The 144,179-nt window shown below is 42.7% G+C and overlaps 5 protein-coding genes across 6 annotated transcripts; all 5 read right to left on the reverse strand.

Annotated features, from left to right (window-relative positions):
- Positions 1-1,191: 1,191 nt before the first annotated feature.
- LOC311135093 (pro-adrenomedullin-like) lies at positions 1,192-3,799 on the reverse strand. The gene is made up of 4 exons (XM_084168961.1): positions 3,693-3,799; positions 3,033-3,148; positions 2,768-2,890; positions 1,192-2,590 (listed from the first exon to the last, which is right to left on the reverse strand). The coding sequence occupies exons 2-4, from the start codon at positions 3,134-3,136 to the stop codon at positions 2,296-2,298; spliced, it is 522 nt and encodes a 173-aa protein (XP_084025087.1). The 5' UTR covers positions 3,137-3,148; positions 3,693-3,799; the 3' UTR covers positions 1,192-2,295.
- Positions 3,800-60,535: 56,736 nt separating this feature from the next.
- Positions 60,536-89,267, reverse strand: LOC311134999 (switch-associated protein 70-like; the record flags this gene model as incomplete). Its single annotated transcript, XM_084168803.1, has 12 exons — positions 60,536-62,820; positions 63,006-63,102; positions 63,396-63,594; positions 64,083-64,249; positions 65,268-65,375; positions 72,947-73,128; positions 73,565-73,673; positions 73,818-73,964; positions 74,374-74,601; positions 76,354-76,527; positions 84,600-84,740; positions 89,172-89,267. 12 exons carry the CDS (start codon positions 89,265-89,267, stop codon positions 62,702-62,704), a joined length of 1,767 nt encoding a protein of 588 aa, XP_084024929.1. The 3' UTR covers positions 60,536-62,701.
- Positions 89,268-95,851: 6,584 nt separating this feature from the next.
- On the reverse strand, positions 95,852-115,444 carry LOC311135277 (wee1-like protein kinase 1-A). Its single transcript, XM_084169233.1, has 9 exons — positions 114,277-115,444; positions 111,501-111,712; positions 110,839-110,905; positions 110,445-110,617; positions 109,978-110,246; positions 108,763-108,950; positions 108,479-108,649; positions 98,782-98,927; positions 95,852-97,992 (listed from the first exon to the last, which is right to left on the reverse strand). Exons 1-9 carry the CDS (start codon positions 114,763-114,765, stop codon positions 97,836-97,838), a joined length of 1,872 nt encoding a protein of 623 aa, XP_084025359.1. The 5' UTR covers positions 114,766-115,444; the 3' UTR covers positions 95,852-97,835.
- Positions 115,445-131,138: 15,694 nt separating this feature from the next.
- Positions 131,139-134,284, reverse strand: LOC311134782 (A-kinase-interacting protein 1-like). 2 transcript variants are annotated; one of them, XM_084168567.1, is made up of 5 exons: positions 134,081-134,284; positions 132,307-132,519; positions 132,085-132,171; positions 131,713-131,823; positions 131,139-131,584 (listed from the first exon to the last, which is right to left on the reverse strand). In XM_084168567.1, exons 2-5 carry the CDS (start codon positions 132,463-132,465, stop codon positions 131,441-131,443), a joined length of 501 nt encoding a protein of 166 aa, XP_084024693.1. In that variant the 5' UTR covers positions 132,466-132,519; positions 134,081-134,284; the 3' UTR covers positions 131,139-131,440. The 2 variants fall into 2 exon arrangements, with proteins under 2 accessions (XP_084024693.1, XP_084024692.1); XM_084168566.1 differs by lacking the exon at positions 134,081-134,284 and adding an exon at positions 132,763-132,804.
- A 1,519-nt stretch (positions 134,285-135,803) lies between these two features.
- Positions 135,804-138,697, reverse strand: LOC311134783 (large ribosomal subunit protein uL15-like). Its single transcript, XM_084168568.1, has 4 exons — positions 138,011-138,697; positions 137,848-137,923; positions 137,020-137,194; positions 135,804-135,976 (listed from the first exon to the last, which is right to left on the reverse strand). The coding sequence occupies exons 2-4, from the start codon at positions 137,877-137,879 to the stop codon at positions 135,848-135,850; spliced, it is 336 nt and encodes a 111-aa protein (XP_084024694.1). The 5' UTR covers positions 137,880-137,923; positions 138,011-138,697; the 3' UTR covers positions 135,804-135,847.
- Positions 138,698-144,179: the final 5,482 nt, after the last annotated feature.

The raw sequence follows: 144,179 nt of genomic DNA on the forward strand, positions 1-144,179 counted from the left end.
AAGCATGGACAGGAAATGGGGCGTCGACCAGAAGAAGGGGAATCCCTAGTTTTAAACAAAAATGTCGATCAACAAAATTCCCAGCTGCGCCTGAATCGACTAGCGCCTTATGCTGGGAATGAGGTGCAACCTGTGGAAAATGTACAGGTAAACAGACGTGCACAACAGAGAGCTCTGGGTAAGTGGGACGCCTACTTACCTGGAATGACTCCCCAGTGCGTGGCCTGTCATCCTCTCCCCTAGGAGACCCTCCCCAGCACCGAGCCGCAGTGTGCCCTCCACGGCCACAGTTGGTGCAGGGAACAGCCCCCCTCGGGCTCCTCCTCCTCCTCTCTCTAGCGCCAGCACCTCCGAGCTCCATAGGGCTCGGCTCGGAGGTGCTGGAGGGTGGAATGGACGACCCCCACTCGGTGCGTCCGCGGGTAGCCAGCAGGGTGTCAAGCCGGATGGACATGTCCACCAGCTGGTCGAAGGTAAGATGGGAATCCCTGCAGGCTAACTCTCGACGGACGTCCTCCCGTAGACTACATCGGTAGTGGTCGATGAGGGCCCGCTCATTCCACCCTGCATCCGCTGCTAGAGTCCGGAACTCCAGGGCGAACTCCTGTGCGCTCCTCCTCTCCTGTCGAAGGTGGAACAGATGCTCCCCCGCCGCCTTCCCCTCTGGTGGATGGTCGAACATGGCCCTGAAGCGGCGGGAGAACTCTGCGTAGGTGATGGTGGCGGCGTCTATTCCCCTCCATTCGGCGTTAGCCCACTCTAACGCCTTGCCGGTGAGACAGGAGATGAGGGCGGAGACGCTCTCGTATCCCGAGGGCGCCGGGTGTATGGTGGCCAGGTAGAGTTCCACCTGCAGGAGGAACCCCTGACATCCGGCTGCGGTACCATCATATGCCCTCGGGAGCGAGAGCCGAATACCGCTGAGTTCCGGTGCTGGAAGAGGAGGACTGGTCGATGTTGATGGTAAGGTGTGCGGAGGTGTGGGCACCTCTCTGGTGACCAAACGGTGCAGAGTGTTCGCCACCTCTTTCATGGCGGCCTCAAGTCGCCAGATCATGGTGTCTTGATGGCTGATCCGGTCCTCCAGCGACTTGGGTGCCGCCGCTGCTTCTGCTGACTCCATAGTGGTGTGTTATTCTGTCACAACGGCTGATGTAGATGTGGTGAAGGAGTCAAACGCAGACACAGAAGCTCAGTCCAATACTTTACTGAACACGACCAAAAATATACAAAACACTGGCCTCAAAACAAACAAGAGGCGAACGATGCGCAAAAGGCTAGTATTCCAAGGTGCACGAAAACAGTACAGTGCGACGACAGGAAAACAACAAACAAACAACGAGCCAACCTGATGACAGGCGAAAAATAACACACAACACAAGACTAACCAAACGGGAAACTTATAAAGGACATAATCAACTAAACAGGACACAGGTGTACACAATCAGACAAAACCAACAGACGGCGAAAACATCAAACGGTGATAGCTAGTACTCCGGGGACGACGACCGCCGAAGCCTGCCCGAACAAGGAGGAGGAGCAGCCTCGGCCGAAACCGTGACACTACTAATACAGTGGCATGAAACTCATGGTTTTCAGGCCTGCAAGTAACATTATGATGGCTTGTAAAGTGATGTTTCATTCCTATTGGAATCCAGCTAAAGTGGGGATATTCAACATTTGGAATTTTTTGTCACCTGCAACCTGAATTAAGAATGACAGCCGGGTTAGGAAGATAAAGATATTAAATAAGGAACCGCCATTTCAGTAACGGTTGCAATAAGTCCAAGTAACAGATTGGATTAGTTTAGAAAAATGTATGTTATTTATATTTGAGTAGCATAAGATTAATTAATCAATGTACATGCAAAAACATAGATATTGAAACAAACAATTATAAAAATCAACCTGCAATAGAGCATGCTTTGAAATATGATAAGATGGGCGTGGTTTTGGTTTAACTCTGGTTATTAAAACCAACACTTGGTGTTTTACAACAATGAGTTTTAATTTAACACTTACGGAGTTAATTTATGACGTGAATCAACACTAGAAATGTTAGAGTGAAAAATCAACACACACACACACACACACAGAGACACTTCTTATCGCTTCCCTCTTAGCCACAGGGGCATGAAATTCGCTTCCTGCTCCATTGACTTTGTCCATCCGTTCCCCCACACAGGAAAGGAATGCTCAGGAATAGGACCTCAGTAGATCTCAGCCAGCCAAACACATAAAAAAAGCGCCTGACATTCACTAGATTGACACTCATCTTCCTTTTCTCTGTATGACTCAAGTTTGTCTGAGCAGGGTGGCCTGTAGATGGAGTCCTTGGCTGCACTCGATGCTCCATCCCAATCTCACTCTCCCTGCTGGGAGAGTTAGAAAATTATAGCGCTGTGGGAGCGACCGTGGAGACCTGCGGCGGCGGCGACCGTAACCCTGCGAGCTGATCTTATCCTCCGGGGCTCTGTTGTCCTTTAACCTGTTGTTGAGGATGTGCAGCCGATGGACCAGTTCATGCAGGGTGCATGTGCCCAGAGAGCAGCCAGGTCTTTTCACTGAGATCACAATGGATCTTCTGGACCTGAAAGAGAAAGAGATCAAAGGAGATGAGACAAGAAAAATCTGAGATTTATTAAGATTTCTAAAGATCAACTGAAATGTAAATGGGCTTGACCAAAAACCAGTCAAATGTGACATATTTATAGCAGTAAAACAAAAAGAAATCGACAGTAACCATTATTGAAATAACACTGATTACCTGGAATGAAATACAGAGGGGTCTGTCTCCTCTCTCTGCACTGGTCCACTGAGGATCCCTGAGTCTACAGCAGAGCTGCTGTGGAGATCTGCTCTCGTGCGGCTCTGTAGCCAGCCTCTAAATCTACCACAGACGAGAAGGCATGGTTAATGCAGAACTAACCCACTTCTCACTAGACATATTAAAGACAGAGCACACACCCTATCCAATAATCCTGTACACTCTATTGAATTAGACGGTGGCCACTGTTCATCAATCAGTTTACCTCTTTTTCATGTTGGAGTTGAGGCCAGCTTTGGTGCCTTTCACCAGAGGTAGAACTGTGGCTAGAACACACCCGCAGATGATGGTTTGAAGAGCCACTTTCATATTGGCTAGAGCCTGTGAATAACAATGGAATGAACAAACATGATTTTCAGAATTGTATAATTCTCACCTTTCCTCACAAGTAGTTGAGACCATCTCCTGGCTCCAAAAGTATACCTGGATTATACCATGCTTACATAAGAGGGTCCAAAGGCAGGTTATCTGAACTCTGACCCTCTCCAGCCCCTGGTCATTCCTTTATTTCAGGGCTAATGTTAGGGTTACATTTTGCCTAATGTAATAGATGGACAAAAACTGTTTTAAGTATTGGCTAGAATTCCTCTGTGCTCAGGAATACCATACATTCCACATGGATGAGACTGGGCTAACTCCTAAGTCTTCTTTTGTAAAAACAATATAATACGACAGTTGCACCGCTGCATACACATTACGCACACAGAGACAGACACACACAGATAAATAACTGCTTATCTTGGGCAACAAAGATAGTACCCCTGTCTATACATTCCTGCCTTGGCTTCAGCGAAAACCCCAATTACCTAATACAAATCAGAAACAAAAGATACATTCACAAGTTCAAATGACAGAGGTGACTTACCTCAGTCTAAAACAATTCACTTCACTGGGAGGTTGTGAAGGAAAAGAGTAATATGTATCCAGTTGGCTAGGATTCTTTTTCAATGCTATAGAGTTACCTATTAGTCTGAGTGTACACAGCCAAGTGAGAGGCTTTATAGGGGGGATGGGAGGGACTTATACCTGAGTGACAATCAATGTGGGAGGGGCTTGTCTGTGTGACAGCTTTTCTCATCCCATCCTCCAGCAGACAGCGGGATAAGCCATGTCAGGCTCGTGAGGTTCATGTAACACTGAATGTACAAAACATTAAGAACACCTGCTCTTTCCATGACATAGACTGACCAGGTAAATCCAGGTGAAAGCTATGATACCTTATTGATGTCACTTGTTAAATCCACTTCAATCAGTGTAGATGAAGGGGAGGTGACAGGTTAAAGAAGGATTTTTAAGCCTTGAGACAATTGAGACCTGGATTGTGTATATGTGCCATTCAGAGGGTAAATGGGCAAAAAAAATAATCTTGAAGTGCCTTTGAATGGGGTATGGTAGTAGGTGCCAGGCGCACCCGTTTGTGTCAAGAACTGCAACGTTGCTGGGTTTTTCACGCTCAACAGTTTCCCGTGTGTATCAAGAATGATCCACCACCAAAATGACATCCAGCCAATTTGACAACTGTGGGAAGCTTTGGAGTCAACATGGGGTCCTTAATGTTTTGTACACTCAGTGTATATAACATATACAGTGATGAGTGACATTCATATTGACAGCCAAATGAGTAACAGTTTTGATGTATGCCATTCGTTGTTCTCAGTTTTCTAAAACATTTAGTTTCTGCCTTGTTACTGGTAACCTCTGTGCTGTGTCTAGACTTGACAGGTATCCTACCCCTTTCCCTTTCCAACACTCTGTGTGACCCTGATTTACAGTAGTACCCTGGAGCAAATTAGGGTTAAGTGCCTTTTCACCTTGTCGGCTAGGGTATACGGCAGCGGTTTTACGGTTACTGGCCCAAAGCTCTAACTAATCATTGATCATTAACTTGATGTGATTGGCCTGACTGAAACATGGCTTAAGCCTGATGAATTGACTGTGTTAAATGAGGCCTCTCCTCCTAGTTATACTAGTGACCATATCCCCTGCGCATCCCACAAATGCAGAGGTGTCGCTAATATTTATGACCCAAAAAATGACTGCATTTTCATCTTTTGAGGTTCTAGTCATGAAATCTATGCAGCCTACTCAATCACTTTTTATAGCTACTGTTTACAGGCCTCCTGGGCCGTATACAGCGTTCCTCACTGAGTTCCCTGAATTCCTATCGGACCTATCGGACCTCATAGTCACTGCAGATCTCATGACAGACCCACTCCAAAAGGCTTTCGGAGCCATCATCGACTCAGTGGGTTTTGTCCAACATGTCTCGGGACCTACGCATTGCCACAATCATATCCTGGATCTATACTGAACAAAACTATAAATGCAACATGCAACAATTTCTTATTGTGCGCATGGAACATCTCTGGGATTTTTATTTCAGCTCATGAAACATGGGACCAACACTTTACATGTTGCGTTTATATTTTTGTTCAGTATAATTTTATCCCGTGGAATAGATATTGTGGATCTACAGTAAACGTTTTTCCTCATAATCCTGGACTATGGGACCACCATCGTATTACATTTGCAATCACCATTTTTTTTTTGCTTAGATCCCATCCAAGGATTATCAAAAGCTGCGCCATAAATTGTTGGACAACCCAAATATTCCTTGATGCCTTTCCAGACTCCCTCCACCTACCCAAGGATGTACAGTGAGGGAAAAAAGTATTTGATCCCCTGCTGATTTTGTACGTTTGCCCACTAACAAAGACATGATCAGTCTATAATTTTAAAGGTTTATTTGAACAGTGATAGACAGAATAACAACAACAAAATCCAGAAAAACGCATGTCAAAAATGTTATAAATTGATTTGCATTTTAATGAGGGAAATAAGTATTTGACCCCTCTGCAAAACATGACTTAGTACTTGGTGGCAAAACCCTTGTTGGCAATCACAGAGGTCAGACGTTTCTTGTAGTTGGCCACCAGGTTTGCACACATCTCAGGAGGGATTTTGTCCCACTCCTCTTTGCAGATCTTCTCCAAGTCATTAAGGTTTCGAACCTGACGTTTGGCAACTCGAACCTTCAGCTCCCTCCACAGATTTTCTATGGGATTAAGGTCTGGAGACTGGCTAGGCCACTCCAGGACCTTAATGTGCTCTTCTTGAGCCACTCCTTTGTTGCCTTGGCCGTGTGTTTTGGGTCATTGTCATGCTGGAATACCCATCCACGACCCATTTTCAATGCCCTGGCTGACGGAAGGAGGTTCTCACCCAAGATTCGACGGTACATGGCCCTGTCCATCGTCCCTTTGATGCGATGAAGTTGTCCTGTCCCCTTAGCAGAAAAACACCCCCAAAGCATAATGTTTCCACCTCCATGTTTGACGGTGGGGATGGTGTTCTTGGGGTCATAGGCAGCATTCCTCCTCCTCCAAACACGGCGAGTTGGGTTGATGCCAAAGAGATCGATTTTGGTCTCATCTGACCACAACACTTTCACCCAGTTCTCCTCTGAATCATTCAGATGTTCATTGGCAAACTTCAGACGGGCCTGTATATGTGCTTTCTTGAGCAGTGGGACCTTGCGGGCGCTGCAGGATTTCAGTCCTTCATGGCGTAGTGTGTTACCAATTGTTTTCTTGGTGACTATGGTCCCAGCTGCCTTGAGATCATTGACAAGATCCTCCCGTGTAGTTCTGGGCTGATTCCTCACCATTCTCATGATCATTGCAACTCCACGAGGTGAGATCTTGCATGGAGCCCCAGGCCGAGGGAGATTGACAGTTCTTTTGTGTTTCTTCCATTTGCAAATAATCGCACCAACTGTTGTCACCTTCTCACCAAGCTGCTTGGCGATGGTCTTGTAGCCCATTCCAGCCTTGTGTAGGTCTACAATCTTGTCCCTGACATCCTTGGAGAGCTCTTTGGTCTTGGCCATGGTGGAGAGTTTGGAATCTGATTGATTGATTGCTTCTGTGGACAGGTGTCTTTTATACAGGTAACAAACTGAGATTAGGAGCACTCCCTTTAAGAGTGTGCTCCTAATCTCAGCTCATTACCTGTATAAAAGACACCTGGGAGCCAGAAATCTTCCTGATTGAGAGAGGGTCAAATACTTATTCCCTAATTAAAATGCAAATCAATTTATAACATTTTTGAGATGCGTTTTTCTGGATTTTTGTTGTTGTTATTCTGTCTCTCACTGTTCAAATAAACCTACCATTAAAATTATAGACTGATAATTTCTTTGTCAGTGGGCAAACGTACAAAATCAGCAGGGGATCAAATACTTTTTTCCCTCACTGTAGGAGTACAAACATCAGTTAACCATCTACATTTTAGTCATTTAGCAGACACTCTTATCCAGAGCGACATACATTTAGTGAGTGCATACATTTTTTACAAGTCTAATTTGCATATTTCCCAGGGTGCCATTTATTTTTGAGTGAATTGTAGAGTTACAATCATGACTGTATTTGTTAGTGACAGAGACATGTTATTGAATTCTTTACTTTTAAAGGCCTACGGCTTTCACCAAGTGAACACTTTGGCGAATGCTATAATTAAAATTAAACACCATGACAATACATACAGCGCCTTAGGGAAGTATTCAGACCACTTGACTTTTTCCACATTTTGTTAGGTTAGACTTATTCTAAAATTGATTAAATTGTATTTTTTCTCATCAATCTGCACACAATACCCCATAATGACAAAGCAAAAACAGGTTTTTAGACATTTTAGCAAATGTAGAAAAACAACAACAACTGAAATATCACATTTACATAAGTATTCAGACCCTTTACTCAGTACGCCTCCTCGGTCCCGCATATCCTGCGCCAGTTCTACGAACTGTATCGCCAGTGCGCGTGCACAGCCCAGTGCGTCCTGTGCCAGCGCCTCGCACGTGTAGTGCGAAAGTGGGCAGCCAGCCAGGACGGGTTGTGCCAACTCTCCGCTCCAGACCTCCAGTCCGCCTTCACAGTCCGGTCCGGCCCGTTCCTGCTCCTCGCACCAAGCCAGTGGTGCGCGTCGCCAGTCCGGCCCGGCCTGTTCCTGCTCCTCGCACCAAGCCAGTGGTGCGCGTCGCCAGTCCGGCCCGGCCTGTTCCTGCTCCTCGCACCAAGCCAGTGGTGCGCGTCGCCAGTCCGGCCCGGTCCGTTCCTGCTCCTCGCACCAAGCCAGGGGTGCGCGTCGCCAGTCCGGCCCGGCCTGTTCCTGCTCCTCGTACCAAGCCAGTGGTGCGCGTCGCCAGACCGGCCCGGCCCGTTCCTGCTCCTCGGTGCACGTCGCCAGCCCAGCCCGTTCCAGCTCCTCGCACCAAGCCAGTGGTGCGCGTCGCCAGTCCGGCCCGGCCCGCTCCTGCTCCTCGCCCCAAGCCAGTGGTGCGCGTCGTCAGTCCGGCCCGGCCTGTTCCTGCACCTCGCACCAAGCCAGTGGTGCGCGTCGCCAGTCCGGCGTGGCCCGTTCCTGTCCCTCGCACCAAGTCAGTGGTGCGTGTTCCTAGTCCGGTCCGGCCCGTGCCTGCTCCTCACACCAAGCCAGTGGTGCGCGTCGCCAGTCCGGCTCGGTCCGTTCCTGCTCCTCGCACCAAGCCAGGGGTGCGCGTCGCCAGTCCGGCCCGGCCTGTTCCTGCTCCTCGTACCAAGCCAGTGGTGCGCGTCGCCAGACCGGCCCGGCCCGTTCCTGCTCCTCGGTGCATGTCGCCAGCCCAGCCCGTTCCAGCTCCTCGCACCAAGCCAGTGGTGCGCGTCGCCAGTCCGGCCCGGCCCGTTCCTGCTCCTCGCACCAAGCCAGTGGTGCGCGTCGTCAGTCCGGCCCGGCCTGTTCCTGCACCTCGCACCAAGCCAGTGGTGCGCGTCGCCAGTCCGGCGTGGCCCGTTCCTGTCCCTCGCACCAAGTCAGTGGTGCGTGTTCCTAGTCCGGTCCGGCCCGTGCCTGCTCCTCACACCAAGCCAGTGGTGCGCGTCGCCAGTCCGGCGCGGCCCGTTCCTGTCCCTCGCACCAAGCCAGTGGTGCGTGTTCCTAGTCCGGTCCGGCCCGTGCCTGCTCCTCACACCAGACCAGTGGTGCGTTTGTCCAGTCCGGCACGGCCCGTGCCCATTCCACCGGTGCCTGGTCCGGCACCGGTCAGCTGCTCCACTCCGGAGCCAGAGCAGTCCGCTCCACCGGTGCCTGATCCATTGCCGGTCAGCTGTTCCACTCCGGAGCCAGAGCAGTCCGCTCCACCGGTGCCTGATACAGCTCCGGTCAGCTGCTCCACTCCGGAGCCAGAGCAGTCTGCTCCACCGGTGCCTGATCCATCTTCGGTCAACGGCTCCACTCCGGAGCCAGAGCAGTCCGCTCCACCGGTGCCCAGTCCAGCTCCGGTCAGCGGCTCCAGTCCAGACCATGACGTCAGCCCCTCTCCAGGTTCGGGGTCTCCCACACCAGGGTCCAGACAGGGCATGGCGTATCGTGGGAGGAAGGAGAGGGGAAGCAGCGCGCCGAGGTCCAGACCAGACCAGGGGCGCAACAGGGAGGCGGAGAGTGAGAGGTCGTCACGCCCCGAGCCGGATCCGCCTCCGAGGCGGAATGCCCACCCGGCCCCTACCCTGTTATGTTTATGTTGTGCGGTCGGATCCGCACCTTTGGGGGGGGGGGTACTGTCACGCCCTGACTCAGGGGACTCGTATATGTTGAGTCAGGGTGTGTATATTCTTTGTTATGTCGTATTTTCTATGTGGGATCTAGTATGTTTAGTTCTATGTTGGCCGGTGTGGTTCCCAATCAGAGGCAGCTGTCGCTCGTTGTCTCTGATTGGGGACCATACTTAGGCAGCCTATTGGCACTATTGAGTTGTGGGATCTTGTTCCTTGTAAGGTATGTTGTGTGTGCTACCTTGGACTTCACGTTTCGTTTCGTTTATTGTTTTGTCGAGTGTTTATTACGTTAATAAACATGTACGTATATCACGCTGCGCCTTGGTCTGTCCCGTCATTCAACGAACGTGACACACACATATATATATATATATATATATATATATATATATATATATATATATATATATATATATATATATATATATATATATATATGTACACACTACCGGTCAAAAGTTTTAGAACACCTACCCATTCAAGGGTTTTTCTTTATTTTTACTATTTTCTACATTGTAGAATAATAATGAAGACATCAAAACTATGAAATAACACATACTGAATCATGTAGTAACCAAAAAAGTGTTAAACAAATCAAAATATATTTTATATTTCAGATTCTTCAAATAGCCACCCTTTGCCTTGATGACAGCTTTGCACACTCTTGGTATTCTCTCAACCAGCTTCATGAGGTAGTCACCTGGAATACATTTCAATTAACAGGTGTGCCTTCTTAGAAGTGATGCAGACAATTACATTGATGGAAGTTACAATCTATCTGCAATATTAAATCTGATCTACCCCCTAAAAATAAAAAAATAAAAACAGCTGTGCCTTAATTTGTGGAATTTCTTTCCTTAATTTGTGGAATTTCTTTCCTTCTTAATGCGTTTGAGCCAATCAGTTGTGTTGTGACAAGGTAAGGGGGGTATACAGAAGATAGCCCTATTTGGTAAAAGACCAAGTCCATATTATGGCAAGAACAGCTCAAATAAGCAAAGAGAAGCGACAGTCCATCATTACTTTAAGACATGAAGGTCAGTCAATACAGAACATTTCAAGAACTTTGAAAGTTTCTTCAAGTGCAGTTGCAAAAACCATCAAGCGCTATGATGAAACTGGCTCTCATGAGGACCGCCACAGGAATGGAAGACCCAGAGTTACCTCTGCTGCAGCGGATAAGTGCATTAGCGTTACCAGCCTCAGAAATTGCAGCCCAAATAAATGCTTCACAGAGTTCAAGTAACAGACACATCTCAAAATCAACTGTTCAGAGGAGACTGTGTGAATCAGGCATTCATGGTCGAATTGCTGCAAAGAAACCACTACTAAAGGACACCAATAAGAAGAAGAGAATTGCTTGGGCCAAGAAACACGAGTATTGGACATTTGACCGGTGGAAATCTGTCCTTTGATCTGGTTCCAATTGCCGTGTCTTTGTGAGACGCTATGTGGGTGAACGGATGATCTCCGCATGTGTATTTCCCACCGTAAAGCATGGAGGAGGAGGTGTTATGGTGTGGGGGTGCTTTGCTGGTGACACTGTCTGTGATTTATTTAGAATTCAAGGCACACTTAACCAGCATGGCTACCACAGCATTCTGCAGCGACACGCCATCCCATCTGGTTTGGGCTTAGTGGGACTATCATTTGTTTTTCAACAGGACAATGACCCAACACACCTCCAGGCTGTGTAAGGGCTATTTGACCAAGAAGGAGAGTGATGGAGTGCTGCAACAGATGACCTGGCCTCCACAATCGACCGACCTCTACCCAATTGAGATTGTTTGGGATGAGTTGGACCGCAGAGTGAAGGAAAAGCAGCCAACAAGTGCTCAGCATATGTGGGAACTCATTCAAGACTGTTGGGGAAAAAATTCAGGTGAATCTGGTTGAGAGAATGCCAAGAGTGTGAAAAGCTGTCATCAAGGCAAAGGGTGGCTATTTGAAGAATCTGAAATATATTTTGATTTGTTCAACACTTTTTTGGTTACTACATGACTCCATATGTGTTATTTAATAGTTTTGATGTCTTCACTATTATTCTACAATGTAGAAAATAGTCAAAATAAAGAAAAACCCTTGAATGAGTAGGCGTTCTAAAACCTCTGACCGATAGTGTGTATATATATATATATATGCATATGACTTTGTCGATGGTGGGGATGGGTGGTCTCATCTTTGAATGTCAATTTGCCTGACGGTTTTGCTATCTGTTTTTCATGATCCATTACACCTCATAGCACAACAAACTGCTTAATATTAATATAGAAATATAATTATTCTTTCTTCAAACATGCATATACAGTGGGGAAAAAAAGTATTTAGTCAGCCACCAATTGTGCAAGTTCTCCCACTTAAAAAGATGAGAGAGGCCTGTAATTTTCATCATAGGTACACGTCAACTATGACAGACAAAATGAGGAAAAACAATCCAGAAAATCACATTGTAGGATTTTTAATGAATTTATTTGCAAATTATGGTGGAAAATAAGTATTTGGTCAATAACAAAAGTTTCTCAATACTTTGTTATATACCCTTTGTTGGCAATGACACAGGTCAAACGTTTTCTGTAAGTCTTCACAAGTTTTTCACACACTGTTGCTGGTATTTTGGCCCATTCCTCCATGCAGATCTCCTCTAGAGCAGTGATGTTTTGGGGCTGTCGCTGGAAAACACGGACTTTCAACTCCCTCCAAAGATTTTATATGGGGTTGAGATCTGGAGACTGGCTAGGCCACTCCAGGACCTTGAAATGCTTCTTACGAAGCCACTCCTTCATTGCCGGGTGGTGTGTTTGGGATCATTGTCATGCTGAAAGACCCAGCCACGTTTCATCTTCAATGCCCTTGCTGATGGAAGGAGGTTTTCACTCAAAATCTCACGATACATGGCCCCATTCATTCTTTCCTTTACACGGATCAGTTGTCCTGGTCCCTTTGCAGAAAAACAGCCCCAAAGCATGATGTTTCCACCCCCATGCTTCACAGTAGGTATGGTGTTCTTTGGATGCAACTCAGCATTCTTTGTCCTCCAAACACGACGAGTTGAGTTTTTACCAAAAAGTTATATTTTGGTTTCATCTGACCATATGACATTCTCCCAATCCTCTTCTGGATCATCCAAATGCACTCTAGCAAACTTCAGACGTGCCTGGACATGTACTGGCTTAAGCAGGGGGACACGTCTCGCACTGCAGGATTTGAGTCCCTGGCGGCGTAGTGTGTTACTGATGGTAGGCTTTGTTACTTTGGTCCCAGCTCTCTGCAGGTCATTCACTAGGTCCTCCCGTGTGGTTCTGGGATTTTTGCTCACCGTTCTTGTGATCATTTTGACCCCACGGGGTGAGATCTTGCGTGGAGCCCCAGATCGAGGGAGATTATCAGTGGTCTTGTATGTCTTCCATTTCCTAATAATTGCTCCCACAGTTGATTTCTTCAAACCAAGCTGCTTACCTATTGCAGATTCAGTCTTCCCAGCCTGGTGCAGGTCTACAATTTTGTTTCTGGTGTCCTTTGACAGCTCTTTGGTCTTGGCCATAGTGGAGTTTGGAGTGTGACTGTTTGAGGTTGTGGACAGGTGTCTTTTATACTGATAACAAGTTCAAACAGGTGCCATTAATACAGGTAACGAGTGGAGGACAGAGGAGCCTCTTAAAGAAGAAGTTACAGGTCTGTGAGAGCCAGAAATCTTGCTTGTTTGTAGGTGACCAAATACTTATTTTCCACCATAATTTGCAAATAAATTCATTAAAAATCCTACAATGTGATTTTCTGGAGAAAAACATTCTCAATTTGTCTGTCATAGTTGACGTGTACCTATGATGAAAATTACAGGCCTCTCTCATCTTTTTAAGTGGGAGAACTTGCACAATTGGTGGCTGACTAAATACTTTTTTTCCCCACTGTATATATATATATAAATGTGCAAACATTTCTCAAAACCTGTTTTCATTATCTTAGAATAAGGCTGTAATGTAGCAAAATGTGGAAAACGTCAAGGGATCTGAATACTTTCCAAAGGCACTGTATGTCAGAAGGCCTTTCTTTGATGGCCTAGTTTTATCCTAAGATGGTGGTGTTAGAAAACTTCTGGTTTACAGACCACATCAGGCCTGCAAGTTACATTAAACTGGATTACAAAGTGATGTATAATTCCTATTGGAATACGCTATCCAACAGTTGGAACTTTTATTCGCCCGCAACCTGCATTCAGAATGACTGTCAGGGTTAGAAAAGTTGTTAAGAATACTACCTAAACCATTTAAACTGGAACAGCCATTTCAGTAATGGGTGCAATAAATCTAACTGATTGGATTAGTTTAGAAAAATGTATGTTATTTATATTTGTGTAGCATAAGATTAATCAATCAATCAATGTACATGAAACAACACAGATATTAAAAACAATCCAAAAAAATCTAGGTGTGGTTTTGATGGGACTATTTTACTCTCCAAAGTGTCAAACAATAACTCTGGTTATTTTACACCACTGAGTGTTCATTTCACGCTTACGAAGTGAATTGAACTCCTGAATCAACACTTTACATTTTACACAGAAAAATCAACACTGGCCAATTTGCTGTGTGTGAGAGACGAAGATTCGGTCTCAACCTTTATGTCTTTACTGAAGACTCATCGCTTCAGTAGGTCCTATTATTGAGTGTAGTCTAGCCCAGTGGTACGAAGGTGAACGGCAGGACACTGGAGTGACTAACCACCCTTGCGCTCTACAGTGTACATATTTTATCTTCTGCATTGCTTGATTTTGATTGACTGCGCCAATCCGTGCTCATGCATACAACACTTGAATATTTGTGGTCCATCACAGGCTTCCGAAGCAACCTCAGATCATAACGACCTGCCAAATAGTTAGGCCTATATTTTATCAGCTCAAGCGTTAACCGGCGATAGCTGACACCCACATAGCTGCCGCGCGTTCAGCACAAAGCAACGTTTTGGAACGTTCAGATAGAAATAGACATGTAGAACAAACATGCATCTCTGACATGTAAAATAAAGAATCACATCGGCTCTATTCATGGCATTTCTATCTGCAACTTTCGAGAATGTTTGGCAACTGAACATGACCCTGATGTTTTGGCGGTGTCGGAGAAGTAACTGCGTTGGAGCTATCAAATCGGTGAGAAGCTGCTCTTGATCATTGTCACAAAGCCACACCCGTCACACTCACATGCCCTGTGCTCCATAGGGATTTGTCCTGTTTAAAAATGATTATATATTTTTTTTTAAAGTGGCTTTTATTTTAGTTGGCATGCCTGCTGGCAAGGTTGGTAGACTTCAGAAAAGCAAGCAATAACTAAATAAGACTCACATTCCTTTCAATCTTTTACCCAGATTTTAGCAGCGATGCTGATGGTTCTTTAAAAAAAAAGAACCACCAATCAGGAAGATACAGACAGTTCAAGAAGTATGCTTAGATATGCAGAAAAAAGTGCATATTTTTGGCATAGAATTAAGCATAATGTTATGGCTCTAGATTGCAGGAAAAAGTTGTTTCAGGTGTTTGGACCGCCCCCCAGGCATCCTAATGTACTTTGTGCCCCTCAGATGTTTGGGGTGCATGACGCCCCTGCGAGAAAGTGTAGGCTATATAGAAATAGGTATAATGCCAGGAGCCGCTTGTGGATTTGACAGCTCTAATGGATGTTGGCTAAAGCTCGTCTGATTGAATAGAGCCCTTAATCTAATTAGTCAAGGACTACATAGCCCAGAAATCTGTAATCTGAAGTCAATGTCTCAGAATTGTTTTATTTATTCTGGATTAATTTCATTATAATTAGGCCTAGTCCTGATTTAGTTTAAGCTCTGTCCAAGAAACTGCACCCATGTATACCCAGAAACATAACGATTTAGTTATACAGATGGCAAGTGACATTCACAGCAACAATGCAAATAGGCAGTTCATTTTCTGTGGTTATGACAACGGCACTTTAAGTGCTCCATTAAGAATTATGGATGTATTTTAAACAGGCGATAAGAAGCTGTGAACGTGCCAATTGAGATGCATTGCCAGTCTGCACAGTTTCCACTAAATAAAAGCGCTTTGAAACCAAATTGCATTCAACGCTTTTCTACAGAGTGTAGATGAAAGAACTTTGGGCAGGATAACCACTGTTGCTTATTTCATTGGGTTGTTTTGTACTAGTCAGGATTCGTAGCATGAAAAATTCAACTCACTTAATGAATCCATCAATCAAATGTATTAATAAAGACCTTCGTACATCAGCAGTCACAAAGTACTCTACAGTAACCCATCCCAGAACTCTTCCGTTGAACAGAGCAGTGTAAATTTAAAGCAAGCCAATGTGTTCACAAGAATGTTGCCCAAAATTGGGTTGACAGATTATGTTAATTATGGAGAATTGAAAGGTTCTGCAAATGAGAAATATGGTCAACGAAGCTGCTTGACAACAGGTAATATGATCTAGTATTGGAAGACAGCTATCCATGTATCAAAGCCGGTGAAAAAAAATCTAGATGAACTAGATAAGAGGTGTCAAACTCATTTTCCCCGGGGGCCGCATTTGGTCTTCAAAGAGGTCCGGAGGGCCACACTGAAAACGTCTTATATTTCCTTGCTGTCAAAATTTGCAAAAAAATAGTCATCTATCCATTGTTTTGGGAATTTTCAATGCTCCCTGACTGTTTAGTGATTATTTGCGAGCTGGACAGTCAAGAAACTGTATGAATATAGGTCCATAATCATTTCTAGACAGTTTTGATTGAGTAATTTTAAAGTAGATTGAGTTAGTTAGCCGCCCCCTGCCCTATCCCATCTGGACAAGAGGAATACCTATGTAAGAATGCTGTTCATTGACTATAGCTCAGCATTCAACACCATAGTACCCTCCAAGCTCATCATTGAGCTAGAGGCCCTGGGTCTCAACCCCGCCCTGTGCAATTGGGTCCTGGACTTCCTAGCCTCAGGTGGTGAAGGTAGGAAACAACATCTCCACTTCGCTGATCCTCAACACTGGGGCCTCACAAGGGTGTGTGCTCAGCCCCCTCCTGTACTCCCTGTTCACCCATGACTGTGTAGCCATGCACACCTCCAACTCAATCATCAAGTTTGCAGATGACACAACAGTAGTAGGCTTGATTACCAACAACGATGAGACAGCCGACAGGGAGGAGGTGAGAGCACTGGGAGTGTGGTGCCAGGAAAATAACCTCTCCCTCAATGTCGACAAAACAAAGGAGCTGATCGTGGCCTTCAGGAAACAGCAGAGGGAGCATGCCCCTAACCACATCGACGGGACCTCTGTGGAGAAGGTGGTGTAGTGTATTAAGATTATGTCTTTGTTAAATGTTTTTCATGAAGAAATGGAATGTTGGTTATGTTAGTATCAAAAGGCAATGTTTAGTATAATGTCACATATAATAGACAGGAAGTGTGTTGTAAACTGGTGATTGGCCAGAAGAGGGAGCCCATCTTGTTGCATTGTTTATAAATAGGGGTACACGAAGAAGATAGGGTAGAGCAGCCATTAGAAGTGGAGGACACTGCTCTCCAGACCTCGCGAGTCTGTTACTCATGCTGAAGCTTGTGGTCTGAATAAACCTTATGATCAACGTTCAGTATGAGCAGACTCCTTTTGTTCATCAGCAATAACTGCCACCACTCACTCGATACGACAAATGGCGAGCTTGCCAGGAGATGGTTCTGCAATCCTTCTTTGCTGCATTTGGAGTCGCCAAGCTAACTCAAGCTAACTTCGGTTTGGAGTCATGACCCGACTAAACACAGCTAAGTTGTTGGTTTTGTTACTGCTTGTGTACACTGGAGGAATGTACCATTGTGACCGTGCCTCAGGTGGTGTAAAAATAGCGCAAAAGTGGTTAGAGTTTAGGGATTGTTTATAGAGATGTGTTGCTTGAATAGTAAGTCAAGAACAGTCGGGGCCAAGATATGTATACAATTTTAGAGCATTGCAGGTTTAGATAAGCCCTCGTGACGAACGGGGCGACCAACAGGGTGGGCCAAAATCCTGGCAACGCATTATGAGTTTCAGGTTCAGTCTGGGACTGGGGGTTGGTGGGACATTTCTTGGGGATGGCTTGCTCAACTTCTGTTCGACGGGGTAGTTGCATTGGGGGGGATCGCTCGTAGAAATAGCCATACCCACGGCAAAATAAATTTAGGACAAACGAAACAGTACTCAATTAAAGACGCAATGCGGGTTTTGTTACATGTTGTAGGCCGCAGTTGGCTAAAGGCTAATGCTAAATGCTAAATGTGTGTTGTGTCACAGTGTACCTAATGCTAAAGGCTAATGCTAAAGGCTAATGCTAAATGCTAATTGTGTTGCGTGCTACATGATAACTTTAACCTTAGAGGTCCACTGCGATGGATTCAAGCCTCTTAAACTTGTTTGTATGTGGTGGAATTTAAAGTTCTACGCAAATGTGAGCTCTGTTATGTGTAATTGTGTGAGTATAAGGTATAAAATAGTGACGCTGTAGCGTAATGCTATCGTTCTGTTGTGTGGTAAGCATGGGCTTGAATGGATGTGCGCATGTGCATGGTTTTACGGGGCTAAAACTACGACATGTGGTCGCGCTGAGCCTACAAAACAAAATGGTGGCGTAAGGTCATAGGTTTTTTGGGGTTTTCTTTCAGGGGGTGAAATAGCTACAGAGAAAGGAAGGTGGACACGAATCTTTTAAAATCGTTAAAGTAACTGTTATTCGAACGTGAAACTATTTGTTGAGATGTAGTAAATTTATACATTAAATATATGTTGGCGAAGTATGATGAATTGAATTAATTGAATTAAATGACGGATTAAAATAAAATTAAAAAAAATTTGAGCGATCTATTTAGTTCTGATTTTAGTCTTAGAGGGAATAATATGAGTGGGGAATATTGAATGTGGATAACTTGGTTAAGTGTATAAACTTTGAATGCTTGTCTGTACTGTTTTCTTTCCTTGTCATATGAGCCTATAGAACGGAGCAAAGGAGAGAGAGGGGGGCTAACGTGTGCGTGACGTGATGTGACAAGGTGTGACGAGGCAGAGTCAGACGAGAGGATCAGATATCAGGCTAGTGCACAAAATCATCCTAACAAAATATGTGATGTTATGACAATTTTACATAGGCTTGGCAAATACTATTTCATTAAAAATTGCATTTTGAGGCTCTGTGCATAACTGGGGTTTGATTGGAATTGGGTTGGGAATCAGGTACTGACATTATTCGGCAATTAAGATACTTGGGTGCATATTAAACAATGGAATTTATAAAAATCAAAGGGTTGTAAGGTTAGAAGCCTTTGTTTTTGGGATTGCTTTGAAGTTGACTAACTTACTTGCATTTGATGGGTTGTGGTAAGATAGCCAACACTGATAAATTGGTGACATAGAATATAGGAATAAAAAATTGGTTTTAAATTATTCATAATTTTTAATTGAGTTTTTAATTGGTTTTTATTTTTAATTAAATGGTTTTTGAATAAGGCATTTAATTGAATTTTTTAATATTCATATTTTATTTGATTTGATTTTTTTGGGGGGTTGTTAGGGTTATATTAATAATTTAAGGGGGGAAGCCATAGGCTATACAGTCTAAAATAACATAGTTCACAATAAAGGAATATAAAAGGGTTGATATAGGGGTAAAATAGTAATCCTTTAATTAAAGTAGGGTTAGAAAGTAGGGTTACAAAAACTAATGGCAGAAGTTAGTACACCTTTCTCACATACGGATTCAGCAAAAAGACACCCACCTTATGAGAAGGAAGCTTTCAGTGATCATCCAGGAGGGTGATTGTTGCATCAGAGATGAAGATGAACGAATAATAGATAGAGGACAAGCAGAAACGACGATAAAGATGAATCCAAAACTCCAGAAGGAAGAAAAACCGAGATGTCTGGGAACTTAAAGAAGATGAGGATGATGAAGATGAGAGTGATTGAGAGAGGTCATGCATGGGTGGATATGACTCTGTGATCAGAAGGAAGTTGGCAAGAGAGAAACGAAGAAGGATACACGAGATTTGATCTCTGATGAAAGTTGAATGAAGAAGGAGACAAGAGATTCGAGTTCTGATGAAGAAAGCGATGAAGATTTGGAGATTAAAGGTGCTTTATGTTCGAGGATTTTATCCTACAATGACTGGCAAAGAAGAAATAGGAGATATAGACCGAGGCGTATCAGGCCTGGAGGAAGCGACGACTTTGGGAGAGGTAAGAGAGCTAGAGGAACAGCTCGAGACGCTGAAGATACAGAAGAGGAGAAACTGCTGAGAGGATCCCAATAATTGGAGAAGAACAAAGAAGAAATAGAAGAAGGAGGAAGATTTCAGCTACACTTCCAGCAACTTTCAGAAGACTGTTATAATTGTGGACAGATTGGTTACTTTACCTGTGATGGAAATGCACCAGGAGAAAACAACAGAGGAAGATAAAGGAGCAAGTGAAGATCACCTGTTAGTGCCTAGAAGAGACGAAGGGGGGTGTCAGCTGAGAGAATCGATTAGAGAAGAAGAGAAAATAGCTAACAATTGAAGTTAGGGAATCAATGGAGCTCTGCTATAAAAATCAAAGAGAAATCAAAATGGACATACTAATATTAGAAGATACGGTTATGGCAGTGTTGGGAAGAGATGCATTGTTTAAATTGAATTGTACAATAAGATGTACACTAGACGACTGGGTTTTTGGGAATCATTTGCTTAAAAAAGATAATATCATAGGAAGGATGATAATCTATTGTTCTGTCTATTAGACAATCTGTCTGGAAAAATAAAGTTAAAAGGGGTGACTATTATTCTGGGTTACATTCTTACACTAAGAGATTTCAGGCTAGGCTAAAAGGTGTTTAGTCGTTTGCCAAGTGTGTGTAAAAAGTCAAAGGCAGTTGGGAACTTTCCCAATCACATATTCTAAACTTTGGTGGTAAGGGATTTGGTGAATAAATCAGGGGGAAAAAGTTTTAAATATTATGAGAGAAAAGATTGGATTAAAATAAGTTAGGAGTAGATTAGGGTTGAAGGAACTCTGAGACAGTAAGCTAAGTTTCAAAGTTAGTAGTAAGAGAGAGAGAGAACAATGGTGAAGGACACTGTAGAGTAGGAAGATCAAGGTAATTATAGGTGTATTTTGTGTAATCAAAAGTTTGAAAGTCAGGGATTTAGAGAAAGGACTGAGATTTGGGGAAAAAGTGACACTAGTGGTGATAGATGGAAGTACAAGTAAAGAGTTCAAAGTCTTAGGGGAAAACTGGGGGAAAATTAGGAGTAACTAAGGACATTAACACTTCAGTCTATTATAACAACAGTGAGAAGCAATTTAACTCTTTCAACATTGATAGTTATTAAAGCCATAAATATATCGCATTTGATTATAAGGGAACGAATACAGCACCAATGTTAGGGAAAAATACTTATTGGGGTTAGGATGGGGACGTTCCTCCCACATGGAGAGATAATTATGGAGAATAAGTATTGTTATCAGGACCAGGAGTAGAAGCTGTTGCACCTAGTCAAAGGAGGGATAGTTTGTACAACGATATGAAGTGGAAGAGGTTAGGAGTGACTGTTCACTTATTTGGCGTAATGTTACAGAGAAAGGTCAGGGAGAATATGTGTATACTTATCTAGTGCAAGCATTAGAAGTTGTTCCGGTTAAGAATTATTGGTTAAAGGGCTATGTAATTCGTAAAGTGATGCCTATAATGGAAGATTTGAAATCTGTTGAAGCTTCCGCAGTCACCGAAGGAGTTCAGGAAGAGTAGATTACAGTAGTCACTCCAACAGTAGATAATACACAGAGGATAATGGGAACTTTTGCACTAGAAGTAATTAGGGTTGATACAGCAACTAAGTCAACTACTTTAATGGTAACTTTGGAAGGGATTAATGATACGATGGCAATAGCAAATGTAGGGAGACATCGACAACAACTTTTCTGAAATTAAATGGGGAATTCTGGACTCATGGGTTACGGATGGAGAGTGCTGTCAAGGATAGTACGAATAGGGTTAAAATAGGAAAACAGATAGTGGTAGAGAGAATATAGATTCATCATGGAGATACAGGATGAGGTCTTTGATTTTAATGACAGACAGGGAGAGGTATCTGATCAGTGCCGCTCGTTCTTCTGTTGTGGAAATTAGAGATAGATTAACTCATTCTGTAAGATCAGTGAGGAATCTTGAGGGTCCATGTCTGTTGAGGATTCCAGCACCAAACATGTTAGACGGTCGAGCGGCCTCTATCAGGTATGGGTCAGTCTTATGCTTTGTCATGACTGTGGTATCATCAACAGTCATTGACAGATAAAATAATGTCGTTGTCAGAACAGTGGTTTAAGCCTAGGTTTAAGTGTTCTTGGTTAAATGAATTACCCTATGGGAATTGTTAAATGGGAAAGGAAAATCAGGTAACAACGGAACCCTGAAGTATTCAGGTGAAACATTGAGGGCTAAAAGTTGTTTTTGTTCTAATAAAACATATGAGGTAAAGGGTATGTTTATGGGAATATCAGATTGTGATGATTATATGATGACTTTGGATAAGCATGACCTTAAGGGTAGTAATGAGAAATATAAGGTTACTTTTTAATATACCAGGTAGTAAGAAGAGCAGGACTTTGATGGTTCAAAGATTAGCTTGTGCCTGACAATGTGACTATGGGGAATTTTAGAGATATTTAGAGGGTTTGGGGTGATAAAGCATATATATTCTTACATTATGGATGAAGGGATTTGGTTACATGTCAACGTTGAAGCTTTCATATGAGGCTTTTACTATTAAAAGAGGAGTAGCACCGAACACAGATCAATTTGAAACTAGAATTCAAAATAGGATGAAAAGCGACATGATAGGCTTCAAGCCTATCATTGAAGGATAAGTCTAAGGGAGAAGGGGGGACTTAATTCATGGTATGGTGTAACATTTGGGAAGATCACATTGATAAATATTAGTTATACTTTGAGTCCAGATAGTTCAGATAAGATCACTGGGGTTATAGATGCATTATAAGGGATGTGTTTGGGAGATCTGAGAGGATTTGGTTGCAAGATCAATTAGGCCAGTAGGGGCAGTGATGGGTCAGATTTTAGTTTCAGCTTTGATAACACTGTGTGATGTTTGTAATTTGTTACTGACCTTTGAGAAAGTTATGATATTGAGATAGGTTGGAGAGTGATGCCTGGAGACAACACTCAGATGCCGGTGGTGACTGTTCCTGATCTGGATAAAAATGGACAAGTGGAACTGATGGATAAATATCATTTTGATTATTTGATGATTTTTCAATTTTTTTTTTTTCAATATTGGGGTGATGTTGGTATGATTTATGAATCAAAGGGGGGAATAGGTTTATGTGATTCATGCATCATTTATATATCATTGTTATATTCTTAGTGGATATTGATGTTTAATTTGAAAGGGTTGTTTTGCAAAAGATACTGGTTGGTCGTTTCTTTTCTTTTCATTCCAGAAGCATTTGGGAGAACATGTGGAGATTGAAATACTCAAACAAAGACAATATGAAGGGACAATATGACTGGAGGAGATGAAACAAGGAGGGTGTGGCCGATTCCATCATCAACAATCCATTGGAAGAGGAGACTACATGGAGATGAAGTGTAGTGGACTACATTCCAGTGTCTGCAATGAAATATAGACATGTGTAATACATAATTGTGTAATAGCCTCAGGGATTAATTTTGTAGAATGATGTTTGATGTTATTGAATAAATGTGAGGATCTTAGATGTTTTTGTTTATTTCGGTGAATGCTTAGGGACAGAAGGTCTAGGCAGGGAGAGTTCCACTTGTACGGTCCGGTGGGTTGACCAGCCTTGCAAGTGGATGTTTATGGATAGGATTTTGTTTGCAGGGGCTTACATGTGTATTTAATTGCATCATAGTTTCAAAATGCATTTACATGGTTAATGAGTTTATCTGGAGTACCGACGGTGGTTGCCTGGGGCAGAGGGACCGTGAGAGAATTTTACTGTCTTGATTGATATGGATGGATGGCTGCCAGACAGTTTTTCGCTCTTACACTCCATAGAGATTTGTTCATATTTCATAGTAATGTATTCACACTTCATAAACAGTTATTTCATAAGAAAGGTATTTACACTCTAGAGAAGAATGTTTTTGGTTTAATGTTAAAGATACTCAATAAGATAAATGGTTACTAGTCATAATCCTATTCTGTTTGTTTTCGAGACGTTTAGTTCGTCTCGAAGGGGGGAATATGTAGTGTATTAAGATTATGTCTTTGTTAAATGTTTTTCATGAAGAAATGGAATGTTGGTTATGTTAGTATCAAAAGGCAATGTTTAGTATAATGTCACATATAATAGACAGGAAGTGTGTTGTAAACTGGTGATTGGCCAGAAGAGGGAGCCCATCTTGTTGCATTGTTTATAAATAGGGGTACACGAAGAAGATAGGGTAGAGCAGCCATTAGAAGTGGAGGACACTGCTCTCCAGACCTCGCGAGTCTGTTACTCATGCTGAAGCTTGTGGTCTGAATAAACCTTATGATCAACGTTCAGTATGAGCAGACTCCTTTTGTTCATCAGCAATAATTGCCACCACTCACTCGATACGACAGTGGAAAGCTTCAAGTTCCTCGGCGTACACATCACTGACGATCTGAAATGGTCCAACCACACAGACAGTGTGGTGAAGAAGGCGCAACAGCGCCTCTTCAACCTCAGGAGGCGGAACAAATTTGGCTTGGCACCTAAAACCCTCACAAACTTTTACAGATGCACAATTGACAGCATCCTGTTGGGCTGTATCAACGCCTGGTACGGTAACTGCACCGCCCACAACCGCAGGGCTCTCCAGAGGGTGGTGCGTACTGCACAACGCATCACCTGGGGCAAACTACCTGCCCTCCAGGACACCTACAGCACCTGATGTCACAGGAAGGCCAAAAAGATAATCACCCGAGCCACTGCCTGTTCACCCCACTATCATCCAGGCGAGGTCAGTATAGGTGCATCAAAGCTGGGACCGAGAGACTGAAAAACAGCTATCTCAAGGTCTTCAGACTGTTAAACAGCCATCACTAGCACATACAGACTTGAAAATCACTGGCCACTTTAATAAATGGAACACTAGTCACTTTAATAATGCCACTTTAATAATGTTTACATATCTTGCATTACCCATCTCATATGTATATACTGTATTCTATACTATCTAAAGCATCTTAGCCTATGCCGCTCTGACAATGACATTGCTCATCCATATATTTATATATTCTTATTCCATTCCTTTACTTAGATTTGTGTGTATTAGGTATTTGTTGTGGAACTGTTAGATATTATTTGCTAGATATTGCTGCACTGTCGGAACTAGAAGCACAAGCATTTCACTACACTCACAATAACATCTGCTAACAATGTGTATGTGACTAATACATTGACTCTGCAACGGTACCCCCCTGTATATATAGCCTCCCTACTGTTACTTTATTTTATTTCTGCTCTTTTTTTTCTCAACACTTTTTTTGTTGTTGTTTTATTTTTACTTTTTTTGTTAAAAATAAATGCACTGTTGGTTAAGGGCTGTAAGTAAGCATTTCACTGTAATGTCTGCACCTGTTGTATTCGGCGCATGTGACCAATAAAATTTGATTTGATTTGATTTGATTTTGATTTGAAATAGGATTGAAAATGGGCTTTCATAAAGTTGGTGCAAATTTTCATTGCATTTGAACAATATTGCCAGATGGCCAGGAATGGATTACATCCAACACACAGGGGCGTTTAGTCATGGATGCCAAGGGAAGGCAGGCTTCCCCCAAAAAATTTACAACAAAAAAATGTACAAAAAAACATATAAAATAATGTATCTTTCGTCTCTCTGTGTTTCATAATTTTCCTTCAATTCGCAAGAGGCTGAATGTCTCTCACCAGAGAAAGCATCAGAGCGAGCGAAACAGCGCCCCTCTGTATGTGTAGCCCATCTATCTGATGCTGTCTGGTCAAAAAGTCAGCCAGCATTTGGCCTCCCTTGATAAAAAGATTACACAGTAATAGCCAATCAGCATCGAGCTAAACTGAGTGAATTCAACTGTGAATGGTCTTGGCACACCTACAAAAAAAGTCAAGGGAAGCCAGTTTGGATTTGGATTTACACCAATCACATCAAAACCCAAATGCCATTGACAGAAAAAAACTAGAAATGTTGCATCTCTTTGTGTTGTTGTCCTCTGGTGGCTAGCTAGCTAGCTAGCTACAATTGTCCCTTTCCTAAATTAGCTATGGGTGGAGATAGACTCTCCCTTCTCATATAAAGTTAGGATTCATGTGCTTTTGTGCACAAGCCCCTTCAGTGTCATAAATGCAGAAGATTTGATCATGTGTCAAGTGTGTGCAGACGGGAAGAGGATCGTATGCCAGACGAAGTGAAATGCTGCAATTGTGGTGGCGAACATACGCCCAAATTCCTAGAGTGCCCTGTTAGGGTGAAGGAGACCGAGGTGGCAAGAGTAAGGGGTGTCCAGCGTGTCTCCTATCTTGAGGATGTGAGAAGAGTGGAAGGAACGAGTGGCGAGGAAGAAACAATGATAGTAGAGCCATCAAGACCAGTGAAGGTTTTTTTTCCATCAACCGAGGGATCATGAAATGTTACATGTTAAAAAGGTGGACTTTGTATTATTTATTGCAATGCTCATAAACTGTACAGCACAAGCAGAGAAGAAGTCTGAGAAAATTGTAATCATTGTGAATGCAGCAGAACGTTTTTGGGGTCTTTGTGATTTCACAGCCGAGGCCTTGCAACAAATCCTATTGGTGAATGTTCCGCCCTCACAGGCCCCTGAGCCTGTGTAGGGTTGGGGGTGTATTTTGGAATGGACTGTGATTGAAGAAGTGGGATGGGTTTTGTTTGTTGATGTGTTTATCTTTGTATTTTGTATGATGTTGTTTTTTCCCTTTTCCCGCAATGTATTTTTTTCCTCATTCAATACCCCGTCCAGCTGGTGGCGGTAATGCAACATTAACATTGGATGCTAACCGCCATTAAACCCCATCGAAGAAGAAGAAGAATACATTTTCTCTACTTATGCCAGGGTTTCCCAAACTCGGTCCTCGGGACAACAAGGGGTGTACATTTTGGTTTTTGCCCTAGTACTACACAGCTGATTCAAATAATAAACTAATCATCAAGCTTTAATCATTTGAATCAGCTGTGTAGTGTTAGGGAAAAAAACTAAACGTGCACCCCTTGGGTTCCCGAGGACTGAGTTTGGGAAACGCACACACACACACACACACACACACACACACACACACACACACACAAAAACAAACACAGAAATCAGTACCATGCACAGCCCCATGATATTTAGCTTATGTTGACTGGAGTAAATTGTTTTTGGAATCTTTTAGTTGTCACTGTATTAGACTAAGCATACATGATATGATGGTGTTGAAATGTTGAAGTTGAAAGGGTGCTGGAATAGTGGAGGCAGCTCCTGTTTTCTTTGTGACTTGCGGTAACTCTCCGGTGTTCTAAATCAATAGTTATTTAGTAGTCTGAAAATTTAGGAAACATTAACTTGATTGACCATGCTGTAGGTCATGTAACTGTTTGTTACATGAAATATGCTTTGTGGACTCCACCAGACAGATGTTGCTCTCCGGTTTTGTGATGAAACAAAGATGTGGTTGAATATATTCTGCCACTGTGTCTAATTATTGTCTTGACCTTAGGCCTATATATCACGGTGGCAAGGCATATGAACTAACGATTGTAGAGCAAACAACGCAGTTATCACAACACATAGGTTGTAATATGGCTATTGATGTGGCAAATTCGTCCTTATATTGATCAAAGAACCAAAGTATTTCCAGAACTTTTGTAGAATTAAGATAGACTTTATTACAATGGACAAAGCCGATTGGTCTGCAGAGCATCTGCCTTTCCACCTCCCAGCTCTCAGTTTATACAGTCATTTTACATACATTTTAGCTTAACTCCTCCCTCTTTGGTTTCACCACCACTGTCTCCATTTTTCACCTCTTGACTGCTCCGCCCACTTCCTTAGTTTATGATAGTGGCGAAATCTGACTTCTCCTCTATGTATTCAGTTTGGAAACAATGGTGGTGCGACCAATCAAGCTTTGTCATGCAACATCATGTTCAGTTTGAACTCTGTTTAACCTGGCTCACCCTGGCTTGACCTGGAGATTGATTGTGGACATGGCAGGTCCACAATCAATCTCTCAGACATACCCAAGCCCAACCTCTCTCTCTCACCCCGCCATGCTGTAATGAATCAAGAAGACGCCCAAGGAGAGACAAAGGGTTTAGCCTGAACTCTGTTCAACCCTGGCTCGTTCCAGGGATATGCCTAAGGAGAGCCAGAGGGTCACAGTCTGGTTTCAGTCACTGATAAGATAACTGTAGAATTAGGATAATGATACTGTAGCTAGCTAAATACATCATGCTAACGTGTAATGTGATATAGGATGTCAGAGGAAGATGTGCATAGGTCACGTTAGCTAGTTACCTTGCTAACAACAGCTAACTATAGTCCATTGTTTTTTAGGGTCAATTAGGTGGTGGGCCGTAGCAAGCTATCTGCTTTCGTTGATGATGGCTTTCTGTCGAGGGAGGAGCTGGTTCTTACATATTGTGTATATTTATTTATTCTGAACACATTCCATTTGTTGGTTTTTCAAAAAACTTACTTTTATGTTCGCTAGTTGGACAGGCAAACGCTGCCGAGTACTAAACTGTAAACCAATCAAAACTCATGTACTATCCATGGTAATATAATAATAATAAAATGCAATTTAGCAGATGCTTTTATCCAAAGCGACTTACATTCATGCGTGCATACATTTTAATATCTCTGCTGATCACGTCTGCCAATCAAGTTATCCATATCTAAGGTAGCAGACATCTCGAGAGCGATCTCTGTCTGACAAACTGCTATCAGGTAAAAAGTCTTATTTATTTACAGTTGAAGTCAGAAGTTTACATACACCTTAACCAAATACATTTAAACTCAGTTTTTCACAATTCCTGACGTTTAATCCTAGTAATAATTCCCTGTCTTAGGTCAGTTAGGATCACCACTTTATTTTAAGAATGTGAAATGTCTGAATAATAGTAGAGAGAATTATTTATTTCATATAGTATTTATTTCATCACATTCCCAGTGGATCAGAAGTTTACATACACTCAATTAGTATTTGGGAGCATTGCCTTTTAATTGTTTAACTTGGGTCAAACGTTTCGGGTAGCCTTCCACAAGCTTCCCACAATAAGTTGGGTGAATTTTGGCCCATTCCTCCTGACAGAGCTGGTGTAACTGAGTCAGGATTCTCGGCCTCCTTGCTCGCACACGCTTTTTCAGTTCTGCCCACAAATTTTCTATAGGATTGAGGTCAGGGCTTTGTGATGGCCACTCCAATTCCTTGACTTTGTTATCCTTAAGCCATTTTGCCACAACTTTGGAAGTATGCTTGGTGTCATTGTCCATTTGGAAGACCCATTTGCGACCAAGCTTTAACTTCCTGACTGATGTCTTGAGATGTTGCTTCAATATTTCCACATAATTTGCCTTCCTCATGATGCCATCTATTTTGGGAAGTGCACCAGTCCCTCCTGCAGCAAAGCACCCCCACAGCATGATGCTTCCAGCCCCGTGCTTCACGGTTGGGATGGTGTTCTTCGGCTTGCAAGCAACCCCCTTTTTCCTACAAACATAACGATGGTCATTATGGCCAAACAGTTCTATTTTTGTTTCATCAGACCAGAGGACATTTCTCCAAAAAGTACGATCTTTGTCCCCATGTGCAGTTGCAAACCGTAGTCTGGCTTTTTTATGGCAGTTTTGGAGCAGTGGCTTCTTCCTTGCTGAGTGGCCTTTCAGATTATGTCGATATAGGACTCCTTTTACTGTGGATATAGATATTTTTGTACCTGTTTCCTCCAGCATCTTCACAAGGTCCTTTGCCTTTGTTCTGGGATTGATTTGCACTTTTCGCACCAAAGTAAGTTCATCTCTAGGAGACAGAACGCGTCTCCTTCCTGAGCAGTATGATGGCTGCGTGGTCCAATGGTGTTTATACTTGCATACTATTGTTTGTACAGATGAACGTGGTACCTTCAGGCATTTGGAAATTGCTCCCAAGGATGAACCAGACTTGTGGAGGTCTACAATATTTTTTCTGAGGTCTTGGCTGAATTCTTTGGATTTTCCCATGATGTCAAGCAAAGAGAATTGTAGACCTGCACCAGGCTGGGAAGATTGAATCTGCAATAGGTAAGCAGCTTGGTTTGAAGAAATCAACTGTGGGAGCAATTATTAGGAAATGGAAGACATACAAGACCACTGATAATCTCCCTCGATCTGGGGCTCCACGCAAGATCTCACCCCGTGGGGTCAAAATGATCACAAGAACGGTGAGCAAAAATCCCAGAACCACACGGGGGGACCTAGTGAATGACCTGCAGAGAACAAAGCCTACCATCAGTAAAAAGCCTACCATCAGTAACACACTACGCCGCCAGGGACTCAAATCCTGCAGTGCAAGACGTGTCCCCCTGCTTAAGCCAGTACATGTCCAGGCCCGTCTGAAGTTTGCTAGAGTGCATTTGGATGATCCAGAAGAGGATTGGGAGAATGTCATATGGTCAGATGAAACCAAAATATAACTTTTTGGTAAAAACTCAACTCGTCGTGTTTGGAGGACAAAGAATGCTGAGTTGCATCCAAAGAACACCATACCTACTGTGAAGCATGGGGGTGGAAACATCATGCTTTGGGGCTGTTTTTCTGCAAAGGGACCAGGACGACTGATCCGTGTAAAGGAAAGAATGAATGGGGCCATGTATCGTGAGATTTTGAGTGAAAACCTCCTTCCATCAGCAAGGGCATTGAAAATGAAACGTGGCTGGGTCTTTCAGCATGACAATGATCCCAAACACACCGCCCGGGCAACGAAGGAGTGGCTTCGTAAGAAGCATTTCAAGGTCCTGGAGTGGCCTAGCCAGTCTCCAGATCTCAACCCCATAGAAAATCTTTGGAGGGAGTTAAAAGTCCATGTTGCCCAGCGACAGCCCCAAAACATCACTGCTCTAGAGGAGAACTGCATGGAGGAATGGGCCAAAATACCAGCAACAGTGTGTGAAAACCTTGTGAAGACTTACAGAAAACGTTTGACCTGTGTCATTGCCAACAAAGGGTATATAACAAAGTATTGGGAAACTTTTGTTATTGACCAAATACTTATTTTCCACCATAATTTGCAAATAAATTCATTAAAAATCCTACAATGTGATTTTCTGGAATTTTTTTCCTCATTTTGTCTGTCATAGTTGACGTGTACCTATGATGAAAATTACAGGCCTCTCTCATTTTTTTAAGTGGGAGAACTTGCACAATTGGTGGCTGACTAAATACTTTTTTCCCCCACTGTTTTTAGTTAATGAAACGAGATACCATCAATGGAAGCTGTAAAATGACTCCCAACAACAAGTAGATCTGTTGCTAGCTATCAGGAGCAGAAAGCTTTATCACTAGCTAGCATGTCATTTCGGGACAAGGAGTGTATTAGCAATACATTTATTCCAGGTAATAATTAAAGATTACAAAAATCTATAGGACAAGTAGTGTAACTATTTATTTAGACATTGGGAGCACATATGCATTTGCCTGTTGTTTTTTGTTGTGGATTTTGTCTTACACAGTCTAGTCCATTTTAGCCTTTATTTAACCAGGAAGGGCTCATTGAGAATCTATTTTTCAAGAGTGTCCTGGCATAGATAGGCAGCACCAAGTCATTGCACAATTAAAGACAGACAACATGAAAAACTACAAGTGATCTAGTAGAAACCATAGAAATCACAGGAGTATAACGAAATCATAAAACAGCAAATTAAAAACATTGACAGGTCAAGGAATCAGCCTCAAAATCCTTCATCAATGATTTCAAAACACCAATCAGGACAGGTTCTTCCAGTTTAAATCTATTTTGTAAGGCGTTCCAAGACAAATGCACAGAATACATAAAAGCCCAAATTCAGTTTGCGAATGAAGAGAGTACCCACCACATTTCTGAAGAATAAAAATGCCCACATAAAATGGTAGTAAACCCAAAATGGCTTTGTAAATAAAAGTATACCAGTGACTGAGCCTACGAGTGACTAGAGAAGGCAGCTGTCACGCCCTGGCCTATAGAACTCTAGCTAGTTTGGTCAGGGTGTGAAGATATTCTAGGTTTTGTATTTCTATGTTTGGCCGGGTGTGGTTCCCAATCAGAGGCAGCTGTCGCTCGTTGTCTCTGATTGGGGATCATACTTAGAAAACCAGTTTTCCTGCCTGCGTTGTGGGATTTTGTTATGTTCATGTTTAGGCTTGTGTGTTAGCCTTTGGACCGTCACGGTTAAGTTTGTTGTTTTGGTTACTGTTTCGTGTGTTTATTAGTAAATAAACATGTTCGCCGTTCACGCTGCACCTTGGTCCGTCCCGTTCCTTAACGTACGTGACACCAGCCAACCCTGGTATATAAAGTGCAGTGGTGCGTAAGGGTTTTGCAGTTTAAAATAAATCTCAATTGTACTTATTTCTTTTTATTTAACCTTTATTTAAACAGGGAGTCACATTGAGATTAAAAATATATTTTACAAGAGAGCACTGTACCATTACAATAAAAACAGAGTATTTAAACAACATACACATATGTGTATAAAATAAAAAAATTATGTATGCACTCACTCTGGAATTATGTAAGTCGCTCTGGATAACAGCGTCTGCTAAATGACTAAAATGTAAATGTGAAAATGTCAAAATGTACTTTTCGAAGCAGGTTTAGTCCCCTGTAGCTCAGTTGGTAGAGCATGGTGCTTGCAACACCATTTTACATTTACATTTTACATTATTTAGCAGACGCTCTTATCCAGAGCGACTTACAGTTAGTGCATACATTATTCTTTTTTTTTTTCATACTGGCCCCCCGTGGGAAACGAACCCACAACCCTGGCGTTCCAAACGCCATGCTCTACCAACTGAGCTACCTCCCTGCCGGCCATTCCCTCCCCTACCCTGGACGACGCTGGGCCAATTGTGCGCCGCCCCATTGGTCTCCCGGTTGCAGCCGGCTACAGCAGAGCCAGGGTTGTGGGTTCGTTTCCCACGGGGGGCCAGTATGAAAATGTATGCACTCACTAGCTGTAAGTCGCTCTGGATAAGATCTAAAATGTAAAATGTTTAGGAGAACTTACACAGCAGGTTAGGAGAATTGACGTAGAAGATTAGGAGAACTCAGTTAAACTGTATCCCATCTAGACATGAACCAGAAACAAAGCCAATAATAATACCCAGTGTGCTTTGTAGTTCATTTCGGTATGTTAATTTTCACATATACATTTACATTTTGGTCATTTAGCAGACACTCTTATCCAGAGTGACTTATAGTCAGTGCATTCAACTAAGGTAGATAAACAACACATATCACTGTCATATCAAGTAAAACGTTTCTGTATCCGTTACTGAGAATGTTGTTGCTGTTCGGGCCAGCTACTTGCAAATGCATTTCTGTAATTTAAAATACAAAATACATGTATTTTAATTAAATACATTTCAAAATAAAAGTACTTTGTTACATTGATCTTTATGGTATTTTGTTATTGGATTTTGTCATTTTTACCCATCCCGTGCTTGTTTGAGCATCTCGAAGACTAAATTCAATATAGAATCAGTTTAACAGGTGACAAACAGATAATTTTACTATTGTAACATGCAGTGGGGGAAATTATATTGTCACCGTCAGGAGCCCAGGCTTCACATCTCTGGACCACACAAACTTTAGATTGCTTTCTGTTAAGGCACTTGTCTGTCTCTATATTGGTGACCAGGGTGGGATCCTTTCAATACGCCTATGGGGGAATACTGAAGCATTCGTTGATGACAGTTCTACAGTCTCCATCAGAGGCCCATGATTTTGTCATAGATGGTAAAGCTCTCATTTCTGGAATGCAACATTGTAAGATTGTGCCCTCCACTCGAAATACATTGATTGGTAGGTTAAACTATATTTACAGTGCCTTGCAAAATATTCATCCCCCTTGGCATTTTTCCTATTTTGTTGCATTACAACTTGTAATTTAAATTGATTTTTATTTGGATTTCATGTAATGGACATACACAAAATAGTCCAAATTGGTGAAGTGAAATGAAAAAAATTACTTGTTTAAATATTTTTTTTTTATAACAAATAAATAACGGAAAAGTGGTGTGTGCATATGTATTCACCCCAGAGTCTGCAACACCACTAAGCAAGGGGCACCACCAAGCAAGCGGCACCATGAAGACCAAGGAGCTCTCCAAACAGGTCAGGGACAAAGTTGTGGAGAAGTACAGATCAGGGTTGGGTTATAAAAAAATATCTGAAACTTTGAACATCCCACAGAGCACCATTAAATCCATTATTAAAAAATTGAAAGAATATGGCACCACAACAAACCTGCGAAGAGAGGGCCGCCCACCAAAACTCACAGACCAGGCAAGGAGGGCATTAATCAGAGAGGCAACAAAGAGACCAAAGATAACCCTGAAGGAGCTGCAAAGCTCCACAGCGGAGATTGGAGTATCTGTCCATAGGACCACTTTAAGCCGTACACTCCACAGAGCTGGGCTTTACGGAAGAGTGGCCAGAAAAAAACCATTGGGTAAAGAACAAAAAAATAAGCAAACACGTTTGGTGTTCGCCAAAAGGCATGTGGGAGACTCCCCAAACATATGGAAGAAGGTACTCTGGTCAGATGAGACTAAAATTGAGCTTTTTGGCCATCAAGGAAAACGCTATGTCTGGCGCAAACCCAACACCTCTCATCACCCCGAGAACACCATCCCCACAGTGAAGCATGGTGGTGGTAGGCTCATGCTATGGGGATGTTTTTCATTGTCAGGGACAGGAAACTGGTCAGAATTTAAGGAATGATGGATGACGCTAAATACAGGGAAATTCTTGAGGGAAACCTGTTTCAGTCTTCCAGAGATTTGAGACTGGGACGGAGGTTCACCTTCCAGCAGGACAATGACCCTAAGCATACTGCTAAAGCAACAGTTGAGTGGTTTAAGGGGAAACATTTAAATAGCCTAGTCAAAGCCCAGACCTCAATCCAATTGAGAATCTGTGATATGACTTAAAGATTGCTGTACACCAACGGAACCCATCCAACTTGAAGGAGCTGGAGCAGTTTTTCCTTGAAGAATGGGCAAATATCCCAGTGGCTAGATGTGCCAAGCTTATAGAGACATACCCCAAGCTCAAGTTTTCTGATTTTTTGTCTTATTTCTTGTTTTGTTTTTCACAATAAAACATATTTGGCATTTTAAAAGTGTAGGCAGGTTGTGTAAATCAAATGATACAAACCCCCCCAAAATCAATTTTAATTCCAGGTTGTTAGGCAACAAAATAGGAAAAATGCCAAGGGGGGTGAATACTTTCGCAAGCCACTGTAGATACTTCAAATACTGCCTGAGACACATTTGCTATTTGTCTCTGCAGTCAGTAAATGGTGAAACACTATTTGTTGATGGTGTTCTTTATTCGAATTTATATGCATGAAACATACATTATTGAAAACATTTTAGTAGAATAATGAATTGATTGACAAGATTTTGGCACCGTCAACTTTAAGAAGGCTAGTAGGAAAGTTAATCAATTAAACCACCTACAAATACTTACATTCACTGAACATTTAGTATTTCAAACTTTCCCAACTGCTTTTTCTACAATCCTACTGGCTTTTTATCATTCCATACCTTATCCATACCTTTTATTCCAATGCATCTAACATTATGCATGCCCACCATGGTATTGGGCAGCTGCTATTTGAGAACGAATCTGGTTTAGAACTCAAACTCTGGTTATCTTATTGCAGAGCACATTGCACAACTGTTTTTAGAGAATATTGTATTGCAAGGTATGCTATATGTGTGGGCTAGGCCATATGTATTGGTTAATATGCATACGCAGCTGTTGTTTTTAAACCTACATTCTAGCATACATGACACACAGACACATCTTTCTATCTACATGCATTTATTTGGGTTTCTATGCAAAGTACATGATTGAACGTTTATTTAAGCCTGCAGCTAGTTACTTGATATGAGACATATAATCAGGGGCATAACTTTGGTTTTAGAAGTGGGGGGGACATATTATTATAATACATTTTTTATCCAGTCAGATAAACACACCAAACAGCCTACCCGACCGCTCAGAGGCATCCGCATTGAATACCCCTTTGAGTATGGTGAAGTTATTAATAACACTTTGGGTGGTGTATCAATACACCCAGTCACTACAAAGATACAGGTGTCTTTCCTAACTCAGTTGCCGGAGAGGAAGGAAACCACTCAGGGATTTCACTATGACACCAAAAGAGTTACAAAGTTTAATGGCTGTGATAGGAGAAAACTGAGGATGGATCAACAACATTCTAGTTACTCCACAATAATAACCTAAATGACACAGTGAAAAGAAGGAAGCCTGTACAGAATAAAAAATATTCCAAAACATGCATCCTGTTTGCAACAAGGCACTAAAGTAAAACTGCAGAAAATGTGGCAAAGAAATGAACTTTATGGCCTGAAAACAAAGTGTTATGTTTGGGGCAAATCCAGCACATCACTGAGTGCCACTCTTCATTTTTTTCAAGTATAGTGGTGGCTGCATCATGTTATGGGTATGCTTGTCATCGGCAAGGACTTTTTGTAGGTTAAAACTTAGCAGAATCGAGCTAAGCACAGGCAAAATCCTAGAGGAAAACCTTGTTCAGTCTGCTTTCCAACAGACACTGGGAGACAAATTCAACTTTCAGCAGGACAGCTAGTTTCTGTCCTCCTCTGGATACATTGACTTCAATGTAAAACCTAGGAGGCTCGTGGTTCTCACCCCCTTCCATAGGCTTACAAAGTAATTATGACAACTTCCTCCAACCTATCAGAGCTCTTGCAGCATGAACTGACATGTTGTCCACTCTATCAAAGGGTCAGAGAATGAATCTAGTACTGAAAGCATAAGCTACAGCTAACTAGCACTGCAGTGCATAAAATGTTGTGAGTAGTTGACTCAATAGTCTAACAATTTTGAACAAATTTATTTATTAAAAAAATTAAGGAGAAGCAAGAGAGAGAGGGACAGAGAGAGAGAGCTAGCTATATTTTGTTGTATTTTTTTCACTTTCACTTACTTAGCTAGCGAATACAGCTAGCTAGTTTAGACTACTCAAATACCTGGCTCAAACAGAGAGGGATGCTATGTTAGCTAGCTGGCTATGGCTATCCAACACTGGAACTATTCAAAGTCAAGGTAAGGTTTTATGAATTTATTGCCACCGGTGTAACTGCTAAACTGCTTGCTGACTGTACACTGTACTGCATGATTGTAGCAGGTTTACTAACGTGTTAGTTCTAGTAGTTATGTTGACTATGACATTAGCTAATATGGTGACAACGATGCAGGCTGTGTGTAGCGGTTAGCTGTATGAAACTATGGCTTGGAAAGGTTTTTTCACCTGTTCAGACAGCTGATGTGTTGTGCACTGAAGTCCACAAGTGAAGGGAAAAGGTGAGAGGAGGAGCGCGCATAGATGTGAGAATAAATTATACAACGATCAAAGGAATCATGGTGTTTGTATGTGGCTGCTATGAAAGTGAATTGTGTTAGAGTGTGATTAGGGTTGTATTCATTCCACCGATTCTGCTGAAATTTTTTTCTTAAACTGAAGCAAACGGAACGAAACGGGGATAAACATACCTGAATTTGTCCAATAGAAACTCTATTTTGCAACTGTTGGACTAACGATTACACCCTAGATCAGCTAGATTCAGGTAAGCATGTGCAAGGCAGTATTGAATGTGTCAATGTCTGTCACCTTGATTACTCAAATTTCTCTCGACCTGTGCATCCTCGTTGTAAACCTTCCTTCATAGGCTAGGTTTTAGCAGTGTAGGTACAATTTGAGTATCATGTAGTAGCCTAAACCTATCGATGTTACATTGAGCTGGGTGAATGGAATATGAATGACAGTCATCCAATATGCTGTCATAGAAATAAGGCCATGCTCATGAAAAAAAAATCCTCCCTCATCTTGAACGGCACTGACTGCCACTGCTGTGTATATTGACTGTCAGACAATGTTTATATATAATGACTATCAATGATGTCAAGAAGTTTGTATACATTTTTTCATTTGGCATGTCTCTTGATGTTATGACATGACAACTGCTTCAGAGTTTAGGGCAACCTTTCCCTCTCGTTAGTTCCATACTGGCTGAAGACCTAGCTAGCCAGTTACTAGCTAACACCAGACACAGATGAAAGTATAAACCTATAATTATCTTTACCTTAGATGAATAGGGGAAAACTCAAAATATATTTGCTGACACGCTGCAGTTGTTTTGGCACCAGTAGACTACCTACCTATCTATGTAAACCACGCCCCTCTGTGAACACGCCTTCTGCGATGTTGGTTACAAGGCGGTACTTATTTAAATTAGACAAGAGAATAATACATTACCATTGGTGTATTAAAATTGGGCTTTTGTGATGACACAAAAAAACCAATCATCTCGCCTCCTGAATCCAAGTGTTTGACATGGGGAGGGTGACATGGGGGAGGGGACCAGTAACTTTCGAATCAATTTTCATCAATGTAGAAACAACAGTCATTTTTCATACTTTGGTAGTCCTACTTTGATCTGGTTTCTTCCAAATATCATCTAATTTCATGACAAACCTGATATTGACTGTTCGGGACCTTTAACACAATACCCTACGTATTTCATAAGGCCTTACTTTGAGGGCCTAGTTTTACCCTAATGCAAGGGCCTGAAACTCATACACATCACTTATAACGAAAACCACACCCATCATTATCATATTTCCCGATGCAGTGCCTTAGACCGCTGCGCCACTCGGGAGGCATAAATTACAAAACATTTCTAAATAAGTCCAATATGTTTCGTGGACTTGCACCTGTTCCTAAAATGTTTGTTCCAGTTTAGATCCTTTAGGTAGTCTCATAGCTTAGACTTACCAACCTTGGCAGTAATTCTGAATACAGGTTGTGGGTGATAAAAAAAATCCAATAGTTGGATATCCCCACACTGGCTGGATTTGAACAGGAATTACACATCACCTTGCAAGCCAGCATGATGTGACTTGCAGGCCTGATGTGGGCTGTAAACCATGAGTTTCAGACCATTGTATTAGACTCTCAGAAAAAAAGGTTTAGATTTGTTCCTAAAGGGGTGTAGACACTTGTCACTGTAACCTGTAAGGTCATCCTTTGTACCTATAGTTATAAGTGCATAATTGTACCCCCGTTCATACCTCATCCCACATCAAACCTGCAAGCAGGGTTGCAAAATTCCAGTAACTTTCCCAAAATTTCCAGATTTTCCTAAAATCCTGGTTGAAGGATTTCAGATTTCCTGCATCCGTTTCCGTTTCCGTTTCTAGGATATTGTAACCCTACCTGCAAGTCACATTATGCCGGTTGGCAAAGTGATGTGTAATTCCTATTGGAGACCAGCCAGAGTTAGGCTATCCAACAGTTGGAATTTTTATTCACCTGCAACCTGCATTCAGAACAAGTGCCAGGGTTGGGAACATTGTGAGGAGACTACCGAAGGCATTTATACTGGAACAAACATTTCAGTAATGGGTGCAAATAATCTAACTAACTGGATTAGTTTAGAAAAATTGGTGACACTTTACTTGACACCCAGCTCATAACACATTTTGACACGGTCATAACCATGTCATAACAGCTGACATAACTTGTCATAACCTGTTATATGGTCATAACACTGTCATGACACATTTATTTAGACCTGTTGTGACATATATTGTGTTATTTTATGGCTGGTTATGACACCTACATAAGAGTGTCAAAACCTACCACACAAGGCAAAACATTCCATTACACCATAGCCTACATGTCAACAGTATGTTTATGTTATATAGAATTGACCATATTAAATTATAATTGTAATTGCGTACACATTGCACCTACCCCAATGCTCTGTTGCTGATGACTGTGATGAATGCAGGAGCAGATTTCAGGAACAGGACAATGATTGACTGATGATTGACATAAGGGCATGTACATGATAGGCCTATCTGGCTTATATGATTATGATGGTCATAATGCTTCTTGACAGTGTCATAAAGTGTATTTTCTTAGTCCAAGTAAAGTGACACCGGATGGTCATAATGCTTCTTGATAGTGTCATAAAGTGTATTTTCTTAGTCCAAGTACAGTGACCCAGGATGGTCATAATGCTTCAAAACAGAGTTATTCAAAATAGTATGAAAAAACATGACTGTAAATAATTCATTACAACAACAACAAAGGATTTAAGAAACACTCTTATGTAGGTGTCATAACCAGCCATAAAATAACGCAATGTATGTCACAACAGGTGTAAATATATGGGTCATCATGACAGTGTTATGACCATATTATGACAGGTTATGACAAGTTATGTCAGCTGTTATGACATTTTATGACATGGTTATGATCGTGTCGTAACGTGTTATAACACTGTGTCAAGTAAAGTGTTACCGAAAAATTTATGTTATTTCTCTTCGTGTATTATAAGAATAATCAATCAATCAATTGCACAAACATTGATATTAAAATAAACAATAAAAAAAATCTACTTGCAATACAGCATGCTGGGAAATATGGTTTTGGTTTTAAAACTAGGCCCTCAAAATAAGGCCTTATGAAGTACATATGGCATTGTGTTAAAACATTTAAATAATTTATGATAACATATTCTCTTAGGATCTCACTTTGTGAAGTCCATAGGACCGAAAATGGATGAATGCAACAACCATGTCTCTGTCACTAACTAATAAAGTCATGGATGGTAATCAATGATTTATATATACACTAGATGACTGACAGGGGGCTCAGTTTTGAAGCCACCGTGCTTCCATTATGAAATCCCTCAATGTTGTAAAAATACAACTGTTTTATGTCTACATTTGTTATTGCCATGTTTATTCTATTTCAGACACCTTAAAGCATACTTTTAAATTATATTATGTTATTTAAACATACAAACATACAATAATTTTTTGAAGGTAATAATGTCACGGTCCCCACTACAGCTAGAAATACTTAAATACATGTACTTTTAGCCTTGAAAGATTTAATGGAGGACTGAAACATCTATGGAGGACTGCCTTGAAATATCAATTGTTTTTATTTATTTATTTTATTTAACATTTATTTAACTAGGCAAGTCAGTTAAGAACAAATTCAAAGCCTCTCACTGGCCAATATATAGCATCAGCAATCCAGGGTTTATATGCACTACATGACCAAAAGTATGTGGACACCTGCTCATCGAACATCTCATTCCAAAATCATGGGCATTAATATGGAGTTGATCCCCCTTTGCTGCTATAACAGCTTCCACTCTTCTGGGAAGGCTTTCCACTAGATGTTGGAACATTGCTGCGGGGACTTGCTTCCGTTCAGCCACAAGAGCATTAGTGAGGTCGGCACTGATGTTGGGCGATTAGGGCTGGCTTGTGTCGGATTTCCAATTCATCCCAAAAGGTGTTCGATGGGGTTAAGTTCGTCCACACCGATCTCGACAAACCATTTCTGTAAGGAACTCGCTTTGGATATCACAGGGGTGTTGTGAAGCTGAAACAGGAAAGGGCCTTCCCCAAACTGTTGCCACAAAGTTGGAAGCACAGAATCGTCTAGAATGTCATTGTATGCTTTAGCGTTAAGATTTCCCTTCACTGGAACTAAGGAGCCTAGCCCGAACAATGAAAAACAGTCCCAGACCATTAATCCTCCTCCACCGAGCTTTACAGTTGGCACTATGATTTCGGGCAGGTAGCGTTCTCCTGGCATCTGCCAAACCCAGATTCGTCCGTCAGACTGCCAGATGGTGAAGCGTGATTCATCACTCCAGTGAACACGTTTCCACTGCTCCAGAGTCCATTGGCGGCAAGCTTTACACCACTCCAGCCGACACTTGGCATTGCACATTGTGACCTTAGGCTTGTGTGCAGCTGCTCGGCCATGAAAACCATTTCATGAAGCTCCCGACGAACAGTTATTGTGCTGACGTTGCTTCCAGAGTTAGTTTGGAACTCGGTAGTGAGTGTTGCATCCGAGGACAGATGATTTTTGCACGCTACGCACTTCACAACTCGTCTGTTCCGTTCTGTGAGCTTGTGTGGCCTACCACTTCCTGGCTGAGCCGTTGTTGCTACTAGATGTTTCCACTTCACAATAACAACACTTACAGTTGACCGGGGCAGCTCTAGCAGGGCAGAGATTTGACGAACTGACTTGTTGGAAAGGTGGCATCCTATGACGGTGCCACGTTGAAAGTCACTGAGCTCTTCAGTAAGGCCGTTCTACTGCCAATGTTTGTCTATGGAGATTGCATGGCTGTGTGCTCGATTTTATACACCTGTCTGCAACGGGTGTGGCTGAAATAGCAGAATCTACTAATTTGAAGGGATGTCCACATACTTTTGTATATACAGTGTAGATCATTGCTGGTAACTCTACAATTTACTGGAAAGGCAAGGCACTCTGGGAAATATTTTAATAAGGCTTTACATTAAGCAGGTGATAATTTAACACTGTTCCGTTGTCTATATGGGTCCACAGACTCAACACTTTCAGTGTTGATTTAACATTCACTTTTTTCTTATACTGGAGAATTTGCTGTGCAGTACGTCAAGATACGATATAAAGGTTATAGAAAATTGTTGGGTGGTAGTGTCTGCTCTCTGCTAATCTACAAGAGTATCATCATTATTAATTGTCAGGGAAGGTGTGGCGTGTGTATTGCTGACACAGGAGCTTAAGGCTGAATTAGATAATGTTACAAATGTCAAGTGTGTTTTGAAAGCATTTTGAATTACCTAACAGTAAGTCAAGATCTCTAGAATCTATTCAGAGACAAAGCAGTGAGTAATTAATTAGACACATGCCAAACTATGTCACATGCCAAACATGCCAACAGTCATGTTTGAACACACTATGCTGTCATGGTAACGAGGAGTTCTTTGAAATAGCCAAACCATGATTCAATGGTGTGTGTTCAAACATGACTGTTGCAGCGTCTTGATTCAATAGAATTGTTTTCTTAATCCATACTGCCAATGTAATCTGTGTTCCTCTCCTATCCTCTTTGTCCAGTCATCCCCTATCTCTTTCTCATTCACCTGCTGCTTCTGTTGATGTCCTCTTCACACTCTTGGCTGTGACCTTTAGTGGCATTCAGTGACTTATCGAGTGATTGGATGAAGCTGTTATTCTTTTTTTTACACAACAGTGACATCGAGGATAATGTGATTCTACATAACTGACCTCATTGGCCAGGCATGCGTGGGTCTTGTGTTGAGTCAGAACCCCCCCTGCAGTGGATGCAGTGGATGTTCCCCAGTTATTTGTAGTTTCGGGTCTCATTGTTCTTTAAATCTAAATCCACAGTTGGAATATCAAACGCCTGATGCACAAAAGGCAGGCATGGGACATGTAACAGTTACTTCACAGTTTAACAGCACTGTGTGTTACGTGGACCCCTAAGAGGCAAAGTAGCTACTTTGCTCCTTAGGGCCAACATCACACTGAATTAGATATGCATGAACATACATATTTGGGAATGTAATTTCAGAAGTATGAGGGTGGAATCTTATGTTTTGACTATTTGCACATCATAAATCTCAAACAAAATGCATTACATATTTTTATTGGACACCTGCACATCCTCTCAGGTGGAAGTTGTGAAAGCAATGAAACAATCAGACTGAGTCATACTCCTTCACCAATCAAGTTCTTCAGAAACATTCCTTGGGATGTATCATGGTAAAAGTGCTAATATTAACCCATGCACTATAACCACACATCAATGGCCAACTGATTTACGTAATAATTGCTTGTTTTCTTCTCTTTTCTGTAACATGCATTTAACAAAATAATGTCAAGGCCCAAACATTCCACTTGGGTTCACTCCAAATAATGGAAATTAACTGGGTCGGTTGTGCTCTGTGGAAAAATACAGCTCTGAATGTTTTGGGGACACAGTTCCTTTCTGGATAATCCTGTTTATGGTGGACTCTCTGTATGTAGGGCCAATGGAATAAAACTAAATAGTGTATTTATTTCTGTATCAGTCATTGGTGGTTTCGATCTACAACACACTGGTCGGTCAGAATTACATTTGTTTTTTAGAACAATTACATACACTATATATACAAAAGCATGTGGACACTCCTTCAAATTAGTTGATTCGGCTATTTCAGCCATACCCAGAGCTGACAGCCATGCAAATCCATAGACAAACATTGGCAGTAGAATGGCCTTACTGAAGAGCTCAGTGACTTTCAACGTGGCACAGTCATAGGATGCCACCTTTCCAACAAGTCAGTTCGTCAAATCTCTGCCCTGCTAGAGCTGCCCCGGTCAACTGTAAGTGCTGTTATTGTGAAGTGGAAACATCTAGTAGAAACAACGGCACAGCCAGGAAGTGGTAGGCCACACAAGCTCAACAGAACGGGACCGCCGAGTGCTGAAGCGTGTAGCACGTAAAAATTGTCTGTCCTCGGTTGCAACACTCACTACAGAGTTCCAAACTGCCTCTGGAAGCAACATCAGCACAATAACTGTTCCGTGGGAGCTTCATGAAATGGTTTTCCATGCCATCTTATGTTGATTAATGGATGGAGCCAACCGCTCTCCAGTGGTCTTCTGAAAGGTTTCACCGAGAGCATGGAAATCATGTGAAGAAGAAAAGAGAAAGGTTCTCATACTAGTTCTGTGTAGGTTTCATTTTCCTGACCCAATGGCACAGATTAACATCAGCACTGGGATAGCATATCTAAAATATTTGGCGTAGCAAATCTATGATTTTAGATATACTTCTACTCAGTTGTCTGAAACTCGTGGTATTCAGACCCTTTGCTATGAGACTCGAAATGGAGCTCAGGTGCATCCTGTTTCCATTGATCAGCCTTGAGATGTTTCTACAACTTGGAGTACACTGGTAAATTCAATTGATTGGACATGATTTGGAAAGGCACACACCTGTCTATATAAGGTCCCACAGTTGACAGTAAATGTCAGAGCAAAAAGCAAGCCATGAGGTCGAAGGAATTGTCCGTAGAGCTCCGAGACAGGATTCTGTCGAGGCACAGATCTGGGGAAGGGTACCAAAACATTTCTGCAGCATTGAAGGTCCCCAAGAACACAGTGGCCTCAATCATTCTTAAATGGAAGAAGTTTGGAACCACCAAGACTCTTCCTAGAGCTGGCCGCCCGGCCAAACTGAGCAATCGGGGGAGAAGGGCCTTGGTCATGGAGGTGACCAAGAACCCGATTGTAACTCTGACAGAGCTCTAGAGTTCCTCTGTGGAGATGGGAGAACCTTCTCTGCAGCACCATTTACATTTACATTTTAGTCATTTAGCAGACGCTCTTATCCAGAGCGACTTACAGTTAGTGAAAGTTAGTTAGTACATATATATATATATACAGTGGGGAAAAAAAGTATTGTCAGCCACCAATTGTGCAAGTTCTCCCACTTAAAAAGATGAGAGAGGCCTGTAATTTTCATCATAGGTACACGTCAACTATGACAGACAAAATGAGAAAAAAAATTCCAGAAAATCACATTGTAGGATTTTTAATACATTTATTTGCAAATTATGGTGGAAAATAAGTATTTGGTCAATAACAAAAGTTTCTCAATACTTTGTTATATACCCTTTGTTGGCAATGACACAGGTCAAACGTTTTCTGTAAGTCTTCACAAGGTTTTCACACACTGTTGCTGGTATTTTGGCCCATTCCTCCATGCAGATCTCCTCTAGAGCAGTGATGTTTTGGGGCTGTCGCTGGGCAACACAGACTTTCAACTCCCTCCAAAGATTTTCTATGGGGTTGAGATCTGGAGACTGACTAGGCCACTCCAGGACCTTGAAATGCTTCATACGAAGCCACTCCTTCGTTGCCCGGGCGGTGTGTTTGGGATCATTGTCATGCTGGACCCAGCCACGTTTCATCTTCAATGCCCTTGCTGATGGAAGGAGGTTTTCACTCAAAATCTCACGATACATGGCCCCATTCATTCTTTCCTTTACACGGATCAGTCGTCCTGGTCCCTTTGCAGAAAAACAGCCCCAAAGCATGATGTTTCCACCCCCATGCTTCACAGTAGGTATGGTGTTCTTTGGATGCAACTCAGCATTCTTTGTCCTCCAAACACGACGAGTTGAGTTTTTACCAAAAAGTTATATTTTGGTTTCATCTGACCATATGACATTCTCCCAATCCTCTTCTGGATCATCCAAATGCACTCTAGCAAACTTCAGATGGGCCTGGACATGTACTGGCTTAAGCGGGGGGACGCGTCTCGCACTGCAGGATTTGAGTCCCTGGCGGCGTAGTGTGTTACTGATGGTAGGCTTTGTTACTTTGGTCCCAGCTCTCTGCAGGTCATTCACTAGGTCCCCCCGTGTGGTTCTGGGATTTTTGCTCACCGTTCTTGTGATCATTTTGACCCCACGGGGTGCTTACCTATTGCAGATTCAGTCTTCCCAGCCTGGTGCAGGTCTACAATTTTGTTTCTGGTGTCCTTTGACAGTTCTTTGGTCTTGGCCATAGTGGAGTTTGGAATGTGACTGTTTGAGGTTGTGGACAGGTGTCTTTTATACTGATAACAAGTTCAAACAGGTGCCATTAATACAGGTAATGAGTGGAGGACAGAGGAGCCGCTTAAAGAAGAAGTTACAGGTCTGTGAGAGCCAGAAATCTTGCTTGTTTGTAGGTGACCAAATACTTATTTTCCACCATAATTTGCAAATAAATTCATTAAAAATCCTACAATGTGATTTTCTGGAGAAAAAAAATCTCAATTTGTCTGTCATAGTTGATGTGTACCTATGATGAAAATTACAGGCCTCTCTCATCTTTTTAAGTGGGAGAACTTGCACAATTGGTGGCTGACTAAATACTTTTTTTCCCCACTGTATCATGTTCTCGAGGAAATCTCAGTGTCCGGGGGCATCAACGAACAGCCCTTACCCATCTCAACTGTTACCCATTCAAACTTTTCAATGGCTTCTCCTGTCAGTGCTCACTTCCTGTAGATCGACGGGTGGTGAGGGACAGAACCCCTAGATAATATTATAGATCGAAAAACTCAGCTCACACAGAACTGGAAAACTCAGGTCACATAGAACTGGAAAACTCAGGTCACATAGAACTGGAAAACTCAGGTCACATAGAACTGGAAAACTCAGGTCACATAGAACTGGAAAACTCAGCTCACACAGAACTGGAAAACTCAGGTCACATAGAACTGGAAAACTCAGGTCACATAGAACTGGAAAACTCAGGTCACATAGAACTGGAAAACTCAGGTCACATAGAACTGGAAAACTCAGGTCACATAGAACTGGAAAACTCAGGTCACATAGAACTGGAAAACTCAGGTCACATAGAACTGGTTGGGGTATTCCTTTAGACACGCACCTCTTTCACACCGGAGCTAGTCCCCTGACAGCTCTCATTCACTCAGTACTTAATAGTAATACTATCTATTATCTCATTTCAATCCTCTTATCTAAATTTCAATCAGCTTAATATCCAAATTTCAAACCTCTTATTATCCCAATTTTCAAACCTTTGTTGAACTCAGTTTACCACTTATTGTCAAAATGTCAATCTCTTAACACTAATAATATCTCTTATTATCCAAATTTCAAATCAGTTTAAGACGTCCTTTCCACATTCACACAACTCTCACATCCACATTCACTTAGTACTATTCCCAAAAACACTCAGTAATCTCACTTATTGCCTATAGACAGCTGTCAGCGGGGCATGGAACCGTTACTTGCCCTCGCTCTAGTCTTCTCTATAAGACTAGCTCTATCCTTCTTCCACGTCATTTATATCTTCAACGGTTCCTCTATAGTCTCTACAGTTGCCATAGTCTCTACAGTCCCTGAGCATCTATAGTCCCTATAGCATCCATAGTCCCTATAGCATCCATAGTCCCTATAGTCCAAAAGTGGCTCTATAGCATCCATAGTCCCTATAGCATCCATAGTCCCTATAGTCCAAAAGTGGCTCTATAGCATCCATAGTCCCTATAGCATCCATAGTCCCTATAGTCCAAAAGTGGCTCTATAGCATCAATAGTCCCTATAGCACCCATAGTCCCTATAGTCCAAAAGTGGCTCTATAGCATCCATAGTCCCTATAGCATCCATAGTCCCTATAGTCCAAAAGTGGCTCTATAGCATCAATAGTCCCTATAGCATCCATAGTCCCTATAGTCCAAAAGTGGCTCTATAGCATCCATAGTCCCTATAGCATCCATAGTCCCTATAGTCCAAAAGTGGCTCTATAGCATCAATAGTCCCTATAGCATCCATAGTCCCTATAGCATCAATAGTCCCTATAGCATCCATAGTCCCTATAGTCCAAAAGTGGCTCTATAGCATCAATAGTCCCTACAGCGTCCATAGTCCCTATAGCATCAATAGTCCCTATAGCATCCATAGTCCCTATAGTCCAAAAGTGGCTCTATAGCATCCATAGTCCCTATAGCATCCATAGTCCCTATAGTCCAAAAGTGGCTCTATAGCATCCATAGTCCCTATAGCATCCATAGTCCCTATAGTCCAAAAGTGGCTCTATAGCATCAATAGTCCCTACAGCGTCCATAGTCCCTATAGCATCCATAGTCCCTATAGTCCAAAAGTGGCTCTATAGCATCCATAGTCCCTATAGCATCCATAGTCCCTATAGTCCAAAAGTGGCTCTATAGCATCCATAGTCCCTATAGCATCCATAGTCCCTATAGTCCAAAAGTGGCTCTATAGCATCCATAGTCCCTATAGCATCCATAGTCCCTATAGCATCAATAGTCCCTATAGCATCCATAGTCCCTATAGTCCAAAAGTGGCTCTATAGCATCCATAGTCCCTATAGCATCCATAGTCCCTATAGCATCAATAGTCCCTATAGCATCCATAGTCCCTCTAGTCCAAAAGTGGCTCTATAGCATCCATAGTCCCTATAGCATCCATAGTCCCTCAGGATCCATAGTCTCAATGGTTGATATAGTCATACATGCTATGGTCTCTATATATTCTATAGTCTTGCCACATCCCATACATATAGAATAACAACTCATACTATTACTTAAGACTAGTGGTACCATCCTTAATTTTTATGTTTAGTTTTATTGGTTTTATTGTTTTTATTTGTTTATACAAATTCATTTAATAATAATATAATAATATAATATGCCATTTAGCAGACGCTTTTATCCAAAGCGACTTACAGTCGTGCGTGCATACATATATTTTTTTTGTATATGGGTGGTCCCGGGGATCGAACCCACTACCTTGGCGTTACAAGCGCCGTGCTCTACCAGCTGAGCTACAGAGGACCACAAATTTAAATTTAAATTGACTTACTGAAATTCAGTCGCCGTGTCCCTCAATTCTTCGCAGATGATGTGTCTCCTCCTGGGCAGCTCACAGTAAGGGTCTGGACGGGTCATCGTCGTCTTTTGGTCAGACGGGAATTTCCCTCACGCCTCATAGAATGAATGTGCCACTGGTTGTCCTCGCAGACTCTCAGGCAGAATCAATCATCGTGTTTGTGACGCCAGATTGTCATAGAAATTACCACCAGGGACACCTGAAGTCAATCTTAAATGAATCATTATTTATTAACAGCAAGCTGGAGAGGTCACAGTCAAACTTAAATGCATAAAGTACCGGTCTGAAGTGAGCTCTGCCGGGGCAGTCCCGTTTGTTCTCTTAAATACTGCTCATAATATTATAATAATATGCCATTTAGCAGACGCTTTTATCCAAAGCGACTTACAGTCATGTGTGCATACATTACTACGTATGGGTGGTCCCAGGGATCGAACCCACTACCCTGGCATTACAAGCGCCATGCTCTACCAATTGAGCTACAGAGGACCACTGCTTACACAGACAAGTTATATTTGCATGATTTAGCTTAATATTCATAATTAACTTTTGGTTCATGCATGTGACCGACCAATACCTCACGAGGCTTCTTCTCTCCAAGCTGAGACCTTGAAACTGAGATATCCCTTTCCGTTCTCAAAACAAGGTTCTGGGCATGCTGCCAAATTGCTTAAACTGATAGTGAAGATTCCTCCCAGGCACGATCAATCAGTCACTTGCATGAACCCAGTCGAATTGGTTATTAGAAAAGCACAAACATAACATTTTCCTTCACAATTTACTCATGGGCTGAGTCCTACCTCCCTGTTGAGTGGTAATGTAATGCCTAACCTGTAGGTACTTGAAGAAATTAGTTTGAGGTAACTGAAAATGAGATGCCAGTTGTTGAAAGGATAGTAGTTCACCGTCTCTATACAAATGACCACATTTTTTAATTCCTTTGTTGAACCAAGAAAATGTAATACCATCTCTCTCAGGGCTTTGGGTAAGATGGGGTTATTATATAAAGGTGTTTGTTCATGTTCTATGCCCTTCTGTTTGTTTACAGACTTTAATCTATATATTTAAGGTGTTTTTATGAGACCTAGCAAAGCTTTAGGTGGGCTAAGATAAGGTATAGATGCCAATGAAACAGGGTAAAGACACTCTTCCTCTGTCTCCAAGAGGGTGAACTTTTTGTTGTATCTTGCCATACCAACACAGCATTTAACTGAGATGCCCAGTAATACAACCATCTGAGTATGGTTTGCATAAAGTCGTGAGTTTCACTCTGGGAGGTTTCCCTTTCCACAGAAATGAAGAGACCTTCCTATTAAGTTGTTTGCAAAAAACTTTGGGAATAGGAAACGGCAAGGTTTGAAAAAGGTACAAGAATTTTGGTAATATATTCATCTTTACACAATTGACCCGTCCAATAGGAGAAATTAGTAAATCCCGCCATCTATCCAATTCTTCCCCAAACTTTTTGAGAAGTGGAGTATAGTTCAGTTGATATCTCTTAATCATTTCAGAAGGAATTTACAATCCCAGATATGTCATTTTCTGAGGTCTACAAGAAAACGTCTGGTCTAAAATTGGGTTCTGCGTAGCTGCCCTGTTAAAAGGCCTTTGATAGGTTTATTTTATATCCTGAAAACCCTGTGTTGTGCCACGTGATAGGGAGAACTGGGAGGAAACAATTCCATTAGTCAATCTGAGCTACCGGACATTTGTACAGTAATCTAATCAGACCTTCATACTTAGGTCCAATATTCATCCTCTGTAAAACTTCAAACAGTTAGTTCCATTCTATGCGGTCAAAAGCTTTTTCTGCATCTAATGAAGCCGCCACTACAGGTTCTTGGTCATTCTCTATTATCTGGAGATGAGCGGTTTCTTACAAAGCCTGTTTGGTCCATATCAACCAAGTCAGCGTTGTCAACATGTGTAAGTTATAAAGCAAAGCCAAAATAAAATACTCTTCCATGCAAAGTACAAAAGACAATTACAGTGCATTTGGAAAGTATTCAGACCCATTTCCTTTTTCCACATTTTGATACGTTACATCTTTCTTCTAAAATTGATTTTTTTTCTCCAATCTACACACAATACCCCATTATGACAAAGCAAAAACAGGTATCTAGAAATGTTTGCAAATGTATATAAAAAAAACATACCTTATTTACATAAGTATTCAGACACTTTGCTATGAGACTCGAAATTGTGCTCAGGTGCATCCTGTTTCCATTGAACATCATTGAGACGTTTCTACAACTTGATTGGAGTCCACCTGTGGTAAATTCAATTGATTGGACATGATTTGGAAAGGCACACACCTATCTATTTAAGGTCCCACAGCTGACAGTGCATGTCAGAGCAAAAACCAAGCCATGAGGTCGAAGCAATTGTCCGTAGAGCGCAAAGACAGGATTGTGTCGAGGCACAGATCTGGGGGAAGGGTACCAAAAAAATTCTGCAGCATTGAAGGTCCCCAAGAACAGTGGCCTCCATCATTCATAAATTGAAGGTTTGGAACCACCATAGCTCTTCCTAGAGCTGGCCGCCCGGCCAAACTGAGCAATCGGGGGAGAAGGGCCTTGGTCAGGAAGCTCCAGCCAATCCTCAGTAAAAGGTACATGACAGCCTGCTTGGCGTTTGCCAAAAGGGACCTAAAGGACTCTCAGACCATGAGAAACAAGATTCTCTGGTCTGATGAAACCAAGATTGAACTCTTTGGCCTGAATGCCAGGCATCACGTCTGGAGGAAACCTGGCACCATCCCTATGAAATAACAGCGCCGGAAGAAGATGGCTGCCGTTTTACAGCCCTCTAACCAATTGTACTATTATGTGTGTTTTTCCGCGTTATTTGTAATTTATTTTGTACATAATGTTTCTGCCATCGTCTCTTATAACCAAAGAGAGCTTCTGGATATCAGGACAGCGATTACTCACCTCGCGTTGGACGAAGACTTTTTCTTCAACGAGGCGTTCGCGAAGGATATTCTACAGACACCCAACAAGGCCCAGATCCCCGTCATTCGCGTGAGGAAGAGACGGAGATATCGTGGACGCAGATCCGGGTGCCTTGTAAGGATCCGACGGCGAACGAGTAAACTGCCTCTCCCATCAATCCTATTAGCCAACGTTCAAGCTTTTGAGAATAAAATGGACGATTTAAGATTACGGTTATCCTACCAACGGGACATTAAAAACTGTAATATCTTATGTTTCACGGAGTCGTGGCTGAACGACAACAATGACAACATTCAGCTAGCGGGCTATTCGCTACATCGGCAGGACAGAACGGCAGACTCCGGTAAGACAAGGGGCGGCGGTCTGTGTATATTTGTAAACAACAGCTGGTGCACAAAATCAAATACTAAGGAAGTCTCGAGGTTTTGCTCGCCTGAGGTAGAGTATCTTATGATAAGCTGTAGACCACACTATTTACCAAGAGAGTTTTCATCTATACTTTTCATAGCTGTCTATTTACCACCACAAACCAATGCTGGCATTAAGATTGCACTGAATGAGTTGTACAAGGCCATTAATCAACAGGAAAACGCTCATCCAGATGCAGCGCTCCTAGTAGCCGGGGACTTTAATGCAGGGAAACTTAAATCCGTTCTACCTCATTTCTACCAGCATGTTAAATGTGCAACCAGAGGGGGAAAAACTCTAGACCACCTTTACTCCACACACAGAGACGCATACAAAGCTCTCCCTCGCCCTCCATTTGGCAAATCTGACCATAACTCTATCCTCCTGATTCCTGCTTATAAGCAAAAACTGAAGCAGGAAGCACCAGTGATTCGGCTAATAAAAAAGTGGTCAGATGATGCAGATGCTAAGCTACAGGACTGTTTTGCTAGCACAGACTGGAACATGTTCTTCAGACAGCATTGAGGAGTACACCACATCAGTCACTGGCTTCATCAATAAGTGCATCGATGATGTCGTCCCCACAGTGACCGTACGTACATACCCCAACCAGAAGCCATGGATTACAGGAAACATCCGCACTGAGCTAAAGGGTAGAGCTGCCGCTTTCAAGGAACGGGACTCTAACCCGGACGCTTATAAGAAATCCCGCTATGACCTCCGACGAACCATCAAACAGGCAAAGAGTCAATACAGGTCTAAGATTGAATCATACTACACTGGCTCTGACGCTCGTCGGATGTGGCAGGGCTTGAAAACTATTACAGACTACAAAGGGAAGCACAGCCGCGAGCTGCCCAGTGACACAAGCCTACCAGACGAGCTAAACCACTTCTATGCTCGCTTCGAGGCAAGCAACACTGAAGCATGCATGAGAGCACCAGCTGTTCCGGACGACTATGTGATCACGCTCTCCGTAGCCGATGTGAGTAAGACTTTTAAGCAGGTCAACATTCACAAGGCCGCAGGGCCAGACGGATTACCAGGACGTGTACTCCGAGCATGTGCTGACCAACTGGCAAGTGTCTTCACTGACATTTTCAACATGTCCCTGACTGAGTCTGTAATACCAACATGTTTCAAGCAGACCACCATAGTCCCCGTGCCCAAGAACTCTAAGATAACCTGCCTAAATGACTACCGACCCGTAGCACTGACGTCTGTAGCCATGAAGTGCTTTGAAAGACTGGTCATGGCTCACATCAACAGCATAATCCCAGAAACCCTAGACCCACTCCAATTTGCATACCGCCCCAACAGATCCACAGATGATGCAATCTCTATCGCACTCCACACTGCCCTTTCCCACCTGGACAAGAGGAACACCTACGTGAGAATGCTATTCATTGACTACAGCTCAGCATTCAACACCATAGTGCCCTCTAAGCTCATCACTAAGCTAAGGATCCTGGGACTAAACACCTCCCTCTGCAACTGGATCCTGGACTTCCTGACGGGCCGCCCCCAGGTGGTAAGGGTAGGTAACAACACATCTGCCACACTGATCCTCAACACGGGGGCCCCTCAGGGGTGCGTGCTCAGTCCCCTCCTGTACTCTCTGTTCACCCATGACTGCATGGCCAGGCACGACTCCAACACCATCATTAAGTTTGCCGACGACACAACAGTGGTAGGCCTGATCACCGACAACGATGAGACAGCCTATAGGGAGGAGGTCAGAGATCTGGCCGTGTGGTGCCAGGACAACAACCTCTCCCTCAACGTGACCAAGACAAAGGAGATGATTGTGGACTACAGGAAAAAAAAGAGGACTGAGCACGCCCCCATTCTCATCGACGGGGCTGTAGTGGAACAGGTTGAGAGCTTCAAGTTCCTTGGTGTCCACATCACCAACAAACTATCATGGTCCAAACACACCAAGACAGTCGTGAAGAGGGCACGACAAAGCCTATTCCCCCTCAGGAGACTAAAAAGATTTGGCATGGGTCCTCAGATCCTCAAAAAATTCTACAGCTGCACCATCGAGAGCATCCTGACTGGTTGCATCACCGCCTGGTATGGCAACTGCTTGGCCTCTGACCGCAAGGCACTACAGAGGGTATTGCGTACGGCCCAGTACATCACTGGGGCAAAGCTCCCTGCCATCCAGGACCTCTATACCAGGCGGTGTCAGAGGAAGGCCCTCAAAATTGTCAAAGACTCCAGCCACCCTAGTCATAGACTGTTCTCTCTGCTACTGCACGGCAACCGGTACCGGAGTGCCAAGTCTAGGTCCAAAAGACTTCCTCAACAGCTTCTACCCCCAAGCCATAAGACTCCTGAACAGCTAATCATGGCTACCCGGACTATTTGCACTGCCCCCCCACCCCATCCTTTTTACGCTGCTGCTACTCTGTTAAGTATTTATGCATAGCCACTTTAACTCTACCCACATGTACATATTACCTCAACTACCTCAACTAGCCGGTGCCCCCGCACATTGACTATGCAACGGTACCCCCCTGTATATATAGCCTCCCTACTGTCACTTTATTTTACTTCTGCTCTTTTTTTTCTCAACACTTTTTTTGTTGTTGTTTTATTCTTACTTTTTTGTTTAAAATAAATGCACTGTTGGTTAAGGGCTGTAAGTAAGCATTTCACTGTAATGTCTGCACCTGTTGTATTCGGCGCATGTGACCAATAAAATTTGATTTGATTTGATATGGTGAAGCATGGTGGTGGCAGCATCATGCTGTGGGGATGTTTTTCAGCGGCAGGGACTGGGAGACTAGTCAGGTTTGAGGGAAAGATGAACGGAGCAAAGTACAGAGTGATCCTTAATGAAAACCTGCTCCAGAGCACTCAGGTCCTCAGACTGGGGCAAAGATTAACCTTCCAACCGGACAATGACCCTAAGCACATAGCCAAGACAATGCAGGCGTGGCTTCGGGACAGGTCTCTGAATGTCCTTGAGTGGCCCAGCCAGAGCCCAGACTTGAACCCGATTGAACATCTCTGGAGAGACCTGAAAATGGCTGTGCAGCGACGCTCCCCATCCAACCTGACAGAGCTTGATAGGATCTGCAGAGAAGAATGGGAGAAACTCCCCAAATACAGGTGTGCCAAGCTTGTAGCGTCATACCCAAGAAGACTCGAGGCTGTAATCGCTGCCAAAGGTGCTTCAACAAAGTACTTAGTGAAGGGTCATTATGGAGTATTGTGTGTAGATTGATGAGGGGAAAAAACTATTTAATCCATTTTAGAATAAGGCTGTAATGTAACAAAATGTGGAAAAAGTGAAGGGGTCTGAATACTTTCCAAATGCACTGTAAGTTGAATGAAATAGCAGTAACAGATAAATCCTGTTAATTTGACATTTAGAGAAGGTATTGTTAAGCACTGGGCCAGTGTCCATGGATAGAAGTGGGATCGGGGGACATTGCGGTCAAGATTATGTGTAATTCGCTTCTGAGTCATAACTCTTTTTGACACAAGAACAAAGCAGTCAATGTTGTCTTAAGTCGTAAATAGCAGCTGCTGCTCTACCTGTATGACACACTTCTCCCATGGGGCACAGTGGGTGTGTGATAGGAAACGGATGATGATACAGTATCGTACAGATAATTCTACCTTTAGGCATTGCCACATCAAGCTCACAGCCTTTCACCCACTAAAAGAGAACCTTCCTGAACTGTTAACTTCTTCCTCTTCTCCTTTATACATGCTGTTTTCAGGTATTTTTAGACAGTCTGCTTCTATAAAGGATGCTAGTATACAATGCGTTGGTCTGAGGCCAACTAAACTTTGGCTTATTCAGCCCCAGCCAGAAGAAATCAAGAGAGAAGCATAAACTGATGTGCTGGCTGGCTAGAGTGCAGTACTGTCCATGGTCCGGTCCATGGGGTGTGTTGGTGCAGGTCCTTTTTTGCTGAGACACATTTGCACACATTCCTCAGTGTTCTTGGGGTAGGATGAGGAGAGAGTCTCGCTTTTAAAGCCTTGTGTCTTGTCACGTATACAACATTCCACACATAGATACACAGCGAACAGAGTGGCCCCCCATTCCATGTCCACTTCAGGCTGCACGCTTACATGTACGTGTGTGTGCATGTGTAACCTCTGGCCATAAACCTAATATAAATCCTGCTGTATAAGGGAGAATGGCACACCATTCACCTTTTACTTGGCTCCTTTTATTGTCCAGGGATATTTATAACTGGAATAAACAATTGAAAAAGATGGGTTTGATTTTCCTGCAATGGCCTTGGCCCTGAACTTCCTGTAAGAGAGCAGGGTAGACTGAAGCTAGAAACTCTGATTGAAGCCAGATTCCTTTGTCCCAAACTCTGAATCTTTGCCCCCTCACAAATTCCAACATAATGATATAACCTTGTTTTCGTATTCCCTTATTCGAACAAGTGGTCACGATACAGAAAACAGGTGATGAAGGCACTCATGATAGCGGTGTCTACATGACCCTTAGTTCTGTACGTTCTCTGCCTATATTTCATGGTTTGTCACTTTATGAGCAGAGGGGCAGTATTTCTGTTGCATGTATTTGAAATACGTATTTTAAAGTCCGCACTGAGCTAAAGGGTAGAGCTGCCGCTTTCAAGGTGCGGGACTCTAACCCGGACGCTTATAAGAAATCCCGCTATGCCCTCCGACGAACCAACAAACAGGCAAAGAGTCAATACAGGACTAAGATTGAATCGTACTACACCGGCTCTGACGCTCGTCAGATGTGGCAGGGCATGAAAACTATTACAGACTACAAAGGGAAACACAGCCGCGAGCTGCCCAGTGACACAAGACTTCCAGACGAGCTAAACCACTTCTATGCTCGCTTCGAGGCAAGCAACACTGAAGCATGCATGAGAGCACCAGCTGTTCCGGATGACTATGTGATCACGCTCTCCGTAGCCGATGTGAGTAAGACTTTTAAGCAGGTCAACATTCACAAGGCCGCAGGGCCAGACGGATTACCAGGACGTGTACTCCGAGCATGTGCTGACCAACTGGCAAGTGTCTTCACTGACATTTTCAACATGTCCCTGACTGAGTCTGTAATACCAACATGTTTCAAGCAGACCACCATAGTCCCCGTGCCCAAGGACACTAAGATAACCTGCCTAAATGACTACCGACCCGTAGCACTGACGTCTGTAGCCATGAAGTGCTTTGAAAGGCTGGTCATGGCTCACATCAACACCATTATCCCAGAAACCCTAGACCCACTCCAATTTGCATACCGCCCCAACAGATCCACAGATGATGCAATCTCTATTGCACTCCACACTGCCCTTTCCCACCTGGACAAGAGGAACACCTACGTGAGAATGTTATTCATTGACTACAGCTCAGCATTCAACACCATAGTGCCCTCAAAGCTCATCACTAAGCTAAGGATCCTGGGACTAAACACCTCCCTCTGCAACTGAATCCTGGACTTCCTGACGGGCCGCCCCCAGGTGGTAAGGGTAGGTAACAACACATCCGCCACGCTGATCCTCAACACGGGGGCCCTCAGGGGTGCGTGCTCAGTCCCTTCCTGTACTCCCTGTTCACTCATGACTGCATGGCCAGGCACGACTCCAACACCATCATTAAGTTTGCTGATGACACAACAGTGGTAGGCCTGATCACCGACAACGACGAGACCGCCTATAGGGAGGAGGTCAGAGACTTGGCCGTGTGATGCCAGGACAACATCCTCTCCCTCAACGTGATCAAGACAAAGGAGATGATTGTGGATTACAGGAAAAAGAAGAGGACCGAGCACGCCCCCATTCTCATCGACGGGGCTGTAGTGGAGCAGATTGAGAGCTTCAAGTTTCTTGGTGTCCACATCACCAACAAACTAACATGGTCCAAGCACACCAAGACAGTCGTGAAGAGGGCACGACAAAACCTATTCCCCCTAAGGAGACTGAAAATATTTGGCATGGGTCCTCAGATCCTCAAAAGGTTCTACAGCTGCATCATCGAGAGCATCCTGACTGGTTGCATCACCGCCTGGTATGGCAACTGCTCGGCCTCCGACCGCAAGGCACTACAGAGGGTAGTGCGTGCGGCCCAGTACATCACTGGGGCCAAGCTTCCTGCCACCCTGGACCTCTATACCAGGCGGTGTCAGAGGAAGGCCCTAAAAATTGTCGAACTTTAATTATTTGTTACTTTTATTTCTTCGTATTATTATTTTTATTATTATTTTTATATTCTTTCTTAAAGTTCCATTGTTGGTTAAGGGCGTGTAAGTAAGCATTTCACTGTAAAGTCTACACCTGTCGTATTCGGCACATGTGACAAATAACATTTGATTTGAGTTTCATTATCTCTAGCACAACACCAGTCTAACAGTGATGTATATGCAGTACCTGTCAAAAGTTTGGACACACCTACTCATTCAAGGGTTTTTCTTTATTTTTACTATTTTCTACATTGTAGAATAATAGTGAAGACATCAAAACTATGAAATAACACATATGGAATCATGTAGTAACCAATAAAGTGTTAAACAAATCAAAATATATTATATATTTGAGATTTCAAATTGACACCCTTTGCCTTGATGACAGCTTTGCACACTCTTGGCATTCTCTCAACCAGCTTCACATGGAATGCTTTTCCACCAGTTTTGAAGGAGTTCCCACATATGCTGAGCACTTGTTGGCTGCTTTTCCTTCACTCTGCCGTCCGACTCATCCCAAACCATCTCAATTGGGTTGAGGTCGGGGGATTGTGGAGGCCAGGTCATCTGATGCAGCACTCCATCACTCTCCTTCTTGGTAAAATAGCCATTACACAGCCAGGAGGTGTGTTGGGTCATTGTCCTGTTGAAAAACAAATGATAGTCCCACTAAGCCCAAACCAGATGGGATGGCGTATCGCTGCAGAATGCTGTGGTAGCCATGCTGGTTAAGTGTGCCTTGAATTCTAAATAAATCACAGACAGTGTCACTAGCAAAGCACCCCCGCACCATAACACCTCCTCCTCCATGCTTTACGGTGGGAAAAACACATGCGGAGATCATCCGTTCAACCACATTGCGTCTCACAAAGACACGCCGGTTGGAACCAAAAATCTCAAATTTGGACTCCAGACCAAAGGACACATTTCCACCGGTCTGTCCATTGCTAGTTTCTTGGCCCAAGCAGGTCTCTTCTTCTTATTGGTTGCAAACCGTTGCAAACCGTAGTCTGTCTTTTTTTATGGCGCAGTGGCTTCTTCCTTGCTGAGCGGCCTTTCAGGTTATGTCGATATAGGACTCGTTTTACTGTGGATATAGATACTTTTGTACCTGTTTCCTCCAGCATCTTCACAAGGTCCTTTGCAATTGTTCTGTGATTGATTTGCACTTTTCACACCAATGTACGTTCATCTTTAGGAGTCACAACGCGTCTCCTTCCTGAGCGGTATGACGGCTGCGTGGTCCCATGGTGTTTATACTTGCGTACTATTGTTTGTACAGATGAACGTGGTACCTTCAGGCGTTTGGAAATGGCTCCCAAGGATGAACCAGACTTGTGGAGGTCTACACATTTTTTTCTGAGGTCTTTGCTGATTTCTTTTGATTTTCCCATGATGTCTAGCAAAGAGGCACTGAGTTTGAAGGTAGGCCTTGAAATACATCCACAGGTACACCTCCAATTGACTCAAATTATTTCAATAATCTTATCAGAAGCTTCTAAAGCCATGACATCATTTTCAGGAATTTTCCAAGCTGTTTAAAGGCACAGTCAACTTGGTGTATGTAAACGTCTGACCCACTGGAATTGTGATACTGTGAATTATATGTGAAATAATCTGTCTGTAAACAATTGTTGGAAAAATTAGTGTCATGCACAAAGTAGATATCCTAACAGACTTGCCAAAACTATAGTTTGTTAACAAGAAATCTGTGGAGTGGTTGAAAAACAAGTTTTAATGACTCCAACCTAAGTGTATGTAAACTTCCAACTTCAACTGTAATTTACAAACTAAGCATTTGTGTTAAGTGAGTCCGCTAGAGCAGAGGCAGTAGGGATGATCAGGGATGTTCTCATGATAAGTTAGTGTAACGAGTACTTCCAGGTGTCAGGGAAAATGTATGGAGTAAAAAGTACATTATTTTCTTTAGGAATGTAGTAGAGTAAAAGTAGTCAAACATATAAAGTACAGATACACAAAAAAAATACTTAAGTACTTAACACCACTGGATTTGGCCAAGAAAATCTATAAAAACAATATTTATTTCAATATGAAGGAATGTTAAAGTTTTTCAGTAGATAAATACAAAACAATGTAGATAATCTTGGTTTGCATCTCAGTGTAGTTAGGAGAAGACAAGATTATATTTTATTTTAGAAAGTGGAGGGTTTGTGCAGTGAAGTAATGGAAATATGGCCCCCAAAACACACACACGACAGCATAACATGTTGTATTATCCATTACATAAATGAAAGGAAACTGTGTTGTAGATGACCAATGACGCAAAGCCTGCGTTTTCTGAAACTATAGTGCCCCCTGGAGTACATAATTTGAAACTACCATACCATTCCCCTTGTCAGCATCATATCAGTTACAGAGACTGTGGTCTTATGTCTATTGTTAAATTATATATCAACAATCAGTTCTCTACTTACACGTGCATCCTTGCAACAATTGCATAAAATTATTGTAGGCACTAACTTTTATATCACGCACACTTCTAGGGGCCAACGAAGGCTTTTAAACTGACAGCAACTACAGGGCAAAACAGACCAAAAGGCACATTAAAATACAATGCTTAACCATTTTTGTGCCACTCCAATCTGTCGCCTATAGAATTTAAATAGAGAGCAATAGTAATGGTATCTTTTTGTAGGCACTAACTCCTCCTTGGCTCCTTGGCCAAAGCATATGGGGAAAGGAATCAGGTTTTTGTAGGGGTTTTGGATAAACGCTGAAAATAAAGTCTGTGGTAAACACAGGCTTATGACCTTACATGTTTTGTTCTATGAGATATTCTTCATCAGGTAACGTCACTGTGAATTTTGAAGCATTTATGTAATCAAAATAAGCATGAAAGCACATAACTTTTATGAATTATGAAGCCTATGTTAACTGACTGATATTATCTCATAGAATAAAACATATAAGATCTCCTAAGCCTGTGTTAACGTCAGACCTTATTTGGGGCATTTATCCCAAAACCCCATTAATTTCCCCCATAGGGATGGCAGTAACTCATTTTCGGTTTTTAGGACGACAACCTGGGGAGCTCTATTTTTGGGCCACTATAACCACATAGGAGTTCATACTCACAGGTGCAACAAATATAGCCTCTAACAAGGCATGCCTCGAAATATGTTAATGAGCCAGAAACAACAAAACCATGCACCCACTAGTGGTCAAAAGGTTTTTTGCGTGCCAAAGATACAGTACTGTATTCTGTGTGGTGAAATTACAGTACCATTCGAAATACAGCAATTATTTCCTGGCCCATAACATTTTCCCACAATGCACCATAATGTACAGTATGTTGCAGTAAAATGTTTACGGGTATTTTAATGTTGATAATACCCCCAATTACATACAGTTTTTCGTTACAGTGTAGCATTGCAAATGTCTTATTTATCACAATATGTGTATGCAAAAATTACATTTAATAATGGGAGTAGAACAGTATGGTGGCTAGTTAGTGAGCCAAGCTCCAGTTATTTGATGATTATTTTCATGAGTAATGTAATTTGATGATGTTAACATGGAGTTTTGTTCATACTACTTTATGGGCTATTAAGTGCTATCACTTTGGCAATGGAACCAAAAACGCTAACCCAAGAACTGATTAAAACGATGCAAGCTGTAGTTTTAAATTTACAAAAGACACACTTGTGAAATCCCTTAGAAAAAAAAGATTTGAAACGCTCAAAAACGTTTTGATAAAGGAATCTAACGTTTCGGACCACACTCCACCATCCTCGCAGACATTGAATCAAGTGCGCAGCTCCTTTAGTCCTTCATATGAAAACAATTTGCTGCTCATTTTCCTGTCAGGAAATCCAGGTAGTATAAAGACCTGTGCAGCACATGCTGTGAACTGGGTCGTGTTCATTAGGGCACACAACAGAAAACGTTTCAAATCGCTTTGCAACGGAAAAAGAAGCCTTTCCTATCGGACAACAAGTCCATGTGGACAACAAGTCCATGTAGGCCCTCGCTGTTTAAGTTCATTGTCTTCCATTTGCTGCCTAATGAACACAACCCTGGTATCTGTGTAAAAGCGAGCCTGCCTTCCCTGTTCCCTTTTGAGTTAATGAATGCTGAAGACGCAACATTGCACACTGAGGGCAAAGTTGCATCAATGTTCCATCAATGTTTCAGCAACCATGAGTGTGTTGAATGTGGGAATGGGGGCTCTACTGGGTCTGGGCGGGTCGGTTCTTCTTCTCCTGCCAATCTTTCTCCCTCAGGCTTAGTTCTGCCTCAGTGAAGGCTGCTGGGCCCCAGTTAGTGATCTTCTGAGGCCCCTTTGAACCTGAGAAAACAAATCAGAAAGTTATTTCACATCACTGCAGACAAAGGAAAGGAAATGAGGAGAGGAAGCCACTTTAGATTGAGATGCACCCAGGACAGAAAGAGAGGGAAGATAACTAAATGAAGAGAGAGTGTTGATAAAAGGAGGAGAGAGGGAAAGTGTACAGTAATATAGTGTTGTGTTACCTGGTTGAATGAGGCGGACTAATCCCTCATGTTGGGCCACTTTATGTTTCCAGGTCCTGGTGTTATTCGCTGCATCCTCCAGTTTCTGCATTACGTCCTGTGACAAACAAAGAAAAGACGATCTTGGTCGATTTGTACAAGTAAGTAATATCGTTTTCCAATTAAGTGGAAGTCGGTTTTTAATACTGAAACAGGCTCACCTGTAGAACTCTAGTGCCCCCTACAATCGCCATCTGGTAGCAGTTGCCACACAAGACACTGCTCTAGCACCCCCGACATATCTAATTAGCTATTGTTCTCGCACCCACAACTCAAGCACCCCAGTTCTAACAGACCCAAATTAGTACAGAAGTAGGCCGTGAATCTTCATCCTGGATATAAATGTCTCACCTGGTACTGCTGCAGTGCCCCCTGCCTCTCACGCTCCAGCTGCTCCAGCTGCAGCATGGCAGCCTGCAGGGCACTCTCCTTGGCCAGTCTCTCCTTCTCCAGCTCCTGTTTCTCCGCCTCCGTCTCAGAGATAGCCCTCTGCTGGTGAAGGTGGATCTGCTCCAGCTCAGCCCGCTTGGCAGCCTCCTCCTCTAGTAACCTGGAGAGACATGCACAGAAAGTAAAGGGAAGAGATAGTACAGAATGTGTCATATTCAAACAAAAAAGAGATGTGTTTTGATCAACACTTTGCACACATATACACGCACCCCCACACAAATCCCTACTCAGAACACAATGTGAGAAGTGCTGAATCCACAGAAGCACGAATGTCAGCATAGCGGAAGGAAGGAAGTGTTTCTGTACTGGAGGGACTGTTGCCCACGTGTATGCAGGGTGTGTGTGTGGCCCTCTCGTGTCTCAGTGTATCCACAGAGATGGAATCCATTTGGGGGGCTTTGTGTGTGTGTGTGTGTGTGTGTGTGTGTGTGTTGCGTTACCCTCTTCCTCACTGACTCACTCCTCTTGTCAGACAATTACAGTGACTCAGCCAGAGAGACAATGAAGTCCATCAATGTACATTCATCTCAAGAGTGTGAGTGCGTGCGTATATGCCTGCCTTTGTGTATCTGTGTGTGGAGCACTGACCGGGCCTGGAGCCTGCGAACCGTCTCTTCGTCCTGCCTGGCGCCTCTCTCATCCTCCAGGGCATCCTCCAGGAGGTGGTACATGTCCTCCAGCTCCCGGACGCGCTGCAGGTACTGCTCCAGCTCACTGGACTTCTGAGCCACCTGCTCCTCCATCTCCTGTCGCACCTGAGGACCAGCGAGAAGACAATGTATAAAGAGCACTACAGGTATCTAAGACTAAATCTAGTGGTGCTCTTGGACCGGCGGTCCCATTCACTAGGAGTCAGCGCTTAGTAGGCTATAGCACTTATTTAACTCACTTAAATTTATTAAATCTACTTTGGGTGAACTATCCCTTTAATATCACTAATTTAACCCATTGTATAACACTCACTTCCTTTTCTATCTTAAGCCCACTAACTTCCTATCATTCAGCCCTACCATTCAGGCTATGAAAGTTAATTATGTTAAGATTGGCATTAGCAATGGCAAGTGTTTCCAATCTGAAAAATGACGTTGTTCCGTTTTTTATTTTTTCATTATAACAGAAAAAAGGAAGCAACCCTTGTGGGTACTTCCTGAAACAGAGCAAACATTGACTTGAGAGAATGAAATAATGTAACACCTCATTGATGGATGGTCCTATAAACAGATGTCATTTATAAAGTCTGCCAGTAGGTTGTGTGGACTAAATGTCAGAGGTTATGAGCTTAAGAGCATAAACAGATGGATAAAATAACTAGAACGTTTCAATCCTTTTCGTGGACCCAAGAATTCACTGGATAAAAAGAGAGAAACTGCTGAAAAAGCTGAATCAGTGGTTAGGGACAACTTGTACCTACTCCTTGGGTGCAGTGTGTTCCTGAAAAGCCAGCGTAATGAAAAAGTAGCCAACTAAAGGGGTGCGGGGGCAATTTGTTGAAGTCAATTAAGTAGCCGGCCACATTAGGGTTAGTAGTCAGCTGTGGGTGCAGCTTACAGTCCAAACAGTTTCTCCTTTGGCCACTAAATTGTGTGTAGGTCGGTACCATAAACAGATGTCATTTATGTGGTCCTCTGTAGCTCAGCTGGTAGAGCATGGCGCTTGTAACGCCAAGGTAGTGGGTTTGATCCCCGGGACCACCCATACACAAAAAATGTATGCACGCAAGACTGTAAGTCGCTTTGGATAAAAGCGTCTGCTAAATGGCATATTATATTCTACCATTTTCTCCCTCTCCAGGTCCATCCTGTAGCGATCCTGTTGTTCAGTCTGCGTCTGCAGGAGTCTCTTCTCCTCCTCCGCCGCGTTGGCCGCCGCCTCCTCCAGTTTCTGACCAATAGCAAAGGGAACAGTCATTACATAATTGAGCATAATTGACGACATATACACTTAGAGCTCTATTTTAACAAACCTAACGCAAATGGTAAATCTTAGCGCTGGCGGAAGCGCTATAGGTCCAGGGGTGTGTCAGAAATATTATTGCTATTTTCACTGCAGGAATTATGGGCACAGTAGCTGGTGGTGGCTCGAAAGGGCTGGGTTTTGATGAATAAAAAAAGTTGGAGGCTTGCTCCTCATTGGCCAATCAGAACGTGCTCCATGGCTAAATATGTGGTTGCTTCAAATTGTGTATTTACGGTCTTATGTATTGCGCTGTCATCAACTCCAACTCGAATGTTAGTCCATTATAGCCTAGTTTGTTAAATAGCCTACAGAAACAAAATGTAGGCCTATCCCATCTTTGTTAAATACGTTGAACATGTTTCCAGTCCACATTGTTCTAAGTAATTGCATGGCTTCAATATGGTAATAGATTGTTAAACATAGCATTCACACTGATATAGGGGCTAGGCCTACTGTAAATTACATTATGGCTGAGCCATGGACATGCCAAACGTAGTCAATAAGCAAGATTCAATTCACTATTTATAAAGGCCTAAAAAGAGAGTAAATAATTAGAATCTAATTCAAATCTAAACAACTTATTTTAAATAGGCCATGTCTAAATACAGTTACAGGCACCATAATTGCTTCCCGTGGCCATATAATATTAAGGCAACGCAGGCAATGGAGGGTTTTACACACATCCAAACTTTTCACAAAAGCTGGATAAAGATCCAATATAAAGAGAATGTCCACTCACCGTTAACCTGCTCCAAAATGTTATGTTTTATGAACATAATGGAACCATCTTACATATCGCATTAACACTTCTCCAGAAATTGCAGACGGCTCCTAAATTCCATTGCATGCGAGCTGGATGTTCTCATCATAAAGCCAGGACGCTGAATCATTCTAATGAGTTTGGTATTTAATCAAATTAAACAAACAGTTTATGTTACAGGCACAAAAATAACATCTCCTCTATTGTTCCATGAGCATAAGGGCACTGTACGTTGTGCTTCCGCTCACAAAATCCATGCAATTACCAACCACGTTACCACCAAGACCTGCTTTTAGTTGCTCTTAAATCTCCCGATAAGCGCTGCATGAAATTGTCACTTTTGTGGTTGTTTTCAAGGACATACCTCAAATATTGCCACCCCTCCCACCTCAGCGCAAGCGAGCTGATATTATACGGGTAAATTGCTGAACCTGGCGCACAGGGCAGAAAACGCCACAGCGCCAGTTTTGACATGCTGAAATTGCAAACCAATGTGTTTGGCACTTGCATCACCTAAGCACTAGCCAAAAATAGAGCCCATAGTCTTCTTTCCTTCTAAACGTATGGATGAAATTTGAATGAAATAATTTATAAATGGCCATTCATTTCTGAATTAAAAATGAAATCTACACAATGCAATGCATGACTCAATGCTTAACCTAAACTAAAGGATATACTGCTTTGTAAACAAAGCCATCTGAAAAGCTCCTGAAGAGGAATTGAAAGCACAGCACTGAAGTCTACCTTGGCGTCTTTGCTGCCCAAAAACCACCCTTTTTATCAAGATTGGCCCAATGTCATCGAATGCTGACAATGAATATCAAGAAATGTATCTTAACTTAGTGAGTTGTTGAATGAAATATTAGGATCGATGTTGATTGAAACCTATTTGGTAGAATTTATTTTTCTAATTTGGCTCTATTTTCCAAAAGGAAAAAGGGGGGCAATCTGCATACATCTTTTAACTTTTAAATTAATGATGATTCACACCCCTTGACTTTTTCCACATTTTGTTGTGTTACTGCCTGAATTTAAAATGGATTAAATTGAGATTGTGTGTCACTGGCCTACACACAATATCCCATAATGTCAAAGTGCACTAAAGTAAAACTGCTAGAAATGTGGCAAAGAAATTAACTTTATGTCCTGAATACAAAGCATTATGTTTGGGGCAAATCCAACACAACACATCACTGAGTACCACTCTTCATATTTTCCAAGCATGGTGGTGGCTGCATCATGTTATAGGTATGCTTGTCATCAGCAAGGACAAGAGAGATTTGTAGGATAAAAATAAACAGAATCGAGCTAAGCATAGGCAGAATCCTAGAGGAAAACCTGGTTCAAATCTGCTTTCCAACAGACACTGGGACACAAAGCCACATTTCAGCAGGACAATAACCTAAAACACAAGGCCAAATACACACTGGAGTTGCTTACCAAGACGACATTGAATGTTCCTGAGTGGCCTAGCTACAGTTTTGATTCAAAATCGGCTTCAAAATCAATGGCAAGACTTGAAAATGGCTGTGTAGCAATGATCAACAACCAACCTGACAGAGCGTGAAGAATTTAAAAAAGAATAATGTGCAAATATGCAAAGCTCTTAGAGACTTACCCAGAAATTCTCACAGCTGTAATCGCTGCCAAAATGTGATTATTTATTTATTTATTTTTGATCCCCAATTTCGTGATATCCAATTGGTAGTTACAGTCTTGTCCCATCGCTGCAACACCTGAACGGACTCGGGAGAGGCGAAGGTCGAGAGCCACGCGTCGACCCTGCCAAGCCGCACTGCTTCTTGACACACTGCTTGCTTAACCCAGAAGCCAGCCGCACCAATGTGTCGGAGGAAACACTGTACAACTGGCGACCATGTCAGTGTGCATGTGCCCGGCCCGCCACAGGAGTCGCTAGAGCGCGATTGGACAAGGACATCCCGCCTCATGGGTCTCCCAGTCGCGGCCGGCTGCGACACAACCCGGGATCGAACCCGGATCTGTAGTGACGCCTCAAGCACTGCAGTGCCTTAGACTGCTGCGCCACTCGGGAGGCCGCCAAAAGGGGATTCTAACGTATTGACTCAGGGGTGTGAATACTTATGTAAATTAGATATTTCTACATTTCATTTTCAATCAATTTGCAAACATTTCTAAAAATATGTTTTCACTTTGTCATGGGGTATTGTGTGTAGATGGGTGAGAGAAAAAAACATTATTGAATCCATTTTGAATTCAGGCTGTAACACAACAAAATGTGGAATAAGTCAAGGGGTATGAATACTTTCTGAAGGCACTGTAACTTATAAAATCCTCATGAGCTTAGTTCAACTGTCATACCCAATCAGGACCCAAATATAAGCTTGTTTTACTCCATTGTTTGTAAACAATGCAAATGTAAACCAACACTGTTATAGCCTCAAAACATGGTTAAAACGTTCATTTTGATCTCATGGATGGTCGGTCCTTGCATCCATAACTTGGTCTATGAATTTGAAAGTGGTTAATTTCTACAGCCCCATCCTTCAGCTGTTTACCAACACAATGGCAGGCAGGACGCTTTGTTCTTTTTTGAACTGCAGATTGTCCCTTCCAACAACTACGTTATTTTAAATTAAACTTTGTTGTTAATTTAATCCGGAGTAAGCAGAACGTCCAGAGCTGCCGACTCGTTAAAGTATAAATTGTCATCCAAATCAACGTTAGTGATCGCTGTTCTGATCTCCAGAAGCCGTTTTCAGTCATAGGAAATTATGGCGGAAACATTATGTACAAAAAGTTACAAATCAGCGTAAGAACACATAAAACTGCAGAATTGGTCAGGACCCTGTAAAACGGCTGCTATCCACTACAGTGCCATCTTCAAAACTGGTGATTAATCCCAATTTGACTCTTTCCATGCAGCTGTGACTTGTCAATTGACCTTACTCGTTCGTTACTCACTCACTATGGCAGGTTAGTGTGAAGTGACCAGCCGATCACAGAATGGCTATTGTGTACACATGAACCCAAGGTTAACGGGTTAATAAAGAGAGCTGACCCTCACCCTACAGTCCTGTGTGTATCACAGACCTGTCCTGGACTGGTGAGTATGAGAGATGGGAACTTGTCGCACCTCAATGGGAGATTGTTGTTCATTCATTATGCATTGAGTACCAGAGGCACAATGAACATTCAGACACATGGACATTGTTGCCCCAGTAAATCCAAATGATTGTCCACAGCTACACTGCATGTGTTACATTGGACAATAAAGTTGTATTGTTGTATGGCTCATGTGAGCTTGTCCAGATGAGTAGTCATGGGTCTCATCTATAAGAGCTCTGCTACAATTGGTATTGAAGAGAAGCACTGGTATTTTACTGGAATTTAGAGCTTAAAATATTTCTTACCAATCTCTACAGCAAATAGAGGACGTGAATAAATTGAAAATGAAATGTTGTTAGTATAGTAACACTGACCAGTGAAATAACCACATAAGATAACATTTCCGAATGTTTTTTCACTCCTAACCGGAACTGCCTTGTTAGTATAATCAGCTCAATACATGTGGTAAAGAGATCAATGGAATTCGACCAAAACAATTGAAATGCCACGCACGAATACCCCCCCCCCCCCGGGGTAAAGATCCAGAATCTCCTCATTGCCCCCCATCAAAACTAGCCTGCATTTAGACTACTGTTTATGTGTATAATGCTTGTATGGATGTCAACCCCAATAGGTGTTCATGTCATCATCACCAATCAACTGCATTACACTTAAAAATGGATTCAACTACCACCACCAATTTCTATATGGCTAACTATGCAACCAGCTTATACGAATGGGAGTTAGCATTTAGCAGACATTTCTTTCGGAACCAGAAAAGGACAACTTCTAAATATTATGCAGCGAAAACAGCCAAATACAGTATATCAACATCTGATTTTAGTAACCACATTGTGGGCCTGTTAGAACACATAAATCATGACGGATTTGACGAATATCCACTTTGTTAGATCACCTTTTTTTTTAATGGTCACCAATGGTCTGCAATCCATTAACCTCTTTACCGCATGTATAGGAGAATATTGCCATCATGTATTCGATTTTAAATGTCCATGTTTTGCTGCTGACGAGTGAAATGAGGAAACATCTCATTTTAGTGACATTTCATCTGTAATTAAAGACCCCCAACTGAGCAGTGATACTTGGATTTCAACTGTGAATAAAACTGCATCAAAAGGCCAGACTAAAGAACTTAAATCAGGATTAAAAGAGTTAACTGGAAAAATGAGTGAAGTGGAAATGACAAAAACCTAAGTGCACACACACACACACACCCTTCGTTCCCCTGAATGGCACAACCCACATTCTCACATTGTGAAACCATTGAGGAAACCACAAAGTGGGGCTAATCTATTGTTAACATTCAGGAGCACGTCACTGAAACTACCACAAACGGTTTATTTGGGAAGAACTTCATACATACAAAGTACCAGTCTTTTAGGTGACCTACATTGTTATGTAGCACTGTCTTTTCACTTTCACTGCCAAAGCACATTCATAGGTCTTCTCTTCATTTAAGCGATGACAAAGATAATCCACTTTCCCCCTGCCTCCCCACTTTTTCCCCTGACTGTTTTAAAGTGTGTTCCAGCAACTATCCTCATGACTTCCAGACTAGACTAAGAACAGTGGAGATATTAGGTGGAAACTGGATTCTAATGACTCAGTGCAGTGGCACTAGTACCAGTTGGTAACTCTTTACTTGACACCCATTACCATGTCATAATATGTCATAACAGCTGACATAACATGGTCATAACACTGTCATGACCCATATATTTACACCTGTTGTGACATATGTGTTATTTTATGGCTAGTTATGACACCTACATAAGAGTGTCAAAACCCACATTTTCTCGTTGTAATTAATTATTTAGTCATGTTTTTTTAATCATATTTTAAAATAACTTTCAGAAATATACACTTTGACACTGTCAAGAGGCATTATGACCATCATAATCATATAAGCCAGATAGGCCTATCACATACAGTGGGGAGAACAAGTATTTGATACACTGCCGATTTTGCAGGTTTTCCTACTTACAAAGCATGTAGAGGTCTGTAATTATTATCATAGGTACACTTCAACTGTGAGAGACGGAATCTAAAACAAAAATCCAGAAAATCACATTGTATGATTTTTAAATAATTAATTTGCATTTTATTGCATGACATAAGTATTTGATACATCTGAAAAGCAGAACTTAATATTTGGTACAGAAACCTTTGTTTGCAATTACAGAGATCATACGTTTCCTGTAGTTCTTGATCAGGTTTGCACACACAGCAGGGATTTTTGGCCCACCTCTCCATACAGACCTTCTCCAGATCCTTCAGGTTTCGGGGCTGTCGCTGGGCAATACGGACTTTCAGCTCCCTCCAAAGATTTTCTATTGGGTTCAGGTCTGGAGACTGGCTAGGCCACTCCAGGACCTTGAGATGCTTCTTACGGAGCCACTCCTTAGTTGCCCTGGCTGTGTGTTTCGGGTCGTTGTCATGCTGGAAGACCCAGCCACGACCCATCTTCAATGCTCTTACTGAGGGAAGGAGGTTGTTGGCCAAGATCTCGCGATACATGGCCCCATCCATCCTCCCCTCAATACGTTGCAGTCGTCCTGTCCCCTTTGCAGAAAAGCATCCCCAAATAATGATGTTTCCACCTCCATGCTTCACGGTTGGGATGGTGTTCTTGGGGTTGTACTCATCCTTCTTCTTCCTCTAAACACGGCGAGTGGAGTTTAGACCAAAAAACTATATTTTTGTCTCATTAGACAACATGACCAGACCTCTGGATCATCCAGATGGTCATTGGCAAACTTCAGACGGGCCTGGACATGCGCTGTCTTGAGCAGGGGGACCTTGCGTGCGCTGCAGGATTTTAATCCATGACGGCGTAGTGTGTTACTAATGGTTTTCTTTGAGACTGTGGTCCCAGCTCTCTTCCGGTCATTGACCAGGTCCTGCCATGTAGTTCTGGGCTGATCCCTCACTTTCCTCATGATCATTGATGCCCCACAAGGTGAGATCTTGCATGGAGCCCCAGACCGAGGGGGATTGACCGTCATCTTGAACTTCTTCCTTTTCTAATAATTGCGCCAACAGTTTTTGCCTTCTCACCAAGCTGCTTGCCTATTGTCCTGTAGCCATCCCAGCCTTGTGCAGGTCTACAATTTTATCCCTGATGTCCTTACACAGTTTTCTGGTCTTGGCCATTGTGGAGAGGTTGGAGTCTGTTTAATTGAGTGTGTGGACAGGTGTCTTTTATACAGGTAACAAGTTCAAACAGGTGCAGTTAATACAGGTAATGAGTGGAGAACAGGAGGGCTTCTTAAAGAAAAACTAACAGGTCTGTGAGAGCCGGAGTTCTTATTGGTTGGTAGGTGATCAAATACTTATGTCATGCAATAAAATGCAAATTAATTACTTAAAAATCATATAATGTGATTTTCTGGATTTTTGTTTTAGATTCCGTCTCTCACAGTTGAAGTGTACCTATGATAAAAATTACAGACCTCTACATGCTTTGTAAGTAGGAAAACCTGCAAAATCGGCAGTGTATCAAATACTTGTTCTGCCCTTATATCAGTCATCAGTCAAAAAGAGGGTGTGTTGTCCTGCTCCTGAAATCTGCTCCTGCATTCATCCCAGTCATCAACAACAGAGCATTGACCGTTGTGAGTGGGCTCACCTTCCTCATGGCCTCCAGTTCATGCTGCTTGTTCTCATTGGCCGTCTGCAGCTCTCTCATCCTGAGCTCCAGCTCCTCCTGCTCCGCTTGCTGTTTCTGCCTCAGCTCCCGCCGCTTCTGGCGGGACTCGCGGTGCGGTGCCGGCTGGCCCAGCTTCAGCAGACTGATACACGTCTGGATGGCTGAAATGGAGAGGAGACACCAGACAGGGGTCAAGTCCAAGGCTGGGCCATGTTCAGTATAGGCAAACGTTGTGGAATGTTGCCGATAGAAATGTGATGAGTAAAGCTGACATGATTCCTTATTATCATGTCAGAGAGGCATGTCTATTCTACATAACATATTTATATCTGAACGTTCCACAATGTTGTGCTCTGCTGAACGTGACCCTGTACTTATACCCATCAATAAAGTATAGATGTCCAGTCCTATCCTTTCCATAATAACAAAAGGAGATCAATTGCATGGTGAGAGAATTGAGAACTACAAGAGTTACATTACACAACAGGATTTGAAATGCAAAAACGATATACATTGGTTATCTATGAATACGTTATGACCAATGTATGAGTGCTTTCATTTCTGATTAAATATAAATTAAATACGTCCACTTCCTACCCTGAATCCATTCCTGTTTCCTCTTCTTATCCGACGCGCTGACCTCATAGCTTTTGTCGGAGCATTTGATGTAGAACAGACACTTCTTTCCTTCCTTATCCGGTAATGACTGTAAAGACAATTTCATTCCATCTTTTCACTCTTTCACCAACATGTATTACTAGTTAAGTTAAGGGTTAAAATGAATGTATGAGCCTTGGTTATTGTTGTTTCCTGTTGTTTGTGTTTGTTGATGTTGTTTAGTGTTCCTTGCCTCCACACAGCAGTTTCCATCCAGCAGGATGTCACCCTTCTTCTCTGCCAGGTCCTCGCTCACATAGTAGGATATGGAGTTGGGCCTCAGGAGGAACCAGCGCTCTGTCCAGTTTTTCCTCTTGTGGCCCTTTTTCATCATGTAGCCCTGCAACAAGAGAAAGCAGGAGGCTCAGACAGTTTTATGTTTGTCTGTTGTGTTAATATCTGTGTTGAGAAACTAGCAGGAGCCGTTTCAGTATAATTGCTTAGTTGACTACTGCACAGCCACCATGATGAGTTTGTAGTGTTGCATATGAGATTCTAATCGTCAATATTCATGTGGTCCCTATAAAAAGCCGACAGACAGTAATTGATGGAACGGCTCCCCACTACACTCGGCCAACCATTGTTTTGGTGTGTGGTGTTTAAAAACTCGATCCATGCTACAGTATTGCTAGTACATCACACTGGTCAACGCTATCCATCAACCCTGGACACGTCACATGGAGGACGGTAGTTTGGTTGACATCAACATTGTGCCAAGATATGGAGATATAAATGGCTCTGAGGCCAACCTGTTTGAATACATCAAGGATGAGCTCGTGGAAGACCTCGGTGATGCCCATGGAGAGGGTCTGGCGGTCCATGCCTTTGCTGAAGGTGCCAGTGCCCACCAGGGTGATGAGCTCCCAGGCACTCAGGCACTGCTGCTTGGTGCTCAGCTCAAGTTTGTAGTCCTCGAAGCGCTCCTCCACCCAGCTGCCACCCATGGCCTCCGTCAGCTTGCGCAGGAAGTACTCGATCTGAGGGGGGCGGGGAAGAGACACAGGTGAGTACACAGACACAGGTCAGCGCACACGGGCACACACACACTGTATTACTTATTATATTATGTATGTGGGTGGCCTTGGCTTGTGCGAGCCGGAACGGCTCATAGGGCAGGAGCAGCGGCTAATTAGGGATCCCAATAAATCCCAATCAATATTAATACCATCACCACCTCAGGTCCTCTCCAAATACTACCACTGCACCATCGAGAGCGTCCTGACCAGTTGCATCACGGCCTGGTATGGGAATTGCTACGTTCACGACCGCAAAGCCCTCCAGCGGGTGGTGAAGATGGCCCAGTACATCACTGGGACCGTGCTCCCACCCATCCAGGACATCTACTCAAAACAGTGCTTGAGGAAGGCCCACAGCATCATCAAGGACCCAACACACCCCAGCCACGAGCCATTTACTCCTTTACCATCAGGCAGACAGTGTCGGAGCATGAGGTCTGATACCAACAGGCTCTATCTACAAGCCATCAGACTGCTGAATAATTGAACTGGACTGACCACCTGCTCTGATTCTCCGCACCTTAGCACACACCCACACAGACATATATACACACACACACACACACACACACACACACACAACCACTGCTACCATACTATTATTATGATTGCTAAATACTGCACAATTTAAATACTTGGCCCCCCAATTCCCCCTTCCCCAAAACATGTGTAGATATTGTCCTACAAATTGTGCCTTCCTGTATTATACTTATGCTAAAATGTTTATTCTACTCTACTGAGCCATTTACTTTATGTTCGTATTCTTATATTTTATCATTTCTTATTGTTGTTGCATTATCGAGAAGGAACCTGCAAGTAAGCATTTTGTTGGACGATGTACACCATGTGTTTCCCATACATGCGACTAACACAATTTGAAATTTGAAACCACAAACACTTAAAAAAAAGACTTATAATACCTTTGAAGTGACAATCTGTGTGTTACATGCATTTGCATGCTGAGGAATAATAAAAGGTAGTTATAATCCTCACAGCAATAATTATATGAAACTACACACTGTTTCCCAAAATGACCTTACTTATACTGACAACATTGTTTAACGTCAACAATAAATCCTGATACGTAATTTAACAGGAAGTTGCTAACTTCCTTTTCTGTGAGAGCGGATTGGGAGTGGCGAGGGTTTTTCTCCAAAGCAGCATGTAAAAAGCAACAGTGGATCAGAACAACACTTCTTTACCCATAACCCACTCCCTTCTTATGTAGTCCACTTTGAAAGAGGTTGAGGTATCATTGATGTGCAATACGGAACAGGAAAACAATGTTATATCATTAGTTTCAGACTAATTAGCTTTACAACTGACGACTGATTTATCTGGTAATGATCAACCCAAATGTTGCACAAAGTGAGTCCCGTGTAGCTCAGTTGGTAGAGCATGGCGTTTGCAACGCCAGGGTTGTGGCTTCGATTCCCACGGGGGGCCAGTATGAAAATGTATGCACTCACTCACTGTAAGTCGCTCTGGATAAGAGCATCTGCTAAATGACTAAAATGTGAAAAATGTTTGTGTTGGGGCTAAATGTGCCAGCATCAGAGCCCTGGTCATGTTCATTAGGGCATCCGATGGAAACGTTTTAAAACATTTTGCAACAGAAAACAGAAATTAGCATTTCTTATTGGACAGTGCCAGCCTGTTTGTCCTTTTTCTTCCGTTTGGTGCCTAATGAACACGATCCCTGTCCAATCTTACCTCCTCAGTGACCATGGCCAGTGGGTATTTGTCTTCGGACAGGAAGTTGAAGATGCACCAGATCTTGAAGGCGTCTTCGTCCGAGATGAGGAGGTGGGTTCTGTTGAGGTTCTTCCGGGCACACAGGGTCCAGCACATTCTGTTAAAGTCCTGCCGATTAAAGTTGTCCTGGACCTGCAATCAGGAAACATTTCTCAGGTCACTTGGCTGGAGACCAGCATTTTTCATGAGAAAAACAACTTTGGCACAATAAGCTGGCTCTGTACTAAGGACATCTTCAATCTTCTCTTAATGCCACAGTTAAGGTTTAAACTGGCATGGAATCTGGGCCTAAAATTTACTTTTTGGTCCACCAGCCACTGTGGCAGGTAAATACAAAAAAGACCAGCCACTCAGATTTTTTACCGGACAAAATATTTTTGCCATACATACACTACCAGTCAAATGTTTGCACACCTACTCATTCAAGGGTTTTTCTTTATTTAAAAAAATGTTTACATTGTAGAATAATAGCAAAGACATCAAAACTATGAAATAACAGATATGGAATCATGTAGTAACCAAAAAAAGTGTTAAACAAATCAAAATATATTTGAGATTCTTCAAATAGCCACCCTTTGCCTTGATGACAGCTTTGCACACTCTTGGCATTCTCTCAACCAGCTTCATGAGGTAGACTGCATTTCAATTAACAGGTGTGCCTTCTTAAAAGTTAATTTGTGGAATTTCTTTCATTCTTAATGCGTTTGAGCCAATCAGTTGTGTTGTGAGAAGGTAGGGGTGGTATACAGAAGATAGCCCTACTTGGTAAAAGACCAAGTCCATATTAAGGCAAGAACACCTCAAATAAGTAAAGAGAAATGACAATCCATCATTACTTTAAGACATGAAGGTCTGTCAATGTCAAGAATTTTGAAAGTTTCTTCAAGTGCAGTCGCAAAAACCATCAAGCGCTATGATGAAACTGGCTCTCGTGAGGACCGCCACAGGAATGGAAGACCCAGAGTTACCTCTGCTGCAGAGGATAAGTTCATTAGAGTTACCAGCCTCAGAAATTGCAACCCAATTAAATGCTTCAGAGTTGAGGTAACAAACACATCAACATAAACTGTTCAGAGGGGACTGTGTGAAACAGGCCTTCATGGTCGAATTGCTGCAAAGAAACCACTAATCAAATTTGTCTTTTGGTCTGGAGTACAAATTGGAGATTTCTGTTTCAAACCGCCGTGTCTTTGTGAGACGCGGTGTGGGTGAACGGATGATCTCCGCATGTGTAGTTCCCACTGTAAACATGGAGGAGGAGGTGTGATGGTGTGGGGGTGCTTTGCTGGTGACACGGTCTGTGATTTTTTTTAGAATTCAAGGCACACTTAACCAGCATGGCTCCCACAGCATTCTGCAGCGATACGCCATCCCATCTGGTTTGGGCTTAGTGGGACTATCATTTGTTTTTCAACAGGACAATGACCCAACACACCTCCAGGCTGTGTAAGGGCTATTTGACCAAGGAGAGTGATGGAGTGCTGCATCAGATGACCTGGCCTCCACAATCACCCAACCTCAACCCAATTGAGATGGTTTGGGATGAGTCGGACCGCAGAGTGAAGGAAAAGCAGCCAACAAGTGCTCAGCATGTGGGAACTCCATCAAGACTGTTGGAAAAGCATTCCAGGTGAAGCTGGTTGAGAGAATGCCAAGAGTGTGCAAAGCTGTCATCAAGGCAAAGGGTGGCTATTTGAAGAATCTCAAATATAAAATATATTTTGATTTGTTTAACAAGTTTTTGGTTACTACATGATTCCATGTGTGTTATTTCATAGTTTTGATGTCTTCACTATTATTCTACAATGTAAAAAATAGTCCAAACAAATAGTACTGTACATTAAATAAAATAAAAACACAAAAAACAGATGGCCATGCTTTGTAATGTTCTGAAACAAGAAATGTATTAGTAAGAAATAATGTGTTATATTGCTCAATTTAATTTAATTTATTGTGACCTGAGTCTTTTAACTCAAATTCGACAACAGAAAGGGAGGAAAACCCTTAAAACAGTACAATCAGTGCTGTAGAGGGGAAACGTTTTCTTCCAGCAGTGAATGAACATACACTGGCGTTTCCATGGGAACTCTTGGCAAGCTTTCTGCAGAATCATGTAGATTAGGAGCACATCTTGTACCCACAGTGGCACTGGGCTAGAAGACTGTTGTAACATAGGACATCTTGACAACATTCACATTAACCTCAGCTCACTTAGCCGTTTATACAGATGTATGACTCAACTCAACTGATACATCAGCGTAGTCATGCTAAACCACAACAGACCGAGAGATGGGCCTGATATTCATGATCAGCCATTTAAAAATAGCAAGAGATAACCAGCAGATAAACATAGATACTATTGAAATGCAAGCTGCATGTGTATCATCGTCAGGAGGCCGAACATCTTTAGGAGTGTTTAAAACATCCTCAATGAATAGATGGACATATATCCACAATAATGGTATACATTCATACATTTCTATCATTGTTGAGTAATCTGTTGAATAGTTTCACAGTAACACCAGTGAGGTAAGCAGATAGAGGTGGCGGAGGGAGGAGCAGTAGAAGTTGTGAAAGTTGGATTGTTATGAACTAGCAGCTCTCTCTTTGTCCTCACAATGTCATGTCATGCTCGTCTCGCTCCGTACTAGTCGATCCAGACTGAGGCAGTGGCTCCCTTTCCCTCCCTCCCTCTCTCCCCCTTTCCCTCCCTCCCTCCCTGCCATTCTCCCACTCTCTGCACATCAACAATGGGGGCCTTGTCACAGCCCCTCCAGCACCCAGCGCTGCCTCTCCACTGCAGATACACATGTTCATTAGTATTCTCTGCAGTGGAACATCCTAAGTGGTTTACAAACAGTCTTATCACTGTCCTTGGGCCCTCCAGGAGGCTGAAACATCCTATCGTCAAATTATCACACCACACAGAGATGCCTGTTTATATACTGTATAGCGAAGTCAAAGGAAAGGTGATAGTAATTGTGAAATTATATTACAAAAAAGGTATATCTATTACTCAATCATGAAAGCTGGATCTAAACGTTTTGAGGTCTAGGCAAAGGCTATGCCTATAACTGATAGAGGGACTGAACTTGAATCACCATGCTAACTTTGCAAAAAAAGCAGAAGGACACAGCGAAAAACATCAGCATACTATAAATACAGACTTCTACAGAAGCAAGACATGAAATGAGGAAGTAATTCTGCCACAGCACCCTTAAAATGTTGAATAAAAGCAGGTCACACTAATTTGGTGCTCTGATGTTTATGTAGCCTTGCTTTCTTTCGTTCCCCTTATGACGACATCAGAGCTCCCAATTAACAATGCATTCCAGGTTTCTACAGGGTTAGTTGGCTAGGAGGAATGCTGTGCTTCACATAGAGTCCCAAATGGGAGAATGGGGAATTCTGTGGAACAGTCAGTGATGGACTTTTTTGTCTCTCCGGCTGAGTCATGGTAATTGTCTGACAAGTGGAGTGAGTCAGTGAGGAAGAGAGTCACACACAGGAAGAGAGTCACACATACAGGACCGTTAGGGTGGTATCCCTGGGGAGTGGTGCCCTTGACCTGTGTGGTAGGGTCATATCCACTTTGGTGGGGGGACTCTTGACGTTTATCCATGATGTCATTTCTCGGTTCCTGAAATATTTTCTAAGTACTTGAGGAATGAGAGCTTGAGGAAGTGACAGAAGAGGATATAGCGATACATCAGATACAACGTCGATACGATGCTCGTCACATGTGGCAGGGCTTGCAGATGATAACGGATTACCAAGGGAAACCCAGCAGTGAGATGCCCAGTGATGCAGAACTCCCAAACAAGTTAAATGCCTTTTATGCTTGCTTCGAGGAATACAACACTGAGTCTTGCGTGAAAGCCCTTTGTTCCGGATTACTGCATGATCTTGCCCTCTGTGGCCGATGTGAGTAAAACTTTTAAAACAGGTTAACACTCACAAGGCCGCCAGGCCAGATGGAATACCAGTGTGCATTCTCAAAGCATGCACAGACCAGCTGGCAAGTGTCTTCACTGACATTTTTAATCTCTCCTTGCGTCAGTCTGTAATCCCAATACGTTGCAAACTGATGATGGGGAATCTCTTATCTATTATGCGCATTTGCTTACATTATTAAAAACTATGGAGGCCTTGACAGCAGAAAGTTCTCAGAAGCCTGCAACCACACTTGCCACATTGTCTTTAGACATGTCTGGTTTTATTGTCTGACACCTCACCCCCTGATACTGAGTTCGTGGAAAGACAGGATTAGGAAGAATACTTTGTTGTTGCTAGGGCAAGTTCAGGGTCAGGGGTAAACATCACGCTATGGGAAGGGAGTGCTAGTATAAAAAGGCAGAGATTGTTTTAGACACTTTGCAGAACTTATGAAGAGCTATACAAATCCTGTTGACTCTTAACTTCTGCCTGCAATTGCATAACTAAAGATATTTTACATATACTCAGAAGCCGTTGTCTGTGTCATCTTCTAAAGTTTAAAGTTTGTTTAGGAATAAGAGAATATCAGCACTGTGCAAAGAACTGTCAACACTGACAACCATTGTCCCTGTTCCCAAGAACTCCAAGGTGACCTGCCTAAATGACTATCGCCCTGTAGCACTCACATCAGAAATTATGAAGGCTTTGAAAGGCTGGTAATGACACACATCAACACCATCACCCCAGACACCCTGGACCCACTCCAATTCATCTACTTCCCCAACAGATGATGCAATCTCAATTGCACTTCACACTGCCCTCTCCCACCTGGACAAGAGGGGAAATAACTATGTAAGATTGCCATGTGTGCTTAGTCTCCTCCTGTTCTCCCTGTTCACCCACGACTGCATGCCCACGTACAACTCCAACACCATCAAGTTTGCTAACGATATGCCGGTGGTAGGCCTGATCACTGACACCGATGAGACAGCCTACAGGGAGGAGGTCAGAGACTTAGCATTGTCGTGCCAGGATAACAACCTCGCCCTCAACGTCAGTAAGACCAAGGAGCTGAACGTGGACTACAGGAGAAAGAGAGGAGAGCACGCCTCCATCCACATTGCTGTAGTGGAGCGGGTCGAGCGTGTCAAGTTCCTTGGCATCCACATCACTAAGGACTTAACATGGTCCACACACACCCACACAGTCGTGACAGTGCCTATTCCCCCTCAGGAGGCTGAAAAGATTTGGCATGGGCCCTCGGATCCTCAAACAGTCTGACAGCTGCACCATCGAGAGCATCTTGACTGGCTGCATAACCGCTTGGTATGGAAAATGCACCGCCCTCGACCACAAAGCGCTACAGAGGGTGGTGTGGACAGCCCAGTAAATCACTGGGGCAGAGCTCCCTGCCATCCAGGACCTCTATATCAGGCCGTGTCAGAGGAAGGCCCAAAACATTTCCAAAGACTCCAGCCACCCTAGGCATAGCCTGTTCACTTTGCTACCATTCGGCAAACGGTACCGAAGAGTCAGCTCTCAAACCAACAGGCTCCGAGACAGCAGACTTATGGCTTCGGGGTAGAAGCTAAATATTTAAATAAATGGTTACCTGGACTATCTGCACTGACCCTATGCACACACACTACTATACACTGAGTATACAAAACATTAAGAATATCTGCTCTTTCCATTACATACTTTAGACTGATCCCTTATTGATGTCACTTGTTAAATCCACTTCAAAATCAGTGTAGACGAAGGGAAGGAGAACGGTTAAAGAATGATTTTTTAAGCCTCAAGACAATTGAGACATGGATGCTGTATGTGTGCCATTCAGAGGCTGAATGGGTAAGACAAAATATTGAATGCCTTTGAACCGGGTATGGTAGTAGGTGCCAGGCACACCAGTTTGTGTCAAGAACTGCAAGGCTGGGGGGGGGGGGGGGCAACTCAATATTAGGAAGGTGTTCCTAATGTTTAGTAAACTCAGTGTATATACACACACATACTTTTACACTCATATGCTGCTACTAATCTGTTCTCAATTTTCCTCTTATTATCATAATCTATTCTGATGCCTAGTCACTTTACCCTGCATTCATTTACATATCTACCTCAAATACCTCATACCCCTGCACATTGATCTGGTACTGGTACTCCCTGTATATACAGTGCATTCGGAAAGTATTCAGACCCCTTGACTTTTTCCGAATTTTGTTACGTTACAGCCTTACTCTAAAATGGAATAAAAAAACGTTTTCCTCATCAATCTACACACAATACTCCATAATGACAAAGCAAAACCATGTTTTTAGATTTTTTAGCAAATGTATTAAAAATACAACACTGAAATATCACATTTACAAAAGTATTCAGACATTTTACTTTGTTGAAGCACCTTTGGCAGCGATTACAGCCTTGAGTTTTCTTGGGTATGACGCTACAAGTTTGGCACACCTGTATTTGGGGAGTTTCTCCTATTCTTCTCTGCAGATCCTCTCAAACTCTGGTCAGGTTGGATGGGGAGCTATTTTCAGGTCTCTCCAGAGATGTTTGATCGGGTTCAAGTCCGGGCTCTGGCTGGGCCACTCAAGGACATTCTGAGACTTGTTCCGAAGCCACTCCTGCGTTGTCTTGGCTGTGTGCTTAGGGTCGTTGTCCTGTTGGAAGGTGAACCTTCTCCCCAGTCTGAGGTCCTGAGCGCTCTGAAGCAGGTTTCAAATCAAGGATCTCCCTGTACGTTGCTCCATTCATCTTTCCCTCAATCCTGGCTAGTCTCCCAGTCCCTGCCACTGAAAAACATCCCCACAGCATGATGCTGCCACCACCATGCTTCACTGTAGGGATGGTGCCAGGTTTCCTCCAGTTGTGATGCTTGGCAGTCAGGCCAAAGAGTTCAATCTTGGTTTCATCGGACCAGAGAATCTTGTTTTTCATGATCTGAGAGTCTTTAGGTAACTTTTGACAAACTCCAAATAGGCTGTCAGGTCCCTTTTACTGAGGAGTGGCTTCCGTCTGGCCACTCTACCGTAAAGGCCTGATTGGTGGAGTGCTGCAGAGATGGTTGTCCTTCAGGAAGGTTCTCCCATCTCCACAGAGGAACTCTGGAGCTCTGTCAGAGTGACCATTGGGTTCTTGGTCACCTCCCTGACCAAGGCCCTTCTCCCCCAATTACTCAGTTTGGCCAGGTGGCCAGCTCTAGGAAGAGTCTTGGTGGTTCCAAACGTGTCCATTTAAGAATGATGGAGGCCACTGTTCTTGGGGACCTTCAATGCTTTTTTGGTACCCTTCCCCAGATCTGTGCCTCGACACAAGCCTGTCTCAGAGCTCTACGGACAATTCCTTCGACCTCATGGCTTGGTTTTTGCTCTGACATGCACTGTCAACTGTGGGACCCTATATAGACAGATGTGTGCCTTTCCAAATCATGACCAATCAATTGAATTTACCACAGGTGGACTCCAATGAAGTTGTAGAAACATCAAGGATGATCAATGGAAACAGGATGCTCTTGAGCTCAATTTTGAGTCTCACAGCAAAGGGTCTGAATACTTACGTATATAAGGTATCTGTTTTTATTTTTAATAAATCTGCACAAAAAAAATGACCTGTTTTCCCTTTATCATTACGGGGTATTGTGTGTAGATTGATGAGGAAAAAACTTCATTTAATCAATTTTAGAATAAGACTAACGTAACAAAATGTTAAAAAAGGGGTCTGAATACTTTCTGAATGCACTGTACATTGTGGATAAAGAGTTACCTGTCTAACAGAACACAGAGGGTGTTCTTTAATGGAAACCTCTCTAACATAATCCAGTTAGAATCATGAATTCCCCAGGGCAGCCGTCTAGGTCCCTTACATTTTCAATCTTTACTAACGACATGCCACTGGCTTTGAGTAAACTCATTCTGATTGGCTAGGCCTGGCTCCCCAGTGGGTGGGCCTATGCCCTCCCAGGCCCACCCATGGCTGCACCCTTGCCCAGTCATGTGAAATACATACATTAGGGCCTAATTTACTTATTTCAATTGACTGATTTCCTTATATGAACTGTAACTCAGTAAAATCTTAGAAATTGTTGCTTGATGCGTTTATATTTGTTCAGTATATTTTGAATGTAATATCTTGTTGTTCTTGTCTCAAACGGTTCTTTACTTTGTCATGTATTTGTATGTTTTATGTGGACCCCACGAAGAGTAGCTGCTGCATGTGCAATAGCTAATGAAACCTAATAAAACTAAACTACTATATGTGGGGCTCACCTTGTCCAAAATGAACTTGTTCAAGTAGGGCATGTAGCCCTGTGTAGAGACGGGGCCTTCGTCGTCATCTTTGAAGTGCTCCTCAAGGGCGACCGGGTCATGGGGGATCCTCATCACAGTGCACAAGTTATGAGAGAGCACCTGCAATGGGGAAAAAAAACATTTTTTGAGGTCCACCCCAAAGTGCTGCATGTCATGACACTCACCTGTTTTGATCAATGAGAGAAGATTTGAAATAGACAAGATGGCGGTGTACACATTGTTGGATTACTTCATGGAGCAGAACATTTATTTATTTTAAAGAGCGACAAATCCCTTTGAAAAACGACCTATGTGGCATCAATATGAAGAGGTGATTTTTTTTTGTCATCTATAAATAAGGGCAAACCACCTGGTACCGACAACCTAGATGGTACATTTCTGAGGTTGGTAGCAGAATACATTGGGACTCGTTTGCCACATCTTCAATTTAAGCCTAGAAGACGGAGTGTGCCCTCAGACATGGAGGGAGGCAAAGGTCATTCCGCTATCCAAGAATAGCAGAGCACCCTTTGATGGTTCAAACAGCCGACCAATCAGTCTGTTAAAAGTGCTTAGCAAACTTTTGGAATAAATTATGTTTGATGAAATACAAAGTTATTTTACAGAAAACAAATTAACAACAGACTTTCAGCATGCTTAAAGGGAAGGGCACGCAACATGCTCGGCTCAGACAAATGACTGATGATTGGCAGAAATAAATTGATAGTAAGAAGATTGTGTGAGCTGTTCTGTTAGACTTCAGTTCAGCTTTTGATGTCATTGATCATAACCTATTGCTGAAAAAACATAGGTGTTATTGTCACGTTCGTTGAATGACGGGTCAGACCAAGGCGCAGCGTGATATACGTACATGTTTATTTACACTGAATAAACACCACAAAAAAACAAAAAAACGAAAACGAAACGAAACGTGAAGTCCAAGGTAGTATACAAAACAATCCTTACACGGAACAAGATCCCACAACCCACTAGTGCCAATAGACTGCCTAAGTATGATCCCCAATCAGAGACAACGAGCTACAGCTGCCTCTGATTGGGAACCACACCGGCCAACATAGATCTACACATAATAGATCGAAACATAGAAAACACACACCAAAGAATATACACACCCTGACTCAACATTTAAGCGTCCCCTGAGTCAGGGCGTGACAGTTATGACTTGCATCCTCTGCCTTATTATCGATTGAGAGTTATCTAATAGACCAGAGGGTTTTCATTATTGGAAGCCTCGCTCATGCAAATTCAGTTGTGTGGTGTACCGCAGGGCAGCCGGCTAGGGCCATTAGTGTTACTAATGACCTTCCACTGACCTTGAATAAAGCCTGTATGTCTACGTATGCGGACGACTCAACAGTATACAGGTCGGCTGCAACAGTAAAATAAATAACTGACACCCTAACATAGAGCGCCAGTCAGTTTTACAATGGGTAACTAGCATTAGGCTGGTGCTAAATATCTCAAAAATGAAAAGCATCATTTTTGGGAGAAATCCCTCGCTCAATGCTAAACCTCATTTAGATCTATTATTGAATAATGTGGCGATTGAGCAAGTTGAGGAGACTAAACTGTTGGGTCTAACCCTAGATACCAAGCTGTCATGGTCAAAACATATAGACTCAATGGTTGCTAAAATGGGAAGAGGTCTGTCCATGATAGGGCGTTGCTCTGTCTTCTTGACATCTCAGTCGACCAGACGTGTCCTACAGGCCATAGTTTTGTTGCACCTGGACTACTGCCCAGCTGTGTGGTCATGTGCCGCAAAGAGGGACATAGGTAAATTGCAGTTGGTCCAGAACAAAGCAGCATGTATCGCACTTAGATGTACACGGAGGGCAAGTGTCAGTAAAGTGCATGTCAATCTCTCCTGGCTCAAAGTTGAGGAAAGATTGACTGCATCACTATTGGTCTTTGTGCAAGGACCAGCCTTTTGCAGGTCTACAATTTTATCCCTGATGTCCTTACACAGCTCTCATGCAATAAAATGCAAATGAATTACTTAAAAATCATTCAATGTGATTTTCTGGATTTTTGTTTTAGATTCTGTCTCTCACAGTTGAAGTGTACCTATGATAACAATTACAGACCTCTACATGCTTTGTAAGTAGGAAAACCTGCAAAATCGGGAGTGTATAAAATACTTGTTCTCCCCACTGTATGTATGTATGTATATATATATATATATATATATATATATATATATATATATATATATATATATATATATATATATATATATATATATATATTATACTCACACTCAGTAAACGTCAACAGGTGTCCCATAATAAACTAGAATTATCAGGTCATCTTAGTCCACTTTAAACATCCACAAGTACTTTACATAAACCACTGACACCTGACATCCACTGTATTAGTTTGATTAAATCAGGTGTAATACACAATTAGCTTAATTGGTATATACAGCCTGAAACTAATGCCTGCAAGATCGTGTAAATGTTCCTTACACGCCAGAATGTTGAATCAAATTGTTTAAACTTACTCTACCGGTTGTCTGTGTGGTTTGTTGTTTGATCAGCTCATGAAAATATCCACAGGAAAGTATTGTTTACCCAACTTTCTAGAGAGGCAGTAGGTAGTTTTTAGAGAGCTCGTTCAGGGCACCTAGGTAGTTAGTTTTACATTGGATATTTGGTATATATTGTCAATAGCTATTGAACCAAGAATACCATGAGAATGAAAATGGAATATTCTGAATCAGTGGATGATTATTTTTTGACGCAAAAAAAAACTAAATAAAAGTGTTGATTGTTCTCCATCCTCCCCTGATTCAGAATATACCATTTTCATTGTCATGGTTCAATAGAGAGAAATAGTAATGGCGTCTTTTTGTAGGCACAAACTCTGCCATGGTTCATTACACAAAGCCTATGTGGAAATGAATGTCGTTTTTGTTGGGTTTTTGGATAAACGCATAAAATAAGGTCTGTGGTAAACAGGTTTCGGAGATCATTTTTTGTTCTATGAGATAATCTTCATCAGCTAGTCACTTTTTGTGCATTTTGAAGCATTTATGTCATTTTAAAAAAGCACAAAAGCTTCTTAATTCATAAAAGGTCATGTTAACTGATATCTCAGAACAAAACTTATAAGATCTCCCAAGCTTTTGTTGCTAATTTGTTAGCCTGCCATCATTCACTTTGAACTGAACTGTGTGTTTACAGGCAGTTGCAACAGCGTGACTTTAGATGATTAGAACGCATTCACCAACAGCCACAAAATACACCTGAATGGATTTCTGCAAATATGTAAACACCACGGGAGTCCTCTTACATTTGGGAACTTTACAGTCCTATTGATCAAGTTATGCACATCAACAAGATCAACAAGTAATGCTAGCCAGAGCAAGATGAGCTCAAAAATAATTAGATATACCCTCTCAAACTTTTTCAGCTAGTTGGCTGTCAAAATTGCACTGATAAACAATGGGGGAATTGTAGCCTCCTCGTCCTTCTGCAGCTTGCCTGCCAATGCATGATTGTCACAACCAAGCACCCAAGCTAACTGGCTAAAGTTGTCTATCTTGCTCGCTAGCTACTTCCAGACACAAATGAGAGAACACCTCACTCTGTCCATTTTACTCGCCGTAGCAGAGCTGGTTAGGCTGTTTACATGTTGTTATCTATTACTTTTGCCTATGTTTACTGACACCGGTCATATTCAGCGGGTGTTGAGCGTTAGTAAATTAATCAGTGTTCTGCGCTCTGGCACACTCAGACACACATGAGTGCGATGGTATTACCGTTGCTGTCCCTTTCAGATTCACGAAACTTTTACACACTGAAGCCCTTTGGGTTCGTCACTGCGCAAACATGTCTATAATAGATATAAAGGCTGTTAAAATATTAATGTTTCAAGAAAGGAGTGTATATATTTGGACTGGCCAAACGGTTTTATGTGCTGACTGAATTTAAGCTGATTTTTTATATTTTTTACTCCGCTGGTCTCGGGAACAAATTACGCGTCCTCACGGTCCGAGACAGTCAAGACCGAGTACAAATGTATCCGACACCGAGACAAGACCGATACACTCAACATGTGGTCTCGAGACGGTTTCGAGTACTACAACACTGCTTTCCTGTGACTATGTTGCCTCAAATTATTTCGACCAGCTAGCTGAAAGACAAACCGCACAGACAACCGATAGAGTAAATTTAAATTGAACTTCAATCAACATTCTAGCTTTTCAGACATTAGTTTCAGGCTGTATATGGGCTACCAATTAATTGTGTATTACAGCCTGATTAAATCAGACTACCACCGGATTTGAGCTGTAATAGACAGGCAAATGATTTGGGCGAAAATGAAATAATCCCAAACTCATCCTCTACTACTAGTAAAAGGGTCCGTCCAAAATCAGGTGGCCTTCCCTATGATGCCAACCTCGCTGTTCAGGACGGGTTTCCTGCTTGAACATTGCAACATTGTTTAGTAAAACAATGAAGAAGAACACGACGTGCCTGGGTTTGTTTGAAAAAAACACATTTCTAGATAAATTTACTTCCATACCTTTAACTGCGACTTGGACACTTTCCCGCTTTTGTCCACGTCCAAAGCTGTGAAAGCATGCCATATTGACTTTAAAAGTTCGCTCCGTAGTGCCATTGCGCTTGCTGCTTGGTTGACTACAGCAGTTAGTTTATGATACTAGGATATGGTCAGACAGTCACATGACAAGTTGCACTTGCGTGTCCAGCAATGTCATGAAAGTGCTAGGTTGTAGCACCGCTCAGCGCCGAGGGAGAGCGCAAACGTTTCTTCTTCTTACATTTTAGTCATTTAGCAGACGCTCTTATCCAGAGCGACTTAGTTAGTGAGTGCATACATTTTCATACTGGCCCCCCGTGGGAAACGAACACACAACCCTGGCGTTGCAAGCGCCATGCTCTACCAACTGAACTACAGGGGGACTTTCTTCGGTGAGTTTTAACGGCGGTTGGCATCCAATGTTGCATTACCGCCCCTAACTGAACTATAGCATTAATCCATGATACAAAATGGGAAAAGGGGAAACAGGAAAAAATTGTATACATTTTTTTTATTACCCTACCAACTAACCCTACACTCATTAAATCCCACCACCTTATTTCACTAATTTAACCCTATCTGATCCTACCCCAGGCCAATGACCTGAGAGGATGGGACACTACCACTCAACACTGTAACTCTTCTGAAGTCAAATCTCGCACCCTCAAGTACTTCGCTGCAGCTGCCTCCACAACATTATTTTCTGCGATTTATGTTCCATTTCTGCAGTACAGTTGATAACCAGTGCCTAAGAACAGCCCTAACCCTCAGGCCTTATTGCTTAATTATTAACCAGGTTGTTCGAGCACTGAATGCTGATTGGCTGAAAGCCGTGGTATATCACACTGTATACCATGGGCAGGGGTGAAAGTAGATTTAATTTCTTCCGGCACCAAAACAAATGATCTGCGGCAGAGCAGCCCTGTATGTTCTGCCACCCTAGGCTAGACAAAAATTGGCAACAGGTGTATAGGCCTAATTAAAATAGAAGTAGAATGGACACTGTCAAACCAGATTGTCTTGTTTGCAACAAAACGGTTGCAATTAATACATTATTAGACATCCTTATGAATCTAAGCATGGCATTTTCAAAAGTTACCTTTCCACCCAGACAGAGGCTTGACCGAAGCAGAAAAATGTAAGCTTCAACTGCTGGCTACTCCTCCGTTGCTTAACCCAACAACAGAAGTGCCTCCCTAAAAGCTGCCTGGGTTTAAACATTCTCTTTTCGGAAAGTGAAAAGCTCAACTAATAGGGACAGAATAGCAAAATAAAATGTATCTCCTCGAATATTAAAAGCCGCAGCTCAGCATCAGGATGTTGTTACGTGGAGTGGAACAGGAACCCAAGAGCAGACTCAGACGAGGAGACTGGGATGAAGTAACCAAGGTATTTTTGAAACACGGTGAAGATTGAGTGCAGGTCAGGGGAAACTGCTGGAAACCAGGTGCGGAGGCTGGAGCGTGGGGGGGTTGAGACAGGGTGAGCAGGTCCGGAGGGGAATCCAGGACATAGTAACAGGATGACGAGACGTGGGACTGGAGACAGGGACCAGAGTCAGAGCGGGCAGAACTGTAGCGGAGAGGGAAAACAGCGTCAAGCGAGGAAAACAGGCACAACAGGATCTGAATAGTATCAAACGGCTAGAACCGTAGACTGACAGAGCAGAGATTACGATCTGGCAGTGTGGAAGTGGCAGGACTGAGTATTTGTAGAGGTCTTGATAATGTAACAGGTTGCAGCTGGTGGGGATCTGCTCTGACTCCAGCACACCTGTCTCCGCCCACACAATCACACACACACACAGAGAGAGAGAGGGAGAGGGAGAGAGTACTGGGGGAGTGGCGGCTGGTCAAGGAGTCACAGGATGAGCAGTAGAGGGTGTTGCAGGAGCAGATGTGACAGATGTAGAGATGAATCAATATATCCCAATTTGCATCAGTCATGTCTTTTGTGGGCATTTTAAAGCTTGTTCTCTTGTTTCGGAGTAAAGGATGAATTGTTATAGAACGCTTAATATTATCTGGATACTTATTTATTTAAAATTATAAAGCTAACAATAGATATCCCTTTTTCCCTTTTCTTTAAGAAAGGGTATGGCATACCCTCACTCATTTTGAGCCCTGGTTTTAACCAAGCACACCTCGGGTAGAATGATTACTTTATCCTATCCCAGGTATTCCTTAAAGAGGTGGGGTTTCAAATGTCTCCGGAAGGTGGTGAGTGACTCCGCTGTCCTGGCGTCGTGAGGGAGCTTGTTCCACCATTGGGGTGCCAGAGCAGCGAACAGTTTTGACTGGGCTGAGCGGGAACTATGCTTCCGCAGAGGAAGGGGAGCCAGCAGGCCAGAGGTGGATGAACGCAATGCCCTCGTTTGGGTGTAGGGACTGATCAGAGCCTGAAGGTACGGAGGTGCCGTTCCCCTCACTGCTCCATAGGCAAGCACCATGGTCTTGTAACGGATGCGAGCTTCAACTGGAAGCCAGTGGAGTGTGCGGAGGAGGGGGGTGACGTGAGAGAACTTGGGAAGGTTGAACACCAGACGGGCTGCGGCATTCTGGATGAGTTGTAGGGGTTTAATGGCACAGGCAGGGAGCCCAGCCAACAGCGAGTTGCAGTAATCCAGACGGGAGATGACAAGTGCCTGGATTAGGACCTGTGCCGCTTCCTGTGTAAGGCAGGGTCGTACTCTCCAAATGTTGTAGAGCATGAACCTGCAGGATCGGGTCACCGCCTTGATGTTAGCGGAGAACGACAGGGTGTTGTCCAGGGTCACGCCAAGGCTCTTCGCACTCTGGGAGGAGGACACAACGGAGTTGTCAACCGTAATGCCGAGATCATGGAACGGGCAGTCCTTCCCCGGGAGGAAGAGCAGCTCCGTCTTGCCAGGGTTCAGCTTGAGGTGGTGATCAGTCATCCATACTGATATGTCTGCCAGACATGCAGAGATGCGATTCGCCACCTGGTTATCAGAAGGGGGAAAGGAGAAGATTAGTTGTGTATCGTCAGCGTAGCAATGATAGGAGAGGCCATGTGAGGATATGACAGAGCCAAGTGACTTGGTGTATAGGGAGAAAAGGAGAGGGCCTAGAACTGAGCCCTGGGGGACACCAGTGGTGAGAGCACGTGGTGCGGAGACAGCTTCTCGCCATGCCACTTGGTAGGAGCGACCGGTCAGGTAGGACGCAATCCAGGAGTGAGCCGCGCCGGAGATGCCCAGCTCGGAGAGGAGGATCTGATGGTTCACAGTATCAAAGGCAGCAGACAGGTCTAGAAGGACAAGAGCAGAGGAGAGAGAGTTAGCTTTAGCAGTGTGGAGAGCCTCCGTGACACAGAGAAGAGCAGTCTCAGTTGAATGACCAGTCCTGAAACCTGACTGGTTTGGATCAAGAAGGTCATTCTGAGAGAGATAGCAAGAGAGTTGGCTAAAGACGGCACGCTCAATCGTTTTGGAAAGAAAAGAAAGAAGGGATACTGGTCTGTAGTTGTTGACATCAGTGGGATCGAGTGTTGGTTTTTTGAGAAGGGGTGCAACTCTCGCTCTCTTGAAGACGGAAGGGACATAGCCAGCGGTCAAGGATAAGTTGATCAGCGAGGTGAGGTAGGGGAGAAGGTCACCGGAGATGGTCTGGAGAAGAGAGGAGGGGATGGGGTCAAGCGGGCAGGTTGTTGGGCGGCCTGCAGTCACTAGTCGCAAGATTTTATCTGGAGAGAGAGGGGAGAAATAAGTCAAAGCATAGGGTAGGGCAGTGTGAGCAGGACCAGCAGTGTTATTAGACTTAACAAACGAGGATCGGATGTCGTCAACCTTCTTTTCAAAGTGGTTGACGAAGTCATCCACAGAGAGGGAGGAGGGGGGGGTGGGGGGTGGGGGGGAGGATTCAGCAGTGAGGAGAATGTGGCAAAGAGCTTCCTAGGGTTAGAGGCAGATGCTTGGAATTTAGAGTGGTAGAAAGTGGCCTTAGCAGCAGAAACAGATGAAGAAAATGTAGAGAGGAGGGAGTGAAAAGATGCCAGGTCGGCAGGGAGTTTAGTTTTCTTCCATTTCCGCTCAGCTGCCCGGAGCTCTGTTCTGTGAGCTCGCAATGAGTCATCAAGCCACGGAGCTGGAGGGGAGGACCGAGCCGGCCGGGAGGATAGGGGACACAGGGAGTCAAAGGATGCAGAAAGGGAGGAGAGGAGGGTTGAGGAGGCAGAATCAGGAGATTGGAGGGAGAAGGATTGAGCAGAGGGAAGAGATGATAGGATGGAAGAGGAGAGAGTAGTGGGAGAGAGAGAGCAAAGGTTGCGGCGGCGCGTTACCATCTGTGTAGGGGCAGAGTGAGTAGTGTTGGAGGAGAGCGAGAGAGAAAAGGATACAAAGTAGTGGTCGGAGACATGGAGGGGAGTTGCAGTGAGATTAGTAGAAGAGCAACATCTAGTAAAGATGAAGTCAAGCGTATTGCCTGCCTTGTGAGTAGGGGGGGACGGTGAGAGGGTGAGGTCAAAAGAGGAGAGGAGTGGAAAGAAGGAGGCAGAGAGAAATGAGTCAAATGTAGACGTAGGGAGGTTGAAATACCCCAAAACTGTGAAGGGTGAGCCATCCTCAGGAAAGGAACTTATCAAGGCGTCAAGCTCATTGATGAACTCTCCAAGGGAACCTGGAGGGCGATAGATGACAAGGATATTAAGCTTAAAAATGGGCTAGTGACTGTGACAGCGTGGAATTCAAATGAGGAGATAGACAGATGGGTTAGGGGAAAAATTGAGAATGACCACTTGGGAGAGATGAGGATTCCTGTGCCACCACCCCTCTGACCAGATGCTCTCGGGGTATGCGAGAACACATGGTCAGACGAGGAGAGAGCAGTAGGAGTAGCAGTGTTTTCAGTGGTAATCCATGTTTCCGTCAGCGCCAGGAAGTCGAGGGACTGGAGGGTAGCATAGGCTGGGATGAAGTCAGCCTTGTTGGCAGCAGAACGGCAGTTCCAGAGGCTGCCTGAGACCTGGAACTCCAGGTGTGTGGTGCGTGCAGGGACCACCAGGTTAGAGAGGCAGCAGCCACGCGGTGTGAGGCGTTTGTGTAGCCTGTGCGGAGAGGAGAGAACAGGGATAGGCAGAGGCATAGTTGACAGGCTGTAGCAGATGGCTACAATAATGCAGAGGAGATCGGAATGAAATGAACTAAACATCTGGGAAAGGAGAGAGCAAGGCCTCCCTCACCAAAAAAATATAACTCTCCCAACTTCCACCTCAGAAACTATAATTGTTTCACTGAACCACCCGAATAAAACTCTCCCAACTTCCACTTTAGAAATTAGAATTGTTGTAAACTACAGCGGTACAATGTTTCAAGGACTAGACTCAACTTACTTTATTCAGCTAGCTAACTATGACGCCATAGCTAACTAGCATGCTAGCTTCCAATAACACACAGTTTAGCACCAATACTTGGTTACAACAAACTACCAATAGTGTGTTAACACACTAAACAGATAATTCATGTCCGTGTCTAGTTCTTTCATAACGCAGCAATGATTAAACGTTGGCTAGCTAGCACAAAGATATTGTATTTAGCTACCACAGTACAGCTAGCTGGTAGTGTTGGCTAGCTAGCAATGGCTGCTGTGTTGACTTTGTTTGAAAAACGGCGTCGCTGCGAACGAATGTAGCTGGCTAAAAGGATATTGTATTTAGTTGCTACCGTTGCTAATAGCTACTAGCCAGCTAGTCCAGGAGGTGAGTTAGCTAGCTAGCTTCGTGCTACACCCGGCACCGCCGAATACAAAAGTAACCTACAATAACTACATACAACAACTACCCACAACAGCCCACGATGCCTACCTATAATACCTAATAATATACAGCCCACGATGCCTACCTATAATACCTAACTACAATCTAAATACATAGTTTAAGCCTTACTCGACAAAGCCCAAGCTATGTATAAAGCCAAACTTACCCAACGCCAGCTATCTGGGTGGCAGACTGCAATCAGTAGCTGTAATTAAGGACAGCAGCTACCAACCACCTAACGTTAATGCCTCGGACAATATACCACACCCCCTCGGGCCTTATTGCTTAATTATAAACCAGGTGGTTCAAGCCCTGAATGCTGATTGGCTAAAAGCCCTTATGGACAAGGGACTGAATATTTTGTATTTTCTATCTATCTTTCTTTTTTTTTAAGTGAATGTATTTGGTTTCAATTGGGGTAGAACCAGGAAATGGAAATGGTTGGAAGTCGAGAATTCAGCATCTACACCAAACGCCCATCTAGAGTGGTTTCTTTTTTTTTATGCAGCTAGCTTGTCCGTTTGTCCCTCTTAATGACAAAGCATTTATTTTTACTGTTCTAATTAAATTGGCCATTATACAAGGGGTGGGTCTAATCCTGGATGCCGATTGGTTAAAACCGCATTCCAGCCGGTGTCTTTTCCCACTGGCTAAATCTATGACTGGACACAGCTAATGGCTGCATCCAGGCAGTCCGCGTTGCGTCGTGCATAAGAACAGCCCTTAGCCGTGGTATATTGGCCATATACCACACCCCCTCTGACCTTATTGCTTAAATATACAATAGGCAAGAACATAGCTTACTATTTTCATGTCTATGGTTGTATAGTACTTAAGGGGCATAAGCAGTTTTATATAATATAAAGTGAGATGAATGAAGACAAGAATGCATTTGATAAGAATTTATTAAAAATAACATAACCCTGTAGCAAAGTTTAACAAGCCCCTTGCAGTGACAGTAAAATAAAAGGCGATTCATCATCACAAAACAGGTGAACCTACTCAACAGAACAATGATTGTTTTAATGCAACACAGGCAGGGTTGGCGGCTGTAAATGAAGCAGTTGTAATATTGTCAATGAAAGTACTTTTTTTTTTTTTTTTAAACAGGTTTGATACACACAATTTTCTTACATGTATTGCATGATCCATTTTGACTCAGAAGAAGAAAAGAAAGGTGAAAATGTCTTCCCAAAAGTTTATAATTATGGTACACAAAATATGATCATGGGTGACCTTAATAGCAATGATTTAAAACTACCACAATTGGAAAACAAAAATCCATCAACCCCCCTTGAACATAGACAAACATGAATAGCAGCAGGTTTTATGTGGCAAGTTCCCCCGTTGCCGCCAAAGTGCTCTTAATTAAAAGCGTTGTCAGATCCAGACCCTCGGATGCCTGACATCAGGCAGTAAGGTGCGCACATCTGTTCACACACTGAGAAGGGCTTCTCTGTGCCCCTCTCCAACAAAGAGCAAGGCTACGCTTTCAAGGAAGTGCAGGGAGTACAGTGGAGAGCCTCACCAATCTACTTAGACTTGGGGCTGACAAAGAATAGGTAAAGTAAGGAATGAGAAGTCCACCACCAGGATTACTGGTAATTTGATTAAGAGAACTGACTGTTTGACAGGTCAGTACTGATTGAGTATGGCAAAGTCTCAGTCTTGACTTGAGTTTGACAAGAAAAGCCCACCCACAGCCCAGTGACCAGTGGAAATGGGGCCCAGTTGTCTGTACCCTTAGTACAGTGGTCACCAACCGGGAGATGACGATCTCCAAGGCATTCCTAGTCGAGCGCCAAACATTTCTGTAAAAAACAACAACGATAAAGCCTATTTTTCTTTATTAGTTTCGCGCTGTTGGCAGTAGGTGCACCCGATTCAGCAGCCATAGAGCCGGGAAGGCGAAGTGTTCCCATTTTGAACCATTTCATGTCTGAAGGTAGCACTCCGCCTACCCGGCAGGCCCAGAGAGCAAATCAACAGCACCTATAGGCCTAAACCATGACTAGAGAAAGTCAACGAATACAGGAAAGAGCTGCTAAGTTATTCAGCACTGTCAACACTTCGTGCATTTTATGGCTTAAACATTTTGAACATTCTCCCTACTTCCATTTATGCTGCAACGAATGAATGAGTATTGCAAATTGTTCAGATAAGCTTGCGTTATTATTAGCAGCTTGTGTCTTTTTTAATAGAGCAATATTTCACTTTCTCTGGTCATAGGAGTAACAACGTGAATTGGTGCATGAGGCAGAAATAATGCAGTGCAACTTGTCGCCATCAGCTGGAAGACTGTGTCCCCTTTTCAGAGGGAGGGAGAGCAGCGGGACGGTGAGTCGGGTTAAGTGCTCCCTCCCCTCAGACTGACCATCAGATGCAGGCCATCAGTCCATAAAAAATAAAAAGCAAATCATTATGCTCACTCAGCTGTGCCTCAAGTAATACAACAAATAGTCTATTACCAGTGTGATCATATATCACATTTAAAAAATATATAATTTTAAAATGGTCTGAGAACAACATTGGCAGGGTAATTCAAGCATAGCCAATATGCAGTGATAATGTATTGGGCCTATAGTCTACTGCACAAACCTCATTGCTACAGAACTGTTTTCAATTGGTTAATGTTGCATAGGCTTAATACGTTTTTTAAAGTCATGTTAATAAAAAAAAATATATATCTGTGCGGTAGATCACAGCTTGCATTTTGACTCAGAAAAGGTTGGTGACCACTGTCTTAAGTAGAATCCACGCCACTTGTATCGCACAGAATATGTAGTTGGATACTCAAGATATTTGTTTTTCAGTCCATGATCCAGCACCATTATTGCTACCCACTCAGGGGGATCTGTGTTTGAGTCAGTCTCAGTAAATGGTCAGGCTCATTGAGCGGTTCATCTTCTTGCCGACGAGTCTGGAGGTTTGGGGGTTGGACTGGACAGTGGAGCGGGTCAGGACTCTGTCCGTAGATAGAACCTTCTCATCAGCTGCAGTTTTGGCAATCTGGGCCTTCTTCAGCTCCCTGGGGAAAGCAATGTAGAACAGTTAGACAAACCCTGAATTAGAGATGCACATTTTTGTAAATTTTGCTGCAGACTAACCGACCCTCATTAACCGGTAAAAACATTTTCCAAACAGTAAAATGACGTGACAAACAGAAAATACTATACATGCATTCAAGGAACTGACATGTTTCATTAAGAATTTAATGGAAACATGAAACAATAGCAAGCCGGGTTAATGGCCCAAGGAAGTCTTCATAAAATAATTGTCTCCACGTTTCTATGGTTGGATTTTGGCTAGCCTACTTTGAAGCAAGGTAAGACATGCCTCATTATTGGAAGTAAAGTAAAACATTCAGGTTTAAACAATTATACTGCCTCAAGCTCATACTGCAGTGGTGGGTGACGCGCTGATAGCCTGCCTACCATTGACTATAGTCTATGCACTTGAATGGAAAGCGCACTTTAATTACGAGTCGTGATTAAGAAATAAAAATAGTAGCTGTTTTTAATATCGTGGCCATCAAAACTGTTTAACACGCCATTGCATTTATAATTGTTGTGCACGGACTGGGCTTACAAAAGCACGTTTCACTCCTGTACCAGCTTTTAGAGGAGCTGTTCTCAAGCTGTCTGACAGGTTATAGGCTATTCCGCTCCTCAAACTAGGTTCTGTATGCCGATGTAAGAGCAAGAACTAGCTAACCACTGCCTTTAGTAGTGTTGACAAAAGCAACAACCTTCCAGGAAAAACATTGTGTTATATCCAATCGTTGTTTCACTTGGTTTCAGTGCCATTCTGTACTTACTTCTGAAGCAGGGCGTTCTTGAACTTCTCTGCATCGAGTTCCACACGGAGCAGGTCCGCACTCATTCTAGCTGCCGTCAACAGCACCGGGTGCTTGATGAGGTCAAAGGTGGACGGCCGCCTGGCGGGGTCAGGGTGGATCATCAGCTGCAGGGGGAGGGAGAAAAAAGGTTAGCACTAGCTAGCAATAATGAATAGCCTAACACAATCCAATGGATGTTTGAGAGCACAGTTCAAATACAATTGTATTTATCACATGCACTGAATACAAACAGGTGAAGACTTGACCGTGAAATGCTTACTTCAAATAAATTGTATCCCTTTCAATATCACACAGCTTTATCAGTTTGTCCTATACAAGGACAGTGAGCACCACTGAACGGCAGTGGTACAGGAAAGTATAAGCAAAGGTATTAGGTAGAGAACGACCAATTAGATTTTTTTGGGCTGATGCCAATACCGATTTTCGGGGGTCAAGGAGGCCGATATTTTATGCCGATATTCAATATCATTACATTTGAAGATTTTAATGACAACATTTCCCAGAGACATCCATGTATACAAGAAACGTGGCTTTTCTCTGCGACTTCACTATAACACTTAGTTATCATCAGTAGCATTTCATTATTATTTATTACCTCTAAATATTAGTCTAATATACAAATTAAGAAATGTCAGATTGGAGGGGGAATTTTAAAAAAATCTGATTTTGACGCACTAAACCATTAAAGTCCGATGCTTTTTTCCCTCCACTTTTCCGAACAATTTGCATAACGTCACCAACACTGCTGCGTTCATTCTCTGTGGCAATATGTTGTTCAAAGTGGCTAGAGAGGACGCAGTAATGAGAGAAATCATATATTACTGGAAATATAATATGCTACTGAAAATATTAGGATATAGGCTTTGCATCCTATAGGATGAATCATGAAAGGAGCTTGGCTACGTTTCATTCAGTTGCACCCAAGAGAGGAAACGCTAAACTGACAACTGTCGTCATTTCTCGCACATATGCTGAGCCTGTAACGAGACATATTTTTTTCTATCTGATTAAAGAGATGAAGTCCAGACAGGCTAGGCCTATTTTAGGAAACTTTCTGAATGGACATAGAGAATATGAACCCATAAACGCACACCCACCCACCGGAAAGGACCCATCAATCAAAGCTGCTTGCAGCAAATCTCACTCAGACACATAAGCAACTCACATATGTCCTTTCCCAAAAATGTATTAAAAACCTTGCCTTAGCTCCAAATAGGGCTGGGCGGTATACAGTATTTTACTTTATACCAGTATTGATGCATGGACCGGTTTGAGATTTTACTTTACCTTCTATGACAGTATTTCATTTAAAAAAATTATGTGATACGCAACTCTGTATGTATGCATGTATGTATGTACACACACACACACACACACACACACACACACACACACACAACCGGTCAAAAGTTTTAGAACACATTTACATTTTAGTCATTTAGCAGACACTCGACTTACAGTTAGTGAGTGCATACATTTTCATACTGGCCCCCCATGGGAATCGAACCCACAAACCTGGCGTTGCAAACGCCATGCTCTACCAACTGAGCTACACGGGGCCACCTACTCATTCAAGGGTTTTTCTTTATTTTTACTATTTTCTATATTGTAGAATAATAGTGAAGACATCAAAACTATGAAATAACATATGGAATCATGTAGTAACCAAAGTGTTAAACGAATCAAAATATATTTTATATTTGAGATTCTTCAAATAGCCACCCTTTGCCTTGACAGCTTTGCACACTCTTGTCATTCTCTCAACCAGCTTCATGAGGTAGTCACCTGGAATGCATTTCAATTAACAGGTGTGTCTTTAAAAAAAAAAGTTAATTTGTGGAATTTCTTACCTTCTTAATGCGTTTGAACCAATCAGCTGTGTTGTGACAAGGTAGGGGGGGAGGGGGGTATACAGAAGATAGCCCTATTTGGTAAAAGACCAAGTCCATATTATGGCAAGAACAGCTCAAATAAGCAAAGAGAAATGACAGTCCATCATTGCTTTACAACATGAAGGTCAGTCAATACGGAACATGTGCAGTCACAAAGACCATCAAGCGATATGAAACTGGCTCTCATGAGGAACGCCACAGGAATGGAAGACCCAGAGTTACCTCTGCAGCAGAGGATAAGTTCATTAGAGTTACCAGCCTCAGAAATTGCAGCCCAAATAAAGGCTTCACAGAGTTCAAGTAACAGACACATCTCAACATCAACTGTTCAGAGGGGACTGTGTGAATCAGGCCTTCATGGTCGAATTGCTGCAAAGAAACCACTACTAAAAGGACACCAATAAGAAGAAGAGACCTGCTTGGGCCAAGAAACACGAGCAATGGACATTAGACCGATGGAAATGTGTCCTTTGGTTTTGGAGTCCAAATTGGAGATGTTTGGTTCCAACCGCCGTCTCTATGTAAGACTCAGTGTGGGTGAACGGGTGATCTCGGCATGTGCTTTGCTGTTGCACTGTCTGTGATTTTATTTAGAATTCAAGGCACATTTAACCAGCATGGTTACCACAGAATTCTGCAGTGTTACGCCATCCCATATATTTTGATTTGTTTAACACTTTTTTGGTTACTACATGATTCCATGTGTTATTTCATAGTTTTGATGTATTTGGTGGTGGTGTGTGTGTATGTATGTATGTATATACATACAGTTGAAGTCCAAAGTTGACATACACTTTAGCCAAATACATTTAAACTCAGTTTTTCACAAGTCATGACATTTAATCCTAGTAAAAATTCCCTGTTTTAGGTCAGTTAGGATCACCACTTTATTTTAAGAATGTGAAATGTCAGAATAATAGTAGAGAGAATGATTTACTTCAGCTTTTATTTCTTTCATCACATTTCCAGGGGGTCAGAAGTTTACATACACTCAATTAGTATTTGGTAACGTTTCAGGTAGCCTTCCACAAGCTTCCCACAATAAGTTGGGTGAATTTTGGCCCATTCCTCCTGACAGAGCTGGTGTAACTGAGTAAGGTTTGTAGGCCTCCTTGCTCGCACACACTTTTTCAGTTCTGCCCACACATTCTCTATAGGATTGAGGTCAGGGCTTTGTGATGGCCACTCCAATACCTTGACTTTGTTGTCCTTAAGCCATTTTGCCACAACTTTGGAAGTATGCTTGGGGTCATTGTCCATTTGGAAGACCCATTTGTGACCAAGCTTTAACCTCCTGAATGATGTCTTGAGATGTTGCTTCAATATATCCACATAATTTTCCTTCCTCATGATGCCATCTATTTTGTGAAGTGCACCAGTCCCTCCTGCAGCAAAGCACCCCCACAGCATGATGCTGCAACCCTCGTGCTTAACGGTTGGGATGGTGTTCTTCAGCTTGCAAGCGTCCTTTTTCCTCCAAACATAACGATGGTCATTATGGCCAAACAGTTCTATTTTTGTTTCATCAGACCAGAGGACATTTCTCCAAAAAGCATACTGCTAAAGCAACACTCGAGTGGTTTAAGGGGAAACATTTAAATGTCTTGGAATGGCCTAGTCAAAGCCCAGACCTCAATCCAATTGAGAATCTGTGGTATGACTTAAAGATTGCTGTACACCAGCGGAACACATCCAGCTTGAAGGAGCTGGAGCAGTTTTGCCTTGAAGAATGGGCAAAAATCCCAGTGGCTAGATGTGCCAAACTTATAGAGACATACTCCAAGAGACTTGCAGCTGTAATTGCTGCAAAAGGTGGCTCTACAAAGTATTGAGGGGGGGGGGTGAATAGTTATGCGTGCTCAAGTTCTGTTTTATCGTCTTATTTCTTTTTTGTTTCACAAGAAAAAATATTTTGCATCTTTAAAAGTGGTAGGCATGTTGTGTAAATCAAAATGATACAAACCCCCCAAAAATCAATTTTAATTCCAGGTTGTAAGGCAACAAAATAGGAAAAATGCCAAGGGGGATGAATACTTTTGCAAGGCACTGTATATATATTTTAAAATTTCAACCAATCGATTGAACAGACTCTTGGTCGACCAACATTTCTTTTTTTGGTCGGGGACATCGCTAGTGGAAATTATCATAAAAAGTGCAGGAAATGTAGAAATTGATGTAAATGCTGAAAATTATTTTTGTTTGGAAATGGATTGAACAGTACAAATCAGGGGTGTCAAACTCATTCCTTGGAGGGCCTAGTGTTTGTGGGTTTTTGTTTTTTCCTTTCAATTAAGACCTAGACAACCAGGTGAGGTGAGTTCTTTACTAATTAGTGACCTTAATTAATCAATCAAGTACAAGTGAGGAGCGAAAACCCTCAGACACTTGGCCCTCCATGGAATGAGTTTGACACGTAGTATAAATGGAGAAATACATATTGAAATCACCTATAATTTGACCTCCCGAGTAGCGTTTCAATGTAAGGCACTGCATCGCAGTGTTGCGGCGTCACTACAGCCTGGGGCTGTGTCACAACAAGGAATTCCATAGGGCGGCGCACAATTGGACCAGCGTCGTCCAGGTTAGGGGAGGGTTTGGCCGGGGTGGCTTTACTTGGCTCATCGCGCTTTAGCGGCGGCTCCTTGTGGCGGGCCGGGCGCCTGCAGGCTGAATTTGGTCGTCAGTTGAATAATTTTCTCTGACACATTGGTGCAGCTGGCTTCCGGGTTAAGCGAACAGGTGTTAAGAAGCGTGGCTTGGCGGGTCATGTTTCAGAGGATGCATGGCTCGACCTTCACCTCTCCCGAGCCCGTTGGGGAGTGATGAGACAAGGTCATAAATCACGAAATCGCACTCCACACTGCCCTTTCCAACCTGGACAAAAGGAACACCTATGTGAGAAATCTGTTCATTTAATACAGCTCAGCGTTCAACACCATAGTGCCCACAAAGCTCATCACTAAGCTAAGGACCCTGGGAATTAACACCTCCCTCTGCAACTGGATCCTGGACTTCCTGACGGGCCGCCCCCATGTGGTAAGGGTAGGGAACAACACATCTGCCATGCTGATCCTCAACACTGGGGCCCCTCAGGGGTGCGTGCGTGCTTAGTCCAGTCCTGTACTCCCTGTTCACCTATGACTGTGTGGCCAAACACAACTCCAACACCATCATTAGTTTGCTGACGACACAACAGTGGTAGGCCTGATCAACGACAAGACAGCCTATAGGGAGGAGGTCAGAGTCCTGGCAATGTGGCAAAGGAGTGGATTGTGGACTACAGGAAAAGGTGGGCCGAACAGGTCCCCATTAACATCGACGGGGTTGTAGTGGAGCGGGTTGAGAATTTCAAGTTCCTTGGTGTCCACATCACCAACAAACTATCATGGTCCAAACACACCAAGACAGTCATGAAGAGGGCACGACAACACCTTTTCCCCCTCAGGAGACTGAAAAGATTTGGCATGGGTCCCCAGATCCTCAAAAAGTTATACAGCTGCACCATCGAGAGTATCCTGACCGGTTGCATCACCACCTGGTATGGCAGCTGCTCGGCATCCGACCGTAAGGTTCTACAGAGGGTAGTGTGCGTACGGCCCAGTACATCACTAGGGCTAAGCTTCCTGCCATCCAGGACCTCTATACCAGGCGGTGTCAGAGGAAAGCCCTAAAAATTGTCTAAGACTCCAGCCACCCATAGACTGTTCGCTCTGCTACCGCACAGCAACTGGTTCTGGAGAGCCAAGTCTAGGTCCAAAAGGCTTCTTAACAGCTTCTACCCTCAAGCCATAAGACTCCTGAACAGCTAATCATGGCTACTACTGTTGTGTCATCTGCAAACTTGATAATTGAGTTGGAGGCGTGCTTGGCCACGCAGTCATGGGTGAACAGGGAGTACAGGAGGGGGCTAGGCACGCACCCTTGTGGGGCCCTAGTGTTGAGGATCAGCGAAGTGAAGGTGTTGTTTCCTACCTTCACCACCTGGTGGCAGCCCATCAGGAAGTCCAGGATCCAGTTGCACATGGCGGGGTTCAGACCCAGGGCCTCGAGCATAATGATGAGCTTGGAGGGTACTATGGTGTTGAATGCTGAGCTATAGTCAATGAACATCATTCTTACATAGTTATTCCTCTTGTCCAGATGGGATAGGGCAGTGTGCAGTGTGATGGCGATTGCATCGTCTGTGGATCTATTGGGGCGGTAAGCCCAATTGAAGTGGGTCTAGGGTGATAGGTAAGGTAGAGGTGATATGATCCTTGACTAGGCTCTCAAAGCACTTCATGATGACAGAGATCAGTGTTACGGGGCGATAGTCATTTAGTTCAGATACCTTTGCTTTCTTGGGTACAGGAACAACGGTGGCCATCTTGAAGCATGAGGGGACAGCAGACTGGGATAGGGAGAGATCTAATATGTCCGTAAACACACCAGCCAGCTGGTCTGCGAATGCTTTGAGGACGCGGCTAGGGATGCCGTCCGGGCCGGCAGCCTTGCGGGGGTTAACATGCTTAAATGTTGTACTCACGTCGGCCACGGAGAAGGAGAGCCCACAGTTCTTGGTAGTGGGCCGTGTAGGTGGCACTGTGTTATCCTCAAAGTGGGTAAAGGTGTTTAGCTTGTCCGGAAGGAAGACGGTGACGTGGCTGGTTTTCCTTTTGTAGTCCGTGATTGTCTGTGGACCCTGCCACATACGTCTCGTGTCTGAGCCGTTGAATTCCGACTCCACTTTGTACTTCTATACTGATGTTTTGCCTGTTTAATTGCCTTGCGGCGTGAATAGCTACACTGTATTCTGCCATATTCCCAGTCACCTTGCCATGGTTAAAAGTGGTGGTTCACACTTTCAGTTTTGCGCGAATGCTGCCATCTATCCACGGTTCCTGGTTAGGGTACATTTTAATAGTCACAGTGGGCACAACATCTCCTATACACTTCCTGATAAACTCAGTCATCGTTTCAGTGTATTCATCGAAATTATTTTCGTGAGCTACTTGGAACATATCTCAGTCCACGTGATCAAAACACAATCTTGAAGCGTGGATTCCGATTGGTCAGACCAGCATTGAATAGTCCTTAGCACGGGTACTTCCTGTTTGAGTTTCTGCCCATAGGAAGGGAGGAGCAAATTGGAGTCGTGGTCAGATTTGCCGAAAGGAGGGCGGGGGAGGGCCTTATAACCATCCTGGAAGTTCAAATAGCAATGGTCGAGAATTTTAGCAGCCCGAGTACAACAGTCGATATGTTGATAGAACTTCGGCAGCCTAGACCTCAAATTTGCTTTGTTAAAATCCCCAGCTACAATAAATGCAGCCTCAGGATATGTGGTTTTCAGTTTGCATAAAGTCCAGTGAAGTTCTTTGAGGGCCGTCGTGGTATCGGCGAGAGGGGGGGGGATATACACGGTCGTGACTATAACCGAAGAAAATTATCTTGGGAGATAATACGGTCGGCATTTGATTGTGAGGTATTCTAGGTCGGGTGAACAAAAGGACTTGAGTTCCTGTATGTTACTACAATTACACCATGAGTCATTAATCATGAAACACACACTTCCGCCCTTCTGCTTCCCGGAGAGATATACATTTCTGTCTGCGCGATGAACTGAGGACCCATCTGGCTCAATCCGATTTCGACAGAATATCCAGAGAGAGTCATGTTTCCGTGAAACAAAGTATGTTACAGGCCCTGATGCCTCTCTGGAAATAAATCTTTGCCCTGAGCTCATCGACTTTGTTATCCAAAGACTGAACATTAGCGAGTAATATACTTGGAAGCAGTGGGTGGTGTGCGCGCCTCCTAAGTTGAACCAGCAGGCCACTCCGAGTGCCTCTCCTCTGCCGGCGATATTTTGGGTCAGCCGCTGGAATCAGTTAAATTGCCCTGGGGAGAGCAAACAAAGGATCTGCTTCGGGAAAGTGGTATTCCTGGTCGTAATGCTGGTAGTTCTGGTGAGTTACCGTCGCTCTGATATCCAATAGTTTTTCCTGGCTGTATGTAATGATACAAAACACTTTGAGCTAAGAATGTAAAAATAAAATATAAAATAAAAAAATCACAACAGACCTGTCAGTGGCAGTGCGTGGCCTGTCAGTGGCAGTGTCCCAGATCATTTCTATTGGTCAACAGCTTATTTTCATATGCGAAAATATGGAAAAAAATCAAACCTGTTCCGAATAAATAATTGACGGATTGTGGCAGGACGATATTTCGCAATTGATGTGAACAGAGTCATAAACAAGACGTGCTAGTATGTATTTTTTTCTTCCTAATTATTCGGACGAAAATAACACTTATTTTTAGAGTTAATTTAAAAAATGAAAGTAGGCCTATTTAAAACAGTTTTGACCCTTATTTTATTTTCATGGCGGTCTTCATCCATAATCGTCAGTTACACGGTTATTCAAATACCGTCACAACCCTACATGTTTGCTCTAGTTCCTCAACGGCACAGCTAGGAGAGCTCAAAAAAGTACCTTATAGTTGAAGACTCTTCTTAGAGTCATAAAAGTGCATTGAAATTGCTTAGGAACTGTGCACACTTTGTAGAGGTGTGTGGCCACTTGGAGACACCAGTTAGTCCACTCACTCAAACCCTTGTAATTGTTTTGGTCTTATGTTGCACCTACCCCACATTTTCCAGGAATAGTCTTATGTTACTGAATGTATCCAGAGTATTTTCAGATTTCGTATCAACAAATGCGGCGAAAAGTACAGTAAATGTAAAATGCACATAGAATCAACAGTATAATGTTTGGATTCAGTCTTGTGTCAGGTTAACGGTTGTGTCCTCACCTTTGGTCTAATAATTTTCCCATTATCTCCCAACTGTTCCCTTTCAAGTGATACCATGGTTATGCATATGCTTTTCATATTTCTTCTGTAAGAAACATTTCAATTTAGCACTATCCATATAGGCCAATTCCCACAAGTGTAAAGGGTTAATTAATACATTTTAAATTCAAACAATACATTTCACTTTGTATATACCAATCTAACTACATAACATAATGGTAATAATTTGTTTTGAATGGTAAAGCTCTTGATAAACTGGGTAAATCAAGATGGCATAGGCCTACTCACAATACAGGTGAATGCATATTCAATAGGCGTGTGAGCATGCATTGAGTTATTAAGCTTGTTTTGGCTTATTTCAGTGGAGTCTATTGTGCTACAGATGACACGCAATCTGTTGCCCTTCCATTTTGGGACTTGCATTAGCCTACCGATCAACAACATTTGCATAGAAGCAGCCTAATCTTTTCTTTCATAAAAAAAGGTGCACTGTCTCTAAGACTGGAGCAGACCAGTCACTCAAGACACTCCTCTCTCACATGCAACAGTTCCTCAATAAAGAGAAAGTCATTTAACCCAGTGAACAGTTTGAAACAATCAGCTTGCTTTGCATATTAAAACAAAATAAAGTTTTAGGATAGTGAACTGACGTTAGCTTCAGCTGTAAGCTAGCTAGCAAAGTTATGCTAGCTAGCAAGACGTTAAAGTGCTGTAGCCTGTATATGGACATTGTTTTGCCGAACAGTAAATTAATTAACACCTTCAATAGGTCTACATAACATGTGTCATTATTCAAGTGGCTTAAGCCAGGAGTTCGCAAACGTAAGCCAAACTATATGCAGCATGAGTGGGTAGCTAACAAGATGCAGTCCAGCCAGAGGTTCATCGCCGGCTTGCAACAGCGCACTCGCGCTAAATGGACATCGGCTGCGCAGGGCCAATAGACTAGGAAAGGCTAATATCGTTCTTACCTTGAGTAGACTCAGGAATTGCTGAGAGAGAACTTGTGGGATGAGTGGAAGTTTTCCCTGACGAATCTGGTGCCACTTGTCCCCATTGGTGGGCATAGGCTCTGCCCCAGAGGCACTGATCACAGTCAGAGCCAGGGCAAAGATGTCTGCCTTCGTCAAGTTACTGTAGTCCTGGGAGAAAAGATTGACGTGATTAGGAAAGCTGTAGAGAACCATTTTAACTATCAAATACTACACTTTAGCCAGGGAGGATCTGTTAAGTTTCTCCTGGAGAGAACACTCACCTCTTGAAGGACTTCATTTGCCAGGAACCTGCTGTCACCTTCCTCAACTTGAGGATTGTTCAACCTCGTCACGTGGCCAAGGTCACCTATTTTGTACACCACACTGGTGGCCAGTCCATCCTTTTCGTCCTCCTCTTCGTCACACGCGTCTACACTGCCAATCATCTTGCGTGAGATAAAAATATTGCCTGAAAGAGACAATACACAAATTAGTTCTAACCAGGTTTCCATCCAACCTTTTTATGAGGGTAAAGTACAAAAAACGTAATGACAGGCCTGATGAAAACACAACATTTTTCGGTAAACTTCTAAATGTCGACAAAACAAAATATGCTAGACAAGGTGGGATCTTGTCGGTAAAATGAATTAGGCGAAGTAAACTTGGAGTCACACAATGACATGTGTGGTCCTCCTACTACGACTGCAGTTTATTAGGCTACAGATTAAATAAAGGATGATGACCTTCACAGGGTGGTGAAAGTGCACGGTGATGATCTTGATGCTCCTTTCCAATAAATATCAAGGGTCTTATTCTGGTGACATAATCATCGATGCTTGGCTGCTGTTTGACAAATAATCTCGCTCTTTTGTCCATAATAATAATAATATAATGTAATATAATAAATCTCATGTAGTAGGCTATACGTGCACTCTAGCCAACAGCAAGCAGATAGCGCTGTTGGCTAGAGCGCACGTGCCAATACCAGAGTGGGCTCACTCGCTATATAACACCAAAAAAAAATGTGTGACAAAACCATCAGTAGAGTTGAAAATGCCATGAAAACCCATTTAACTTGTCTTTTGTTGTCTGTAAATGGGAATTTAACCCCAAAAGGTATTTTTATGTGCACTATGTCATCATGCATAGCCTTTTATCTGCAACAAGTCAATTTGGAAACATCTCTGGTGGGAAAATGCGCATATTGTTTTTATGCAGATTTTTGAATATTTGCATGAAAATCTGTAGCCAATTGGATGGAAACTAGCTAATGACTAAGTAAAGACAAAAACACGTCAAACAAATTGCATTGAAATAGGGATGTTTTTCACAAGAGTTCCTGCTGTAAACATTTTTACTATAAAAAATATTTGATATGAGCAAGAGCAGTGTGCTGGTTTCTCTTATTTGCTGTTAAAAAGCTAAACATAATTTGTTTTTAATTCCAAAATATCTCCTGATATAAAGGTTCATGCGTTCCCCTTAGAGGTACTTACTAGGCTTGATGTCCATGTGGACCAGTGAGGACAAGTGGATGTACTTGAGGCCGCGCGTCACCTGCAGCAGAAGGGCCTTCAGCTCCAGCTCTGACAGGAAGCCGAGCCGCCGGTAGTTCTCGGCCGTGACGTCCGAGAGGGTGCCGCCGTTGCAGTACTCATTCTGGATGAGCATGTGGTCATCCTCAGCCCAGGCCGAGTAGTAGCGCACCACGTGGGGGTGCTGGCCAAGCACGGCGTGGGCGTACACCTCCCGGAGGGCATTCTGCCTGTGGGGGGAGGAGGGAAGTACAGATGTGGTAAGATTAGGCATTTCTTCAAGTTTGATGTTCACTGTCTGTTAGAGACTGTGGATATGACAGCTCACTATTCCCAGCATTAAGTCTAGAGACTGGCTTCAGCAAGAGTGTCCATATGCAATAAATGTATAGGGTGCTCCTGCTTCACAGACAGAAACTCCAACTTACTCATCCACAGAGCCTGCCAGGGGCTTCTTCGAGCACTTGATAGCGTAGATGCAGCCATCCAGTCTTTTCACACACTTGAAGACGGCACCATACTCCCCACAGCCAATCTTCTCCAGCTCGTGGAACTCTGAGGCGTATCTGGACTTCATGTTGCTCTCCATCATGGTGATTCTCTGAGTATAGAGATTTAATAGAAAATCATATTAATCCAAATAATATATAGTTACACTATGTTATCATTGCTTCACATTACACTCCATTTAACTGGATACGCACAAATGAACATCAGGTTGAGAGCTTTGCTGATGGGCAAAATAACATGCCCGCAAGTGAACCAAGCCGATCACAATGCTATCACAATGCTATAAAGAAATCAGGACAAGAAAATAACTACCTTTGGTGGAGGAATGACTTCTTCCTCTGTTTCAGCGTCACTCGCCTCCATGTCCTCACCACAGGAGCTGAATAAGATGAGACAGAGTTTGTTAGCATACATTCTACACACCAGAGGGCAGCACGGAGGCCTTCACACACACGGCAGAGTTCATTAGTGACCATGATGGGGTCCTGGTTTCCTGCCAGACTTTTGCCGTACTCATTACATTTACATTTTAGTCATTTAGCAGACGCTCTTATCCAGAGCGACTTACAGGAGCAATTAGGGTTAAGTGCCTTGCTTATGTTTGTCAACGGATTTAACGACCAGGCTAGAAATAACAATGGGCTACAACCTGTGTGTACCGACATATGGACACATTCAGGTATCAAGCGATAAGTCCCCTGTAGCTCAGCTGGTAGAGCATGGCGCTTGCAACGCCAGGGTTGTGGGTTCGTTTCCCACGGTGGACCAGTATGAAAATGTATGCACTCACTAACTGTAAGTCGCTCTGGATAAGAGCGTCTGCTAAATGACTAAAATGTAATAAGATTAAAACACAAGTGTTCAATTATCCTCTGTTGAAAATTGGACTAAGTTCCATTGTTAGATAGTCCAATACTTGGTTGGCAAAAATAAAGTTAGTCCTATATTTTAACAATGCTTAATGAGTGACAGACTCGTTACAGTGTGCCCTCTTTCTGTTGTTCCTCTGTTGAGTGGCAGACTGGATGAGGAGGGATTCAGGGGTGAAGGGGTTGATGTTGACCAAAGGGGTCTGGCTTCTCCTGCTGTCCGGATCAGATTTTCCTGTGGATTGCACAATCCCGAAGAGGGCCACTCTCCTACTTGAGGACACTGAGATGGTAGTTCTGGCTTTGTTCAGCAAACTCTGTGAATGACATAATTAACATATTCAAGACATGTTGAGACACTTATTATACAACAAACCTTTTGATAAAGCTAAAATACCCTTAATTAATTGGAATAACATTATCACATATATAAATAACTAATTGAGTAAAGTTGAAGTGAAATTGAAGTGAAAATATGCCTTTCAATTATGTCTGATTTGGAATCAATTAGTCATTTGGCCAGCTGACAGACTGTGCGTTATATAACTGCACAGTACAAATAAATAAATAGGTCACTGGGCCTTTACTATTATTCCACCAACAACTACCTTTACATTTTTGAAAATGTTTAAAGTTTCAATGAGTCATTAGGTCCTGCTGCCAACCTGTTGTGTTATGTAATTGTACAGTATTACAAAAGTGGGACAATGGATGTGACTATTATTGGGCGTTACTAATGACTGTAAAATGTAACGTTTCAAATAAGTCAAAAGCCATGCTGCTGTCAAAAGTACTGAGGCCTCCAAGATGGCCGACCTTTGTTTTCAAAGTAATCTACTGACATTCGTGTTTCATGGTTGCTGCCATCTTTCTCGGATTACTCCGCGTGCGCACTAGCACTCAGTGCGCACTGGACAGACAGCGAACAAGTGCCAAGAACTCTGTCAGAGCACCTGGACAGCTTAACCACAGATAGAACAATGAGACATATTTCACTGGATGTATAAATGTGAAGCATCCGCTTGGCGTTTCCACTCACTACCAAATATGGTAGTGAGAGGAAGCCCACTGGAGGGCCGTGGGAGAAGATGGAACAAGATGGATTTTGGCAGACATTCTGCAAATTTTCTCATCTATGAAACTTTTGATCTCAATACAGTTCTGTACCCAAAACTAGAATATGTTATGAACAGAGTGGACTATGGGTTGTAGACTTTACCCTTGGCAAAAGTGTTTTTATTTTTTTTATTAAATCGGGTTGTTTATAAGGAGTGCAAAGGCTAATTTAATTATTGCACACGCGACTTCACTGAGTAGGCGTTCCCAAACAGAAATATGCAGATGATGCTACAACACGCCAATAGGATCTCGCTAGCTCGTGCTTGGCTCTGCCCCCCTCCTTGCATGTTCTGCCCACTATGGCTCATTTGTTTCCATTGATAACGACAGGCTGTGGTCTATCTTGGTATAGTTATACAAATCTTTGGCTTAACTACCCAACCGGGGCCTCCCGAGTGGCGTAGCGGTCTAAGACTGTAACTACCAATTGGGGAGACAAAGGGGTAAAAGTACAACAACAAAAAATCCTAGCTAACCGGCACTTCCGCTGGCTAGCTGGGGTCATGAACTCAGAGCATGAATATAAAATGTTAATATCTTCGGCTGTGAGTAATGGAAAATAAATTAAAATATCGTCCCGGTGACAATAATTCTTATTAGGAATTTTCAAATTTGACTTCTCTATGGGGCAGTCAAAAACGTGCTTCCAGACTGGACCCCTCGTCCCTTGGTCAAAAGCCATGCTGCTGTTTCAATGACCAAGTTTACATGTGCACAGTATTGCCTGCTGTTTCAATGACCAAGTTTACATGTGCACAGTATTGCCTGCTGTTTCAATGACCAAGTTTACATGTGCACAGTATTGCAGATAGTAGCGCATATCGCTCTTAAAAATTCTCTAAGTACCACCACCACATTTCGCACAGGACCAATCTTTCCACTGTTATGGAGTTATTGTGATTTCTCTACACTCACTAAACAAAACAGACAACTTTACCGGTGTTAACTAGATTAGCCTACTAATGCATTCTATCGATGTAAGACATTCTGGTGAGCACTACTTTATTTAGTCTTCTAGGGCAACAAGTTATGACAGAAGAGAAGCTGCATGTATCTAACTATAGTTGACATACAAATGGCCTACCAAATGTCGTAAATTATAAGAAGAAACATGTCTAAATTAGGGGGTGAAAGAAGCCTGCGCACACCGCGAAAAACACCAGTAAATGGGATAAGATTTTTACATGCTACAGTATCCCATTTAAGATCAGCATATCTGAGGCATCTTATTCGGTTCTCATAACCGGGATACAAGCCTTTTCGGGTTATTGTAAACGGGATGACGTTTATTTGCGTAAACTCAAAAACAGAATACTTGAGTATACCGAATAATAACGGGATATTGGTGTGCATGTAAACGTGGTCAATGAGGCCGACTGACTGCTGTGTATGTAATTGTACACCACTACAAAAGTGGGTCCTTTCGACAGCTAGTTTTGTTTTGTTTTCCTTACTTTCTACAAGAGTGGCATTAATATCAGAAAATGCATAAACTGGCAAACATAGCTACTCCATCAATGTTAATGCAATATAAATAGTTAACGTTACATTCTTCCTTACTTTCTACAAGGGTGGCACATGGTGCACAAATCATATCATGAAAAAAATATCTTGATTCTTGAAAATATCAGAAAATGCATAAAATGGCGACTACTCCATAAATGTTAGCTAGCATTAGTTACATTGCACTAAGTTGTCAAAATGATATTGGCGAGTATGTTTAATAAAAATTGCAGGTTTTCTGCATCAAACGTTCTCAAACCTTTGGTGTGTGTGGAGTATCAAAAAGGCGTAGTTTTTTAACGGTTTTATGTGGAGGTGTGTCGGGGCAGTCTGTAATAGGTGAGGTCGAGCAGTCCTCGTCGTCCTGAATGTATGTCCGCTTCGGTGAACTCCCGTACGCCTGAGAGCTTTTCCGTGGAGACGCTGGGGAGCCCTTCGTGAAAATAACGCTACTGAGGGACTGAAGGTGAACCGGATAACTGAATCCTTCGCTCCACCGGCACCGTTCCACATCATCCTCAATCCGATTCAGAGGGCTGTTGTCCTCGAGTCGTTTATCGACACTGTCCCGTCGCTGATGCACTGCAGAGTCCATTTCTGCAAAAGCCGATTCGGCTCCTGTGCTGTTGTTGCCGTCCTCAATCGGTTCGTCTCCTTCATCGCTCGGTGCAAACTGTAACTTTTGACGTATTGGTCGGGCGTTGGGAGATAAACTTCCATGTCGACGACTGCAACTGTAACTCTGCATTTTTCATTTAAACCCTGGCTATCACTTTCTTCTTAAAATGTGGTTGTTTATAGTTAGCTAACTAAAATTGAAACCAACTCAACTGTTAGCTAATCCACGTAAATTACTATACAACTAACGTTAGCTAGCTAAATTAGCTATCCACCAGTATTTATCACCATACGATAATTAGCTACTAGCTTGTAATATCAAGAGTCACTGTACACCAGAAAAGTCAAGAACTACGTCGGCTAGCAACACAGCAAAGTTGACGTTAGCTAGCAAGCTACTGTAGCAAACGAGAAGTACGGCAAAAAGTAAACCAACTTGCTCAGAGATCTCCTAAACCCTACATTCCGCGAACACGTTAACGTTCTCTTGATTTGACGGGTGGCAAAATTTAACATAATAAGTAGCAAGAGGGCTCAGAAGACGTGTAGCTAGCTACGTTCGTTAATATACGTCTAGCTTGACGCCGTTACCACTCCTAATAGCTAACGTTACAAGTTAACCGGAAAATGGCTGCGCCGCACAGCAACTCCTCGTCCAGAAACCAGTAACCACAAAAAATAACCCCGTAAACTCGCAATAAAATGAATCAGCTATTTTAAAACATTACAAACTATAAAAGTGTATTTTCACTAGCTATGTTTACAAAAATTGTTTTAATGAAGCTCCTGTCACGCGCGTGGTGCAGGGCTTCCCGCGACCTTTGATCAGATTACCTACTCCTCAGCCAATGGGAACGAACCATGAGCTTTTAAAAGATGGGTGTACCCAAAGATTATGTATTATATTGACAAGATGGTAGCGTGACCGCTTTAACAATGGAAATACATGTCCTCAAACATGGAAGGTAGGTGGGAGGATCAGGTAGGACAATCGCAAACCGATGTGGAACCTGGTCTCAGAGCATGTCGTATTATTCTGTACGTAAATTCCAAATCTCCATTTAGTATGATCAAATCAAGTTACATACACATATTTAGCAGATGTTATTGCGGGTGTAGTGAAATGCTTGTGTTCCTAGCTCCAACAGTGCAGTAGTATCTAACAAATTCACAACAATACACACACAAAAAAGTAAAATAATGAAATTAAGAAATATATAAATATTAGGACGAGCAATGTCGGAGTGACAGGTGCATCAAAGCTGGGACCGAGAGAATGAAAAACAGCTTCTATCTCAAGGCCATCAGACTGTTAAATAGCCATCACTAGCACATTAGAGACTGCTGCTGCCTATTGAAATCACTGGCCACTTTAAGAAATGGAACACTAGTCACTTTAATAATGTTTACATATCTTGCACTACTCATCTCATATGTATATACTGTATTCTATTCTATAATATTCTACTGTATTTTAGTCCATGCCGCTCTGTCATTGCCTGTCCATATATGTATATATTCTTAAATTCCATTCCTTAGTAGTTTTGTGTATATTGGGTATATGTTGTGAAATTGTTAGATATTACTTGTTAGATATTACTGCACTGTCGGAGCTAAAAGCACAAGCATTTCACTACACCTGCTATAACATCTGATAAACACGTGTATGTGACAAATACAATTTGATTTGATTTGATTTGGCATTGACTAAAATACAGTAGAATAGAATACAGTATATACATATGAAATGAGTAAAGCAGTATGTAAACATTATTAAAGTGACTAGTGATTCCATGTCTATGTACACTACCAGTCAAAAGTTAGGACACACCTACTCATTCAAGTTTTATTTTTATTTTTTTAAACTATTTTTTACATTGTAGAATAATAGTGAAGACATCAAAACTATGAAATAACACATGGAATCATGTAGTAACCAAAAAAGTGTTAAACAAATCAAAATATATTTTCTATTTGAGATTCTTCAAATAGCCACCCTTTGCCTTGATGACAGCTTTGCACACTCTTGGCATTTTCTATTGTGTTATTGACTGTATGTTTAGTTTTATCCCATGTGTAACTCTGTGTTGTTGTTGTTTTTATCGCACTGCTTTGCTTTATCTTGGCCAGGTCGCAGTTGTAAATGAGAACTTGTTCTCAACTGGCTTACCTGGTTAAATAAAGGTTAAATAAAAAAATGGTTCAACAACAGTATGTATAACATATTTTTTAAATTGACCATATTAAATTATCATTGTAATTGCGCACACATTGATGTTAGACATGCACCTACCCCAATGCTCTATTTCTGATGACTGGGATAAAAGCAGGAGCAGATTTTAGGAGCAGGACAAGACACCCTCTTTTTGACTGATGACTGATATAAGGGCATGTACGTAATAGGCCTATCTGGCTGATATGATTATGATGGTCATAATGCTTCTTGACAGTGTCATAAAGTGTATTTTCCTAGTCCAAGTAAAGTGACACAGGCTGGCCAGAATACTTCATGACAGTTATTTAAAATATGATGAAAAAAACATGACGGTAAATAATTCATTACAACAAACTAACGAAAGGAAACTTCTTAGCAAGGAAAAAACTAATTTGAATAAATGTGGGTTTTGACACTTATTTAGGTGTCATAACCAGCCATAAAATAATGCAATTTATGTCACAACAGGTGTAAATATATGGGTCATGTTATGACCATATTATGACCATATTATGACAAGTTATGTCTGCTGTTATGACATATGACATGGTTATAACTGTGTCATAACGTGTTACGACACTGGGTGTCAAGTAAAGTGATATCGATCTTTCTTAACAGCAAAAATACTTATTTAGCCCATAAAATACAAATATTCTGCACATCCAATTGGCAAAGAATAATATAACACATCCATATGCAAGGGGGTGGAGATTAAGCTATAGTATAAAAAACACTGAATGTGTGAAATGGATTCTTGTTTTGTGTGTGATGTTTCTTTACCTGCTGCGTTGTTCCGTCCTGTGTGACCAGGGACACTTGGTGCTGTTGCCCTAGAACCTCTGGGGTACCCACAGACACCTGTTCGAACCCGGATGCCTCCCCTTCCACTACAGATGTGTAGGTGACCCCAGGATCATCAATGGCATTTGAATCCAACAGGGAAAACGGGGTCAAGCTTAGAAAAATAACAGAGTAAATAAAACACTTATTGTATTTCAACAGGTAAAATAAGTTTAGGATGTTGATGATCAGTCTTGGATTGAATAAGGGCCAATGACAGTCATCTCCATAACCAAGCTTACAGTGAATCTGCATCATTCCAATTTTTGTCAGTATTCAACATCATCTAAAAATGCTTAATGACTTCCTCATCATTACCTCTATTTCTAAGAAAATGTAGTGGCATTTCTCTTCATAAATCACAGTTGAGCAGAGTGCAGTATTTGTTCTCTCTCATTCATATACAAATGCACCCACAAGTTCATGCACACACACACACACATACTGACCTGTGGGTTGTGCAAAGTAGGCCTCCGGCTCCTCTTCGATGGGCTCTGTGTCGTTGTACTCTGTGCGCTTGTGCATGGCCAGGGTGGAGATCTGCTTGTAAGTCTTCCTACAGTGTTTGCAGTTATAGTGCTTGCAGGGCATGTGGACCACATGGTGCTTGTACAGACTGGAGTACTCCGTGAAGCGCTTATCACACCCAGGCACGGTGCACACATACGGTTTCTCTCCTGTACACAAAGACGTGTACAACACATTGGTATCATTGAGCAAAATAACTCAATCAAGCTATTTTGTGATTGCATCAAGAAATATAGGACAACTCTAAAGAATATGACATTTAGGTGCAAAAAGCCTTCATTAGATTGTTCCTTGCTAAATGGCGATGTAAACAACATGTAAAGAAGAAGCCTCGTTTTTTGGTACATGCCTGTGTGAATCCTCATGTGGTTCTTGTAGTTTGTGGCACTGGAGAAGGATCGCCCGCAGCTAGGCTCGGCGCAGTAGTACGGCCGCTCTCCTGTGTGTGTACGGATGTGAACCTTGCGGATGTTGGAGGTGGTGAACAACCGTCCGCAGCCCTCGACAGGACATAGGAATGGCTTCTCTCCTGAAAACAAGACAACGCATGATAAATAAGAGTGAGACTACTTCTCAGAACGTATACTGAACAAAAATATAAACAAAACATGCAACAATTTCAAAGATTTTACTGAGTTACAGCTCATATAAGGAAATCAGTCATTTGAAATAAATAAATTAGGCCCTAATCTATGGATCTCACGACTAGCAATACATATATGCATCTATTGGTCACAGATACCTTAAAAAAAAAAAAGTAGCATCCCAAACATGGGAGACATGTCTGGTAAATATGCTGGCCATGGAAGAACTGGGACATTTTCAGCTTCCAGGAATTGTGTTATCATGCTGAAACATGAGGTGATGGCGGCGGATGAATGGCATGACAAATTGCCATCGATAAAATGCAATCGTTTTCGTTGTCCATAGCTTATGCCTGCCCATACCATAACCCCACCACCACGGGGCACTCTTTTCACAACGTTGACATCATCAAAACGTTCGCCCATACGATGCCATACCCATACATGGTCTGCGGTTTTGCGGCCGGTTGCACGTACTGCTAAATTCTATAAAACAACGTTGGAGGTGGCTTATGGTAGAGAAATGAACATTCAATTCTCTGGCAGCAGCTCTGGTGGACATTCCTGCAGTCAGCATGCCAATTGCACACTCCCTCAAAACTTGAGACATCTGTGGCATTGTGTTGTGTGACAAAACCGCATATTTTAGAGTGGCGTTTTATTGTTCCCAGCAGAAGGTTCACCTGTGTAATGATCATGCTGTTTAATCAGCTTCTTGATATGCCACACCTATCAGGTGGATGAATTGTACTGGCAAAGGATAAATGCTCACTAACAGGGATGTAAACAAATTTGTGCACAACATTTGAGAGAAATACGTTTTTAGTGCGTATGGAACATTTCTGGGATCTTTTATTTCAGCTCATGAAACATGGGACCAACACTTTACATGTTGCGTTTATATTTTTGTTCAGTGTAAATTATATCTAATGGGGTTTTTAAATCATCCTTACCATTAGTCCACCGGCATGTTCTGATACTTAAATTAGCTGCATCACAAGCAAAATTGTGTCTGGACAAAAAGCTCACAGTGATAAGATGCCTAGTTCCTGAAGCTTTTCCCACTTGCGACATAAGTTTGAATCCCCCGTGGGGGTATTAATTTTTACTTTGACATGTGGATTTGCATTCATTTGTAAGGGATCGGGGGTTGGCAGGGTCTAGACAGAGTCTGACACTTCCCCGATCTACAGAGAGGGGGAGTCATCAGACTCGATCTGGTTCACCTGAGTTCTGAGCACACCTGTCAGTAATTAGTGTAGGATTTAAGGTGTGCTCAGAAGCTCAGTCGGCGCGAGGTATTGTTCCTTTGTGACTTGCTAAGCGTTTTGTTCCGAGAGAGAGAGAGAGAGAGAGAGAGAGAGAGAGAGAGAGAGAGAGAGAGAGAGAGAGAGAGAGAGAGTTTGTTGTTTTGCTTACCCGTGTATCCGACCTGTGCCTTGTTGTTTACATTTACATTTACATTTTAGTCATTTAGCAGACGTTGACTCCTCGAATTGCTTAATCCTCTGCTTGTCTACCTCAGTGATTACCGTCCTCTGATCCTGTGCCTGTGCCCTCGACTACGACTAAGCCCGCTCCATTGGTACCTCTGCCTGTCTATGCCTGGCCCGGTTTTGACCACAGCCCGCCCGACCACGATTAAGCTATTCCCTTGTCTGTACTCTAATAAAGCATCGCTATTCTGCGATTGGATCTTACCACTCTGTCTGAGTATTCATTACATCATTGTGGTATTCACAAGGCGTTTCACCTCCCAACCCTAAGCACACAGCCAAGACAACGCAGGAATGGCTTCGGGACAAGTCTCTGAATGTCCTTGAGTGGCCCAGCCAGGGATCCCTAATAAATACAACTACAGTACATAGTATGCACCTTTATATCACAATTTTGCACAGTGCGTTATTTATGACAGTTTTATAACCTTAACAGAAAAAATAACTGTCACTGACCTTACCGTGTGCTTCGCGGGGTGAGATTAGGGCTGTGGTGGTCATGAAATCTTGTCCGCCGGTGATTGTCAAGCAAATAACTGCCAGTCTCACGGTAATTGACCATTAATTAACATAAACAATAAATCCATGTAATAGCCTACACCATCACAATAAATCCATTATATATTTTAGACAGGTCTACCGAAACATGACATGAAGAAAATGTAGTCTATTTCAGAAGAACAGAATAGCATACTCTCAGTTGACCTTATTTTAGGCCCTGATCTGGTTATGCCATATGGCTGTGGGCTACACTAGTTCATTTAGCAGACAGGATTTGCTTATAATTCCGTGCCATTATTTTATAGTATGAAGAATACAATTGAACATACAGTGGGGGAAAAAAGTATTTAGTCAGCCACCAATTGTGCAAGTTCTCCCACTTAAAAAGATGAGAGAGGCCTGTAATTTTCATCATAGGTACACGTCAACTATGACAGACAAATTGAGAAAAAGAAATCCAGAAAATCACATTGTAGGATTTTTAATGAATTTATTTGCAAATTATGGTGGAAAATAAGTATTTGGTCACCTACAAACAAGCAAGATTTCTGGCTCTCACAGACCTGTAACTTCTTCTTTAAGAGGCTCCTCTGTCCTCCACTCGTTACCTGTATTAATGGCACCTGTTTGAACTTGTTATCAGTATAAAAGACACCTGTCCACAACCTCAAACAGTCACACTCCAAACTCCACTATGGCCAAGACCAAAGAGCTGTCAAAGGACACCAGAAACAAAATTGTAGACCTGCACCAGGCTGGGAAGACTGAATCTGCAATAGGTAAGCAATGATCACAAGAACGGTGAGCAAAAATCCCAGAACCACACAGGGGGACCTAGTGAATGACCTGCAGAGAGCTGGGACCAAAGTAACAAAGCCTACCATCAGTAACACACTACGCCGCCAGGGACTCAAATCCTGCAGTGCCAGACGTGTCCCCCTGCTTAAGCCAGTACATGTCCAGGCCCGTCTGAAGTTTGCTAGAGTGCATTTGGATGATCCAGAAGAGGATTGGGAGAATGTCATATGGTCAGATGAAACCAAAATATAACTTTTTGGTAAAAACTCAACTCGTCGTGTTTGGAGGACAAAGAATGCTGAGTTGCATCCAAAGAACACCATACCTACTGTGAAGCATGGGGGTGGAAACATCATGCTTTGGGGCTGTTTTTCTGCAAAGGGACCAGGACGACTGATCCGTGTAAAGGAAAGAATGAATGGGGCCATGTATTGTGAGATTTTGAGTGAAATCCTCCTTCCATCAGTAAGGGCATTGAAGATGAAACGTGGCTGGGTCTTTCAGCATGACAATGATCCCAAACACACCGCCCGGGCAACGAAGGAGTGGCTTCGTAAGAAGCATTTCAAGGTCCTGGAGTGGCCTAGCCAGTCTCCAGATCTCAACCCCATAGAAAATCTTTGGAGGGAGTTGAAAGTCCGTGTTGCCCAGCGACAGCCCCAAAACATCACTGCTCTAGAGGATATCTGCATGGAGGAATGGGCCAAAATACCAGCAACAGGGTGTGAAAACCTTGTGAAGACTTACAGAAAACGTTTGACCTGTGTCATTGCCAACAAAGGGTATATAACAAAGTATTGAGAAACTTTTGTTATTGACCAAATACTTATTTTCCACCATAATTTGCAAATAAATTCATTAAAAATCCTACAATGTGATTTTCTGGATTTCTTTTTCTCATTTTGTCTGTCATAGTTGATGTGTACCTATGATGAAAATTACAGGCCTCTCTCATCTTTTTAAGTGGGAGAACTTGCACAATTGGTGGCTGACTAAATATAAAGAAAATACCCCACTGTATATTGTAATTAGAAAGGTGTACAGGTACTGTAAAAATACAGCAAATTGCTGTTATTTATAAACAGTAAGTTATTGTAGTACATCTACAGCAACATGTTGTAATTCTAATTTACAGTAAAACACTGTTGTTTTACAGAAATTTTACTGGCAACTTTTTAATTTACTGTAATTTCTACAGTAATTTTTTTACAGCGCAGTATCAAAGGCTTGGCTTGACAATCTCCAAATGTCATTAAACTTTTTGGTGTTTTGTAACAGATGTAATCATAAATTGGCACTGCACAGTTTGTATTGATTGATTTATTTTATTTGTCAGTAAAAAAATACAAAAATACAAAATATATATATAAAAACAGGACCACCGAGTGCTGAAGCCTAAAAAATGGTCTGTCCTCATTTGCAACGCTCACTACCAAGTTTCAAATAGCCTCTGGAAGCAACGTCACACAATAACTGTTTGGGAAATGCCAATAAACTTTAGCCAAATGTGCTGCATCACAAACGCCTCAATTACAAACCTACACCTTTCCCATAGCACCTATCAAAAAGTGTAAATCTGAACATTATTCATCAGGACAGATTACAATTGTTAATCTTAACAGTATTGGTATGACATAACTTCACAAAATCAAGGGTTTAATGATAATCTAGCTTGTATGTGACATAACAAATAATGATCGTTTGTCACAGGGCTATTTTGCATTCAGATGCAAATACATTTTTTTCAACAAAAAGGTTTCAAAGGTATCAATCTTCAAAATAGATCAACGTCCTGAATAAGGTGCATGTTTATAACTGTTCCAGCATCGAAAGTGACAGAATGACTGATAAGCAAGGCACTGGTATACTGTATGTTTCTTAGCTTTTGAAATAAAAATAACCTTTCAGACACAGGTAACTAAAAAATCGCATTGCCTCGCTTTGAGCTCCAAAAAAAGAAAAAATGTATCTTGTTTCCTACTAAGACGGGGAGTAGGTCTACTCTCAACAGAGTTTTGTGCAACATGTCTGCCTGGCCTTATCTTAGGAGGTTTGTCATTACCTTCACTCCCAGGTTAAACACAGAGTATGTTGTTTTGGGAAGGGTAATTTGACTTTTTAATTGTGAGATTATGGTTAGAAAAGATCTCAATGGATATTTTGTCCTATTCTCAGATTTCGAATGATGCCCTTCCCAAAACGACATACTCAAGCTTTAATAAGGGTTGCCTACTCAAGTTTTGAGTAAATGCCAGACATTTACAAACATCCAAAGTAGCATTACTTCTTCAACAATGTGTCAATTTCAGTGCATACTGGATAATTTTCAAACACTTAAGGTGTAAAACACAAAATAACAGTCAACCCCAGTGACAAACCAAACTTACCTGAGCAGGTCACAATTGACTAAAATAAATTAAATGTATGTCCAAGAGGAACTAGCCTATAGATGTTCAAAGTCCATTATCTTCCTGAGCAGAGTACAGACATGTACATGAAGTGTGTCTCTTCTTCTCCACTACTTTTCTGCTTTTCTTGCTGACGACCTCTGCTGTGGCGGTCTTCCAAATGTAATTAAAGGTCATTTGACATCATTAAAGTGCCCAAGAAGAGTCGGTGGGGGACCAAGAAGTATCCAGGGGCTCCTAACATGAAGCCAATAAAGGCTATCTTTTACTTTGATAGCATAATCCTCAAAGACAAACACAGCCCAGTCAAATCTCTCAGGGCTTCCTTTTTTACAGAGGAGAGATACAACATAATTGCCATATTTAAGACTAAACAACCAGGCTGTAATGGCTGTGTTTTATAACTCATCGCTTTTAGCCTGATCCTTGATCTGTTTGTGCTGTATAACCAACTCCTATGTTCGTTGGTGTGACAAAGACCATAGGAGTTGGCTATGCAGCACTAGATCTGGGACCAGGCTACTCAGCCTTCACTAGTTGATTGACAGTTATGCAGCCCAAAGAGGCCACGATAACATTCACCCAGACCTCTCCATGGCAACTCAAGTAAACAATGGAGCTTAGTGGCTATCTGCAGACTAGAGACAGACAGGCAGGAACACTCTTGCGAATTCACAGAGGTACAGTAGCCTATCAGTTGATACTATTAAACAGCTAAATGTATAACGATGAAAGTATAGTGAATTTCTGCTTCAATTAAATATAGTTTTTAAAATCATATATGGAAAACATCCCTGTCACTGCAGTATTTTGTTTTTCCTCTACTTCATTAATACTTTGACATCTAGGGCAAGGATGGCGTCTGTCTCCCAGTCACCTGATGAGCCTCACTGCAGGCTCCTTCCATTGTTCATGGGCCTGAGGTACAGGAATGTGTCCTTTGTTTTGGACACCTCAGAGGCCATGAGCACTGCTCTGGGGTCAGTGAAGCGCCTGCTCATCCAGACCCTGCTGAACAAGGCATCCCTCAGAGACTCGCTCTTCAACATCATAGGCTTCTCATACAAGGTACTGTACAACTCACAATGTTAATGCTGTACGCAATATAATCAAATCAAATCTTACTGGTCGCGTACACATATTTTGCAGATGTTATTGCAGGTGCAGGTGCAGCAAAATGCTTATGTTTCTAGCTCCAACAGTGCAATAATACCGAACAATAAACAAAAATATCAAAAAATAAAAAGCAATGTCAGAGTCTGGAATATAAATATATATATGTATATGATGGTGTGTATAGACAGTATGGACTGTATACGAATAGAAAAGGTTTGTACAGCAGTAGTTCTATAGGATGAGCCTTGACTAGAATACAGTATGATACAGTATGTAAACATTATTAACTAAAGTTAGCAGTGTTCAATGACTATATACATAGGGCAGCAGTCTCTAAACTGCAGGGTAGAGTACCGGGTAGTAACCGTGAATAAGTTCAGAGCAGGGTACTGGGTGGAGGCCGGCTAGTGGTGACTAATATGCCTATGTGTGTGTTTTACATGTGAGGAGTGTGTTTAGGGAAGATAATGCAGTGGTTCAGTACCTAGTTGTAGTAAATTACCTTTTGCCCAACCCTGGTGTATGGCTAACTGTATGTCACATTTGGCTGAGCATTTTGATGCATTATGAACACCTTACATTCCTTACTGTGTTTTACCATTGTTGTCCCATGTTGCCCAACTCTAGGTAACCCGTTGGTCTGAGCACATGGTGCCCTGTGCTCCGGACACTGTCTACGAGGCTCTATCCTGGATCCACTCCCTCAGCTCCAGCCCAGGTAGGGACCTCCTGGCTGCCCTGAGTACAGCCTTCAGCGACCCAGCCTGCCACGCCGTCCACCTGGTCACCACCGATCTCCCTGACCACCCAGAGGAACTCCTTCGGGCCCTGCCAACAATGGCAGGGAAGAGGCCAGTACATGTGTTCCACCTGTCGCTATCTAACCCCAGCAGCAGCAGCTCTCTGGACGGCAGGACTCAGGACTTCATGCAGTGTCTGACTCATGCCACAAGAGGGAGCTGTTATGTTCTCCCAGTCGGGATGGATGGGGCAGTAGAGCAGGTGGGGGGACCATGAGAGTTTGTGATTCATCCAGAGCAGGACTGCCCAACCCTGTTCCTGGAGAGCTACCGTCCTGTAGGTTTTTGCTCCAACCCTAATCTAGCACACCTGATTCTAATAATTAGCAGGTTGATAAGATGAATCTGGTTAGTAACACCTGGGGTTGGAGCGAAAACCTACAGGAGGGTAGCTCTCCAGGAACAGGGTTGGGCAACCCTGATCTAGAGTGATTGAGTCTTAATGAATTTGAGTGCCCACTGCTCATCATTGAGCACCTAATTGATTAATTTGTCATTGTCGGGGTTGGTAGAAGGAGGGTCACCTCCACCAGATTTCATTGTGTCAGTCGGCGTGGCTCGCAGATGGGGTTGAGGACAGGGCTCTGTGCAGGCCAGTCAAGTTCTACCACACGGATCTCGACAAACCATTTCTGTATGGACCTCGTTTTGTGCACAGGGGCATTGTCATGCTGAAACAGGAAAGGGCCTTCCCCAAACTGTTGCCACAAAGTTGGAAGCACAGAATCGTCTAGAATGTCATTGTATGCTGTAGCATGAATATTTCCCTTCACTGGAATTAAGGGGCCTAGCCCGAACAATGAAAAACAGCCCAAAACCATTATTCCTCCTCCACCAAACTTTACAGTTGGCACTATGCATTCGGGCAGGTAGCGTTCTCCTGGCATCCGCCAAACCCAGATTCGTCCATAGGACTGCCAGATAGTGAAGCGTGATTCATCACTCCAGAGAACGTGTTTCCACCGCTCCAGAGTCCAATGGCGGCGAGCTTTACACCACTCCAGCTGACGCTTGTCATTGCACATGGTGATCTTAGGCTTGTGTGCGGCTGCTCGGCCATGGAAACCCATTTCATGAAGCTCCCGACAAACAGTTATTGTGCTGACGTTGCTTCCAGAGGCAGTTTGGAACTCTGTAGTGAGTTTTGCAACTGAGGACTGACGATTTTTACGCGCTTCAGCACTTGGCAGTCCCGTTCTGTGAGCTTGTGTGGCCTAACACTTCACGGCTGAGCCGCTGCTGCTCCTAGACGTTTCCACTTCACAATAACAGCACTCACAGTTGACCGGGGCAGCTCGAGCAGGGCAGCAATTTGATGAACTGACTTGTTGGAAAGGTGGCATCCTATGACGGTGCCGCCTTGAAAATCTGAGCTCTTCAGTATGGGCCATTCTACTGCCAATGTTTCTCTATGGAGATTGCATGGCTGTGTGCTTGATTTTATACACCTGTCAGCAATGGGTGTGGCTGAAATAGCCGAATCCACTTATTTTAAGGGGTGTCCACCTACTGTTGACATCCCGGGCTGTGCTGTCAATGACTGATAGGAAGATGAGAAGGCCCAGAGAGTTCCTTGAGCTACACCTCCCGTCTGCTCCTGCCAGTCTGAGAGGCTGTCTTGGTAGCGTACCTGTTGTTTGTGGTCGATTATTATTATTTTTTTTTTACACATTAGCAACTGTTACATCTATAGTAAACTGGTGAGCTGGCCCAGAAAAAGGCATGAATTTAACAAGGAATGTGAATTCCCAAATCTATATGTTTTTAAGTCACAAAAAGAAAAAACATTTAATAGGGAGAGTTATGATTAAAGTCTTGGGTGTGTGCTTCCAGGTGATTCCATTGTACATTGCTGAGAGCCAGCCCTCAGTGCCGACCTGTTCTCCAGTGAAGTCCTGCAGTCAGTCCACCTCTGTTGTTCCACTGCAGCCTTTACTGCCCTTTTCTCCTCTCAGGTTGGTCTCCTGGATTACCAAGTTTCAAACAGCTACACAAAGAATGCAATGTATACACTGGCATTGTAAACCACTAGCCTGGATACCAGTCTGTTTAGCTAACATTCCACTCATCATGCTCAACTCACTTTGGCACATCACAAAGAGTACAAGGAGTGGAATATTAGCTAAACAGACTGGTACCCAGGCTAGTAAACCACTGCTATAACCACAAAATAGTCTCATCCTGCCTATCCATGTACAGTATCTAAGCATTTATGGACAGGACTTATGTACAGTATCTAAGCATTTACGTACAGGATGTGTATAGACATGTTATTAGCTACATCTATGCAGTCCGCTTCCCACTGAGGTAAAAAAAAAAAGGATTTGTGGTTGTGCTGCAGGTGTATGCTTGGTAATCCCTTCTGTCCAGTCAGTAGCTGTGTGTTGTCAGGGAGGGCCCTGTCCCTGTGCAGCACAGAGTTTCTCCCAGGCTGCCGTGTGTTGGCCAGGAGGGAGCTGGATGGCCTTTACTATCTGGGCACTGTAATGCAGCTAGTCCAGGTAACAAGCAGACATCCCTTCATTCATGTCATCTTTTAAAGTATATTGAATATATTATCAGATCACCTAAGCACAATATCATTCAAAATGAAAGCACCAAACACCATGAGAGGCTTATGTAAGATGTTGGGTTGCTATCTTTAGCCTACCAGTGAATATACTGTAATGATGTGTCACTGCTCCATTGAGCTTGGTTCCTTGCCTCCTGATGCCATGCCGTGAGCAAAAATGTATTTTCTTCTGTCCCCCAGGGTCGAAGAGGAGTGTACGTGGTTGAGTTTGACAGGCCGGGGACGAGGAGACCCGAAGCGGGAGACGGTCACGCTATGAGGATGTCCCAGCAACAGCAGCAGCAGCTAGTCTGCTCTCCAGACATGCTGAACCACACTCAGGCCCACACACACTGTCTGGTCCCTGGGGACGCAGTGTTGTCCCCGTGGGAACCTGACCTGAGGAGATACGGTCCGGGGAGAGTGGTCTCCGGAATGGAGATACGAGATTCACTAACAGGTAAGGTGCGGTTTGATCAGAAGGGTTGACTATTACATTGTCTCCCGCTGTGAAAGAGTCATGACTCAGGATCTGAGAACTATGACAGATGTTTCACCCCTTTCATTTCAGTAATGCTCAAAGTAGGAGCTGCATAGAAGACCAGTGTGTGGCACTATATTATACGTTGCACTCTAAGCTGAGGTCTGTCTTTGCCCCTGCAGCAGAGAGTGGGAAGGGGCTCCAGGTGCTATTGTGGAATGGTAGGCTGATGCAGGTGCCTGGGGATCTAGCTGTGTGGATCCCTGCATCTCAGCATGAGCGGATCGTCAGGGAGCTCCAGCGAATTCCTCTGCCGCCGTGCTGCAATGACAATTTGCTCCACGTCCACAGCGCCATGTGGGCTCCCTATCTGTACGGCACTGGAACACAGTGCTGTCCATCAGCAGGTGGACCATGGCATTGTCCAATCATGCAGCCATGGTGGCCACTGAGAGTTCCGCCTACTCATGTGCATGGCCTGAAGGAGAGGGAGGGGCTAGAGAGGGAGAAGCGGCAAGAGAGGGCAGAGCTGGAGCAGAAGGTGGACCTCCAGTTGGGAGAGCTCAAGGAAACTAAAGAGGTTGAACCTGAGACATCATCTTCGTCCTCTTCTTCATCCCTGTCGGTGGATGAGGAAGCAGGGGCCATAGGGGAAAAGTCTGTCAGCCCATTGGCCAGCACAGAGCCCTCTCCCCTGGACAAGCTGGGGCCAGAACACAGCCGACCCGCCTGGAGGTACTGGAGAAGAAGCGCTCCTGAGCCACAGCACAGACAGCCAGGTATTGAATACACTCAGCTAAAACTACAGTGATTCTTTATGCACAACCTGCCACTGGGCATGTTGAAAATAGCTGTATATTGAAAAGGCAGAGTAACGTAAAACCAATGTCTGTTGATTTTTCTGAGAAAGCACCAAGGGGAAAATTCCAGTCTACAAAAATCAGCTACCCTGACGTCGAGATCAGTGGCTCACCCAATCACAGCTCCATGTTTCAGCCACTTCCTGGTTGTGAGAGGAGGAGGGTGACCATCAGGGATGCGTTTGGCCTGACAGACTCCAGACCTCGTCCAAAAACGAGACTCCAGTTAACCCCTGGCAACACGGTCACAGGTGTTTATACATGATGGATTTGTCTATAGAATATGAATCTTCTGGAGTCTTAAAACGCCCACACCAGTAGAAATACATGTTTTTGAGCTGAAAGACGATGGCCAGAGCTTACCCATGATGTTGCACAACAATGTAAGTCAATAAGTCATTGTTTTAGTCAAAGTATGATATATTTGGCCTTGAAGTGCCAAATCCTGATGATGTTTCCGTGAGTCTAGCTTGTCTTTTCCTATAAGATGATGTGCACATTTTTCAGCCTACGTTTCGTTTCAGGGCTGAGTTTTAATTAAACGTTACCACCCACCAGCATGGCAATGTCTATTAATCAGAAACACCTGCTGCAAAGTTTTTCCTATTCGCGAGTCGTCTGAGAGCCAAACAGCTTTTCGCTGTAGCCTACACTTGGGTTTCCACTACATAAAGTCAAAATCGTACAAATTCATGAAAACAAAAAATTGCTTTTTGGTTTTTATTTACGGTTAGTTAGGCTAAGGTTAGCAGTGTCGTTAAGGTGAGAGTTCAGTTTAAAATCTGATTTAAAAAATATGTAGAAATAGACAGGGGTTATGACTTTGTGGCTGTGTTAACTAGTGACGACCCTACACTTGGCCGCCTTGCCATGGAGCAAATTAAAATGAGGTGCAAACTAATGTTTTTGCACCTCTCCTTTTACCAGCAAATTACCATAATCTATACATTTAACTTATTGTGCTAGTCTGCATAAAAATAAATCACCTGACTTACAGTATGCCTGTCTTAACTGAAATGGTGCTCACATAACTTCCATGAGCTGGCTAAGGTTAGCATGCTAGCTAGTTACGCTGACAGCTGTCAGTCAGTGCCCTATTTGTTGTTATTTCTCTGCTACACGTGGAAATCACCACAATCCCATCCCCAATTCCTGAATACGTATTAGCAGCCTGCGTCAGTCTTCTAGGTGGAACCTAAACGAGAATTTACGCTTTAGGACAGGAATTACTCGAAATAGGTGCAACAATTTCCTCTGAGGTGGGCCTTTAAACATTTGTTCAAGTTTTCTTGAGGTGACAAGAAACTGTGCCCAAAACAAAAATTATCATTGATATAAAATATACTTTATTATACTGATATGGTAAAAAAAACATAATTAGTGCTTTACGTGATGCGTTTGGGCAGACATATGACAAATAATTGAATATAACAAATTAAATCCTGATCAGATCATCAAAATATGGCTTCTCATTTAGCAGCAAATTAATAACAATGTATCACTGTCGCTCTAAAGCGACAAATTAATCCAGAAGACAAGACTTTCACGTGAAAATTCATATGTAAACATTCTGATTGGACAGTTTTGTTATTGGTAGCAGAACAGTCAAAAGGGGATTGGTCAGGGGTTAGAGGTGAAAGGTGAGGTTCATACTCTCTCCTGCATTAATGCGTACTAGCCGGGTCTGTTGCTGCGAGTCCTGCATTCCCGCGGTAATCGCATAGGTACCTGGTGACACCTCAATGTGGAAATCCTCAGGTGATGACCGTGCCTGGAGAAACACAGGCATACCTTAGTATCTCAAACACATGACTATGACAAGTAAAGCCATTTCAAATTGAATTTCTAAATGTACAATATGTCAGGTTGCTGCACTGAAAGGCTGTAACTTTGCCTTACATGTTTCCTGATCTGCAGTGTGGTCCCTGGGCGTTGGTGAGATTGAGAATGGTATTTGCACACATGGGTTCTCTCATTTTCCATAGGCTCAGTCTCTGGCGTGTAAAAGTTCTGTAATACAAATAATAATAATAATAATAATAATATGCCATTTAGCAGACGCTTTTATCCAAAGCGACTTACAGTCATGCGTGCATACATTTTTTTTTGTGTATGGGTGGTCCCGGGGATTGAACCCACTACCTTGGCGTTACAAGCGCCGTGCTCTACCAGCTGAGCTACAGAGGACCACAAACAAACATATTCACCAGGCATTCACCAATGCATGCAAAAAGTAACAGCAATAGGATTGGGTTGGAGCACATACAGTACCTTGCATTGATATGTTGTCTGTGCCATGAATTCCGCTATGGTCTCAAAAGCATCATCCAGGCTTGTGTGGGCTGAGTTTCCCAGAACCTAAATATTGACAGTTGGGGATGATATGATAATGACACATAGAAGTTTCCAAAACTTCCCATTACTCCATATAGTTAAAAGAAACCAGAGAAAAGACGATAGCGAAGACATAAAAACTATTACACGTAGGCCTACCTCATTCCCGGCGTTGCCATCCGTTGATGTTGTATTGGGAGACGGACTCACACTACTAGACCAGTCTACTCTCCGTCTCGACGCTCTCTCCAGTACTTCCAGGCCGAGTCTGGCGGAGCGGCGCAGGGATGACTCCAGCTGCCAGGCTTGACTTGCCATAACAAAACAAGCCGAGTCAAATCTCTGTTGTACCCGAGCCACCGGCAAAATACCCTTTTATGACAAGGAGTAACATTGTAGCATACTGTTAACGTGACAAAACGTTGACGTCACAATCTTCCTTGGTTTGTAGTGCGCTCTAGTTATGTGGGTGCATATCATACATACTTGACAGAGCACTCGATCAGATCCCAATGAATTCGAGAATATAATGTTGAACATTAATTCATTCCATCCTATCACATTAATTTGTGTGAACGAGACAAACAAACAATTTATTCACAGAAAGCTACTTACCCAAACACTTGCGCCTATTTTGGTTAATTTTGCGCGCACTAAACTTGCGGTAAAGATTACGTCGTCACATTTCCGGTCTAGGGCACCGCCCTTATCTGTATTGGCTCAAACCAGCTCATTCTCGCAGATACATTTTAGTAATTTAGCCCTGTTTTCTGGCAAGTGTGTCACGATATTTCATATAAATGGTCAAAAATAGAACATTATTTAAAAATAGGAATTGTTCATGGCCTGAATCGTCAATTGATGTGCTGTGAAATGGTTAGAATGCTGGATGTAATCATGTCTCGATTCAAAATAGTTTCACGAATGGTCTCCCTTTTAAGTTGTTTTGATGTATACGTATGTAACAGACCACTTTCACGAAGATAGCAAATACCCAAACTACATAAACTCAGCAAAAAAAGAAACTTCCCTTTTTCAGGATCCTGTCTTTCAAAGACAATTCGTAAAAATCCAAATTACTTCACAGATCTTCATTGTAAAGGGTTTAAACACCGTTTCCCTTGCTTGTTCAATTAACCATAAACAATTAATGAACATGCACCTGTGGAACGGTCGTTAAGACACGAACAGCTTACAGATGGTAGGCAATTAAGGTCACAGTTATGAAAACTTAGGACACTAAAGAGGCCTTTCTACTGACTCTGAAAAACACAAAAAGAAAGATGCCCAGGGTCCCTGCTCATCTGCGTGAACGTGCCTTAGGCATGCTGCAAGGAGGCATGAGGACTGCAGATGTGGCCAGGGCAATAAATTGCAATGTCCATACTGCCAGACGCCTAAGACAGCGCTACAGGGAGACAGGACAGACAGCTGAACTTCCTCGCAGTCGCAGACCACGTGTAACAACACCTGCACAGGATCGTACATCAAATCAAATCAAATGTGTCACATACACGTGTTTAGCAGATGTTATTGCGGGTGTAGCGAAATGCTTGTGCTTCTAGCTCCAACAGTGCAGTAATATCTAACAAGTAATATCTAACAATTTCACAACATATACCCAATACACACAAATCTAGTAAGGAATGGAATTTAAGAATATATAATATATGGACAAGCAATGACAGAGTGGCATGGACTAAGATACAGTAGAATATTATAGAATAGAATACAGTATATACATATGAGATGAGTAGAGCAAGATATGTAAACATTATTAAAGTGACTAGTGTTCCATTTCTTAAAGTGGTCAGTGATTTCAATAGGCAGCAGCCTCTAATGTGCTAGTGATGGCTATTTAACAGTCTGACGGCCTTGAGATAGAAGCTGTTTTTCATTCTCTCAGTACCAGCTTTGATGCACATGTACTGACCTTGCCTTCTGGATGATAGTGGGGTGAACAGGCAGTGGCTCGGGTGATTATCTTTTTGGCCTTCCTGTGACATCGGGTGCTGTACGTGTCTTGGAGGGCGGTAGTTTGCCCCCGGTATTGCGTTCGGCAGACCACACCACCCTCTGGAGAGCCCTGCGGTTGCGGGCGGTGCAGTACCAGGCGGTGATACAGCCCGACAGGACGCTCTCAATTGTGCATCTGTAAAAGTTTGTGAGGGTTTTAGGTTCCAAGCCAAATTTCTTCAGCCTCCTGAGGTTGAAGAGGCTCTGTTGCGCCATCTTCACCACACTGTCTGCGTGGGTGGACCATTTCAGTTTGTCAGTGATGTGTATGCCAAGGAACTTGAAGCTTTCCACCTTCTCCACTGCGGTCCCGTCGATGTGGATAAGGGGGTGCACCCTCATCCGAACATCACACCTGCGGGACAGGTACAGGATGGCAACAACTGCCTGAGTTACACCAGGAATGCACTGCAGTACTTAATTAAGCTGGTGGTCACACCAGATACTGTTACTTTTGACCCCCTTTGTTCAGGGACACATTATTCAATTTCTGTTAGTCACGTCTGTGGAACTTGTTCAGTTTATCTCAGTTGTTGAATCTTGTTTATACAAATATATACACGTTAAGTTTGCTGAAAATAAACACAGTTGACAGTGAGGATGTTCTTTTTTTGCTAAGTTTAGGTATGCCAACTTATAGCAGACAATTCTAGCGATCAAAATAACTATTCAGTCAAAGAACATGCCAAATGTATTTGCGCCCCATGGACGGTGCACAATTGGCCCAGCGTCGTGTAGGGGAGGGAATGGCCGGCAGGGATGTAGCTCAGTAGAGCATGGCATTTGCAATGCCAGGGTTGTGGGTTCGATTCCCATGGGGGGCCAGTATAAAAAATGTATGCACTCACCAACTGTAAATCGCTCTGGACAAGAGCGTCTGCTAAATGACTTAAATGTAAATGACTCACCAGTAGTCAAACCCTGGTCCTGCAAAACCATTTGGGTACAGGTTGACCCAGCCAACCACTGACACCTCATTCATCCAATTATCTGGAGTTAAGAGTATTCAAGGCGATTTGTAAATCAGTGAATCTGTCCAGGCAGCAATGTCTTGAACACAGCTATTCTCAACTGGTGGGTCACAGAGTATAAATGTAATGAAAAATTACATCTGAACTTAAAACCAAGACCAGGTAGAAAGTAATTTAACTCAATCTGAACAATTTCACCACATTTTCAATAGAGCTATTAGCAGAAATATTTAGCAGATTTGGTTGATTCTAGTCCCAAACCAGTGAGCTTAACATTAATCAAGATGGGCAAAATTAAATTGTATATAATTGCTACAGTTACTATCAATACAGCATTAAATGTTTTCAGATTGCATTTAGGCACAAACATTTTGCACTGCAATTATTGGGTGACAGACAACCTGGTGTAACTTGGGTCCCAAGGCAAAACCAATTGAGAACAACTGCTCTAACACACCTTGATTAGCCTAGTCAGATGTGTACATGTTGAGTTGGAACACAAGTCTGCACACCCTGTAGCAACCAGGAACAGGGTTGGTGACCAATGGCAAAGGCATTCTATGCAGCAAATCAATGCATTCTCAGTTCTTGGGCGACAACTTTTACAAAACAAGGTGTGAGCTAAGCTTTAGGCAACATTTACATCTTCAGACCACAAGACAAAGCCAATCCAATTTATACAGTTTATTCTTGCAAAAAACATTGACAGGAGCTTATGCCATTAGCACGCAGGCTCCTCCCACTGCCTTGATCTTCTCCTCTGCCCGTCGGCTGAAGAACTTTGCCTTGACAATCACGGGCTGCTTGGGCAGCTTCCCTTTGCCCAGCACTTTGAAGTAGCCCTGTGGAGACAGAACCAACATTTGTTAACACACCTACACAAAAAGGACATCTCATCAAGTTGCCCACCTTCCCACAAAGTCAGTCCTATTAACTACACGGCCCTACATGCCATGTATTTCACTCACGGAAGTTGCATCTGCAAAATGAATAATTCCAAAACGATAGGCAGCAGATCCAGTTACACAAGTATACAGACCTCAGACCTTGAATACATGCATGGCCATCTCAAACTACTAGCTACCATCTATATCCACGTGATAAACCATCACAGCACAACAGCTACTGCAGTAACATCTCATTTCACAACTATGCCATTCAGCGCCATAGAGGCCAGCATGGCTACAACAAACTTGATTTTTAAAAGTCAAAACCATTGACACCCTGGAGCTAGTGGTCAAGAAGCCAATATTACGCAACAATCGCAGCAGGCTGTCATTTGCGCAAGCCTCTTATTAGGGACTTTACATCAGTTTAGTTTGAACAGCCAGCTAGTACACAAGGAAGTTCGACATGCATAATTATTTCTCTAACTTTGGGCATGACAGAGTAAAGGCCAAGAGCTCCTGCTCAAACATGGCTCTAGAACAGTGCTGGCAACAATGTTTAACACGTGTAACTGCCCATGTGGCCGATTGACCTATGACAGGGTCAGCCGGTGAATAGGACCAGTCTTCACTCTTAGAGAACTCTAGCACACCAAGACAACGGTGTTTGTCAAGATGAGACTCTGAGTCTCTGACAGCATCACTCAGTGTGGCCTCCTGAACACAAAGTTATTGACAAGCCACTAACCAGGGGAATGATTACCTGAATCAGATGTGTTAGAACTGGGCTAAAGAAAAGGCCTGTAGAGTAGGCTGGTCATAATCTAAAAGTTTTTTTTATTTTCTCCATTGCCATACCTGGAAGCAAGTTAAACTGTTCCTCAAATGAAACAGAATCTACCTTCAAAAACCATTACAGTTAAAGGGAGAATAGTTGATGTATGAACCAGCACCTTCATCTGGGACCAGACATATGGTGCTCTGGGGAAGATACTTACAGCACGCACGGCATCAATGATGGGTGCAGGGCCTTCGGGCTTCTTGGCGTAGTTCAGTCTGGTCTGCTCGCTCACCAGCGTCCACAGTTTGTCCAGGTTGACAGTGGGGCAGTGCACTGTGTTCCTCTTGAGATGGTAGTGTCGCATGCCCACCTTACCAAAGTACCCGGGGTGGCTGTGGAAGCACAGAGGACACCAGACAGGACACATCAAGCACATTGTTACACCAACTGTTACTGGTGATAAAGTTGAAGCGCAGTCTTAAACACCGTCATGACAAAGTAATCAATAGATGACATGAAGTGGTGGGAAAGCAAAACCAATCAGCAAAAAAAAAATCCATTGCTGCACTACAAGTACAGGACTTTGTATGTCCTCAGATAGTTGTCATGCTGTGAAGTTGCTAAATACAAGACAACCTGTTGCACAAAATGAATGTGATGAGTAATGATTTCATCCCACAGCCTTCAGTTTTGTAGCAAAAAACATTGTATAGGACTAACAAATGTGTTGGCAAAAATGTCAATACTTGTAACTGCCCATGTGGGTGACTGGCCTAAGAGGGGCCAGTCGGTGAATAGGACCAGTCTTCACTTTTAGAGAACTCTAGCACACCAAGACAACAGTGTTTGTCAAGATGAGACTCTGAGTCTCTGTGACAGCATCACTCACTATGCAGAGGATCACTTCCTCTTAAAACACAACATTGATAATTTGTTCTTACTACTCAAGCCACCAAACAGTGCAGTGTACGCCTACACTAAGGTTCACAATGAATATGCTAAATAGTGTTGCACTAAAACAGACATGGTAAAGTACTCTACTCACTATTTGTCGAAGTTAATTCTGTGGTGATGCATGCCACCAGCATTACCACGACCTCCAGGATGCTTCCTATGCTTTCCTAGGAAGAGAAACAGTTTTCACACGTTTTGCAATAGCCACCATTACTACCCACAAGTATCCTCAATGTTGACCATGTTCAACTCACCGATACGACCATGTCCGTGGCTGACGTGCCCTCGGAGCTTCCTGGTCTTGGTCTTCTTGGTAGGCTGCAAGACATAATTTAATTTAGGTTAACAAGCTAACATGATTGGACAACAAGTAGGAGACCTATTTAACCATGTCAACAACCAAACAGAATACTTCATAACCGGGGCAAGAACGAGACAAATATAATGTTAATATGTACCTGGCCAACACATGCGCTCGAGATTCAACTTCGCTTTCACGCTACCCTACTTATGGCAGGTAACGTTAGCGACTAATGGATTAGCTAGTAAACTAAACTACCACAACATATCTGCGGCCATAATGGCTAAGGTTGTAAGTATTACGATGTATATAAAATATTTTACAAGGTCGGTTCCTTGACATAATTAAGATAATTTACGACATTGTCAAAGGAAACGTGGGTAGCTAGTTAGTTAGCTTTCGCTACCTAGCAAAGGCCTATATCCAACATTCGGGAGTTGTCGCCGATTTACAACGTTTTTCTACCGCATTCTCCGTAATAGTGACAATGGAGAGGAACAATGTCTATAACATATAAGACAACTTCACAAATGTGTGATTGTTCTACTCGTACAATACAGGATGGACATAGATTTAAACCATATTTTACAGCAGAAGTATACACGACGGTACTTACCATCTTGGAGGAGAGTTGAAAGAGGAACGGGAATATGAAATCTCACGGTTTTGTACGAGATTTGCGGCCCGACAACTTTGAGAAACGAACAGCGACATCAGACGGACACCAAGAGCAATACAGAATAAACATAGATAATTTGACCTCGTTTATGAAACAGTGATATTCATTCCTGAATTAGACTGAATGAGAATGCTGTTTTTCCCCCAACCAAAACCAAATTATTAACCCCAACCAAAACCAAATTATTAACCTTTGTAGCCCTGCATCAAACTGCAGTGAAAGCAAAAGTCAACAGGCAGTTTGTAATTTCTAATTAGCCTGAAATATTAATTTTGTTATCTCTTTATGCCACAAATTTAGCAGAGAGAGAGAGCCAGCGAGAGAGAGAGAGAGAGAGACTGTAGCAAAGATCTCAATTGGAATAATTGGTGTTAGGGCGGCAGGTAGCTTAGTGGTTAAGAGCGTTGTGACAGTAACCGAAAGGTCACTAGTTCTAATCCCCGAGCTGACTAAGTGAAAAATCTGTCGATGTGTCCTTGAGCAAGGCACTTAACCATAATTGCTCTGGATAAGAGCGTCTGCTAAATTAATAAAAAAAGAGTAACACCAGGTTCATTTATTTTCATGGTAGTACAGAATTGGGCAGCTCATGATTGATCGTACATACCAGCACAGTAGGTGGCGGCATGCACTTAAATGATTGTTTGCGGACCGCCATTATATCATAGAAGAAGAACACAAAGATCAACCCAACTTCTTTTTGCATTGAAGAAGAACCCACTCAGTTGTGCTGTGGAGGGTATTGGCAGGTATACCCACTTTCGTTTCCGTAGCCTAGGCATTGTGTATACTCACTTCTGAATCCCCGCTGATGTATCAAAGTAGTGTAGTGGAGGTATACACCATATCAATTAATACGGGTGATGGAACAGATCAGAATGTTTAGCTTTAAATGTTGATAAAATAGTATTTCTTCACAATTTAAGCGCAGCAATGTGCACATGGCGGTAGGCATACGTGCAAATGTAAAACAATTATATTTGCGGGAAAACAACATTTTAAAATGCGCAACTTTCGTGAGCTGTTTCATGGACAGAGATGGACATATCCATTAGACATTTAGAGAGGGGAGATGCAATCTAAAGAAACAACTATCATGGGTTGCTAATATGACTAGGATAATGCGTTTGGCTGCTAGACAATGAAATAAAGTTTAGTTGAAAACCAATAAAACAGGAGAGCGCATAAGAGGAAGTGTTTATAAAATATTTCCCTCAACATTTTTATGGTAGGACTTTGAAGCAAGTTTTACCTGTTGCATCACAATATGAAGTAAAACGTCAAGGTTTCAAACAATTAAGGAACAGGAAAAATATAGTGATGCTAATGATAGACCTAAACTTCTGGTATATGGAAAGGCTTTCCCAAAAACCTTCAATTAAATGTTAACTAGCTTAAGTAGCCTATGCCTGCCTGGCAGAATTATATCAGGATTATTTGCATCAATCCAGTGGCCATTTGTTTTGCAAACACCATCTCATGTGCACTACAGAAAGACAGCTAACCAAACAACAGTGTTGGTGCCTGCAGACTTGATTTAAAGGGTAACTACACTCAAATCTAAATTTCTTAGATTTTTCCCAGACCTCAAAAGTGGTCACCCGATGTGGTTTAAGAATTGTTGTGGACTTATAATAAAGTGTGACTTTGACAGCGAAAACCTGAAGAAAAATGAAAAAATCTGAAACCTGTGAATTTCTGACTCAGTTGACAGCCTCATTTATCTATTTAAATAGTAGGCCTACTATTAGCCTACTTGCACAGTACATCTTGGTTTGGCCTGACTGTGAAAGACCATTTATCATTTTAGGTCCTTCAGAGTATGTCAGTGTTTCTTATAGAATTTTTCACACAGGGGGCCTGCCTTTGCCGGGCGGTCTGTTTAGGATTTTTTTAAGCAAAATTAGAGTATGCCTACTTCTCCAGGCACCACTACACCACTGAACCCACTGGCTCTATTTATCTTTGACGGAACACGTGAGTGATTTTCTCAGTAATGCATTTTAAAGAGGTTGCTTTTTGGACATGTTACTAATATGTTTTGATGAGGGGACTATAGGAGTAGTAGCCCATCTCAAATGATGGCTTCATATTAAGGCTCCGTTGTGTGATACTGTAGCCTTTATCCTTGTATTGTGTTTGAGATTAACATACAGTATAGCATATTTATCTTATTGTGATGTTGTTCTCAGTCATATTACATCACAAGCAGTTCAACAGTGTAAGCCACACAGATCCTGTTAAATGTACGTTCTAATATGTAATTCTATGGTAAGCCACCTGTAGCCTACTACTTTTTCATCTACAGGAGGTGCCTGTGAGTTATGGATTTCATTGAATCTATTTTACACAGTGAATTTACTATTACTTTTTCAGTGCTGTGCAGACTGTCATGCCCCATGGCAAGCCCCATGGCAAGTCCCATGGCAAGCCCAGAGTGTGTGTGCCCTCTGCAAGAAGAGGGCACCATTCCCATCATACAACTAACAATCCTACCGGCAGGTTTGTGGCCCCCGTGAAAATGCACCAGCATTATCACCAACCCCACCAAAGAGTAGTGCCATCACTAACATAGACCAATCCCACTTAAATAGTCACATGATGCCTGGGACCATTGTAGGCATACAGCAGGCACATCTCATAGACAAGCAGCGAAGGCTTCTGGAGAACCTAAGAGCCCAGGTGGAAGAGAAAAGGTCTGCTGTGGAGAACTCTGTCAATCAGACACAGCTGAAGTGAGTGTAGGGAAGAGAGGCCAGCAGAGGTCAAGTGGGTAGCTGAAGCTTAGCTGCCTCATATGGAAATGCTACGTTGTTTTGTTTTTTGTCGCCTATACATGAAACTGTCTTGATTTATATACTTTACCTGTCTGATTCTTTCTTTTCACCTTCATTTTATATTTTTGTTTGATCAGCAGTGTTTAATTCCCTTATGAATAAACAAACCTTTAGTAAATCTGAGGGCCTTAGCGTGTAATACAGTGATTTATGTAGGTTAGAAAGCATCAAGAAGAGGAAGGCATAGGACCAGATCAAAATGGCAAAGATACTTATATCATAGGAGCTGGATAAACGCATCAACCACTTAAACAAGGTACTTGAGGTACAGTATCCCATTCATGTGAAATAGTCCCCCCTCCCCATCTGTTTCACAGATAAATAAAAAAGTCAGTGGGGTCCAAGTTGCTGTGTCTCTTGTACTGTTGTTTGGGTTATTTATGTTATGTCTAAAATTAAGGGAGATACCTAGTCAGTTGTACAACTGAATGCATTCAACTGAAATGTGTCTTCCGCATTTAACCCAACCCCTCTGAATAAGAGAGCTGCCTTAATCAACATCGACGGCGCCGGGGAACAGTGGGTTAACTGCCTTGCTCAGGGGCAGAACAACATATTTTTTACCTTGTCAGTTCGGGGATTCGATCGGTTACTGGCCCAACACTCCTACCCGCCAGGCTACCTGCCGCCCCAAGTGATTTGTGGCTTGTTTTTATTGTTATTGTTTTTGTGTCTGAAAAACAAGACCTGTTTGGGTTTTTGCTCTGTCCATGACAGAAGCTTTTACAGCAATTACAGGCAACACCTGGATATGTAACTGCAACAGGAGATAGCCCTTTGCCACCAATTGCACCATGTACAGAACCTCATCACCTGGGCAACTGTTCATCACAGCCAGAGCCCACCACCGTTCAGCAGTTAGCTGGTGAGCACGTCACCATTTACTTGTTCACTTGAACAATGTTCTTTAGCCAGTTTCTTGTTTGACTTTATCGGCAGATGTTCTTAGAGTGTGTTCGAAATGACACCTATAGCCATTAGTCGTAAAAACAGAATGCCATGACACGTGGTTCCTTTGGTGTAGTATGAACAGGGACGGCTTGTTCAATAGGGCGATATGGGCGACGCACTGCCAAACGGGAAAAGGAAGGGATTTTTTTTCTAATCAATTATATCACGGCAACAGCAGTTATCAGTGTTCACGTCTGATCTGCCAGCCACTAAATGTCAAATCAGGCTAAAGTCGTGCTTCAAATGGCCCCGCCCGTTTTTTGGGCGATTTCAGTCAGGTTGAAAATCGCCCAGAAGTCTCTCATAGCCTGTCATGTAAAATCTATTTTTTTCACATTTCAAAGCTTTCAATACATTCTCTATGGGTGTCTGTGGGCATGCACTTACGCGCTTTCGTCATACGTGACGTAACGTTGAACGTAACTAAGACAATGGCGGCTATCAGAGTCTATGTTGCGACCTGCTGTGTGGCGTTATTTTATGTTTTTAATTTGTAGACTTAGTTTACAAACATTCTGCAAACATTCTGCTTTGGACTGATCTTCGGTTTTGGACTGATCTTGTTGATCGTGTACATACCCGCTACGAACGGACTAAATAATGAAAACGCTGCTGGCAGCGGAATCCCAATACAGCTGGGAGACTTGACTGGATGACAGAGTCCCGGACAGAGAGGTGGAGCCGGCCACCTTCACCCTGGTCAGAGCGGACCGCGATCCTGGTAAGAGAGCGACTCTGTACCCCGACATTGAACTGCTTTCTGTGTCATTGAACCTTACTATTGTTGATAAAACAAGTTTACTGGAGAACGGAGAAAAAGTAGAGACTTTTGGACAAGGTGGATAATTGTATAATATAAGGCAGTTTATTCAGAGGTAAAGATATCTGGAATCGCGTGCACGGACCCGTTCGTCAAACTCGTAGGGAGTTTATCAGAAGAGCCCCTAAACATTGTGTGCTGACATTTTATACAATAAAATGAAGTAGGTTGAATCTAGTAGTTCTGATCTTCTGATTGGTCCTGATGAGTTGGGCGATGTCACCTCCAGGCTAGTGTCACTGTTGCATTGGCTCTGAGTCGGGTTCTCTGTCTTCAGATGTTCAGCCTAAGAGAAGAGGATTTGTGTGTGTGTGTGTTTGTTATCAGTGTGTGTGTGTGTGTGTGTTTGTTATCAGTGATGATGTGTGTGTGTGTGTGTGTGTGTTTATCAGTGATGATGTGTGTGTGTGTGTGTGTGTGTGGGTGTGTGTGTGTGTGTGTCCTCAGGGCAAGAACTCGTGAGTTGGAAGAACTGAGAGACCTATGGCGTGGGTGTTATCCTTAGCCACCTGCTGACAAGGCTGACAAGATAGGACTCTTGTTCATTGTATTGAATACAAAGGCCCAACACAAAATGGGTCATGCACAAGATTTTAGTCAGACCAAGCTATAACATTATATATTTACTACGACAGTACATTCAACCAAAAGCTAATATAACAAAGGCATCAGAGATTATTTATAATCTGTCACAGAAACTGGAATCCATCTCCCCAGATCAGTCAATAAATGCTTCTGGTATTGACTTATATGCTGCCCCTGTCTTCATGTTGTTGCTGGACATATCTTTTTTAAAATGTGTGTAGGTCACCTAAATCATCAGAAAAATTGCCCC

This window comes from Coregonus lavaretus (genome assembly GCF_964263955.1).
Source record: "Coregonus lavaretus genome assembly, chromosome: 9".
NCBI lineage: Eukaryota > Metazoa > Chordata > Actinopteri > Salmoniformes > Salmonidae > Coregonus > Coregonus lavaretus.

Bases quoted from the DNA above. Each gene is read 5' to 3' on its own strand.
- LOC311135093 (XM_084168961.1), bottom strand. From the start codon at position 3,136: ATGAAAGTGGCTCTTCAAACCATCATCTGCGGGTGTGTTCTAGCCACA. The intron at 2,891-3,032 runs GTAAACTGATTG...CGTCTGTGGTAG, and splicing joins AACTCCAACATGAAAAAGAG to ATTTAGAGGCTGGCTACAGA. The intron at 2,591-2,767 runs GTAATCAGTGTT...TTTCTCTTTCAG, and splicing joins CCCTCTGTATTTCATTCCAG to GTCCAGAAGATCCATTGTGA.
- LOC311135277 (XM_084169233.1), bottom strand. From the start codon at position 114,765: ATGCAGAGTTACAGTTGCAGTCGTCGACATGGAAGTTTATCTCCCAAC. The intron at 108,951-109,977 runs GTAAGTACCTCT...TGTCTCTTTCAG, and splicing joins CCACATGGACATCAAGCCTA to GCAATATTTTTATCTCACGC. The intron at 108,650-108,762 runs GTGAGTGTTCTC...CTTTTCTCCCAG, and splicing joins CAAATGAAGTCCTTCAAGAG to GACTACAGTAACTTGACGAA.
- LOC311134782 (XM_084168567.1), bottom strand. From the start codon at position 132,465: ATGGCAAGTCAAGCCTGGCAGCTGGAGTCATCCCTGCGCCGCTCCGCC. The intron at 131,824-132,084 runs GTACTGTATGTG...TTTGTATTACAG, and splicing joins AGACAACATATCAATGCAAG to AACTTTTACACGCCAGAGAC. The intron at 131,585-131,712 runs GTAAGGCAAAGT...GTGTTTCTCCAG, and splicing joins CACTGCAGATCAGGAAACAT to GCACGGTCATCACCTGAGGA.
- LOC311134783 (XM_084168568.1), bottom strand. From the start codon at position 137,879: ATGCATCACCACAGAATTAACTTCGACAAATA. The intron at 137,195-137,847 runs GTGAGTAGAGTA...GTGCTTCCACAG, and splicing joins AGAATTAACTTCGACAAATA to CCACCCCGGGTACTTTGGTA. The intron at 135,977-137,019 runs GTAAGTATCTTC...CTGTCTCCACAG, and splicing joins TCATTGATGCCGTGCGTGCT to GGCTACTTCAAAGTGCTGGG.